This window comes from Podarcis vaucheri (assembly GCF_965113315.1).
Source record: "Podarcis vaucheri genome assembly, chromosome: 15".
NCBI classification, from domain to species: Eukaryota; Metazoa; Chordata; class Lepidosauria; order Squamata; family Lacertidae; genus Podarcis; species Podarcis vaucheri.
In genome coordinates, this window is record NC_138753.1 from 22,720,513 (window position 1) to 22,864,691 (window position 144,179).

A 144,179-nucleotide genomic window follows, 5' to 3' on the forward strand; every position below is an offset into this window, starting at 1 on the left:
CCAGCCAATCAAGGTCAGGTTGGTGCACCTCTCGTGGCAACAGCCAATCCCCGGACTGGGACTGCAACCTCAAGCCGCCCCAATACACGTGCCCAGTCCGCGCTTTCCAGGAAGGCGGCACAAGGTGGCAGCAAGGGCAAGGCACCCGCGAAGCGTGGGGACAAAGGGAAGACTCCGGCTAAGGGGGCCACTGTCATACCCCTCTCACAAACATCGGGTATTCCGAGTGTTTTTCAGGAGGAAGAGCCTCAGCATAGCTCCACCGAGGACAGCGCAGGTTCGGGGTCCGACGAGGACCGAGTGGAACCTCAACCACCTCAGTCGGCCGCGGAGACCAACTCAGCCGACGCAGGCACGCAAGGGGGTAAGAGGAAGTCAAAGAAGAAGCACACCTCCGCAAAAAAGAAGAGGAGCAGCAAATCGGACTCGGATGAGGATACAGGTACGTCCTCTTCAGATTCTGATAGTGAGGGCCCCATGGATGGCTACTGGGGTCAGGGTGAAAGTATTCATGGGATTCCTTTGTGGGCGCATCAACGGAGGGCCAATTCCCATCGGAAGACCTTTAATGGGGTGCTTGATTGGAAGGACGGGGCTCTAGTAGAGGAAGTAAAAGTTGCCACCAACCAGCCCACGGATTTCATATTGGGGAACCATCTATCACAGAAAAAGAGGAATAAAATCCTTAATGGGGAGTACGTGGATATATTTACCCTCCTTCCTCCTAACAAATTAGTGGGAAGAGGTGAAAAGAGGCGCTCTTACGGTAAGAGAGGTATAGAACGCCTAGAGCGGAGCGCACTTTCGAGAACTGGCTAGATGGCTATCAGGTGTTTATGGGGGTCGTGTGCGCTGCTTATCCCAGACGCTCCATGGATCTCGTGGCCTATATGGCTCATGTAAGGAGGGCCCGCGCACTCGCGGGAGAAAATGCTGCACTGATGTATGATGAGAATTTCCGCAGAAACGCGTCTCTGCACCCTACCACCCGATGGGACCTTACTGATCCAAACTACTGGGGAGAAGATGTGAACCCATACATTGATAAGAAAAATCTGGATTTGGCTAAAGTGGGTAAGACCGAGGTAAAACGGCGCCGCCAGTGTTGGGAGTTCAACAGGGGTGCATGCACACGCCCCTTCTGTAAGTACCTCCACGAGTGTGAGCGCTGCTGGGGAAACCATCCCGCCTCTGCCTGCTTCAAGGGTAAACAACAGCCCTTTCGGGGTGGCAGGGGGTACTCCCACGGCAACGCCAGGGGCGCCCCCGGATCCGCACAACTGGGAGCAGGTAACCGCCAATAATATCAACACAGCTTTACCAGAGGCATCAGCGGATCCTTCCACTAGGTTTCAGGTATCCGCTAATAATTTAGATCTTGGCATGGCCTTTTCCCCTATCCGCTTACAGCCTTTAAATACCCTGCTAAAAATATACCCGGATCGTGAAGCCGCACACTATCTATGGGAAGGTTTCTCCAAAGGTTTCAGAATCCCGGTCGCTGTTCCCCCTAATTCCGGCGTACCTCAAAATCAAAAATCAGTTAGGGAGAGGCCCGATATAGCTAGGAAAAAGATAGAGAAAGAAATCAGGGCAGGAAGAGTGGCTGGTCCCTTCGATGAGCCACCCTTGGCAGGACTTCACCTATCTCCCCTGGGCATCGTTCCAAAAAAGGCCCCTGGGGAATTTCGGATGATTCATAACCTCTCATACCCTAGGGGGGGCTCAGTCAACGATGCAATTCCCCAGGAGCTCTGTTCAGTTAAATACGCCTCCTTCGATCAGGCAGTAAAAATGATTCGGAGATTTGGGCAAGGGGCATTCTTAGCAAAGTGTGACATCGAGTCGGCCTTCCGCCTTCTCCCAGTGCGTCCAGACGACTTCCGATGGTTAGGCTTTAAATTCGAAGGGGCTTATTTTATCGACAAGGCGATGCCCATGGGCTGCTCCGTGGCTTGCGCGGCCTTTGAATCCTTTAGCACATTTCTGGATTGGGCTTTACAACACAAAACTGGGTCGTTGGGCGTGTCGCATTACCTTGATGATTTTATTTTGGCTGCTGACAGTAAAGCCCGTTGTTCAGCACTCCTCGAGGCCTTTACAGCCTTGGCGAGGGAATTGGGGGTACCTCTAGCCGCTGACAAAACGGAGGGCCCGGCCACCTGTTTAGTGTATTTGGGTATTGAGCTGGATACTGTGGCCCAGACCTCACGGTTGCCAGTGGATAAGCTCTTGGCACTCAAGGCATTGATTCAACAGCTGTTGCCCCTAAAGAAAATTACCCTGAAACAGATTCAATCATTGCTGGGTCATTTAAATTTCGCCTGTAGGGTGGTGGCGCCAGGGCGCCCTTTTTGTAACCGCTTGGCCAGATTATCGGCGGGCCTTAAGGCACCACAGCATAGGGTACGCCTATCCAAGGAAGTCAAGGCTGACCTGGGCGTCTGGCTGCAATTTTTGGAAAGGTACAACGGTATATCTCTATGGCAGGACTCCATGGCACTGAACGCGGACTTCCAGGTTCAGTCAGATGCGGCAGGGTCACTGGGTTTTGGGGTCTACTTTAAAGGCCAATGGTGCGCCAGGGAGTGGCCCCAGGAATGGCGGGGTCAGCCCATTACCCGCGACCTTACATTCTTGGAATTTTTCCTGATAGTAGTAGCGGTACATCTTTGGGCGGAGCAGTTTAGCAATCATAGGGTTTGTTTTAATACAGACAATCAGGCAGTGGTTTCGGTCCTGGCTAGACAATCCGCGCGCTCCACCAGAGTAGGAAACCTCCTACGATCCTTTGTACTTCTGTGTCTGGAACGGAACATATACTTTTCGGCCAAATTCGTACCTGGCGTTAATAATGACATCGCGGACGCTCTGTCTCGTTTTCAGATGGAGCGCTTTCGCTCTTTAGCGCCGGATGCGGAGCAATCATCGATGCCTTTCCCGGAGCATCTCTGGAATCTTGGGAGAGAGAAGTAATGAAGGGAGTATTCGGTGCTGTGGCTCCGTCCACAATGCGTTCATACAAGAAGGCTTGGGCGGATTTTCTAAAATTCCGTAGTAATACACCGGGCGCCAGGCCCTTCGCTACACCTTCAACGAGAGAGGTCCTCCACTACTTGGCTCACCTGAAAGAGTTAGGCAGGGCACCCAAAACCCTTAATATCCAGTCAGCAGGGATTTCTTACTTTTGTAAAGCCTTTTTTGCGACCGACCCGTGCGCTGCTTTTATCGTACGCAAGACACTGGAAGGATGGCGCAGACAGCACCCCCCTAGTGCAGATAGGAGGCGGCCTATAACGTATGACATCTTGTCACAGATTCACAAAGCATTACGCTCAGTGTGCTGGTCTAAGTATGAAGCGCGCCTATTCTCGGCTGCGTTCTCTATATCATTTTTTGGCGCACTACGTATTGGGGAGGTCGTCTGCGAAGGGGGGGTCAACCATACACAGAGGGGCATCCTGTTAAGTGATCTGACCCTGTCACAGTCGGATCTAATAGTTAGGGTGCGGAGCTCAAAGACAGACCAACAGGGAAAAGGGACTCTTCTCCGCCTTCCAGCAGCCCAAGACAAGGGCCCCTGTCCGGTAAGGGACACGAGACGCTTTCTATACCTCAGGCCAAAAAACCCGGGTCCCCTGCTGATCCACGCAGACGGGTCGCGATTGGCCAGGCAGCAATTCACCAGGGTGATGCGTACGGCTTTGACGGCATGTGGGCTACCAGCGGCTGAGTTTGCGGCACATTCTTTCCGCATTGGGGCGGCCACCACCGCAGTGCATCTGGGGCTCTCCACCAACAGGATTAAGGAAATGGGGAGATGGAGATCCAATGCTTATAAAACATATGTCAGAAATAGCGTATGACTAAGAGGTATGCCGCTAAACCCCTTTTCCCTGTCTGCTTGCTTTCCAGGATCTAAAAAGGTGCGCATCTGGTTGGTGGGCCACAGTATAGTGCATTGGGCCAGGATTCGGGCCATGAGTACAGGGCTAGGGCAAAATCTGAAGTTGCCTGCGAAGGTGGAGCTGGCGTGGCTAGCGCGGAGAGGGATGCGCTGGAGTGAGTTCAAGCCAGCAGTGATGGCGAAGGCTGCCTCTGAAGGGCCTCCTGATGCACTAGTGATTCAGTTGGGCGAGAACGACCTCGCATACCGCAAGGTGGTTGATCTCAGATGGAACATTTTTGATGACCTGTCCGAGCTGGTGACAGTGTACCCAAACATCAATATACTGTGGTCCTCGTTGCTTGAGAGGAGGACATGGAGGGACTGTGCGAGCCCAGTGGGTGTGAATAAAGCAAGGAAAGTTTTAGAGCGGGCAGTGGAACGTAGAGTGGTGGCCTTGGGCGGGTGCATCATCCGACACCCAAGCATACAGTTCAGCAACGAGGCCCTCTACAGGCGGGATGGCGTGCATTTGTCCGATGCAGGGAACGATATATGGTTGGGAGATATCATAGCAGGGATTAGGGGTTGGTTACAGGCCTGAAGGTATTGGCGGCGAGCTTTGCTCGAGTGGCGGTTAGGCATTGGCAGGGGTCTATTGTGATGCAAATGGATGGGGGGGAAGGACACGCCATCACCTTCCCCCGAGAAAAGGGTAGTCCGGTAGAGGACTCCGGGGGCGTTTGCCTTGTCCGAGACCTAGTAAGGTGAGGGCCGCCGGCACGCCCACGAGCGGTGACACCCGTGGGGGTCCTAGCTGGCGTACTCCAGCAGGACACCCCCACGGTTTGTGTTCAACCCTTCCCGGTTACCATGCCGGGTAGTCATAGGAACCAATGCCTAAGGCCAATACCTTCAATTCTGTAATCAATAAAGTTGTGGCCATTTACGCCCATTAACCTTAACTGACGTGTCCTGTGTCTTCATTTCTTTGGGGGAGGGAATTTGCCACGCAAAGCCATTTCCGAGCCTCGGGAGGAGAGGGTGTTGCGGGGCTGGCCCCTCCCACAAGCGCGGGGCTGGAGTTTAGCCCCGCGAGAGCCAGGGAATCCCCGGGGGCGTGCCTCTCCGCCTTCCCCCTGCCCGCCAATAGGCGGGCTGGGGAGGCGTGGCCTGGGCTATTTAAGGCCAGGCATGCCCCGGAATCTCCCTCTTTCCCCTCGGCAGCAGAGTAGCTTTTCCCAGCCCACCCACCCTTAGGTTAGGCAGTCTTGACCTTGCTATGGACTTCGGTTGGTCGCCGCAAGGGGCCTGGTAGGAATTTTTCCAAGTTGGCGACTTTGCAGCCTTTTGGTTTTTTCGCCTACCTCGTAGCAAATCGTCACAACTTTCACGGTTTTGGCGGTTAGGCATTGGCAGGGGTCTATTGTGATGCAAATGGATGGGGGGGAAGGACACGCCATCACCTTCCCCCGAGAAAAGGGTAGTCCGGTAGAGGACTCCGGGGGCGTTTGCCTTGTCCGAGACCTAGTAAGGTGAGGGCCGCCGGCACGCCCACGAGCGGTGACACCCGTGGGGGTCCTAGCTGGCGTACTCCAGCAGGACACCCCCACGGTTTGTGTTCAACCCTTCCCGGTTACCATGCCGGGTAGTCATAGGAACCAATGCCTAAGGCCAATACCTTCAATTCTGTAATCAATAAAGTTGTGGCCATTTACGCCCATTAACCTTAACTGACGTGTCCTGTGTCTTCATTTCTTTGGGGGAGGGAATTTGCCACGCAAAAGGTGAAGCATAGTTGCTGCCTGAATCATCACCCTTGCATCTTTGAGGGCTCCCAGATCTGAAACTGCATCATCACAAGGGGGCAGTGGCCTGTTGTGAAAAACAGATAGAATTAGAGTGCCAGTTCTGACTTCCCAGTGCTTTGAGGCCATGTGATGGCACCATATGGCAAGACTGGCATGTTTGATGGTGCCCTGCTGCTTGTCTGCGATGAGCAAAAAACACAAGGAAAACAGGTTTTATCTCGTCTGGGCAAAAACGATCCTGTCAAGGCTTTGGCAAAATCTCTGGGCAAAACAGTTCATTTCTACTGGGATCTGTTTAATTCACAAACTGAGCAAAGGGGTGGGGAGACTAAGGAAAGGATGTGACGTTTGGGGCTTATAAGTTTAGAGAAAAGGTGAATAAGAGGGGAAGTGATAGAAGCAGATAAAATTATGCATGGCATGAAGAAAATGGATCAAGAAATATTTTCTCCATTTCTCCTAAGACTAGATCTTGTGGCCATCCAATGAAGCTGAACGCTGGGAGACAGATAAAAGAAAGTCCTTCACACAGCTCATAGTTAAACTATGGGACTCACTCCCACAGGAGGCAACGACGACGAGTGACTCGGATACCTTTAAAATAAAGACAGACAAATTCATAGAGGAGAAGGCTCATTGGATCAGTGGCGTAGTGTGGGTTGTCAGCACCCGGGGCAAGGCAAATAATTTGCACCCCCTAACCCATGGATTTGCGCCCCCTAACCTGTGGATTTGCGCCCCCTAACCCGTGGATTTGCGCCTCCTAACCCTAACCCCCAGATGTTGCACCCAGTGTGGCCGGCCCCCCCTGCACCCCCCACGCTACGCCACTGCAGTGGATACCAGTCAGGACAGCTATCCTGTGCATCCATGTTTGGAGACAGGAATGCTTCTGAATGTCCATTGCTGGAAACCCCAAGAGAAAAGTGTTCTTGTATTTGGGTCCTACTTGAGGATTTCCCATAGGCATTTGGGTGGCCACTGTGAGAACAGGATGCTGGACCAGATGGACCATTGGCCACAGCCATCAGGCTGTTATGGATTGGAGAGACACATGGAAAGCAGAGAAAGAGAGTTTAGCACTCCTTCCTCACCACATACCATCACCTTGGTCTTATTAGAAAACTCCTGGCTTTATGTACCATATTTTTCCATGTATAAGATGATGCTCTTTCCTAAAAAAAATAATAGACAAAAATTGGGTTTTGTCTTATACACGGATAGTGAATGCAGAGGGGGGACGTGTGATTAATGGCAGCAGCAAGCAGGAGATTGGCAACCGCGATTGGGCGGCTGATTAGTGGCACTGGCAAGGCCTGCTGGCGATTGGCTGTGGCAATTGGGCAGGCGATTGGCTGTGGCAATTGGGCAGGCAATTGGAGGCTGCGGCAAGTGGGCGGGTGGGCTGTTGGTGGCAGCAAGCGGGCAGACAATTGGCGGCTGCAGTGAGGTGTGTGATGGGCAGTGGCTGTGGAAAGCAATCGGCAGCGGCGGGCAGGCAGGTGAGCAATTGGTGGAAGTGACATCCCCCACCCCCCAAAAGCTAAACAACTTAATTTCTTAATTTTGGGTTTAAAAAAATAGGGGTCGTCTTATACATGGGGGCATCTTATACACGGAAAAATACAGTATGTTGGGGAAAACTGGATTGGATCTACTTCCTTCGGGTCTAGTTTTTCACCTTCAGGCTGTCCACAAGGTAGGCCAATGCGTGAGGCACACAAACTCACTTGCTGCTTTCATATGGGGACCACAATTCCCATGATTCTCCTGGGTGGTCACGATCTCCCTTGGGCATGATTTAAAATAACAATGAATCATAGAGCAAAGTTCCCTTTCCCACTCAATATCTTAAAGATATCAAAGTACCTTTTGGCTTGTTATAGCTTATATAGTGAAGCCGTTTTAAAAATTATTATTATAGATTTATTTATCAATGCATTACACAGCTTAGGTCATTTTTAAAAGTGTTTTAATGTGAGAAACGATAACCTGGGTGAAGCTTTTAAAAACGATCCTTCTGAAACAGTTTTGAATTAATTAACATAATTCATGCAAATGTTTTCTATTGCTTTTTGCTTTGCAACTTGCCTCCCCTAATACATAAAAAGGGCCCCCCAAGCTCTTCCTTTCTTAACACACAGAATAAAAAGTGGCGACACACATCCCAATCCTCTGGCTGTTCACGTAATGTTTATAGAGAAAATAAAAACTGAGGATCCCAAATGCGCTGGCCAGCTTGAACTGTTTCCCTTGTCCCCCACCCCCCTAAACACACACACATTGGAAGGCAGATGTACAATTATATCCGAGAGAAACTTTCCTCCTGATATTGTTAGGGAATGGAGTCATTCCTTGGAGCACAATACCCACTACAATGCTCTCCTGGCAGATGACTGCAAAGCAGAAAGGAAACTTTGCCAAGTGCAGTATGGAAGGGGGAAAGTATATTAAAAAAAAACACCCGTGTCCTTTTTGACAAACGGACTTGGAAGTTGCAATTTGCATTCCTTGACCCGGGAGTGTGTATGTGTGTGTGCATGCCAGGGGGGGGCGTGTCTAGCTATTGATGGAGGGTTTTTTCTGGACTTTGGTTTCATCTGCATTCCTGGCTTCTGGAGGAGATGTGGAGGTGTAACTTTCCCTAGGAGTAACCACTGGGAAGGAGGCGATGCTCATTAAGTGTGTGATATGCAACCGGTTCAGAACTCTGCCTGTCCACTGAGAGAGCCTTTCACTGCTGCCTGGCAAGCCGGACATTTGAACTCGCTCAGGGGGGAAAAAAAGAGTGGATTTTACTTTTCAAAGTGGAAAGAATACCTTCGTCGGGGGCAGCTTTCCTTTCCGTAGCATCCAGGAGAAGTTGGGAACTGTACATAGCTAAGACGAAGACAATTTGCTGATTTCTTTTGTGCTGTTCTGATTGAACACAAATGCGTGTCTTTTGGGAGGGAGGGAGAAAAGGAGAAGAGTTTGCTACTGGTGGAATGCATACAATGCAGGTCAGTATTATTAACACCATCGAACCAGGAGCGTTTTGCAAGTTTTTATTTATTGATGTGGCGGACCCAAGGCTTTAACCGCTTCCCTTTCAAACTTGATAAGAGACTAGGAACAAACTCTTTAGCCATTTGCTGACCTAACCAAAACAGCTGCTTGCTTCTCCAGGTTATAATATTTTAAAGTGAGGGGGGAGGGAACATTGGGAAAATGTTTCTTCTACTCTTTTTTTTTAATGGCATAAAAAGATTTACTCTGCAAATGAGAGGGATTGCTGAGCTGGAAAAATTTCTTGTGGTTTCTGAGGAGTTTGTAAAGAAGGGTATTTATCTTTCGTGTTTTTAAAAAGAATCTTTTCCCCTTTCTCACAGCGAAGTATTGGGGTCTTCATTGAATGATAAACCCTGTAAAAGTTGCTAAACAAATTTAAATCTACTATAGTTTCTTGATAGGAATGCTGATGTTAGTGGACATTGGGGCTTTTCTGCTGTGCTTTTCATATTGCTTATTGTATTAACGGGAAGAAAGAGATCTCTTTATTCTCCCACCCACAAGGATCACTTTAGATGTAATTTTCACTTTGATGTCACCAAAGTGCCTCAACATCCCATGTTCATATTTTAAAGTACATTTTGAAATTGGAAGAAAAGGAGTGTAGAGTTCATGTTGGGGGTGGGGACAGAGACTTTTCTTCTGAAATGGAGTTGTCCAAAAAGAGATTATTTGAGGAGAATTAAAGCCAAGGGGTTTCAGTTTGCAAAGGTCTGTCTAATCGTATTTCATGTCTCCTTTTTAAGGAGAAACTTGGGACAATATATTCCAATGACAAAAATAGCCTTATTTGTAACCAGATTGTGTCTATAGTTCATGTCAAATACTTGTGATGAGAAACAAATGGATCCTGTGTGTGTGTGAGAGAGAGAATGTGTATCTACCTTCAGTTTTAGATAGTGAAGTCATCTAGAGGAATTCTCTATGTTTTGAAGGCCCTCACTGGATTTTTGTTTTGTTTTGTTTTGTTTTTTTTTGCATTTGCTCCCCTGTTTGTGAGTCTCTAGAGTAGGGATGAGGTTCCTCCAGATGTGTTTGGACTCAACTCCCAACTTCTCTGACCATTGGCCATATTGGCTGGGGCTGATGGGAGTTGGAGTCCAACAACATCTGGGCATCTCTGAAGCCTAGGGACATCAGACTGGACACTGAGTGAAATGCTGGTTGAGAGATGGGTCCTTGGGTCCTTTTTACAAGGTGCTTTGTAGAAATCCAATAGGTGCAGCTGTTCTTTGCAGTGTGCAGAGTGATCAGGAGAGGCCAGCTGGCGCTGGGCCCTGCATTCTCTGTTGCAGCACTAGGCCTGGTGTATCTCTAGCATGTGCAATTGATTGTATTCCTTCCATTAAGATGGGTCTTATTCTTTTATGTGACTAGTTTGCTGGGAGTACTTTGCTTGCAGTTTTTTCCCCTGGGGGTACTCAAGGATACGCAGTACTGGCACCCCAAGTGTTAACAACTTCATGGTGAATGTTGGAACCCCCTTTTCTAAAACAAAAAAAGGACCGTTTGCTTGTAACCTTCCTCCCCCAAACCCTGGCATGTAATCAAAAGCTAACACATGAAAGTAGGGATGGCATTCTAACACAAAGGGCATTTGAAAGCAAGTGCCTTCTTCTTCTTCTTCTTCTTCTTCTTCTTCTTCTTCTTCTTCTTCTTTTTCTTCCTCCTCCTCCTCCTCCTCCTCTTCGCCTTCTTCTTTGGCGATCACTTGTAGCCAGGTAAGATTGTCTTCCATAAACATGGTTTTAACAGTGAGTCCGTAAGTGACTGTGGAGGCCAATTCTGGATCCACACGTCCTTCCACAGTGGAGTTGTGGGCGGGAGTTGATCACGGTGTGGATTTGCCAAGCGTGCCTTCCTCTTAGCACATTTCTCCCTTGTGTCCTGAGTTCCAGTGTCTTCAAAACCCATGACGCCTTTGGTAAAGGACCAAGTGGGGACCTACAACAAAACGTTGCAGCACAAAGCGCTGCAAGTGTGCCAGATTTACAAAGGACACACCTCCTCTGTTTGAAAGGCTTGGGCCACTGCTTCCAATGGTGTCTTCTCTCCCATTTCCTCCCAAGTAGACACTAGTGAGCAAGCAGTCTGGCAGTCCAACTGGTGGCCTTCCACCAGGGCCACTGCTGCCTTCATCCTGAGGACCAGGGAGCACAGGGTGGGGATGCGGGAGAATTGGGAGTGCTCAGGATGGGGTCAAAGGGGTTCTTTGGAGGCCCAGGGAAAACGTCCCTGAGATGAGGCTCATCTTCTGGTCACCCTTGGACATTCTTTCTGGTTGAAGCAGGATTGTCCACAGACTCTCTACAATCTGGGATGGATATAAGCTTTTGTCCCAAGACGTTCCACCTGCAAAGGTGGAGGTCTCCACACTCGTTGCCTGCATTCCTGGATGGCTCTCAAAAGCCTCACTTGTTCACCGCCCCGCCACTCCTGGACCCTTGAACCACAAGAGCAGAGGTGATGGTGAACCAGGCAGAAGCCTCAGGGCCACAGATGAAGTGCCTGGTCAGCTACTTGGGATGAGGTAGAAAACTCATTGAAGCATCAGTGTGACTCAGCAAGGGGTAGAGCCTCCCTATATCATCTCTTTTGCTGACTCACTATTGAATTAGCAGCTCCCAAATTTTCTGGAGCTGGGGGAATGGACAGAAATCCACTAGGAGGAGTGTTGGTAAGGTTAACCCCCCCCCTCGGCTCCAATCCAGCCCCCCAAATTTGAAAGAAGGGCAGGCTTTCTCCCTCTTTTGTTCCCAAATCCTCCCTCCAGTTTGGCTGAGAGTTCTCTTTGGATGAGTGTTTTCTTGCAGCCTTACTTGAAAGCTGCTCAACAATAATAAGGTCTAGAAGCTTGGTGGCAGTGGTGATTTTTAAAAAAATAATATTTATTACTTTTCCAACAATTTAAACACTACAAAAAAGAACAATACGATACAATACAAAAACACTACATAACACTAACACATTAAACTAACAAAACAAAACAAAAACAAACAAAAACAGTTTAAAACACATCAAACAATTTCAATATCTTATCTTTCATTCACGTATTTCAACGACCTCCTCACACCTCCCTTTTTGTATTCCCCTTCTGTTAATCGTTTCAGCAATTCCTTTCCATCTTCCTCTGTTTTCTATCCTATAATTATCTTAACACATTCTAACCTTATTTTTTCTTTTAATATTCTATTAATCTATTTATACTTGATTCCTTATAACATTTCTACTAAAGCCATATAACTTCATTCCAACATTCTTCTATCATTCATTAATTTTACAGTATTTCTGTAAGTAGTCTTTAAACTTTTTCCAGTCTTCTTCCACCAACTCTTCTCAGTGGTGATTTTTTTAAACGAAGGCTGAGATTCTTAGGAAGTTGTATTCTGTGCTCAAGTCTGGTGCTGTGCAGAATCAAAGCATGTGCCCAGCCTTGAAGAGGGTATGGGATTAAAAGCCATGTGCAGGGTTCAATGCTAGTCCTACTCAGAGTAGACCTATTGAAGTTAGCTGCTAGTAGAACTTAAACTGAATGCATTTTCATTTGTGACTCATTAGGAAAAGGTGTTGAAGGCAAGGAATCTTTACGTTTGTACTGGAATTTTCTTAGTACTGTACTGTATTATATAATTGGAAGATGAATGTACAGTGATACCTCGGGTTAAGAACTTAATTCATTCTGGAGGTCTGTTCTTAACTTGAAACTGTTCTTAACCTGAAGCACCACTTTAGCTAATGGGGCCTCCCACTGCCACCACGTGATTTCTGTTCTCATCCTGATGCAAAGTTCTTAACCCGAGGTACTATTTCTGGGTTAGTGGAGTCTGTAACCTGAAGCGTCTGTAACCTGAGGTACCACTCTAATCGTCACTGAGCCTTGTCCACAACTAGCAGGAGGTTTATCTCTTTTTCCAAACTGATCTTAAACACTCAGGGACATGTGCGTGGAAAAGTTACAGAACAGCAAGTTTCAGATCATGAGTCAATATGGCATGGTGGTTCACATGCCAGACAAGGACCAGTAATACCCATGTTCAAATCTGCACTTACAAAGCTCAGTGGGTATCCCTAGGTCAGCATAGCCTAACTTTCAGGGTTGTTCAGGAGACCCTTTAGATTTGTTAGCCACCTTGAAAGCATTTGTGCTGAAGGATGGTGTAAGAATTCCTAAAATAATGCAGATGAATGTTTCCCATTGCTGTCAGCCAAGGGCCGGCTTCAAACATCCTCGTTTTGTGACCATGGAAAAGGTGAGGTTCTGAAAGACTGTTGGCCCTTGTTGACTGATAATGATCTGTCAGTGTTACAGTGTGCAAATCTCTTTCTCTTACCATTACTGAGCTATTGCTGTGATGCGCAGAGGTGAGGAAGTTGTGCAAGAAAGTGACAGCAACTTGATGAGCACTCCAAAGTTTGTGGCTCTTTCAAGCAGCTCTTCAGTAGGAATGGGGGAGAAATTTGATTCAGTTCCCCTTGAAAGGTGAACCTTCCTGATTGGCCCCTCTCAAAAAAGTGCACAAACTGAAATGCAGCCATCCTTCAAAATTCACATTCCTCCGAATTTAGGAAGTAAGATGTATAAAGATGCACGTGCTATAATAAAAAGTCACGTATTAGTGAAACTAACATACAAAAATCCATTGCAAGGATGTGTATATTAGAGGAGATTGCATACAAGAACACACATATATGGAGAAATTTGCTTTAAAATGTTGGAGAATTTTAAAAGGGTTGGCAGTCTATGTCTGGGCTGCACCACAGTAGGAAATCAAATCACTGAATGCTCCTCCATCCCTGTCCCCAGATCTCCCCCATAGAAAACTAGCTTGTCAGGGAGTAAGGTTATCCTTCTTGACTTGCTACTTGTCTAGGTGAAGGATTTTTTAATTTTTAATTTTGTAATGGCATAGAAGAACATGTTTTCATGTGATGTGCGCGCAGCCTCCTACAATATGAAGCAGTAAAGTAGTCCTCCAGGAACAATTCTGCCATGTGACAATCATTTCTGTCTCTAGAGTCTCTTATATTATGCCAACAATTATTTTGTCTGGGCTTGCATCAAGTCATCAGGGCAGCCACATTCCTCCTCCTTTCTCCAGGTTTCTGTTTTGTCTGTTGGTTCTGCGCTGAGAGCTTACTGCCCTCAAAGGTGTGACCTGTAGCTCTGGCTAATTTATTTCTGTCATGGTGGTACGGCTTGCAGCGGATGGTGGCGGTGAAGAAGGGGAGGAGAGGGCAACAAGTTCAAGATGTCGAGAATAATTCTGAGTGCTCAAGTAGAGATGGGGAAGACATTTACTTCAGTTTAAAGCCAAACCTACCCAATTTGCCCTTTTTGAAACAATAAGCAAACACAGCCATCTTTCAAAATTTGCATTTCTCTGAATTTTGCAATGAGCACGTGGTGGTGTAAAGTGTGCATAGAAATGCATATAATAAGTGGGAAATTATTTTATTTACTAAAATATTTATATACTGCTATTCATAAAAAATAGCAAAGCAGTTTACAACAATTACTAAAACCGTAATATAAAAAGTTAATATCAGTGAATTGTTATGGAAAGATGTGTTCTGAATTGCTTGCATAAACCTGACAGAATAGAAAACATTCCAGCAGGCATTTAAAAGATGAATCAGAACACGCCTGCTGAATTTGTATTGGCAGATACTGGGCTGATGATGGGCTCAGTTTTTTGTTGTCAAATGAAGCTTGCCAGCTTGGGAAATGACCAATGGCACTTCTGCAAATGAAATCAGTGACCAAGCTGGAATGTGAGGGTACTGTGGACCTAAGTTATTCAGGGCTTTATAATTTAATACAAGGACCTCTAACCTGGCTTGGAAGTAAGTGGGAAGCCAGTGCAGATGTTTTAACAATGGTGTCACATGTTCTCGGCCAAATGCCCCCATCAATAGTCATTGCATTCTGTATCAGGTGGGCCTTCCGAACCAGACCCAAGGGATGCCCTACACAGAGCACATTTTAGTACAGTGGTACCTCGGGTTACATATGCTTCAGGTTACATACTCTTCAGGTTACAGACTCCGCTAACCCAGAAATAGTACTTTGGGTTAAGAATTTCGCTTCAGGAAGAGAACAGAAATCGTGCTCCGGTGGCGCAGCAGCAGCAGGAGGCCCCATTAGCTAAAGTGGTGCTTCAGGTTAAGAACAGTTTCAGGTTAAGAACGGACCTCCACAACGAATTAAGTACTTAACCTGAGGTACCACTGTAATTTAACGACACACCAAAAATGCATTATATAAAGGAAGAGCGCTTTGCAAAAACGTGTGGATTAGGCAAAATTATATACAAAAATGTGCATCTAGGGAGAAATCTGCACAGAATGCTAGTGAATTTTCATGAGGACGTAAAAAAAAACCAACCTTGCAAATTTAAAATGTAAAGAAGTTAAGATTGGAATGACCAGGTTTGCCCTCTTTATGCCCAAATTTTACTAGACTTTTCAAAACATTGGTCTTTGGGCAAGCGCGTGTGACAGTGCTATAAATAATATGCCAATGCAGCTAATTTTGGGGGGCAAAAGTTGACTCAAATCCCAAACACTTCAAAAAAAAATCCAACCTAATTTGCTGCCTGCTACCAAATGTTTAGTTCTGAACAGCTCAAATTTAATCTCTTATCTAGCAATATTTTCTTGAGTCAGAAGTACAGTAGCCAAAAGATAAACCCAGGTAATCTGACATTTTGAAATGATGATGCTTTGGTGGGTGGGCAAGAGGCCCAAATGGGTGGAACAATGGATACAATTCTTACCTTGATCCTGTGGGCCACAGGTCTTCAGCCAGTGGCTTGGGACAAACAGGTGGGACTGACAAGCTTGGGACTGACAAGGCAACACCAGGTGGGTCTCACCAAAGCTGTTGCCACCATGCTGGATTCCAGCTTGGACTGACCTGGCCCAAGGAGCACTACATGCATATCTGAACTAGGACACATTATTTTGATGAACTGCTTGTTTCATCAACTTCCAGGAGTGCTGCAATGTGGCAGATGAAAAGCACGAGACATTTAAAAAACAAAACAACCCAATATGTGTATTTCCAGCTCATCAAATGCTCACGTCTTCCTCCTGCCATGCTGCAGGACAAGTCTTCGTTTAGTAGGAATGCTGAGCTAACACTATGCGTATTGCTCCATGAAGTGCCACTTTGGGTTTAAATCAAAAGGGAAAGTAGCTCCCATGTTGTCAGAGTAGTGTGGACCAGGTAAAGGTAAAGGGACCCCTGACCATTAGGTCCAGTCGTGGCCGACTCTGGGGTTGCGGCGCTCATCTTGCTTTATTGGCTGAGGGAGCCGGCGTACAGCTTCCGGGTCATGTGGCCAGCATGACTAAGCCGCTTCTGGCAAACCAGAACAGCGCACGGAAACGCTGTTTACCTTCCCGCCGGAGCGGTACCTATTGATCTACTTGCCCTTTGATGTGCTTTCAAACTGCTAGGTTGGCAGGAGCAGGGACCGAGCAACGGGAGCTAACCCCGTTGCGGGGAGTCAAACCGCCGACCTTCTGATCTGCAAGTCCTAGGCTCTGTGGTTTAACCCACAGCGCCACCCACGTCCCTGTAGACCAGGTAGTGTAGACAATACTGAGCTAGATGGACCCAATGGTCTGGTTTGGCATAGGGCAGCTTCCTGTGTCCCCCCCCCACCTTCCTTCCAGACAATCAAAGGGCATTATCACAGTCGAAGGTCACATTCCAGCCATTAAAAAGTGCTTGAGGTAGGGATGGGGCAGGACTGGTGAGGGGTGTGGCTTGGAGGGGCATGCATGTGGGGGCTCCAAGGAGTTGGACAGAGAGGTTTGGAGGGTCACCCCGGGCCCCTAGGCCTGAGGTTACTCACTCCTGGCTTATTGCACCATCCAGTCCTACACATGGGGCAGCAGCAATGTAGATGTGATTCTGGGTTCAGCCTCTGGATGGTTTATGAGCTCCACTCTCCAACGTGGCCTTGCTTCTTTTCAAGCGTTCTCTGAGTGGGTATGAATATGCAGTGCCTCCGATCCCGGGAACAATTGCTGTGATAAGTGCTTCGAAAGAGGAAGCCTGGTGATGAAAGGCACTCTTGGAAATGCAAATGCCAATTATTTAATATTTTATAAACCCTGAAATTTTAATTTCAGCAGATTTATTTGTCTAGAGCACTTCGATGGAAGTCTCTCTCTCTCTTTCTCTCTTGCACAGTCCTCAGATTCAGTCTGGGAAATGCTGTGTGACAATATATCTCTTATATGAGAAAATCCCCCTCATATGCTTCACAGATGTATAAATCCCTTCTGCCTGTACTGAGAGGTTGTGTAGGGAAAGCATGGATTTACGACTCGGAGCATTGTGGTGGTGCCGGGGGTGGGGGGTGGGGAATTGCCCCGGCCTCTAAATAGAAATGGGGAGGAGATTGTGGTTGGTGCACTCTTTCTTTGTTAATGCCATAAAGTTAATAATAATAATAAATCTGCAGTTGGTACATAGAATTCAAGGCCTCCTTGGTTCCAGCAGCTGTCACCCAATGCCCATTACTCATGATCTTCTCCATTCCCGAGAGCTGGCAGCAAATCGTCAGCATCTCTCGTTTCCAAAACGTGCTGGGCCAGAATCAGAGAGCCAAAGGTAGGGGTGAGATTTGAGGAAGTGACATCTGTTTGGCATTCAGAAAGTACCATGTTTGATCCCTGATAGCTCCAGAGAGAGCTGAGAAAGACTAGACCCTCTTTTCCAGAGAAGGTCCTGGATTTACAGAAACCATCCCAGTTTCATTAATTGACCCTGGAGTGTCCTGCTTTTAGTTAGGACGTCCCTGTTTTCATCGGCAAAATATCGGAGGGCATGGAGCCAAGGAGATAAGTAACTGTACAACCTTTAAAAGACAACTGAGGGCAGCCATGTATAGGGAACTTTTTTAAATGTTTAACGTGTCATTATGTTTTAAGTGGGACGCGCTGTGGGTTAAACCACAGAGCCTAGGACTTGCCAATCAGAAGGTAGGCAGTTTGAATCCCCGTGACAGGATGAGCTCCCGTTGCTCGGTCCCTGCTCCTGCCAACCTAGCAGTTCGAAAGCACATTAAAGTGCAAGTAGATAAATAGGTACCAATCCGGCGGGAAGGTAAACAGCATTTCCGTGCGCTGCTCTGGTTTGCTAGAGCTGGCCACATGACCCGGAAGCTGTACGCCGGCTCCCTCGGCCAATAAAGCGAGATGAGCAACACAACCCCAGAGTCGTCCGTGACTGGACCTAATGGTCAGGGGTCCCTTTACCTTTATGTTTTTATATCTGTTGGAAGCTGCCCAAAGTGGTTGAGGCAAGCCAGTCAGATGGGCAGAGTACAAATAATAAAATAGTTGTTGTTATTTTTATTGAATGGGATACCCCTCTTTTAATTGTATAATTGTTGGAGGGTATGAAAGACGATGTCCCTGAAGCCCTGGAGAGCCACTGCCAGTTAGTGTAGACACTACCGAGATAAATGGAGAAGACTCTGACTTAGTAGAAGGCAGCATGAATAACTTGCCTATGGTCAAGCAAGCATGATTTACAAGTCTATTCCTGGGAGTCTCCCACCAAATGCATTGCTTTGATGCCAAACATTTTTTCATTTGCCCTCCATATTTCTTTTAGACACTCAATCAAAGGCTACTAATTTTCCTGGCAGGAAGACCCAGTGAAGTGGAATACTTCACTGGTGAATGCAGTCCAAACACTGAGGGTTGCCAATTACACTGATATTTCAAAGCATCCTGTAAAACTTAACTTTGCTCTCATTCAGAGTAAGAGGGAAGCGGGTGCTGAGAAGGAGCTGGCCAGGCCCTTGCCAACTTCATTTCTGATGGCAAAAGAGCTTTATGCAACGGGCTAGTGCAGTGTGTTGGGTAAACTTAAGTTCTTGGGCCAAGCTAGATGTTGTTGTTGTTGTTTAGTTGTTTAGTCGTGTCCGACTCTTCTTGACCCCATGGACCAGAGCATGCCAGGCACTCCTGTCTTCCACTGCCTCCCGCAGCTTAGTCAAACTCATGCTGGTAGCTTCCAGAACACTATCTAACCATCTCGTCCTCTGTCGTCCCCTTCTCCTTGTGCCCTCCATCTTTCCCAACATCAGGGTCTTTTCCAGGGAGTCTTCTCTTCTCATGAGGTGGCCAAAGTATTGGAGCCTCAGCTTCACGATCTGTCCTTCCAGTGAGCACTCAGGGCTGATTTCCTTAAGAATGGAGAGGTTGGATCTTCTTGCAGTCCATGGGACTCTCAAGAGTCTCCTCCAGCACCATAATTCAAAAGCATCAATTCTTCGGTGATCAGCCTTCTTTATGGCCCAGCTCTCACTTCCATATATCACTACTGGGAAAACCACAGCTTTAACTATATATACGGACCTTTGTTGGCAAGGTGATGTCTCTGCTTTTTAAGATGTTGCCTAGGTTTGTCATTGCTTTTCTCCCAAGAAGCAGCCATCTTTTAATTTCATGACTGCTGTCACGATCTGCAGTGATCATGGAGACCAAGAAAGTAAAATCTCTCACTGCCTCCATTTCTTCCCCTTCTGTTTGCCAGGAGGTGATGGGACCAGTGGCCTTGATCTTAGTTTTTTTGATGTTGAGCTTCAGACCATATTTTGCACTCTCCTCTTTCACCCTCATTAAAAGGTTCTTTAATTCCTCCTCACTTTCTGCCATCAAGGTTGTGTCATCTGCAAATCTGAGGTTGTTGATATTTCTTCCGGCAATCTTAATTCCGGCTAGGGATTCATCCAGCCCAGCCTTTCTCCTGATGAATTCTGCATATAAGTTAAATAAGCAGGGGGACAATATACAGCCTTGTTGTACTCCTTTCCCATTTTTGAACCAATCAGTTTATGCAACAGGCTAGTGCAGTGTGTTGGGTAAACTTCATCTTTCCCTAGAAAGATGTTAAGCTAGATGTTAAGTGTGTTAATACATCTGATGGTGGCTTTTAAATGATAACTATAGTGGGGCCCCATATAGGACTGGGATTGCAATGAACGGGAGTGGGAGTTTGCTTCTTTCTCCTCATTATGATTCTGAACCCTGCCTGCCCCCTGTATTGGTGCAAATAGGACCTTTCTTTTCAATGCAAACATGGGGAGTAGGGTACTTTAAAAAAAAAGTTACATTTTATGAAATTTCCAAAAAAACAACACACACATACATTCAAATACACAATAATTTGTTCTTTTGTTTTGTCGGCTTTCCACCTCATTTTTCATAGTGTTTTGTATTTCTCCCATTTTCTGCAACCTAACTTCTATCTCTCTCATACCATATCAATAATACAATAGCCTCTCATTCCTTCTGCTGCTCGTGGTTCGAATTCTGCTCACAATTTCATCATACTGTAATATTTCTTTAGATAGCCCCCCAAAAGTCTTCCATTCTTCCACAAAACAATCCCCATTAGGTTCTCTTATTTTAGCTGATAGCTTTGCCAATTCCTCAAAGTCAATCACTTTCTTCATCCATTCTTCTTTGGTGGGAAATACTTCTTCCTTTCATTTTTGTGTGTAAAGAATCCTAGCTGCTTTCTTTACATACATAAGTGGGCTATCATTTTTATCAGCAGCATGGGAGAGTGAAGGATTAAATCCCCACCACATAGGTCCTTTTTGCTGCCCCCACCACCAATATGGCTGCTTACAGTTTTGAAAAGTGCTTATTAAATCTAATAACACCTTTAACATCCTGTCTGCTTTGACCCTCACTGTCCCATACTGTTGATGATGCTTCTGAGATTCCTACACAGCTTTGGGGAATCCCAGCAAAAACACTTCGTTCCTCCTCTATTCTGACATCTCTACCCATATATGGACCATGGGCCTTTCTGCCCCTCAATTTAATTTTTTTTTAAAGAATGGGGATAGTCACGTGATACACTTTGGGCACATGCCCTACTGCAGAGCTTCATACATTTGCTTTTAGGCAGAGATTATGGTTCCTTATAATTGAGTCCACATTTTACTGGGAAAAGAAAATGTGGTCAGTAAGGTTCCCATTAGCTTTAAAGGCAGGTTACATGCTGTAGTCGTTACTCCTTTGTTCACTGAATTAACCACACACCATCTGTTTCAGTGGATCAGCCCCATTCTGACTCACAAGTGGATTTTGGCTACTTCTTGCATGCTGCAAAAACAGGCTGCATTGGCACAATCCGGCTGATCACCACTCCACTCCCTCCCCAAAAGAACGTTTCTTTTTATTCATTTACTCTGGAGACTTGGCAATAGTGCAGTCGGTAAGGACTCGTGAACATGGGCCTAGGGCCAACCCAGTTTCATTACCAGCTATCAAAAACTCTTTTGGCTTGCCCTGAAATTTCTCAGTATGTTCTGCCCAAGAAGGAATCTCCAGATTTTGTGGTTATTTATTAAATTTTTATACCACCCTTTTCCCAAAGATCTCAGGGTGGTTTCTTAGTGTTTTCTTTTTCTTTGTGGGAAATCTGTCATGACATTTAACAGGCCTGAAGTTTGCTGTGAGCATCTTCTGTTTATTATTTATCCACCTTACAGGATCTTCTATGACAATGTACCCTGTGGCAGGCCCTTTTGCCCATCCCGGTGACCCTCCCATTTCTGCCTACCCCTTTGCCCAGATGCAGGCAAACCCTGTGACTGCAAGTGAGTCTTGGAAGTCATAGAATTATAGAACCATAGACTTGTAAAGTTGGAGGTGTCCCAAAGGGTCATCTAGCTCAAACCCCTAGAATGCAGGAATCTTACACGACAGATGGTCTAACATCTCCTTAAAATATGCTCTTAACATCTCCTTAAAAACCTCCAAGGAAGGACAGTGCACCACCTTTCATGGGAGTCTGTTTCACTGTCAAACAACTCTTGCTGTCAGAAAGTTCTTCCTGATGTTTAGTCAAAATCTCCTTCCTTGTGACTATCAGCCATTGATTTGGATCCTAGTCTCTGGAGCGGGAGAAAACAAGCCTTCATCTTCCATGTGACAGCACTTCAGATGGCTATCGTATCTCCTCTCGATTTCCTCTTTACCAGGCCAAACATACCCAATTCCTTCAACTATTCCTCATAAGGCTTGGTTTCCAGACCTTTGATCATCTTGGTCACCCCACTCTGCACACATTCCAGCTTGTCAATATCCTTCTTAAATTGTGGTGCTCAGAATTGGACACAGTACTCCAGGTGTGGTCTGGCCAAAGCAGAACAGAGTGGGACTATTATTTCCCTTGATCAAGACATTATGCTTCTGTTGGTGTAGCCTAGAACAGCAATAGCTTTTTTGCTGCTGCATCACATTGTTGACTCATGTTAAGCTTGTGGTTTACTAAGACCCCTAGATCCCTTTCACACATATTACTGGCAATCCAAGTGTCCCCCATCTTATATTTCTGCAGCTGATTCTTTCTGCCTAAGTGTAAAACCTTATATTTTTTCCTATTGAAATTAATTTCGTTAGTTTTGGCCCAGTTCTCCAATCTGTTAAGGTCACACTGAATTCCGATTTTGTATTTAGTGGCATTGGCTACTCCTCCAAGGTTGGTGTCAACCTGGATGAGCAGCCCCTCAGTACCTTCATCCAAATCATTTATAAATATGTTGAACAACAACGGGCCCAGGACAGAACCCTGGGCACCTCACTTGTCACTTTTTTCGGGATGATGAGGAACTGTTAGTGAGCGCTCTTTGGATTCACTCTGTCAACCATTTACAAATCTAGTTATCTTGTCTAGTCCACATTTTCCCAGTTTCTCTGCAAGAAGATCAGGGGGGACTTTGTCAAAAGCCTTAACTGAAACCAAGATACCCTACATCCACAGCATTCCCCTTATCTACCAAACTTGTATCTCTAGCAGAAAAAGAAATGAGATTCGTCTGGCATTACTTATTTTTGAGAAACTATTTTCTAATAATGCCATTGAGTTGACAATATGGCCACATTCAAACCATTCATTTAAAGCACTATGATACCACCTTAAACCGTCATGGCTTCTGCAAAGAATTCTGGGGGCTGTGGATTTGTAAAGGACACTGAGAATAGTTAAGAGAGCTCCATTCCATTCACAGACCTACAGTTCCCAGAGTTCCCCATGAAGAAGGTTTAAACCACTCTGAGGATCTCTGTGAAGGGAACAGGGGATCTCCTAATGACTCAGCACTCTTAACAAACTACAGCTCCCAGAATGCTTTGGGGTAAGTCACGACCGTTGAAAGCAGTATCATAGTACCTTAAATGCATGGCGTGAATGTTGCCGATATATCTGCCACTCTATGAAGAATCAAAATTGCCACTTCCCAGCTGTTGCCACCAGCCAGGAAGGCAGATGTGAGCCCTGCCAGGTTTTTTGGATCCTGGCAGCTACATCAAGAGGCAAGAACTAGCCATGATGGCTATGTATCGCCTGCACTGTGGGTGGTAATATTCCTCTGAATATGAACGAGCTGCTGGGAATCACAAGTGGGGAGAGTACTGCTCATGAGCTTCCCATAGGCATCTGGCTGATCTCTGAGAACAGGATGACAGACTAGATCAGGCATAGGCAAACTCGGGCCTCCAGATGTTTTGGGACTACAACTCCCATCATCCCTAGCTAACACAACCAGTGGTCAGGGATGATGGGAATTGTAGTCTCAAAAACATCTGGAGGCCCGAGTTTGCCTATGCCTGGACTAGATGGCCAATGGCCTCATCCAGCAGGGCTCTTTTGAAGGTGCTGTTGTCAACTCTTCTCTTTGCATACTGTCCTTTTCTGGTCATATTGATTTGGTAGGATACGAACCTCTCAAGTACCATTTGACCAGATACTATATTGGCACTGGGCACAGCAGGATCATGCATATCATATGATGTGTGTATCACAGCATCTTTCAGTCTCTGCAAGTGTGCATGGGGAGTATTCCTTCTCTCTCTCCTTTTAGCCACTCTTAGTTCTAAAGAGGATGCTGAAGAGTAATATCTAGGAAATGCATTGTGATAACTTGAAACCTGATTTGTGTCTTTCAGCTTTTGGAAGCTGAAGTTCACATCTTGAGGGAATTTGTTAAACCATTTGAAGTCTTCCTTATATAATGTGCCCAACAGCAGGAAGACTGTATACATCAAGTGAGCAGTAAGCTGATTTATTCAATGAAAAAATGTTCAAATTATCCAGATAGATGAGGCATACATATTTAACCCGTGGCCTTGTGTGCTCCTCTAAAATGTTCCTGAGGAAATGAAGGTGTCAAATCTTAAAAAATGAAGGTTTCTGCTCCCAAATTTTTTATTTATTTATTTATTTATTTATTTATTTTGATGCATATTCTGGAGTGTTGGAGGGAATTCTGCTTTAAAAAGCCACCAAACTAATTTAGGAGGATGGAGGAGCTGAATGGCACAAAAAGGTTAAGAATCCTACAAAACTGGGGCTTGCTGAAATGACAACTTACTTTAAATCAGTGAAAAGTTTGCCTAAATAGGGAAATTAATGTTTGCATCCAGTCTGGACTCAAAAAGTTCTAAGGAGCTGCTGTTGTAGATCTTCTTATGCTCCAAATATTTATCAGGAGCAATCCTTTTATTCTTTTACATCTGTCCTTGCTAAATTACTGGGCCAATTGAAGCCCTCGTTTTGCATTTTGCGGCTGTCTTGATTAATTCTTTTACTACTGGGAGAGTTGTAATTTGTTGTGGTTCAGCTCTTTTCCTGAGGAGTCTGTGTATGTAGATGTTTCTTGTCTCTAGTCTACACATATGTACATGTGTCTGCATTAATCCCAACAGCACAATCCTATACATGCCCATTTCACAGAAGAAAAGCTGGTGGTGCTGAACTAGGGATGTAAGAAGGTGTCGCTTCCAGTTCTTCCCAATATCAGGCACATGCAGTTTCTATTCCACCACTAGGGCTGAGCAATGTCTGGTTTTCAACGTTGTGATATATCACCAGCTAAACATTGTGATATACCAGTGTTTCCCAACCGGGGGCCATACACCCACTTGGGGGGGGGCAGGATATTCCAAGGGGGCCACAGGTGAAATCACATAAATGGGGGGGGGCACAGCACAAGACTAGGGAGGCACTGAGGGAAGTGAGAAATGAAGGCAAAAAACCCATTTTTTAAAAAAAAATCTAATTGGCTGGCTATCCACTTGCCAAGGTGAGGGGGCAGCCCACAAGGGCCTAGTGCTCCTTTTTGCCTCCTGGGTTTTCTTGAAGCAGTCCTGGTTTCTTTCTGGTGGGAGAGCTGAGGCTCCCGTATTGACCATTAGAGCCCATGGTCAGGTCAGGTAAATGCAGTGGTGGGGTGGCAATGGGTAGGGCTGGGCGAGCCGGAGATGCTTGTTGCTGTTGCCAGTGCCGGGCCAAGTGGCAGCCTGGGCCTGACTCTGCAAGGCGCAGGGTGCAACCCACCCCAGCACCTAGTGGATCAGGGCCTTCGGATGTTGCAGAGGGGTGCAGGGCCCATTGGCAGTGTCAGCCCAGCTCTGCAAGGCGTGGGGTGAAATTGGGGTCGTCTGGTGCTGCTGACTTGCGTCTAATAAATAACTAAGTGTCTACTCAGAAGAAAACTGCACTGAGTTCAGTGGGCCTTACTCCCAGATAAGGGTGTGTGGGGCTATAGTGTTTTATCTACGCAGCCAGGGCTCCTCCGGAAGACAAGATCCTTTTCCACCCAGTCAGTGAGGACCACTTGCTTTTGAAAATGCTCCCATATATACAGAACTCCCTGTGCATCTTTTGGACTGTTTTTGTAGGTTTCCCCCCTCTGTGTCAAATAGCTGGGGTCAAATAAGTGTTATTTACTTTTTATAATACATGGAAGATGAATCTCCCTTGGGAGGTTCTGGACTCTCCTTCCTTGGAGGTTTCTAAGCAGATGATACCTTAGCTGACTTTCCTACACCGCAGGGGGTTCCACCTCTATGATTCTGTTTTTCTGCTTCAACAATACTTCATTATGTTCCTATCATTTTTTTGTAATTGTACAAGTTATAAAAACTGTAAATAAATCATGTTCTATTTCCAAACAAAACATTTAAATAGTTACCTTTCTACTGTTAGGATTGGGGGGGGGCATGGGCATAGCATTTCGTTAGGGGTGCAGAACCTCAGATTTGTACTGATTTTTATTTATGGGGGGGCAGTTGCTCCTCTGTCTTTTCTTGGCTACACCCATGGGGGGGCACAGGAAGGAAACAAAGTCAGAAGTGGGCCACAGTCAGAAAAAGGTTGGGAAACACTGGTTATATACCGCTGTAGCACGATGTCAGAAATGGTGGAACTATGTACAGTGGTACCTCGGGTTACAGACGCTTCAGGTTACAGATGCTTCAGGTTACAGACTCCGCTAACCCAGAAATAGTACTAGTTACAGGTAGGTAGCCATGTTGGTCTTCCATAGTCAAAACAAAATAAAAAAATCCTTCCAGTAGCACCTTAGAGACCAACTAAGTTTGTTATTGGTATGAGCTTTCGTGTGCATGCACACTTCTTCAGAAATAGTACCTTGGGTTAGGAACTTTGCTTCAGGATGAGAACAGAAATCGTGCTCTGGCGGCATGGCATCAGCGGGAGGCCCCATTAGCTAAAGTGGTACCTCAGTTTAAGAACAGTTTCAGGTTAAGAACGGACCTCCAGAATGAATTAAGTTCTTAACCAGAGGTACCACTGTAGAGGCAAATAGGGTAATGTTCTGGCAACTGCTGCTACTTAGGGGTCTAAAACTGATACACTTTTACTTACCTGTAACATGTTGTTGCAACTGTTATTTTATAGTACAGAGCAACAGGGGTGGCTTGAATCATGAGAGAAGCGATGACCAGCTTTATGGTTCTTTTCCTACATAATGATTTTTTAAATTTTATTTTATATATAGCCCACACACCTCATGATTCACAATACACCGCTGTGTTGAATAATACGAAACTGTTACCACAATGTGGGCCTCAAAGCAATTTTGGACGGTGTATCAATACATTGCTCAGCCCGATCCTCCACAGTTTACTTTCTGCCAAAAACCACATTATTCATCTTGCTGCCTGCTGTTGTCAAAATTACATAACTTACACAGCTTACATAATTATTTGTTTAAATTATGTTAGTAATGCAAATTACGATGCAAATGGGGGGGCATTATCAATATGTATGTATGTAGGGACGCGGGTGGCGTTGTGGGTTAAACCACAGTGCCTAGGACTTGCTGATCAAAAGGTCGGCGGTTCGAATCCCCGCGACGGGGTGAGCTCCCGTTGCTCAGTCCCTGCTCCTGCCAACCTAGCAGTTCGAAAGCACGTCAAAGTGCAAGTAGATAAATAGGTACCGCTCTGGCAGGAAGGTAAACAGCGTTTCCGTGCACTGCTCTGGTTCGCCAGAAGCGGCTTAGTCATGCTGGCCACATGACCTGGAAGCTGTATGCCGGTTCCCTTGGCTAGCAAGATGAGCACCACAACCCCAGAGTCGGCCACGACTGGACCTAATGGTCAGGGGTCCCTTTACCTTTACCTATGTATGTATGTATATTCGTATGTTACATTTCTATCCCAACTTTCCTCTAAGGAGCTCAAGGTGGCATAAATACTTCTCCTTCTCCTTCTCCACCTCCTCCTCCCAATTTATCCCTACACCAGCCCTGTGAGGAAGGTTAGGCTGAGAGTGAGAGTGAAGCCCAAGGTCACCCTGTGAGCTTCATAGCTCAGTGGGGACTTGAACCCTTGTCTCCTGGGGCCTAGTCCAGCACTGTAACCGCTGCATCACACTGACTCTCAAGAAAGATATAGCTAGATATTATGTGTTGTTTGCAGGCAAAAAGCAACAAAAGCGAATCCTGATCATATTCACTGGATAGATTTTCCTTCTGGACATGGAACAAATAAGTGGAGGCCAGAAATATGTGCTCCTGTTTTCATTTTTGTCAGAATCCTTTGGATGGTTCTAGATTTGAGTCAGTTAATGTATCTGATAAATACTCTTTACTTCAGTTGTCGCTTATCTCAGGAGGTTGGGACCTTGGGACCAAACTGCCCCAGTTCCAGGAACAGACATATGCCTTGAGCCTCCAAACACCGTCAGTCTGACACCTTTCTTTCCCCCTAATTAATGATTATTAATTAAATACGCTGACTCTGAATGTAAAACGCAAACCTTCCAGAATGCACATGAAGCAAGGTTTTGAGAGCGGGGTGTTTTGTCTACGAATGTGTGTATCATTTGCGAGAAGCAAACGGAGTGTAAGACCGGAATACTGAATGTGTGTTGAGGGTGTCGAGGGAATGGTTTCCATAGGAACAAAAATATGGAGGATTTTGGGCCTCTCCTAAATCAGTTCAAAAAACTCGTATCGTTCTCTGAAATGGCGAATGTGGTGGGTGGGGAGGGAAGGAGAAAGCCAGAGGAGGAAAAGGGGTGAGCAGCTGGCCTAATTTTAGAAGCCTGTCTGTGTTTCTTTTTATTGCCTATGTATTTTAGAAATTGTATCACTGCCTATTCATACTCTCAGTCAATAAAAACAAAAACAAATTTGACACAGCCACATGGCTGAAATTGCAGAGGCAAGGAAAGAGAGCAATGAAAGAAGATGAGCAACACAAAAGTGGAGTAAAGCCGATTTGCCTTGCAAGTCTATTTTGGCCAAACGATGTCTACCTGGCCTACACCTGACCTGATATATGACATTGGGCAGGTGAAGACCCGTTTTCAGGTGGTTTTCAGGCACTGCCAGCCAGCTGATGGACCACACTTGTGGAGCCCCCATGCATTAGCTCACATCACACTGTGCAAAATATGGGTTTCCTGACACCTGCATGCCAACAAAGCTTAATCACATGTGGGGAAGAGGCATTTTGGCCTAACTCTACGATAAATACATCCCCTTGCACTTAGTGTTTTGCTGCAGGTCCTGCTTGATTTTACGGGATTTGTTGGGATTACAGGCAATGGATTTAGCATAGCAGGGGAAGAAATAAAGTGGTATTAGAGTCTTCTCATATATCATGAGAGTACATACTACATAATCCTTGTGGAAGTAAGTGAGCCAATTAAAGCTTTCTGGCCTAGGCTGAAAACACAGCTTGTTTTGGCATCGCCTGTAGATTGCTTGACCCGAATCCCATTTTGCACACTTCTCAATGCCAAGCATATCCCAAACCATTCAACCCAGTTGAGATCCCTGGCAGAAATAGATGCCCTAGCTGTGCCACAGAGGACATTTGTGTGGCACCCACTGTTTGGCTCATTGGTAGATCCCAGTTCCTTTTGTATCTTAACCCCATCCCAATGTGTGGGACCAGTTGACTTGCGAGATTGCTCTAGAGTGAGCAATGCCTACTCTACCTCTTCAATCTGCAAAAATGGTATTGTCACAGGTGCCACACAAAACTCAGGAATCAATCTTTCCTTGTGGCAGCACCCACTCTGTGGAACTCCCTGCCTATTGACATCAGGCAGGAGCTTTTGCTGTAATATTTTCAGTGCCTGCTAAAACATTTTTGTTTAGGGAAGTCTATCCAGGTGTATGGAATGCAGAAAGGTGCTTCAGTCTAGTTTTTAGCTTATCTTGGATTTTAATTATGTTTGAAGGTTTATAATGTATTTAGAGGGAAGGGTTTAATTGATAACGTCAGTGTTTTATTCTTGTTGTACTGCACTTTGAGGTTTGTTTGAGTTTTTGTTTTGTTTTGTTTTTTAAAAAATACTATCAAGCATAATAGAGATTTAATACACAGTGGTACCTCGGGTTACAGATGCTTCAGGTTATGGACTCTGCTAACCCAGAAATAGTACCTCGCGTTAAGACTTTGCTTCAGGATGAGAACAGAAATTGTGCTCCGGTGGTGCGGCGGCAGCGGGAGGCCCCATTAGCTACAGTGGTGCTTCAGGTTAAGAACAGTTTCAAGTTAAGAATGGACCTCCGGAACGAATTAAATTCTTAACCCAAGGTACCACTGTATTAATATTAATAAAAGCGCTACTGGCTCTACTCATCATACCTGGTTTGTTGGAATGAGGTCAGGTCTACACATGGAACTGTGTATGGCAGAATTGACTGTACCACTTCAGATTAGGAACCCAGGCAGATGTCTTACATCAGGTTTGGACCATTGGTCCACAAAGCTCAATAATGTCTATACTGTCCATACTGACAGGCAGCAGCTCTCCAGGATTTCAGACCTTGGTCTCTCCCAGCCCTACCTGAAGAGACGCCAGGAATTGAATCTGGGTCCTTTTGCAGGCACTACAGTGCTACAGCCCTTTCCTAACAAGTAGGAAGATACCACAGAAAGCTCTCCTACAATAGAGAACTATCACAAACAGCAGTGCTGGCCTTAATGATCTTACAGCCCCTTCCTAGATGGGAAAGCAGAGCTGGCTCCAGGTTTTTGTGGACTCTCTTTGGTCCTGCTCCTTCTGCAACCACCTCAACAACAACTTGGCTTTGGAGGCCCTGATTTAGAGGGTCCCCACTGGACACCTGCCTCAAAGTCCTCCCCTGATAGCATCACTGAAGCAGGCTTCTCTTCCAGCCCTTTACACACTGAGGTGGTTTTCTATTTGCAATGTGGCTTTTAACACAGGGGGACATTCGACAATGTGGCTGCTCATCTGCAGCTGGAAATGGTGCAGACCATGTTATCTCCTCTTTCTGCTGAATGTTCATGACAGGCCTTCACTCCTCTGCTATTCATCTGCAAGATGCAGGGCCCCTACCCTTTTGTAAAACTGATCTAGCTTTTAAATTTCATTTTGATGCACTAGATGCTGCACTTTCCTGATAAAAAAATATAATTAGTAATGTTTGCTGTACAAAAAAAAGGATACATTGCACGTTCTTTTGTATTTTGTGAAAATCTTTAATATATATATTTTAAATAATAATGTTTGCCATGCTCACCTGTCTCCGTTTAATGCCAGCAAATCTAACTGATCATCCACTCCTACTTTTATGACTAATTTCCAAAACTGTTTCATTTGATTGTGTTGATGTTCTCCCTCTCCCTCTCTCTCTGTTGTATTAGTTTTAATTATGACTAGATTTCTCTCGCTCTCTCAAATCCATTGATAATGGTTTATTTAAACTCTTTCTCTGCTCTCTGATGGTTTTAATTCCAGACAGTACATCTGTGAAATTTTAAAGTGTGTGCTAGATGTGACACTGATGGATCAGCCGAGTGAGGAATATCTGACAATTCATGTATTCCTTTGCTTTGACCTGTGATATTTGAAATATAAGCCACTCGCAAGACATTTAACAGCCGGTGCATCTATAAACATTTCTCGCCGTGTTTAACTGATGCCTTGGGATCATTTAAATATGTGCAAACACACACACACACACACACACACACCCCTCAGTTGGTGACAAACTCATTCTCCGAATTAGCTCTGAGATATTCTGCTTCAAATTGCTCTAAACTTGTGCCGGAGCAGCTTATACAGCCTGGGTGGGACAGGGACAACCTGTATATTCAACTCTGCAGCTAAACCCTCCGGAAAAGGATGAGCTGCATTTTGATGTGGTCCACTTAAAAAAAACAAAATTGGGCCATAGCTCAGTGGTAGAGCATCTACTCTGCATGCAGAAGGCCCCAGATTCAATCTCCATCATCTTTGGAGAGAAACCCTGGAGTGCTGCTGCCAGTCAGTGTAGACACTACTGAGCTAGATGGGCCCAATGGTCTGACTCAGTATATAGCAGCTTTTCACAGTCCAAGGCCATATTCCAGCCAAGCAAACTCACTGGAGGTGGGGATGTAGCAGGGCTAGTGAGGTGTGTGGCTTGGAGTCCACATGGGGAGTCCAAGGGGTTGGATAGAGAGGTTTGGAGGGCCACATTGGAAAACCCCTCAACTGCCCAGGGAAATCTGGAACATCCTGTTTTGGGGGCTGCATTCTTGCTCGGAAAAGTGCTTTTTTTCAGGGCCACAATCTCGTGCGAGTCACATGATCAGCCCAGGAGTGCAGCCCGGAAGACACGCATCCCGGTTTGGGTCTGAACATGTTGGAGGGTATGCATTTGGGGCCCCAGACCTGAGATTCACATTTCCAGTCCTCCCTGGAGATACTGTGGATTGAACCTGGGAGCATTTGTGAACCAAGGGCTTATCCACAACTTCCTCTTGCCCCACTGCTTTCCCTTGGGGAATACTGCTCTCTGGCTCTTAATTAGTACAAATGACAATTTGGTTTCCCTCCAGATTGCTGTTTGCTCCGATTTAGCACTGAAGAGCAGGCTTTCCCTGGGAAAGGAGCAGGGCAAGGGGGAAATGACTCAGACCTGTGTTTCTAGGTGCAGGACAAGTGGGAGTGTCTGCTCTGCCCTTAGTGGGCTCTGCCACTGAGTTACAACTCTTCCCTTCCACTCTTCACTATTATTTTTAATACTACTACTAAAAAAATATTGTATACTGAGATGATGGCTTTCCATAATTTGCTTTCTTATTCATGTGCATTACAAAATAAAGCCATCAAAATCAAGACACAAAACTATCCCTCTTTTTAGTAACTGTTTCTAAGTCAGTGATGGCTAGGCCACCTGGGAGAATATGGTTTTCCTGGTTAGACTAGTAGAACACTGGCTGGTTGACGCCTTTATGACATCACCTTCTGGGTCACTTCTAGGTTTGGTGTGGCATGTGTATATATGATCACACACATATTGAAGGCGCATAAATTGGGGGGGGGGGGGCTGCCTGTATACCTCCTTGAGTTCCTTAGAGGAAATGTGGAAGTGTAAATGTAATAATAAATGCTACCTAAACCTGTGTCCATCACCACATCTGGTGATGAATTCCATACAATAATTACAGAGTTAATTTAGGGGCTTGACTCATCAGTTTGTGGGCCTTTCTGTCTTCAAGGTTGTAATGATTCATCACTTTGATTTTGAGTAAGATTTGGCTGATGGGATGGATGGATGGATGGATGGAGTGCATGTGTATGCATTTTCTTCCTAATGTATATCTTTCTTATTCTTAAAGAGCAAGTTCGAATGATGAATAGGGATATCGAGCTGATTCAGCTATGCTGCCATGTCCATTTCAAGAGCTCACATGCCATTTCATGCCTGGCAGTAGGCCTTCATGAGACACCTGATGCTGTGTGATGGCATTTCGTATTTGCAGGAGCAAATCTCTGAAAGCTCCCTCACATTGCACACTTCCTTGATACACATAAAAAAGTGCATTCGGAAGGTTTTAGCCCTCCCATGAACTACAATGGAGCCTAGAGATAGGATGAAGCAATGGAATGCTCTTCACATAGTCTTTTAATATTTTAGGTTGTAGCCAACTAAGTTCTCTTCAGAGTAGAGCAATTAAAATGAATAAACCTATATTAGTTGGGTTCGTTGATTTCAGTATGACTGCATCCCCATCTGCAGTATATAGTGGACGCTTGGGTCACGAACGTGATCCATATGGGACGCACATTCGCAACCCGCATCTGCGCGTCTGCGCACGCGTGGGTTGCAATTCGGTGCTTCTGCACATGCACAAAGTGCGATTTAGCACTTCTGTGCATGTGCGACTGCCAAAACCCGGAAGTAACCAGTTCCAGTACTTGTGGGTTTCAGTGGTCTGCAACCCGAAAAAATGCAACCTGAAGCGTCTGTAACCCGAGGTATGACTGTACTTTTAAAGCATCCTCATATCACTTTAAACAGTCATGACTTTCCCTCCAAAGTACCCTGGGAGCTGTAGTTTGTTATGGGCGCTGGGAGCTGCTAGGAGACTCCAATTTCTTCCGCAGAACTACAGTCCCCAGTGTGGATTAACAGTAATCCCCTCTTCCCAGGGGACTCTTTTTAGCGGCCCTTGTAGCAGCATCTGTATCACACTACAATTCCCAGGATTCCAGACCCTCCAAGTGTCCCTATTTTCCAGGGATGTCCCTGATTTAGAGAAGCCATCCTAGTTTCTGATTTGATCCTGGAATGTCCCGCTTTTCCTTAGGAAAAAAGTTGCAGAAATGTTGGAGGGTATGGTAGGGTGTCCCTATTTTCCTTGGAGAAATGTTGGAGGGTATAGAGTTATCCAACCCCCGAGCTCTCTGAACGAAATCCTGTATAGGGTAGGTTTTTAATTTTTAAAAATGTTTTATTATGTTTTTATATATGTTGGAAGCTGCCCAGAGTGGCTGGGGCAGCCCAGTAAGATGTGTGGGGTGTGAATAGTAAAATTATATTTATGGAATGGGACATCCCTATTTTCATCAGATAAATGTGGGAGGGTGTGGGATTCTTGGGGGGAAGCCATGACTATAAATAAATAATAAATATTGAAGGAGGTGGCAGGTATTGTTTTTGTTTGTTATTATGGTACGTATTTTGTGTTTTTATGTTGTAAGCATAAATACATCTTCAGATGAATGGCAGCATAGAAGTGTAACGTGATACTGTTTTTATGTTATAGACCAGATGGTGCCTGACTTAGAATACAACCCTTAATTTTCTTCCAAAGCCTTTTCTCTTTTTTTTGGGGGGGGGGTAGAGTATTAGAGAAACAAACTCTCAGATTTCCCAATCTGAGATGGTGATGTTAAGACAAAGTTTAAGTTATAAAGGGGTGAGTTAACAGGCATTAATTCCTAACTAGGATGCTACATTTGTGAAATATTTATTACACTGCAATATATTGCATGTTTACTCAAAAAGTAAGTTGCAGTGATTTGAGCAGGATTTACTTCCTAGGAAATGTGCACATGTGTATAGCCTTAGCTGTAATCTACAGATTCTAGGAGGTGTCTATAATGGCTTAAAGGAAGGTAATGTTAAGTGCTTAAGCAACAGAACCTTTTGGATTCTCTCTCCAAACTAAAAGCCTGTCCTAAAACACCCTCTCCTTTTTTTGCCTCTATTTTCCCAGAAGATTCTCCTCCTCCTCCTTTTGAGTTCTGAATTTTATCAGCGATTCTTATGCTAACAGGGGTCAGGAGATGAGAAGTTTCTCACGTTACAGATGAAGCTTCTCATGAATAATGGCCCATATCACCTCCATTGTCTGCCCCCAAACATAAGCAGCTAGACATAAGGCCAGAGGAGAATTTTAAAAGCAGTGAATGCACCAGAAAGGTTCGAGCCAAAGCCGAGTGAGTCCGGCAGGGAAACAAATGCAAGGTGGAGCAGATGGTTATTTGGGGAAGAAAAGGGCGATGAGTTGAGCAGATTAAACTGTTGAGCAGCTAGAGAATGAGACACATTCTCAGATTTAAAAGTACCTTGAAGTCTTCAGAACAGGATTAAAATAATTGCAAAGGGAGATCACTGTAGCCAGTATAAACTACAGATAGTTATTCCCCAGTGTTTTGTTTTTTTTAATACAAAACCTAATTAAGTAGATAGCACTGGGCTTTTCATAGAAGTTTGATGGGAACAGGTGCATGCATGAGATGGACAATGCTTTGTGATGTTAGCTGTCGTGGTACAAACCACTCTGTGGGTTTGGAGCAGGGAAGATTCAAAAGCACTTGCTGTTATGGGGCAGCAGTGTTGAAGAATACTCTCCTCTTTAAGCAATTTTTGTGGCGATGCATGCCAAAAAAAGTCTACCTGTTCTCTTAAATTGTCTCTGAATTTACTTTGGTTGCTTTCGTTGTCACGTAGCCAAATCTGATTGGCTATGCAATGTTATGATCTAATTTTCTTCAGTATGTGATTCCTAGTTGGTTGAGATTGTCCAACCCAGGAGATAGAAAAGTAGCAGTCTTTCTAATGGCATGAAAGCCACAACCGTGTTGCCAAACAGAATTGAAAACAGGTGAATCTTCTTAGAATCAAAATGTTCCTCAAGCAACATTATTAATTTCTCCCCTGAAATCATTGCTGGTCCAGAAAGGAAAAATATTCCCCATGGCCTTAATTGCAATGACCCTCTCTTTTATCGCATCATTTCATCACAGCAGTTTTATGGATGTCCTTGCAGAAAATTCCACCTTATTCAGAGGTGATATAGATATAAGTGGAAGGTGTGATTTTATCGATTTTGCTGGATGGGCAGAACTATTCAAATGGTTTTGGGTGGGTGTGTGCACATTCCATTGTGGTGAGGCAAGCAATAGCGGTAGTTCCGCATTTCCATCTATATTCTTTCATGGGAAGAAAATATAGTTTTCCTGTTGTTTGTGGTTGTGGGTCAGCCCTTCTAGAAGTGATCACTGACTTCTAGATTCTGACACCCTTTTTAAGTTAAGACCATCCACGTTGTCTGCTTCTGCAGATCTGCAATCTTTGACATTTCTGCTTCTTAATGCAAGGCTAGAGCTGTCAACTGGGGCCATATTCTAGATTCTCAATGCCATCTGATATTTGACTCTTTGGGGACATGGTGATGCTGCTGCTACCTCCAGTTGCATAATAGTGGTACCACTATTTGATCATGTTCTTGCCTCTAATGTTCATAGCATATGAACACTTTAGGCTGTGCTAACACTAGTGGTATGCACCAGCCATAGTGGTATGTCAAAGCCCAATTCAGCACTTCAGGGAACTTCAAAAATGACAGTATATATTTTTCCTTTTTAAAGAAGTGGATAAAATTTGCAGAAATTGTAACCTCTCTAGTGTGAATGAAACTTGATAAATAAAAGACACAGATCCTAGTTTTTTGTGCTGGACAACTTTTAAAGTTGATTGATGGAGGAGGGAGACCTTAAAGGAGTTCACTTTCCAAGTAATACCATTCCCTCTCATTCCAAGCTTGATGTTTTAGTCAAAACAGAGATCTTACAATCCAGCTTCTGGTTAAACACCTCTGGTGAAAAAGAGCCCACCACCTCCCAAGGCAGTCTGTTATACTATCAAGCAGTTCTTACTTTTAGGACACTTCCCCAATCCCTTGCTCAAACGTGCATCCCTGAAATATCCACCCATTGATTCTCACCCTGCCCTCTGGAGTCACAGAGAACAAGTCTGATTCATCTGGATCTGCAACCCAACAACTATCCACCCCAGGTGTGAAGCTCCTGGCCGAGAAAGGAGTACGTATATTGGGAAACCACTTAGTCTTGCTCTTTACATTTCTTGGATACTCAGCAGACCTGACCCACTAGTAAAGTTCTGTCCATTGTTGGGAGCAACCAGCTACTCACCCTAGGAGCTTTCCAAGGTCCTGTAGACTTTAGTCTTGTTATCTGCTTGGGGTCAAATTAGACATGTTGAGGAGTAGCTATCTTTGTTTAGTCATGCATCTGCTCTTTTATGGTGTGTGTGTGTGTGTGTGTGTGTGTGTGTTGGGGGGAGATTTTACTTTTTGCAACTAAAGGAGGACCTGGATCTTCCCCTTCTTTTCTCACTGCACTTTGTAACTTCATACACTTTCCCTTCCAAATTTAGCTCAATCCAGGTATTGGAGCCAGGTTAGGAGTAGAGATGGCTGGTGGAACAATCCTGTGAGCTAAGTGGGTTTTGGAGCAGGAAATATCAGCTCTGCATATATTTCATTGCAAAATGTAGGCATGACCACATCCCAGCAGAAGTGAGCAATATAGCCTGGGGCAGCAAAGACTTAAGTTCTGAGGGCCCAGAGATTGCGCTCAGATACCCCAAGGCTCAGGGTCAGATTCTAAAAGATAGAAAAGTCAAGGCAATAGCAGTCTGGGCAGCAACTACTGTAGGTGATAATCTCTATAAAGATAGGAAGCTGCCTTATACCCAGTCAGTCCATTGACCCATCTAGCTCAATATTGTCTACACTGGCCTGCAGCAACTCTTCAGGGTTTCAGGCAGGGGACTGTTCCAGGCCTTCCTGGACATGCCAGGGATTAAACCTGGGACATGCAAAGCAGGGTCTCTGTTCACTGAGCTATGGCCGTTCCCTATAGCTCAGACTTCAGAGCCATGCCTGAGACACTAAGGACATTACTCAAGACCCATTCTTCCTTTGCATTAAAAATCCAGTGCTTTCGAATTTTGTGCCTTTTTTGCTGTTGCTGCCATGCAGGGTGAAACAAACATATGTTCAGTTGAAAGTGTTCCAACTTTCTTATTCAAAGGAAGACGCGCTTCCAATTTTCCTTCATTTTAACTGCGGCTCGAAGATGTCTGCTATGGATATCATATATGTTATGATGTCAGGCACAGGAAAGGTAGGCGTAGCTCACCCAAAATGGCCCGGTGGGCCAACTTCTAAGGCTCAGCAGAAGGCTATCAATGGTTACTAACCCTGATGGCTACATCCTGCCTCCACTGTTGGAGGCAGTAGGCCTCTGAATGCCAGTTGCTGGCAAGCACAAGTAGGAAGAAGGTGGTGTTGCGGCCATGTCCTGCTTGTGGGCTTTCCACAGGCATCTTGTTGACTATGGTGAGATCAGAATTCTGGAGCTGACCTGATCTGAAGGAACCTCTCCAACTCCATCATTCTACCTGGACACCAAGGTCCAGTGCCGAGGGCCTTCTGACTGTTCCCTCACTGCGAGAAGCCAAGTTACAGGGAACCAGGCAGAGGGCCTTTTCAATAGTGACATCTGCCCTGTGGAACGCCCTCCCACAAGATGTCAAAGAGAACAACAACTACCAGACTTTTAGAAGACATCTGAAGGCAGCCCTGTTTAGGGAAGCTTTTAATGTTTGATGCATTACTGTATTTTAATATTTTGTTGGAAGCCACCCAGAGTGGCTGGGGAAGCCACTGGGGAAGTGGCTGGGGTATAAATAAAATTATTATTATTATTATTATTATTATTATTATTATTATTATTATTATTATTATTATCATCATCCAGCAGGGCTCTTCTTATGTACTTATGAAATCAGAGATGCAGACTGGGAGTTCCTCACCCCTGCTATAATTCTGTGCCTCTCAGTTCTGATGATGTGAGTGAAACCCATGTTAAAATTTCCCATGAGTCCTAACTCGTGATGTCAACCCATTTGGAGGTCGCCTGCACTCCCACCCTGGTGGGTGCCTGCATGAGTAGGTGTCTTCTCACTCACAACATGTCCTCGATGCTACAAGGTTTACAATGCCGCGGCATTTTCTGTGATCTAGAAATGCTCAGAGGCCAGTTACGTGCCGTTCCCCCCGCCCCTCGCCGCCAGCCCTGCGCAAATGCTTACACTTCACCAGGCCTAGAGAAAGGGGTTTGGAGAGTCCTGTTTGCTCAGCCACAGTTCAGATGGCAGAATGATTCTGGCTAGCTGTGTAGCTAATGGGGGGTGACTGGTCCAAGTCAGGAAGAAAGATGGATTTCCCTCTGTCAACTTGCATGCACCTTAAACACACATTAACCACTCCCAAGATAAATAGCTTGCCGTGTGTGTGTGTGTCTAGTCAGGGTTGTGTTCTTCTTCTTCTGTTTTTAACCATTTTTGCCCAGGAAATTTAAATGCTGCACCAAGAAACGCTGCGTTCTGCAACCTGTACGCATAATGCACGTCAGGCAGATTTCCACAATTTGTTCTGGTTTTGCTAGCCGTTAGGAAGAGGTAAAAGACCCCAGTGGGGTGCTCAAAAAATTCCTTGCCCCCTAAGCTACTAGGAATCTTATTAGGCATCCCTTTTCTTATGATTTTCAGGTTTTATACTGGTGTTGCCCATACAGCTCGAGGCATACCTTTGTGATCATTAGGACTAAGAATTTACTTTAATATATATATATATATATATATATATATATATATATATATATATATATTTGCTTTCGTAGATTTTCACGGGTACAGGAATGCAGGTTTTGGTGTCTTCGGGTGTCTTCCCGTGTAAGAGTCGGGGTGTCTGTGCGACGTTTCGACGAGGTCTCACTCGTCATCTTCAGGCTGGTGCTTTCGGCTTCTTGTTACTGGAACAGAGCAGAGTCTGGTGTTTGAGTTCCTATAAATACTGTTGAGGGGTGTGGTGTATAGCCTCCAACGTTCTGGGCAGAGAGGAAGTTCCTAGATTAGTGTGCCTTTTCTTCTTTTGTTCCTTAATTACTTGAGGGATATCTTGGGTGATTTCATGAGTGATATTCTGAATACCACTGGGTGGGTCATTAAGTGTAGATTAGTTGCTAAAGCTTTCGTGTCTTGACCTCTTGAGCTTGTGAAGAGTTTTTCTGAGAAGATGGCTGTGCTGCATTTAGTTGTGCTCTGGCTTGGCTTCGTGTATAGGGGCGAGCTGTGGTTTTGTGCCTTGTGCCAGCCAGATCTGTGTAGGGATTGCAGGGGGGTGCAGCATCCGGAGGTGCCACTATAGTTTGGCTACTGGATGGAGTCTGTAATATGTCTGTGGAGAGGGTCTGGGTTTGGGTCTGGTGTGGTTGATTGGTGATGGCGTTCTGTGTGCCTCTGGTTCTGGTGTCGGTTTCTCTATCTCGATGGCTTCCATGATTATTCTCTTGTGGTGATGTTCCATGTTAAAGAGCAATTTGGAATCTGCAAAATTAATTTCGTGTCCTGTTTCTTTCATGTGTTGGAAAAGAGAGGAAGTTTTTTCTTCTTTTTTGACGGCATTCTTGTGTTCTGCGATACGTGCATTTATTCGTCTGTTTGTTTGTCCAATGTACGTGGCTGGGCAGACTTTGCAGGGTATTTCATAGACCCCTTGGTTTTCCAGCTGGATTTTGTCTTTTGGGTTTCTGAGGATATTGGCTATTTTTTGGTTGGTGCAGAAGGCTGTTTTGATATTGTGTTTATGGAGGATTTTGCTGATTTTGTCTGTAGTGCCCTTGATATAAGGAAGGAGGGCCATGCCATTGTTTTCTTCTGTGTCTTGGTTTTTGGGGGGTGTTTCTTTTTGGATTAGCTTCGTAACCATCGAGATAGAGAAACACCCTCACAACATGAACAAGCGTGACGACACGTCCCGCCTGCCAGACATCTGGAAATTAGCCCTCCCCACAAAAACCGACACCAGAACCAGAGGCACACAGAACGCCGTCACCAATCAACCACACCAGACCCAAACCCAGACCCTCTCCACAGACATATTACAGACTCCATCCAGTAGCCAAACTATAGTGGCACCTCCGGATGCTGCACCCCCCTGCAATCCCTACACAGATCTGGCTGGCACAAGGCACAAAACCACAGCTCGCCCCTATACACGAAGCCAAGCCAGAGCACAACTAAATGCAGCACAGCCATCTTCTCAGAAAAACTCTTCACAAGCTCAAGAGGTCAAGACACGAAAGCTTTAGCAACTAATCTACACTTAATGACCCACCCAGTGGTATTCAGAATATCACTCATGAAATCACCCAAGATATCCCTCAAGTAATTAAGGAACAAAAGAAGAAAAGGCACACTAATCTAGGAACTTCCTCTCTGCCCAGAACGTTGGAGGCTATACACCACACCCCTCAACAGTATTTATAGGAACTCAAACACCAGACTCTGCTCTGTTCCAGTAACAAGAAGCCGAAAGCACCAGCCTGAAGATGACGAGTGAGACCTCGTCGAAACGTCGCACAGACACCCCGACTCTTACACGGGAAGACACCCGAAGACACCAAAACCTGCATATATATATATATATATATATATATATGAATGAAACTGTTGTTCAGGCTTTCTCTTGTGCTTCAGCAGAATCCCAGCATGTGCAAGGCAGTTAGTGAGACTGACTCCCTCCCGGCCCCTACAAGCTGAAGATTTGGATAGAGATGAGCTGCGGAGATGGCGGGTGGGTGTGGGTGTTAGAGGGAGTCATTGAACTACTACTGGACCAAATCTCATGCTCCCCTCTCCCCGATTAAGGGGATATTTTGTCATTATCCCCCTTTCTGGTCACGTTTCAGCATTGCAGCCACTCAGCAAATTAATAGGTACAGAAATGCAATGCTCTGTTCTTATTACACGCTATCGATCTGATTGCAGTGTCATTAATTGAAAGACTCGGGAAAGGTGATGGATGATGCAGATCTGGATTCCACATTTTCGCCTTGGTGGAGCCCTGCAGGAGACTAGCTGCAAGGAGCTGATTGAAGCCCCCACCCCACCCCCGTCTCCCCCACCCCCTTTTCGGGACTGACATGAATTATTCCTCCATTGTCAGACCTTGTAACTGCATTCAGACATTGGGAGATTTACAATGTGAAATTCTAAATGTCAGCCTGCTTTAAATGTGTGTGTGTGTGTGCTTTTTAAAAAATACAATTTTGAAATGCTGAAGAAAGCTGTTGTAAAAGCATGCACCCTAATCTTATGTACAAATCTATCATCAGTCTGTCTGTCTATCTATCTATCTAATCTCCATGAACTGATCTTTTCCCTCTTACTTGACTCCACATAATTTCAGCAGAGGCCTGACTTGAAAACTGGTTTGCCTAATCAAGGAGCATTTGTTACCGTTTCCCTTACGCCTGAATTGCAGACAGATTTATAAATTGGAAAGAGCTGTGTTCATCATTTTAATCTCCCAGAAATCTTTCGTTGCTATTTCTCTGATGTGTGCGCGTGGATATACAGATTTTTGCTGTTGCTGCGTGAACGGGGTAAGATTAAATCAAGTTGGCTGGAAGGCAAATTTTTTCAAAAGCTCCCCCTTTCCCCCAAATGGCTTAATTTTATTGGAATAATACACCCATCCTGCTTTGAGAACACGTCCAAAGGTAAAAAAAATAAAAAATAAAAAATGCAATGCGGTTTATTTTATTTTTAAAACCAAAACTCATCTTGAATAATTGAAACATTAAAGTTGGAACAGAATTTCGTTTCCTGAGTCTGCATAGCATCTCTCCGCGTATGCCCCAAATAAAATATAATTATACAAGATTCTAAGGTCAAGGTTGTCTTGCTTTGCTGAAATTTGGATAGACAGTGAAGTCAGTGCACATTTAGAGCTCTTTTGCTGAATGGAACAATGTGCACTGTGAGCCAGGCTTTGGCTTCTGCCTTGCTTCAACTTATCGTTTGTAGTGGCAAGGAGTTCCACTAAAATGTCCAGGCAACGAGTCGCTGTTGAAAAGCTTCGAAGCAAAAGTGCTGTGTGTGTGTAAGTCATTTGAATAATAAATGTTCCAGATATGCCCAGACAACATGGAATATTGAATTGTGCAAAACTGGCAAAATTAGCGGTGCAATCTTGTGTGTACATTCATACCTGGAACTCCCAGGTATGTGTGTACAAGGTTACACCCTTAAGATATTCAGAGGTGTTACTGAAGTACGTGAGATGGGGCTGCTTCCTTGCCATAGACTATTTCGTCTTCTAAAAATGAAAGGGACAATTTATATTGCTGTGTTCTGGAAGGAAAATGTTTTAATTTATATATATATATATAAAGAAGACAAGCACTCAGGAGAAGGAGAAGAAGCACATAGTTATGAACCCACTATGCCCTTGCCTCTCCTGTTCTGGTAACTGCAACATGCTCATCCCAGAGACTTAGCCCTTGTACAGCGATCTCATTCTGTTCCCTCCTCAAATAAGGCACAAAGCGCTGATTCTAAAGCAGGTAATCAAAAAGCATAATTTTGGATCCCATCCAAACTTAATATCTAGCTATCTAGCTATTTGCTGAGAGAATAAAGCCACCTTTTAATACCTTCCTTGCGTGATGTGGGTTTGCAGATGGCTAACTCAGAAAGCGCATGGATTCATTTTTGCAGCAGAGCTCCACTCACGGTTGGGGGTTTGCAAGTCCCTTCCTCCCCCCTCCTCCCCATTCCGCACACAGTGAGCCCCCCTTCCTCCACATGCATATATTTTAACATTTCTTTGTTCGGTGAAGAAGCAGATGATTTTGTAGTTCTATGCTTGTCACTGGTCAGAGGTTTTGTGCAAAATAGATCTGAGCAGAACTAGAGGGTTGCTCTTCCATGAGGCCACAAAGCTCAGAAATCATACAAGGTCTTCCCTTTGCTTCTTAACACAATCCTGTCTTTTTTTGGGGGGGGGAGTCAGATGACGAAAGTTTAAAAATGCAGTGCTTTCCATATTGTTGCGATCGCCAGGGCACATTGCAAGCGCCGGGGCTGTAATCCGAAGCCCTTGGCGAGGGGCGTGCTGGCAATGGCTGAAATAAGCAAATAAATGCACAGGGACCGTCTCATTGAGCTCAGTGGGCTCCCTTCTGAAGAGACCTGTAGGAGATTGTGCTGCAAGGATCTCAGAGTGGTTTGGATTCTGGCACACCCATTTAATAGCATTGCTAAACAACAGCAGTGCCCTTTCATATACAATGACTGGATGTATTTTTTTTTTTGCATTTTTAAAAGTCTCACATTGCATCTCGGATTAAGCAATTTCCTCATTACACACACACACACACACACACACACACGGTTCTTTTTGGGTAGCCCTGCCTTTTCCCTCTGTTTCTCAGGATTCCCAGCCCCTCTGAGGATGAGCAAATCTAAGGGGTATCAGGGTTGCTGAGGGTGAGAGTGAAAAAAGCTCCCTTTGGTATCGTTGCTCAGGCTTCCAGCCACTGAGCTGGCCGGCTGCCAGCATGCAACCTTATGCCACCGCAAGGAGCTCTGTCTGCACATTAAATACCTACACAAATGTTGCTGTTTAGCAGAAATGAAATTATTTGCATCCAAGGACCGCAAAGCGCATTGAATGCAGCCAAAATGCTTCGAAGGGTGGGCAAGGATTAGGTGCAAGGCAGAAAAACAGCACTCTGTCCTTTTCCGACATTGTTTTCAGTGTCTAGATTATGATCTACCCCTCCCCCTGCCTTTAGTTCTTGTTATGGGGTTTTACCGAGCTTAATAATTTGGGAAGGTTGGCTTCCAGCTTCCTTGCACCCTCTGGGAGCTAAATTTACAAGCACATTGCAAAGGAGATATGTGTGTGTGTATGTGTATAAATATATTCATTGTGGTTAAAGCTGTTAAGAACATAACAAGCGAAACATAAAACTGACAGTGGTCAGGTTCTTAAAAGAAGAAAAACCTATTTAAAATGATCTTAATGTGAACAATGCCTTTAAAAGAAAAGCAAACATGCTCTACATTTTTAAGATTCCCCCCAAAAAGAGAGGTTCGTTGAATAATCCCCACACACTACACCTTCCCATTTTTTTGTTTTGGATTTAAAAAAAAATATTTAATCTCTTCCCACTGCCCCTTTTCCCAACTTCAAACTAGATCTGTGTTGGAAATAGTAAGAAAGTCATATGCATTTCATATCTGTCTTCCACTCTCTGGAAACTGACTGCTCTCAGAAACAGCCATGGATTACCCCTAGAAGATTTGAAAAGCAATATTTTAATTTCCTCCTAGTTTTAACTGCTAAAAAAAATAAAGCATAACATCCAAGGGGGGGGGGAGGGAATTGCAAAATCGAATACTAATATTATTGTGAATAACCTTATAGTACTGAAAACAGAAAGGGAAGATCTTTTGTTTTTGTTTTTTAAAAAAGGCAGAAAATGAGAAGCATTTATGTTGCAAGCAAAGTTACTGTACGTGACCCAGGTGTTAGAGCTTATTTGCATATTTCCCACCTTTTGTACACCCCGACGCATGGGGATCTCATGCTATTGCTGACTAATTGATAGTTGTAGTAACTGCTATAGGCTATCCTTCACTTAACAAATGCATGCAGATGTGTTATCTCGATTCAAACATTTAAGGAACACACACTCTCACTTACTTACATGGACAGAAAGTCTTCATACTAATAGAGGTGTGTGATGCAGATAGCAGGACATAAAACAGGAGACACACACACACACTCATGCACACACACACACACACACACACACAGATGGCATCCAGTGAATATGCCCCTACAAACAGTTCTAAAATTGCATTTGCAAATGCTGAAGTCTTCAGAACTGCCCAAAGGTTCCGAACATCCTCTTAGGCTCCTCTTGATGGGACGTCTCCATCCAGAATGTCCGGGGAAAAAGTGGAGAAGGTGAGAACTCTGCCATCTTAGCGCTGTATTCATCTGATTTTTCTCTCCCTCTCTCCCTCTCTCTCTTTCCTCCACCCCCACTCCCCCCATATTCCTCATGCCATTGTCCATTCTTATGATGGCAGCCTCTCTTGCTCTTGAATGGAAGTGTCACAGCAGGAGCCCAAAAAGGGGTCCAGGCAGCATTGTCAATGCCACGGTTGCCTATTGTTTCTTCGTCTTTCACTTTGCCGCTTTTCTGAACCTCTTTCTCTACCAGTGGCCCCTGTCAAGGGGAGGTGGTAGCGAAGGAAGGAGAAGATATCTACCAGAGAGTTATTCATCACATAGCTATCTATCTATAGTGCACCGGGTGTCTGATAAACAGCTCCGCAATGCATCCTGCAAAATTAGGAATTATAACGCCGGGGCGGCAGCCGATTCTTTTGCCTTTCTCATTTTTTGTCGCTCACTGCCCGTATGTCAAATGCCGTGGTATCTTGAGAGACTCTTTTTGTGTTGGCGATTTGGGAGGGGAGGGTATATATGCATATATGACTTGCTTTTTATTTTCCGGCCAGCGGTAAGAAATCAGATGCAGCTGCAAAGTGAAAACAGTGATCTGTTCTATAGCAGGCTTAAGAAAACTCTACTGTTGCTCTCTGGTCTCAAAGTCTTGGGAAAGGCAAAACGGAAGGCGTTTTCTGCCCGTCCTTCTGCTTATCTCTTTTTCAGCAGTGATTTCTGAAAGAGGCCAAAGATAGTTTTTCAACTTACGCTTTGCTCGAATGGGAGCTGCATGTAAAGATGGGCTTTTGTGTCTCAGAGCATTAGGTTTTGCACCGGCAAGTTCAGGGGAGAAGTCTTTCCTTTTTTCCTCTCACAAGAATCCTGGATGGTTGGGGTCATCTGCAAGTAAAATCCGTCTCATTACGCTTGTTTCTGTTTGCAAAGAATAATGTTAGATCTTCAGTTGTCTTCTTATGCATGAGTCTCAGGCATCTACATCTCATTTAGAAACAGGCTGATATCCAGAACTTTGCAGGGCTTAAATTCCTGCCCTTAGAACTTTTGTTTTAACAGAACTCGGATAGTCTTAATACTGTCTCTAAAATGCAGCTTGCTTAAATGCTTTGAAAATTCCAGAACGTTCTACATCCAGTGCTTCTGATTCTGTTTATTTAAATACAACAACCAGTAAATCTGAAGAATGAAAGCTTGGAGGAATCATCTCTGCACTGCTTTAAATTGGATTGTTTAAAAAAAAAATCAGCATTGTTCCAGCCTCCTCTCACTTAAAAGCATGTGCTTTGGATTAAAAATACACCCTTTGTGGGGTCCTATTTTTAGAAGGATCCCTTCTTACGTTACCATTGACAAAAGTATTTTGAGCTCTGTAATTATCTAGAGAAACATTTAAAACCTGTCGAGTGTTTACGCCTTAAATCTTAAGGGTCTTAGTTGCTCTGACTGAGTGCTTAGCATCGTTTTAAAACATGCCTAATTTTAGTGGCCTAGTGCTTTCATTTTAATAAATGTCATTTAATTCTTAGAGGGTTGGCAGGGGGATCTGCCCACCTCAAGAAAAACCTTCATTCCGGAAATGAATAATTATATACCATGTAATTGACGCCCTCCATTTGATTGCCCTAGAAAGGGAGGGGGGAAAAGATTTTTCAAATAAATGTTTGGGAATTTATGGAGGAAACCTGGTTTGTTCCCACTGCCTTTTTATCACCAACCGTCTGAAAATTGCAAATTTGTCCTTTTGTGCACCGAACAGATTACATTGTCTTGGTTGCTGTTTACATATTAAGTCTTTTTAAAAAGTATGCACTGTTTTTCTCCCCTTTCAAATTGTTGGGTGGTTGTTGGATTGTGCTTTAAATGAAATTTTATGAAGCAACCATGAAAGATTCTGGCCTTCTCTCAAAACAAACTGGCTGCAGTCAAAGTCAGTCTGGGATTACAGTGAGCCATTCCTGTTTCACATCTGCTTTATCAATAGAAGTTGAAATAAGTAAAGGGAAGATATGGACTGGAAAGTGCTAACGTTTGCTGCTTCTTTGGGGGGGAAGGGGGAAAAGGGGAGACCCCCCAAAAAAATAATTCTAAAGAAATACTTCAATCTGGAGATAATATTGCAATGCAGGATTTTCATGTCTGAAAATTTGGCTTCCTCATAGGGACTGGTGATGGTGGAATTCGGTCACTCAGTTTCACACTTCTCAGATTGTTATATGAACCAAAGTACAGCTGTACTTCAAACTTCAAGGATCTCCAAATTTCTCTATGCATTCCTCTCAGGCATAAAATGTGAATAGCATTACATATGCATGGTTGGGGGTGTGGGGAGAGAATGTAAGGGAAAATACATTTATTTCAAAGAGAAATTTGCACAAAAATGTTACGAATTTTCATGCAGTCGTAAAATTAAAAAACTGATGTGGAATGGAGGCAAACTGAACTCAAGACTGGAGCAATTGGAAATAGTGAGAAAATGAAAATGGACAGATTTGTCCATTCCCCCTCCCCCCGCTTCCTAGAATTTGGGGGTAAAGTCAGATACCTGTGTAAACGTGGAGTCATCTCATTAATGACCACGATGTTTTGCAGAGGTGAAACAAGAAAGAAATGATGCATCTGAATAAAGTTCTTTTTATTTTTGTTGCTGCTCTTGCCATGAAAGCTATTATGCCAAACACTGCTCTTATTTGTCAAATTCTTCAGTTTTACATTCATAAAAAGTGATAGTGTGGGGGCTGGTTCAGGCACTCTTATTGACAAGAGTGCAAGGCCACAGTTTTTGTAGAGTTGTTCCACTTGCATAGCTGTTAAAACAGGAAGAGAAAGTCTCCAACTTCCTGTTTCCATGGATAAGCATTTGAAAGTCTGGGCATGTTTTGTTGAGTCAATTATAGCTAGGGGAAAATATATATATCTTTTTAGACTTGGAAAACAAGGGTGAGGTTTTTACGAGTTCTCACCACTGGCCTGACTTTGCTGTTACTAAGCCCCTTTGGGAATTCTCCCATTGACTTGAAACTTGGCCAATATCAAGACATGTTTGATTTTTGCTCTAGGAGTGTATATACAGGAACATTGCCAGAATGTTGTCTATGTACTTGGATCCAATGTCTGGCATGTTCTTTGGTAAAGAAAAGTGTATGGGGACCTGATCCAAAGCCAGAGGCGTACTGGCACTGCAGATGGGGCTACTGGCTTAGGTAAAGAGATTTTCCTTATTCAAGTAACTTAAGATTCATTAAAAGCCAGAGCTGGCTCTACCATTAGGCTGGCTGAGACTGTTTACTTTCAGCAGCAAATATTTGTGTACCATTGAAGCAGGGCTAGGAAACCTCAGACCCAGGGGCCACATGCCTTCCTATCTGGCCCTAAGGTCACACCCTCATTGGCCCTGCTTCACATTGTGCTTTTTTGCCTAATGTGAATTAACAACAACAACAACAATAAACAAAGTGTATATCCTGCCCTTCTTTCCAAAGGAGCCCAGGGCAGCAAACAACAAGGGATAAACAATAAAAACCATCTTAAAAATGATCCAATAAAGATGAAGACTCGGAAAGATCTCAGCTTAAAAGCCTTGCCAAATGTAACCTTCAACTCTGATAATGTCTTGCTTGTCTGGATGAAGGATGGAGAAGGATGTGTCTGAGTGGGTGTAGAAACTAGCCTAATGTACAGAGGTAAAATTTGCATTCTTCGCTCCACCTGCTTTTACCTCTAGCCCAAGTAGGGTTGCTGCCTTGGGTCAGAAAAAGTGATGGACAGGTCGGGCAAAATACAGGACAGGTCAGGTGGGGCATGGGGAGGGGGCTAAAATTACTTTATCTGGTGCAGAAATGACTTCAAAGCAATCCACTGGATGAACAGACTAGGCCTGTGCAACACCACCCCTTGCTCTCTGACTCCAAAGTCTCCATCTCTGTCTCCAAACCACCCACTTCTGCTTGTCCAAAATACTCTCCCTGCTCTCCACCAGGGTTGTGCAAACCTCCTCTCTCATTTTCCGAGTCTGACCCACCTCACCCCCTCTGCCCACACAAAAACTCTCTTTCCCACACACAACCAGCCCCCTGCAAAACCCCTCTCTCACTCTCTGACTCCCCCCCTTGCCACTGTAGCAGGCCCATGCACTGCAACCCCCCTCTTTTGCTCTCTGTGACCCACCCTCTGCCTATGCAAAAACTCTCTCTCAAACTCCTCCTCCCGGCCCACCCCACTCTCTGCCTGCTTCCCATGGGAGCCAGTGTGGTGTAGTGGTTAAGAGCAGTGTACTTGTAATCTGGTGAACCGGGTTCGCTTCCCCGCTCCTCCACATGCAGCTGCTGGGTGACCTTGGCCTAGTCACACTTCTCTGAAGTCTCTCAGCCTCACTCACCTCACAGAGTATTTGTTGTGGGGGAGGAAGGGAAAGGAGAATGTTAGCTGCTTTGAGACTCCTTAAGGGGCGTGAAAGGCAAGATATCAAGTCCAAAACCTTCTTCTACTTCTCTAAAACTCTTGCACATGAACCCACCCTCTTATCCTCATGGACCCACCCTCTGCTCTCAGAAACTCCTGCTCTGGCTCTCACTATCCTACTCCAATAGTTCCAATACCAATAGTTCTGTGGTATTGCTGTCAATCATGAAAGAGGCCTTTCTCTCCAGTAGTTGTTTGCCCGGCTTCAGAAAGTGGAGGTGCCTGGAGGTGAACATCTGAAGAACATTGTAACTGGTGGGCAGGTTTATAGAGAGACCATGGGCCTTCTCTTTAGGTGGTCTCTCTTTTAAAAACAACAACATTTGGATAAAGGTTTGGGGGAAATGAGGTAGCTCTTTTCAAGAGATTCCAATAATTCAAAGAAACATAGGCAATTCAGCTAAAAGAACTGAATCATTACCACCATCATCAATAACAGTATTATCATGAGTAGTAGTAGTAGTATTTACTGCATGGAGCCAAAGACAAAATCTTAAGATTGTAAGAATCTTAAGAAGAACCCTGCTGGATGTGGCTGAAGGCACATCTACTGTAGTTCAGCATCTTATTATTACAGTAGCCTTCCAGATGCCTGTGAGAATCCTGCAAGCAAGACGCAAACACAAGAGCTATACTCCCATCTTGCGATTTCCAACAACTGGTGTTCAGAGACATACAGCCTTTGAGAGTGAAACACACACACACCCATCCACCATCTAAGGAGGCAAGTGGTATTATCAGAGTTCAAAAGCTTCTGGGTTTGTAAGTGCCACCGGAATTAATGCATTTACTTGTTTAGAAAATTCTCTTCATCGTTCTGCGTTGAAAAGTATCCCAAAGCCATGTATGAAATGGAAATCAATACAATGTATTGTCAGATTAAAATCTACTAAAATGCACAGTTCCAAGATCAACAGTGGCACAGCCAGGATTACCCTCCTAAGAAAGCCTGGTGCATGAAAAATGCCATCAACAGATGGCCAAAAAAGTCCTCAATAGACTCCAAGTCTTTCCCAATCTGCATTAGTATTAGAATTGTTTTTAAAGGTGCTGTTATTGTTTCATCCTTAGTTGTTGGCCAACCTGGGCTCCTTCAGAGGGTGGGATATAAATTTAATAAATATGTAAAATTGAAATAAATTCCCTGAAGGGTTGACACCTGACTGATGTCGACTGTAAGGGAGTTTTATAACACTGGGGCAACTGTACTAAGAGCCCTACTCTGTGTCACCTCAGAGCAGACTACAGGGGCCTCCCTGCAGAGGTATATTAAGGGGGGGGGACAATGTCTCAGATACCCTGGTCCCAATTTGTTAAGGGATTTGTAGGCCAATACTAAAACCTGGCCTGGTGTTGTATTGGCAGTCAGTGCAAATCCCTCAGTGCTAATGTGATAAGCTGGTGCGAGGTTATTCCAGTTTGCAGTCTAGCTGCTGTGTTCTACACCAGCAGCAGTTTGTGGACCAAATCTAAGAGTAGCCCCATGCAGAGCGTGTTACAGCAATTGAGCCTTGAAGAAACATTCCAGACAGGCATAGACACACAAGAAAGATGTCAAACAAGGTCAGTGAGGGATGTTTCCCATAGAAAGAGATATGGAGGAAGAGTGTGCAGCCTAGGAAGTGTCCCAAGGACCAGATGGAGAGGTCTAGAGGGCATTCATGTGGATGACTTTGGACCATGTTTCTAGCTCAAGGCTGCAGGCATGAGCCCCATCAGTCTAACCTCGGATGGATGCTAATCTTTGAATGCAGGCAGGACTTTTCATTCTCTTGGATGGATGAATCCTGGATGGAAAAGATAGAGGCTATAAAGGAAGTTTTCTAGCACTCTCCAAGTTACAATTCTATAGGACAACAGCATGTTGGCTTGGGGCCAAAAAAACAACCATTGTAGGTAAAGATACCTGTGCAGAAAATTTGGAGTAGATTCTGATGAAACTTATTTTGTCCTCTCTCCCCAAGAGAACGAAAAGTCCTGCAGCATTCAGAGATTAGCAACTTGATTGTAGCCAGTGTGGTGTTGTGGTTAGAATGTAAGACTAAGACCTGTGAGAGATGGGTTTGAATCCCCACTGAAGCTTACTGAGTGTGACCTTGGGCCATTATCACCCTTTGTGGCAGCACATCATATATGAATGATATGTTGTGTGAAGAAGTTCTTCCTAATATCTGTCCCAGGTCTTCTGCTGGTTAGTTTCATTGGATGACCCAGAATTTTGCAGCACCATAAAGGCAACATTTGTTGGATAAAACTAGGTTCTTTATACCATTCCCAATGCACTCTGCAGCTTGTACTTCGGGGGCAGCCTTCCCAAGTATTGCTTTTTGTGGGAAGCTCTGGACAAATTGATTCCATTTTATTCCCAATGTATGACAAGCTGCAAAGGTCGGTACACCTTGCTGGTAATGGGGAAGACCCCTATCTGTCTGAGTTTGCCCTTTGTAACTTGGAAAATGTTATGGGTACTCAACTAGAATTATCTTCTGTAGGTCAGGAGTTGACTGCCTTCAGTCCTGCAGATCTCTCCCCCTCCCCTCCAGATCTTGTGGTCAGCATAGCATAGCAGATTTGTCTTAAATTATTCTTCGTTTGTGCTTGCGATTTAAGAACCTTAAAACTACCTTTCTGGATAAAGCCAAGGTCTAGCATTGCTTGCAAAAAATGCCACCTGCCACAGATGCTTTGGTGGTCTACTGACCCAGGTACACCAATGGACTGCAATCTACTTTCTAGCTGCTCTAGATTAGTAGCCTAGGGGAATCGTATTGAACTCTCAGGGTTATAGACAAGACAAGACATTGAGAATATGAGGGGGTTTTTGTTTTGTTTTTTAAGAAAACTGCTCTGAGTAAGTACAATTCATACTGCTGTTTTTCAGATGAATTCCAATTTGTCCTAATGAGGAAAGGATAAATGATTCCTATGCAGTTCCTTGTAGTGTACCCTCAGTCAATGTGACATTCAGACAGGTAATGGAGGTGGAATGATAGAGCTCTGTACACTAGTTGGCTTGTATTTCCATTTTTCGCCAAAGCGTGCCTCCGCTTCCAAGGCCAGGCGGGTTGTCAATTTCTCCTCTGGTTGCCTTCCTTTTATAAGAGCCAATTTGAAAACCAAACATTTGCAAAATGGGCCATCTGGTTCTTGCTTGTTTGAAAAACGTCATTGAGCTGAGTGGATCTGCTGAGCCTGCCTGCCACAGGCCCTCCTTGTGCCAATGTTTAGAATAAACCAGTGTGGCTGAACACCCCCCGCCCCCAGCAGTGTTGGTTTTCCATAACGTTGTTGTCAGCCGAGTGCACTGTACTCCTACAGGCTGTGATTAGCTGTGGCAGCAGCAGAGCAGTGGTGAGTTTGGATGAGATGAACTGGTAAGGCTTCTGGGCAGCTCCTGGGCATGAAATGCGTAGATGAAATAAGTCTCTACCAGGGCCCAGATTTCTATATTTCCTATCGACCACAGATCTAACAAAATACTTTAACCATGAGAAGTCAAACAAAGCCTCCATAGTTAGTGGCAGCATACCTCCAGTTGTGGTGTAGAGGGAGGTTCAAATGGCAAGACAAAGTTATTGCAATGTGCAATGCATGTGAGATTCTCATGCTGCCTGGCTGGTTATTTTTTCAGAGCAGAGAAATGGACTAGAATCAATGGCTAGGTTCTGCCACCACTGCCAGAGGCAGAAATGTTTCTGAATACCTGGAAACCTCAGGAGAGAAGAGTGCCTGTGGATTTCCTAGAGGTACCAAGTTAGCCATTATGAGATCAGGATGTTGCACCCATAGATTACATAATGACTTCCTGAATTTACAATTTGGGTAACAACTGTTTGAAACATGAATTCTTATAATAAATCCTATTTTTGCTCAGAATGCAGGAGTCTGGCTGGCAACAGGTATCTTACCTGTGCAGAACCCATAATGCCAGTATTACACAAGTGCTGCCAGCTTCCAGTTTGCTTCTAGGAGAAATTCAAGAGAATCGTTTTTATCTTGCAAGTCCCTATGCAAAAGGGAAAGTCCATTGAAGGAGCATTAAAAGAAAGGAAGTGAAAATAGCACTGCCAATATCATAGCTTTGTTATACAGATTTATGTTGCACGTTTGGAATACTGTGTACAGTTTGGGTCTCCTCACCTCAAAAAAGATATTGTAGGGTTGGAAAAGTTTCAGAAAAGGGCCAAGATGACCAAGGGGATGAAGTGACTCCCTTAAAAAAGGAAGTTTGCAGCATTTGGGGCATTTTAGTTTTCTTGGGAGAAAAGCAATGACAAACCTAGACAGCATCTTAAAAAGCAGAGACATCACCTTGCCAACAAAGGTCCGTATAGTTAAAGCTATGGTTTTCCCAGTAGTGATGTATGGAAGTGAGAACTGGAGGCTGATCGCCGAAGAATTGATGCTTTTGAATTATGGTTCTGGAGGAGACTCTTGAGAGTCCCATGGACTGCAAGAAGATCAAACCTATCCATTCTGAAGGAAATCAGCCCTGAGTAGTCACTGGAAGGACAGATCGTGAAGCTGAGGCGCCAGTACTTTGGCCACCTCATGAGAAGAGAAGACTCCCTGGAAAAGACCCTGATGCTGGGAAAGATGGAGGGCACAAGGAGAAGGGGACGACAGAGGACGAGATGGTTGGACAGTGTTCTCGAAGCTACCAGCATGAATTTGACCAAACTACGGGAGGCAGTGGAAGACAGGAGTGCCTGGTGTGCTCTGGTCCATGGAGTCATGAAGAGTCGGACACAACTAAACGACTAAACAACAACAACAAGTTCAGGGGAAATGTGAATAAGAGGTGACATGCTAGAGGTGTAACCAATTATGGGTGGCATGGAAAAAGTGGGTAGAGAAAGTTTTTTCTCATTCTCTCATAACCGTAGAACTCATGGATGTCCAACTAAGCTGATTAGATTCCAGGCCCAATTCAAAGTGCTGGTTTTGACCTATAAACCCTTACATGGCTCAGGACCGCAATACCTTAGGGACCGCCTCTTTCCATATGAACCTACTTGGACCCTGAGATCATCTTTGTGTGCCCCCTCCTCGAGAGGTCCGGAGGGTGGCAACATGAGAATGGGCCTTCTCTGCAGTGGCTCCCCGTCTGTGGAATGCTCTCCCCAGGGAAGTTCGCCTGGCGCCTTCATTATACACCTTTAGGCACCAGGCAAAAACGTTCCTTTTTAATCAGGCCTTTCGTTGACCTTATCAACATCCAATACCCTTTTAAAATGTGGCTCTTTTGGGAGGGCTGTTACTGGGTTTTTGTTTTTGTTTTATATATTGTGATCTTTTCTGTGAACCGCCCTGAGGCCTCCGGGTATAGGGCACAATATAAATCCAATAAGTAATGAAATAATAAATAATATTGGACAAATCAGGACGGATGCAAGAAAGCGCTTCTTCGTGCATCACATAGTTAGACTACGGAACTCAGTGCCACAGGAAACAGTGATGGCCACCAACCTGGATGACTTTAAAAGAGGAGTGGACACGTTCATGGAAATAAAAGACTATCAATGGCTACTAGCCTTGATGGCTTTGTTTGGCCTCCACAGTTGGAGGCCATAATGCTTCTGAATACCAGTAGCTGGAAATCACAGCAGGGAGGGTGGGGGCTTTTGTGCTCAAATCCTGCATACAGCTTTCCCACAGGCATCTGGGTGGCCACCCTGAAAGCACAATGCCAGACCACTGGCCTGATCTAGCAGGCTTTCCCTGTGTTCTTATGTTCCTAACTGCTGCAGCTGGTGCCAGCTGTTGATGTGACTGTGGTATATCCCCTATTAGAAACCCTGACCCTCGTTGGGGGATTGGAGCAAGGCAGATGAAAGGGAAAGAGCCATCAATCCATCCATTTTGGTGTCTCTCTCGTATGAGATTATGGTGCATTACGCTGTGTTGGCGAAATGGGACTTCAATATTATGGAATGAAAGTGGTGATGAGGAGGCGCACCTTACAACAAGTATTATAGCATAATGGGATAAGTGCGTAGGAGCGGGGAAAACAGCTGACTGTAATAGATACTTAGTCTCTCCTCCGCCAATAAATATATAGATGCACGCACATAAACCACTATAGCAGGTGGAGGGAGCCGGAGAACAAGAGCAAAGCAGAGATAATCATAATTTGAGAGCTTGTGAACAAAGATTCAGTTACAGAGGATTTCTCTATATGGTGATAGACGGTAATGGACCTTGGATGTTTGGTGGACTTCAAAGAAGATCTGTGTGCTCCTTGTCCTTTTTCAATTCCAATCCAACTACAGTGGACATTCCAGTCCTATTCTTATCATGGGGTTAAGGAACCTGTGGCCCTGCAGATGTTGGAATCTGACTCTCATCAGCCTCAGGATGCATGGGCAATGCTTAGGGATGATGAGAGATGTTGACCCATCAGCATCTGGTGGCACATTGTCCTCAGTCCTGGCCTTACGTTCTTCTGTTGGTGTTGTTTTTAGCCATTTATTACATTTATACCCCATCCCTCCTCCCAAAGAAACCCAGGGTGGCAAATGCCCACATGTTAAAAGAATACAATTAAAAATGAAATAAAAACCTATTTAAGGCATAAGAAAAAAATATATACAGCTTCACAGCCAATAGTTTCATGCTTGCCAGGAGCAGTATATTTCAGCCATCAAATATTAGAGTACACAAGAAAATTGAAAGTTCCTTCTGAATGCTGGAGAGGTGTATGGACCTCATGAATGAAGGTGGTCCAGAAACAGGGACCATCATCAAAAGCTCACTGACACTGGTCAGTGACGACTGGGCAGGGGCCAATGATGACACCACCAGTATGGTCTCCCCTGACAATTGTAGGAGCTTGAACCATGCACTTTTAAAGCTCTTACATGTGCTGGATCTGGTGAGGATGTAAAGGTAAAGGGACCCCTGACCATTAGGTCCAGTCATGACCAACTCTGGGGTTGTGGCAGTCATCTCGCTTTACTGGCTATGGGAGCCGGGTCATGTGGCCAGCATGACTAATCCCCTTCTGGCGAACCAGAGCAGCGCACAGAAACGCCGTTTACCTTCCCTATTTATCTACTTGCATTTTTATGTGCTTTCGAACTGCTAGGTTGGCAGGAGCAGGGACCGAGCAACGGGAGCTCACCCCGTCGCGGGATTTGAACCGCGACCTTCTGATTGGCAAGCCCTGGGCTCTGTGGTTTAACCCACAGTGCCACCCGCGTCCTGGTCAGGATCTAGGGGCAAGCAAATTAGACAACTTCCTGGGATGCTGGACTTTAGGGACCACTGTCTACAGGGGGTACCTGTAACAGGATCTCTATCAAAGGTCAAAGTACATATGATGTTAATCATGTCTTTTGGCCTGGTGTGTATGGTTTTTCTTGCAAAAACAGCCAGTGACAGGACTGGATTGGGATCCCTGTAGTGGGGGGGGGAGACTTCATCACCCTCTACTGCATCCCAGACCAGAATGGGCCACCCACAACTGCAATTTGGATGAGGAAAGAAGACCCCATTCTTTATATTTATCTTTCCTATGGTGACCTATCTAAACTAGAAATGGAGCTAAGTTTGTCGCTACTCACAAGTCCATTGATTTCACTGGGTCTGCTCTGGCTGTGACTCTGTACATTTAAAGCAGTATCATGCCACTTACAACTGTCCAACTGAAAGCCCTTGGCTAACAAATAAAGATTTCCCCAACAGAATCCTGGGAACTATAATTTGCCAAGGGTGCTCAGAGTTGTTAGGAGACCCCTATTCCCTTCAGAGAGCTACAGTTCCCAGAGTGGCGTAGCAATCATTCCATCTTCCCAGGGAACTCTGGGAATTGTAGCTCTGTGCACCAAGAAAGGACTGCACCCAAGCTGAGGAGGGGGTTGTTTCCAGGAATATTAAACACTACAATTTCTGCCTCTTAGTTGCTATTCATGCAGATAGGTTTGAGATGAGAGTAGGGACTGGTGGAATGGTTGCTGATAATCTATAAATCTCCAAGGGAAAGAACTCAGTTGGGGAATTTTCTCTTTCAAGGACTGAAGTTCCACAAACATAATTTCAGTGCCCCCTTCCTCTGAGCTTTCCAAAAGTCCTTTCCTTACTGCCCACACTAAGAAACTGGTCAAGGAGGTGAAGGCAGATGGACAGAGAAACTTGCAGACATGATGGAGAATATTGCAAAATATCACTGTGTTGGCGTGGGGAATTGATCACTAGTTCATTGTTGGAAATGCTCAGACCATCATGCCTGGCAGAGAAAATGTAGTTCTCTTTTTACTGGTCAACCTGTGTTTTTAAAGGGGATTGAGGTTTGTCCCCTGTGCTGACTTTGATCAAGAAAGTAATGGTTCATCCAATTTTCCTGAAGTTGATGAGTCATGCATTCCTCTGTCCCCATACAATGACTCACTTATCCTTCTCTTCAGGGGTGCTTTGGGAAAAGACTGAGTGAAACAACTCAAGTGAGTCAGCTGGGCAGGGCGGGCAGTTTCCATGGCAATATCTAATAAGCTGCTTCCTCATTTTTCAAAGTGGCGACAGGATGCTTGTCCATGTCCAGCCCGTAGATGTTTGGCCTGCCTGGTTGGCAACTAGCGGAAGGCAGATTGGTCCATTTTGGTTTTGCTCAGTTTCTCATTTTCCAATCTTCAGTTCAGTTCTCCGCATCTCCACATCAGTTTGTGCATGTGAGAGAGAGATAGTCCTCATGAAAATTTATCAGGACTTTAGTGTGAATTTCTTCAAACACAGAAAAATTTTATGCAATTTCCCTAACTATATCCATTTTTGTATGTTATTTTTCACTAATAAATTAAGTTTTGCAACACTTTACCACATTATACAACTTGGCTGGAGAACTGCATTGCAAACTTCAGGGGGGGGGGTCTGAGAAGGGTGAATTTTGCAGGACTGTGGTGTTTTGGTTCGCATCTTGTTCCAGATAGTGCATATTAGGTAGGTTTGCCTTTAAATGCAAACTGAACTGAATTCCTCCCCCATTCCTAGGATTGAGAAAGACCCTCTGTCTGAAACCCCAGAGAATCACTGCTGGTCATTCTTGACAATACTGTGCTATATGGACAAACAACCTGACAATATAAGGTCTTATATTCAGCCAGCAGTAAAGTCTTACGTATGCTTACTAAGAACTCCCATGGTGTTCAGTGGGGCTTACTCACCAGAAAGTGACCTTAGGCTTGCAGCCTGAAAGGTTTTTGTTGGGTTGGAGAGATCTACTGAAGAACCCCTTCATGTCAAAATGTGGGGAAGCAGGTTCATCTCACCCACCCACCTTAAAAAATGGGTGACTGTCTTTTTTCATTTTGAAGCCTGCTATGCTGACTCATAGCAAAGATAAAGAAAAAGCCCTCCAGCAGCCTGTTGGAAGTAGAAGAGAAATTTTAGGCAGCCAGACTGTAATTCTATTCAGCCAGGAAATCTGGCTTATGATAAACCTCAATTTGCATGGGGGAAAGAAAAACGGAGCATACTCTTTATAACCATTGTTGGTCCAGATTTTACACCCACATGTACGGTGCGCATGAACACACAAGCAGAGTGGGGGAAAAACACAGAGCCCGGGGAAATATACAGGGGGACCTGCGTTTGTCAAAGTCAGTGCATCACCTGCCAGACTTCAATAAGGATTTATAGCCGCAGAGCATCCAGAAGGTTTTTAACTGCATTTGAACTGATTTGCTTCCCAGAGACGTGGGCTGTTTTGCATTATCGATTCCTCTTGACTTATCCGCTCCAGTCGGTGCTGTTGACCCTGGGCGTGCTGTTGGAGCAGCCGGGTTCTCCCCCAATGTCCTTGTGTTCAGTCGATTCTCATTTGTTTCCCCCCTTCCTCCATAGACGCCTTTTGTTCTGCCTGGCGATTGCTCTTCCAGGGCCTGGGAGAATTGACCGGGTGTGTCCCAGTCTGGCTTGTCTTCCAGGGTCCTGTGGTCTTCATTAAGGGCAGATGATTTCCCGTTCCCCACCCAAGCCTAAAACCAGACAGATGCAGACCTTTGCCCCCTCTTCCTCATTTTTTTTTACACCCCCCCCCCCAGGGTTTGCCCTAAGTGTTTCTGTAACAGACATAGCACTGGTCGGAAACTGAACTTGGAAAATAGCAGGATTGGGGGGGGGGGTTCCCTTAAGTGGAGTAGAAAGAGGCACTTTTTCTAATGGTGCAAGATATTTGGGGCTGTTTGGTAGACTGCAGTGCACTACTGTAAATGGTTGTGGCTAAAATGGTCAGGTAGGCAGTAGTCAGTTTTTTGGGTACAGGAAAAAAATGTTTGTTTGTTCTTCCTTTGCAGAAAATATGGAACATTGTGTGCCCTTCACATGGGGATTTACAAGAAAAGCCCATTTGCCACCTAACTCTGAACAGAAAGATATGCCTGGTGGCTTGTGTAGCTTTGAATTTAGCACATAGGAGGTGTCCTGCCAGATGAGGGTGGTTGCTCATTCAGTCCAGCAGTCCGTCCTCACAGAGACCAACTTGATACCTGTGAGTTGCCTGCAAGTAGCACCTGGGTACAACAGCACTGTGCCCACTTGCAATTCCCACTAACTGGTATCCGCATGGAGTAGGACAGTTTCCCACTTTCTGCGGTTTTGGCAAGGGGAAAGCACACTTGTGAATGGTCCAAAGTGTGACAACTTATCAACTTGCCATGCCCTGGGTGAAAACAGCTGAAAGTTTGCAGAACTTTTCTTTCTGAGTGATTCAAGCAGTCGCAAGAACTGCACAAGGGAGAGCTGGAAGGGAGCAGAGATGATGCTTCTCTAGCAGCCAGCCTGTTAGGGTTTCCAGGTCTCAGACTTTATCCCTGAGAATCAGGTTTTCATTTCCCATTGTTTTTCTTCTGGTGGCTCCCTGTGTCCACTTCCCTGCGAGTATGCGAATCCGCCATTTATTTATTTTTGCATTATCAGTTTCTCCTTTTTACAATTTAAGTTAAATTCTCCATATTTCTACATTAGTTGTTTTTTTAAAAGCCATCATGGAAATTCAACAGCATTTTAGTGATAATTTCTCCTAATGGACGCATGTTTGTATGCAGTTGTTCATAGTTTTGCAGAGCAATTTCCCTAAGTATAATGCATTTCTGTTTAATAGTTTCATGCATGTGTGCATTTTTATGCACACTTTAACTTTGTACGTGCTTTTTGGTGCACATTATTCACCTAAAGTACTGCTTTGCAAAATTCAGAGAAGTGTGAATTTTGAGGGATGGCAACTGCACTTCCGCCACTTGAAATTTCCAGTGATGGCAAATGTCCCATTGATTTATTTTCCACTTTCCCCTATGGTTAAAGTATTAAAGACTTAATGATAATTTAAATGGATTAGGGACCCAACCAAAGTTTATTGAGTTTTTTAAACTCATAGTCACAAGAATCCATGAAACCTACACTGGGGAAAATGCCTTTAACCCACCTTGAACTGTGCATTGCAAAATTCAGAGAAGCATGAATTTTGGAGGGTAGCTGTGGTGCAGCTCACATATTGGTTCAGAAAGTGTGAATTAGTTTGGTCTGCCTTTAAAGGCAAACTGAACTGAATTTCTCCTACCCCTACTTGGAAATAAACCCTACTGAATTAAGTGGAACTTCCTCCTGAATAGACCTGTATAGGATTACACTGGGTGCCCAAACCAGTGCCGTAGCGTGGGTTGTCAGCACCCGGGGCAAGGCAAGTAATTTGCGCCCCCTAACCCTAACCCCCAGATGTTGCGCCCGGTGCGGCCGGCCCCCCCTGCACCCCCCACGCTACGCCACTGGCCCAAACTACTCTTGCTTCCTCAAATGATTTCACCCAGTTCCCCTGTCTGTCACTTAGGCCTGGAGTTCCCTCCTGGCTGAGCTTTTAGCCGGAAATATTTGAAGTGATGCTTGGAGAGGGAGTAAAAATGGAAGAGAAAAATGAGGTATTTTCAGTGAACAGGAAGATCTGAGCAATTAGTTGAGGGGGGTCAGGCAGGGAACATACTGGAAAAGGTGTGGCAGCTTTGCCCAATTTTTTACACTCAGTTTAATGGAAGTTTCCCATCATATACAAAATAAATGGAGACCCTGAAACCTGTGTCCAGATGGGCTGCCATGCTGCCACAAGCCTCTCAGTGTTTCAGAGGCTTCATTGAGAAATGGTGCTGATTCCAGCAGCTTCCTGGTGGAATCCATTCATGTAAAGCAAAGGGGGAAGGTATGGGGGACAGTAGTGGCTAATGGGGCGGCGCAGGAAGGGTTGCGTTGCTAACTTGCCTTCCCCATTGTGTGCATCACTGCCGTTTACCAAGTAGGGAGAGTTGGGAGCGAAAGGGGAGTGGTGAGCTTGGTGCAGGCACAGCAGTAGGACTGTTGAATTGGTTCTGCTGCTGAGGTTGCACCGCACTGGGCTTCTCCCTCTTCTTGGTAACTGGCAGTGATGTGCAGAATTGGGAATTTGTATCAGCACCACAGCACCGCATTGCCAACTGCTGCCGTTCATGTACCAAGAGTCAGGTTCTTCTTCCGGTAAAGGAGTCGAGAAATCCAAATAAGAGATGCAAGCCCACCCAGGGCATGCTCCAGCTGCCTCGCTCCCCAATATGCCTTGGGGAAAGGGCAGTGTCTTTCTGGCCAGAGGAGGTGGCACTGATGCCCCCAGCCTCAACAGAAACAATGCTTATGCATAGAGAACAAAGGAAATTGCCTGACCTTCATCTCCATCAGAGGTTACCAACAGGGAGTCCAGGGGCACACATAAACCCGCAGGAGTGTCCCTGTTCCCCCTGAAATTTGGCTTGAAAGAAGCGTTCTCTTGTAGCCAATAGGATAGATTATGGTGTGTTCTTGGCTGCCGGTGTGTGTGTGTTGATGGTGGTGATTTTCCTCAGTTTGCATTTTAACATGAAACCACCCATTTTGGTCCAACCCTGATGATAGCACAAAATCCTTCACTGCACCTATTGATGGCTAGCTTGCTTAACAGGTTCAGCACAGGCTCTATTGTAGACGCATCCAGCTCCGTCCTCTGATGACTCACCATCACTCCTGCCCTACAGCATCTGCTGCCTGAGGCATCCATCTCATTTTCCCTAACGGTAGGGCCGGCTCCGATTAATTGTGTGTGTGTATGCCGCTTAATTGTAATAAAACTGCAAAGTGGTTTGTAGAAAGAAGAAAATAATAACATTACCAAGTATTTAATAAAGTCACAAATAATTAAATCCAACCACAAGCTAAAACCATATCAATGCACATGTCAACATTCTACATACCAGGATAGGCTTGCTTCAGCCAAAAATGTTTTAAGCAGGTGCCAACAACAGTATAGTGAAGGCACCTGCACAATGTCAATTGGCAGGAAGTTCCAAAGTGTGGGTGCTCCTGCATGAATAGATTCATTTCTTGCAAATGCATAACGTGCATTAAAAGCTCAAGAGGCCCTGCATTCCTGTTCCATTGCTTTTAACCTCTCATTTCACTATGTCTGCATTTTTAAATAATTAGGAGGGAAAGCAGGGAGTAGGAAGCAATAGTCTAATGCCAAAAACACCAGGGTCATTTTTAGCTTCCCACTTTTTCCTGCCCTATCATTGCTTTTATCCAGTAACATAGTTTCCTTTAATCTCATTTAAGCCAATAACGATGAATCTATCCTATGAAATGGGAAATGTTGGCAAGAGTTTGTTATTTCAAGTGGGGGTTAGCGGGAGAGAAAATTTATGGGACAGAGAGAGAGAGGGAGAGCGCTGTGTAGAGGGGACATGCTTGTCACAAATATATGCACGCTCCCCCTGCTGGTGTCATATGGAAACAATTGCAATTAGAAATCTTTTATTTTGGTGCTGCTATGAGCTGAGCAATGCAGCCAGAACACTTGCCCCGTTTGTAAGTATATTGAAATGATTACAATTGGAATATCTTCATTCGTACTCCTATGAGACAACAATGGCTTGTCAGGTGAACTCTGCCTCTCTGGACTGTAGGGTGGTAACAGCGAGTGATGAAAGTCACACCACCCCATAAGAAAAAAAGCAAATGAGATCAGGGATGGGGAGCCTGTGCACACCCAGATGTTGCTGAACTACAACTCCCAGCATCCCCAGCTATCAGTCATGCTGGCTGACTGGGGCTGATGGGAGTTGGAGTCCTGCAACATCTGGAGGGCCAGAGGTTACACATTCCTACCTTCGATGAAAAGAGGACATGAGAAGGGCTTACATGGTCTAGAGAAAGTGGATACAGAGAGCTTCTCTCTCCCTCTCTCTCCCTCTCCAAGAACTTGGGCTCATCCAAGTTTCCTCCACTGGAGGAAAGTGGAGAGGGAACACCTCCTCACAACCTTTGCAATGGATCTGTGGAACTCAGGGCCACAAGATGTGAGCTCAAGTGGCCTTGAAAAGGGATTAAGCAGATGAATGGAGGGTCCATTTGTACATTCTGACTTCTCTCAAGCACCTACTCCTGGCTTTTCTTTTAATAAGAAATACAAAAGGTAGGTCGCTCAGACCGCTTCCTAAATTTGTAAACTGCGTGGGGGTGGGGGGGGTGGAATTGGGAGGTATTCACTGGATTTTTAAAAAATCCTGACAGCTGAGAAGCTGCTGCTTGCTGAGAGGGGGAGAAGCAAGGTGGCAGGGCAGTCGGTGTGGTTCACATGTGCTGGTTGAGCCAAAGTGGTACTGCAGTGAGTGTGTTCACACTATGCAGGCCTCTTTGCCGCCTCCCCTTCCTGGATGGCAGCAATGAGTCAACTGTCCGGAGGTCAGGTGAGCTCCAGCATGCTGTGTGCGACTCATAATATTATTGTTGTTGTTTTGCTGTTGTTGTTGTTGTTTTTTAAAAAAACCCATCAAACATCTAATTCATTGCACCCCCTCTCCCCACACATAGCTATTAACAATGAGTGCCAAGCATCAATACGCAGAGGTTTTGTTTTCTGTAAAAAACAGGGTGCTTTTCCATTGCATTTAGTGACTGTTGTATCTAAGGCGAGGATCAGAAAAGCTGCAGGTTTCTTGGGTGGGCAGGATTCCTTGAAAGGCAGAAGAGTGGCGGGGCAGCATCTCTCCCTATTGTTATGTCCCATCGAAAGGATTCTGTCTGAGCTCCTAGTCAAGGATTTCAAAGGCCCGGAACCGGCTCGGGTCCCTGAAGGATCAATCGACCTTTAATGCCCGCCTCTCCTCCCAAGGAGAGACAATCCAGGCCTCTTGCGTAATGCAAAGGGAGAATAAAGCCTTCCGTCAGGAGAAATCGAGGAGGACCATGCCTGGTCACTGAAAGGAAAAGACCACCGTCTGGTACCATGGCAATGGAGCAGGGATTACATTGCGGCAGAAAATAGGTTCCTTTTGATTATTATTCCAGTGCGTCCTTCTCAAGCAGCAGCTAAGCGATGTTGTCACTGAGCCTGATGAGAGGCCCGTTGTAAGGGGGGAAAGGAGGCTCCGAGAGGAGCAGACTGCGTTGCGGTGGAAAAAGAAAACGTTTGGGAGGAGGAGGAGGAGAAGGAGGAGGCTGTTCTGTTTCTAATAGATACTGATGTGCTAGGGTAAAAGACACAACAGCAGATGCCTTTGGGGAAATTGGGAACAGGGGGTTTATCCTGTAGGGAGCTCAGATTCCACAATGAAAGGCGCAAATGAGTGTGTCTGCAGGAGAAAGCCTTGCAGTTGCTGGGTGGTGTTGGAAAGGTTCTCTGTGCATGCTCGGATGAACTCTTTGTTTTAATAGTGCAGTGGTAAGTCACTTTTGAGGGGCTGCGTAGATTTGACTGTCGAAGGCAGGCACTCTTCCATCCTGCCCTTGCCCCCTTCCAGCCCTTTCCTTCTGCCTCGCTCATCTTCACACCAATTTCTCTCATCCTACCCCATTTTTTACCCCGATCAAAAGCCCTTAGGGCGCCTGAGTAATCATCCGTTGTCTTACAAATGGGCAGGGTTGAATGGACATTCAGGAGAAAGACTGCAGCGTTTGGGACGTTTTTGTTCAGTGAAAAGACGACTCAGAGGTGGCATGATGGAAGCTTATAAAAATTATGCATGGCATGGAGAAAGTGGATGGAGGAAAGTTTCTCTTCCACTCTCATGACACAAGAACTCTCGTGGACATCCAATTAAGATGAATGTTGGAACACATTCAGGGCAGATAAAAGGAAGTATTTCTTCACACAATGCATAAACTGTGAAGCTCACTTCCACAGGAGGCAGTGATGGCCAATGACATGGGTGGCTTTAACAGAGGATTAGACAAATTCATGAAAGGGAGGGCAATTAATGGCTACAAGGCGCTGTGGCTTCTGAAGACCAGTTGCTGGAAACCACAGAAGGGGAAAGTGGTCCCATGCTCATGTCCTGCTTACAGGTTTCCCACAGGCATCTGGTTGGCAACTGTGAGGGCAGGATGCCATCCTCATGCACACCCCATAGATCCAGACAAAGCTCATTTTAGACTCTTGGAACAGCCCAAAGTGCCCTTTGTTGACCCACTGTCGAACCAGCGGGCCACAGCAACAGCTATGGGGAGATAAACTTTGCACAGCATTCCTGCACATCTTGAGACAAATTCTGTATGCATGCAAAACTATCAACATTTTCAATGAAGTTATCAAGAACTAGGCCAGGCAGGCAATTGATCTTGCCACTGAAAAATTCTTGCTGTTTTTATAAGAATGGTGACAGCACTGGTTCGGGTCAGGGATGCACAACTTTGTGTTAGCAAGCAGTCTAGATTCTTGAATTTTGACTGCTCCGTCAGCTTCTGATGAGTGATGTCAGTGAACTGGTTTAATCTTCTTAACCCCTGTCTTTGAGGCAGGGGAAACGGTTCTGCATAATCTGTCATACTTTTGGAGTGCTGTTGGCTGATCCTGGCAAGATCTCAGGAACCCTATGATAGGTCACAAAGCAGTGAAGACAATCAGGGTTTTAGAGGATGAAGCAGCTGCACAGGCTACTGGTGTCCCGACCCCATCCCCCCATCCCCAATTTTTGGGATATGACATGGGTTCCAGCAATTTGGAATTAGAATGCTGGATTAAATGGAGGGTCTGGATTAATGATGCAGATGGTGTTGGTCTACAACTCCAATCCTCCCTGACCATTTGAAGTTGAAGTCCAATTCTGAAGGGTCACAACAAGATGGGCCTTTTGCTCTGCTCCAGTAAGACAATCCATACATTCTCATGGGTTGTGCCTTTGCCTTTCTCTATAGCAGGGGTGCGGAAACTCAGACCCGGCCCACACCCCTCACTGGGTTATGTTTCACACCCAAGTGTTTTTGCCTGACTGAAATGTATCCTTCAGCTTTGATCATGCCTCTTCCTTGTCTGGCTAGAGCAGGGCTTTCCAAACTTGGGTCTCCAGCTGTTTTGGGACTACAACTCCCATCATCCCTAGCTAACAGGACCAGTGGTCAGGGATGGTGGGAACTGTAGTCTGAGAACAGCTGGAGGCCCAAGTTTAGGAAACACTGGGCTAGAGGATAGAGAGGGATGAGTGAGTGTGTACAAAAACTAGCTTCTGGTATCAAGGTCAAATATAATGGGCCTTTCTTTGTCGTTTTGACCAATATATACATTTTATGTACACTTTTTCTTAGTAAACACTGCTTTTCATTAGAAAAGTGCATTGAAAAAAGTTCAGAGAAGTGTGAAGTTTGAAGAATGGGTGTTTCTTTGTGGGTTTTCCACAGGCATCTGGATGCTGTCATTGGTCTGATCCTTCAAGCTCTTCTAAAGTTATTATGTTCATTTGGGCTTGTGTCTTTTTTCTGGAAGTACAGATGTTGTTGGTTTGTGCTGAAGTGTGAACAGTGTCAAATTTCTCCTTCATCCCTACCTGCTAATGGGCTTCTCACAGGTATTCATTTGGCCACAACAGGACACCGATGCTGCCATAGATAGCTTGTCTAATCCAACAGAGTTGTTCTTATGATCTTAACAAATCCATCCCTAAAAGAGAGGGACTAGATTTTCAGGAGATTTGTGTCGCTTGTTTTATAACCCAAAAGGTGCTGCTTCAGGAGTGGTGATGGCTGAAAGTTCCAGCCCCCTTCTCAAGAAGCCCCACTCTTGTAAGGGAAAGGATATATTTCACTACCTATTCACAATCCAACCCTTCCTCATGGCAGAACATGTGCCAAGAAGGGCATGGTGTATGCTGGACATTGCCTTATGGATGGCCTCCTTAAAAGTTGACACCTTGCAGCTGTGAGTTCCATAGATTAATTGCACAATGCACAAAGAAGTATTCCCTTTTGCACTCTGCAAAATCTGTAGGCATGTCAGAGAATTCCAACAGAAATGGGAACAGGAGCAGAAATCACCAGTCTTCATTCCACTGAATCCTAGCGGCATTTACTCTTGTTGCTTTATTTCATCTGCAAAATAATATGTCATTGACTACATTCCCCACCCCCATTTGCACAGGGTTTCCTTTGCATTAAAAACAATGGGGTGGGATGACATAACAACAATTTATGTAATTTACTTAATTAATTAAGTACGTTATATATGGTATGTAGTTTTGCCAGAGCAGACTGTGAGATGAGCAACATAGTTTTGGGTGCAAGATGAGGCGCAGTGGAAGGGAAGCGGTGCTGCTTGTGATGTATACAGGGCTGAATGGAACAAAGATCCCAACAAATCATGACTGGCCTTTCCATTAGGCCGAATGTGGCAGTCGCCCAAGGTGGCGGATGCTGAGGAGCAGGGAATGGTGGTGTGATGTTGGGAGGACAGAGCTGTGTGGTGGAGGGCTCTGAAACATTGAAGATCTTCAAATAAGTTTTGGCTGCCATTTCAGTATGCTTCTATGTGGGGTATTAAGGAGGGCAGGAGCTTGTTCTTCACCTCAGGCAACAACATGCCTTAGGCTTGACCTGCCCTGAACTATCGCTATGAGAGGTATGGGCATCCCCAGGAATGTGTATGTGTGATGCAAATGCCCCAAATAAATAAATACAGGCTTGTTTTTTTAAAAAAGGAAATGGGAATTGAGGTTGCACATATTGTCTCATATTTCATGTTCTCCAAATGGAACAAACACACTTCTTCTTTTCTTCTTTTTAAAAGAAAGCTGAGAATCAGGGTATTTTGGCTTATCTGGGGAAGGGACACCTGCCCTTTTACACACACACAAACACACACACACACACTTCATCTAGAGGAACATCCTTTGTTGCCATAGCAACCGTAAGGAGGCCACGTAATTTTGGATTTCCATTTTGACTGACTTTTAACACGTTTTTATGATCAATTTGCAAAAGGCAGGAAGTCAATGAATTCCGATTAGGGCAACAAATCAGTGCTGAATTCATTTGAAGTCACAGGCGAAAAAGAAGAGTAGTGTGGCAGCTTTGCCACCCGACACCGTCCTGCAAATACAGAACTTGACAGGAAAGGAGCTGGGTTTAAGCCCAGGGCATAGAACCCATCTTCCAGCACAGAGGTGAAGATTAACTAGCAAAGGTTTTAATGAGTAGCTTAGAGGGGTTGGGGGGCATGTGTGCTGTGGCTGGGTCCCCCCATTGTGATTGACTCAATAGACTTTTTTTTTAAGCTGCACAATATTATTATTTTTTAAAAAGATCCTCACTGTGAAGCATGTTCCACAATGACTTGCATAAATGAGATCATGTGATGCACGCATATGTGTGGCATATGATGGGGTTGTATGTGGAATTGCTCTGTGCATCTCTGTGCTTGAGATTTAATACCTGCATATTTCAATTTACTGATAAATAGTTTGCATTAAAAAAAAATCCTGCTGTTCCTTCAAGGAGCTCAGGATGGTGTACTGTACACCAAGGATAACTAGCATGGTCCATTCCTAATATTGTCAGACAACAGCTCTCATAGGACCCAGAATGGTTGGTGTGGTGATGGGAGTGGTAGCCCAGTGTAATCTGACAGTCTCCCCACCTGCTGCAGTAAAATTGCTTTCAGGCAAGTGCTATCGTAACTGCTGCCTCTCAGCCTAACCTGCTTCACAGGATTTTGGTGGTGTTGGGGAAAATGCATGTATGGCACCTGATGGTTCTTGAAGAAAAAGGTGGGCTACAAATGCATCCAAACAACCAACCAACCAACCAACCAACCCTTCAGTCATAGAATCAGAGTTGGAAGGGAACACAAGGATCAACTAGTGCCAACCCCCTGCAATGCAGGAACTTTCAGCCCGACGTGAGGCTCAAACCCACAACCCTGAGATTAAGAGTCTCATGCTCTACCAACTGTGCTATCCTTCAGGGCAAGAAAACTATATAGCTTCAGCATGCTTCAGAGGCCATCTCAAGGCCGACTAGGCCAGTCTTGCTTTTGGAGGAGCTGCTCTGTGCCCTTGAAGGCTGCTGCCTTGTTCTGCAGTCATTGGCTCCTAGCATGGTGGCAATTTGGTCTTCTGAATCCAAATAGTCTTCTGAGATAGTAAGGTGGAAATGGAGATTCCTCGTCCAGTTCAGCTTGAGGGAGCTTGAGGGAAAGTCAGACATATAACAGGGCTGCTGTCTTGGTTTTTGCTTGTTTTTGTTGTTAAGCCACACACTTTTCTGTCACTGGGAGCACAGTGGTGCTGTGGTCTAAACCACTGAGCCTCTTGGGCTTGCCGATCAGAAGGTCGCTGGTCCGAATCCCCGCGATGGGGTGAGCTCCCGTTACTCGGTCCCAGCTCCTGTCAACCTAGCAGTTCGAAAGCACACCAAAAGTGCAAGTAGATAAATAGGTACCACTCCGGCGGGATGGTAAACTGTGTTTCCGTGCGCTGCTCTGGTTTCAGTGTTCCATTGCACCAGAAGTGGCTTAGTCATGCTGGCCACATGGCCCGGAAAAATTGTCTGTGGACAAATGCCGGCTCCCTCAGCCTGTAAAGCGAGATGAGCGCCACAACCCCAGAGTCGTCTGTGACTGGACTTAACTGTCAGTGGTCCTTTACCTTTTTTAAAAAAAACAAAACACACCTTTCTGTCACTGGGAAGAAGAGGTTGTATCTTTAAGGCCAACCACTAGGGAAGAAGAAATCTAGACACACAACCAGTTCTGGCTGAATTTTACTCCTAATCATCATCATCCAAAGGAGAAGACAAAGAGGGAGAACCAGCCTCAAGATGCAAACATGGGGACCCTCTGGCTCATAGGCCCTAAGTTGACCCCTCCAAGCCCATTTCTCACTAAACAAACCCACCTGCCCACACACCTGTTGTCATATGTGACATCGGGTGCTGGGCAGATAAGGACCCGACTGCAAAGGAGCAACTAGGAACTTAAAGGGAGCTCCCAAATGCTCCTTTGCGAGTAGGGCGTGTTGCCAGTGCTGTTCAGCTCATTGGCACCGACAGAGAGCCTGTCGCGATCAGCTGTACTCAGGAGTTCCCTGTTGAGAACTCCCTTGTGCAGCCCTGAGAGTTTGTTATCAGTATCACCTGGTTGGCACTGAAGGTGAGCCCTCTGAAGGTACACTTTCAATGCCAATCAGCCGTGGGTCTGTCTTTCTCCATTTGCAGACACAGTTTGTATCCAAACTGCCCATGCAAATAGCCATTCCCCACCCCACCCCCTGCAATAGGCTAGTCTGTATAGGACCAGAATAAAAATGTCCATTTGCAAGCACAGTTTGAATCCAAACCACATCTGCAAACAGACAAATTGGGGCACGCTGTCAGTGACAGTCAGCTGACACAGTACTAGCAGTGACACTCCTTGTAGCTGCTGCTGGACAGCATGGTGGCAATAGATGATTGACAGGTGATTGGCCCTCCCAACTTTCACAACGGCCTGCAGGGAGGGGGAAAGGCCAGGTCTGACCCACAGGCCTGCAAAGCCCCTGGAAATGCCACTCCTTCTCTTGGTTATCATCATTGTTGGCATAATGGCAGGCAACCAAATGATGGTGAGGAAGAGAAGGAGGAACAGAAAGATCAAGAGAGTGGTAATGTCAAAGAGAGTTAAAGACTGCTTGGAAACTTCAAGCAGTTGTGGCCTTCAGCTCCTGACTGAAATCGGGTGAGTGGAGCATATTTGTACCCATTGCCCTGATTGCCGGTGTTTCCAGCCCAATTTAAAGTGCTGGTGGCAAAGCCGTGTCCGGGCTGGTTGTGTATGTCATCATGTGAGATTGTTCTGCAGCTATTTCCATTTAGGGGGGCCCTGCCTTACTAGAAGTCAGCCTACTGGGCTAAGCAACATTTGAATTTGCTTCTAGGTTGTACTGTTGGAAATATCGTCTTAAAATCAATCAAGGGCCTTTTTAATGATGGATACCACAAGACAACTCTTCTAACCTTCAGCAGCCATAGAATTCCAGCTTTAATCGTGGAAAAGAAAGCTCTTTTAGCCCGGAATGGGGTCCTTCCTTATTGGCATTTAGTAGGCACCTCACTTAAGCCACTGTTTGCATTCAAAAGGGCAAACAGGAGGAACAAAGCCACCTCATCTAATACAGTGGTACCTCGGGTTACTGATACTTCAGGTTACAGACTCCGCTAACCCAGAAATAGTACCTCAGGTTAAGAACTTTGCTTCAGGATGAGAACAGAAATCGTGTTCCGGCGGCCCGGCAGCAGCAGGAGGCCCCATTAGCTAAAGTGGTGCTTCAGGTTAAGAACAGTTTCAGGTTAAGAACAGACCTCCAGAACAAATTAAGTTCTTAACGCGAGGTACCACTGTACTGACATTTGCCTTATAGCTGAAGAAGAACCTTGTCAGTGGTGTTCTCAGCTGAAAAAAAGCCCTGCTGGCTGGGATGGGTCCTTGAACTCTGAACATGCCTCTTGCTTGCCTAGGTGGAGAATAGATAGGGGTGCGGGAGAGCATGTCTAGGAACAGGCCTACTGTACAAAGGTAAAATTGACATCCATTGCTCCTCCCACTTTTGCCTCTGGCCCTGCCCACCACATGCATAAAGCCCTCAGAAGGTTGCTCAGAAGGTAATGTGGTCCTCAAGCTGAAGAAGGCCTCCCCCCTCTATATTTCTTTTGGTGCCTGATAGCTGCCTGAGAAATCCTCTGCTCCTCAGTCTGTTACAGTGAAGGGAGCATCCCACCAGCCTGCAAGTGAAGTTTTAGGTGCTTGCTCTGCATCTAGAGCCACAGCCACAACCTGGTTGTGGTTGTGTGAACAAAGTCGCACCTAGTTGGTGGAAGTACAGGATTCGACTGCCAGTGTGTATCCATCGCAAACGTGCACTAACAAAATGAAAGGATGCCGGCACGCGTCAGTAGAGAGTGTCATGGAGGAGCAGGTGACAAATTAGTGGCAGGTGTGCTATTGCCCTCTGCTGGACACAAGTGGTGTTGGCTGTGAAATAAAATGCAAAGTTCGCTTTTTCATTGAGGAATGAGCAGTCACTAGTAGACTGTGATAGCTCACTCGGTAGAGCATGAGACTCTTAATCTCAGGGACATGGGTTTGAGCCCCACATTGGGCAAAGCATTTCTGCATTGCAGGGGGTTGGACTAGATGACATCAGGAAGAACTTTCTGACACTAAAAGCTGTCCGACAGTAGAACTGTCTCAGGACGTTGTGGGCTCTCCTTCCTTGGGGGTTCTTAACTGGAGGTGGCATGGCCACCTGTCATGGTTGTTTTAGCTGAGATTCCTGCATTGCAGGAGGTTGAATTAGATGCACCTTGGGGTGCCTTCCATCTCTACGATTCTATGATTCTAAGTTGCTCCAGTTCAAAAACACATCAAAGAGCAAGTAGATCAATAGGTACCGCTCCAGCGGGAAGGTAAACGGCATTTCCATGCACTGCTCTGGTTTACCAGAAGCGGCTTAGTCATGCTGGCCACATGACCTGTACGCCGGCTCCCTTGGCCAGTAAAGCGAGATGAGCGCCGCAACCCCAGAGTCGTCCATGACTGGACCTAATGGTCAGGGGTCCCTTTGCCTTTAAGTTGTTCCTGGGATCACAACTGATGAGATGATTCAATTTCAATTGCATATACAGTGGACGCTCGGGTTGCGAATGTGATCCATGTGGGATGCACATTCACAACCCGCAGCGGCACGGCTGCACACGCACGGGTTGTGATTCGGCAAGTCTGCACATGCGCAAAGCATGATTTAGCACTTCTGTGCATGCACAACCGCTGAAACCCGGAAGTAACCCGTTCCAGTACTTCCGGGTTTCTGCAGTCCGCAACCCGAAAAAACGCAAGCTGAAGCGTCTGTAACCCGATGTATGACTGTGATATATGTGTGTGTGTGTGTGTGTGTGTGTGTGTGTGTGTGTGTGTGTAACTCACCTTTTTATTTCAATGCAAGGTTAAAAACAATGCCAAAGGAATGTGTCCCTCATGGAGAACCAGGGCTCATCAGTTCTTTTGCCAGCGACCTTGCCCTTTAAGTAAGGAAGCTTTGACGCAACAGACCTGAAACAAAGTGATCCTTGCCGCAGAGCAAGCAGGAGTCAGTGCTTCCTTTGACCCCTTAGTCTGGCAGGCAACTATGGAAGATTCATAACACCCTTCTTTTGATGTGCCCCTTCCCTCAGGGTATAGCACACCATCGTGCAAAAATAACTTTGGCTGCAATCCTAACTCACAGACTGGGAGCTGAGTTCAGCAGCATCTGAAGGGCCACAGATTCCCCATGCCTGCTCCTGAGAATCATAGTTTGGTGAAGTGTACAATCTAACTTGATGCCCTCTGGAAGTTGCGTGGCTGCAGGTCCTATGAGCTCTAGCCAGCATGTCCAATGCTATGGGAAATGGGATGTGTAGTCCAGCAGCTAACTGATCTGCCAAGTTGGCTGCCCCAGTCTAGAGCCTTTCTTTCCAAGGGAAGGGGGTTTTTCCTAGAGGAGTCATACAGTGGTGCATTCTGTAGTTCATTGGGAACTGGGTCTGAGTTGTGAGCCTTTCTCCAAACAATTCTGGCCAGATTCCATGCTCTTCCCACTGCGAGCACCTGGCCCCTACAAGCTTGCCCCAAAGGGAAGCCAGCCCTCACACTGAAAAATGGTCTGGCATGCTGTAAAAGTGCTTTTAAGCACATGCAAAAGAACAAAAACTGCAGGAGCCACACACTCTAATAGATAATTACACTTTGTAGTTGTGATGTTGCCTCAACAGCTTGCATTGTAGTGATGGGGGTGGAGGAGGGTGGAATCCATTGGCTTAATTTTAAGACTGCACTCCTTAATCTTTTAATTGTATAATCTTTATCCTGCAGTCTGTAATATGCACAGTGTACACCCCAAGACTGAAAGCCTGATCTTAGAAACCAAGGCCCTGGCGCACACCAGTGACATCACTGCTGTGTGCCAGGGAGTGTTTGCACCAATGCTGAATATTAAAGTGGCACCTGATTTAAATGGAAGCTGTAACAAATTAAAGGCAAACTAAATATAGTTTTCTTCAAGGAGACTTTTTTGTCACTTGTAACTCACTGGGTTTTGCATTATCAAGAGGATTGCCAACCAATTCTGTTAATCGCAGAATTTGACTCAAAATGTATAGTTCAATTACAATTGAATAGTGTTTCAGAACAAGGTCAACCTTATCCAAATCCACTTTTCCATAAAGCAGTGAGCACTGCACCATTGTCCTGATACTTTGAACCTTTTTGCCCAGGTCCTAATATTAGGCAGCTTGCAGCATGCCCTTAAGACTACAAAAACTCATAATGCAGTGCAACTGTTATGAAACATACATATTGGAGGACTATAATTTGAAGAGAGATTATATCCTTTGCCAATGGAACCCCACAGAATGTGGCTGTGCGGTCATATTTTTCCATAGATATTTACAGCCCAGGGGCAGAAAACCAGAAAATAATAGCATATACATTGTCCACATTGTCTCCTTGGCTTCTACCTCTGTGGGGTTTTTTTAGTCAAACAGCACTTGACCACCTAGGGTTACTGTCTTTTGGATGTCCGCCATCTTTCTTTCTGAGCGAGTGAGCAACCAATGTCATCCTTTACAGTTCATTAAATTCCATGAGGCTAGCCAGATGAGAAGTCTACATATTTGCAAGTAATATCCATATTTCCTATCATTAATGCTCTTTGGGGATTGACAAGAGGCCCGCTGCCATACTATAACATTTTGGCAGTCTCGAGGACTGGCAGGTCCCAATCACACACCCTTTGATTTGGAGAATTTCCTCTTCCCCTTTTGGCACGCTTGCCGGTGTCACCAAGAGCGGAAGCAAGAGGCAGTGCCAAGGTTTTGTGCAGAGCAGTGGATAACATTACTGTTCGTTACCCACTTTATCCTGACATGGCATTAGCATGCCCCTGGGCGAGCCGGTTCAGGCATGGTGCCATTTGAAGGGCTGAGCATATTCAAGGCACAGTATGTGTGTTGGGAACATGAGTGTTGAAGTAACAAGGCCTCTCAGCGAAGCAGATCCAAACGGAATTGTTTCCAGCATTTAAGTGCTAAGTCGGAGGCCGACACTATACAGCAGGGTTGCGTTTCAACTTGGACTGGTGTTTCAGGCCCTACATGAGAGTAATCGGGAACAAATGTGCTAAATCAGCCATTGTAGTGGGCAACAGTGGTCTCTGCATGCAGGCACACAGACATTTAATGTATCCTGCTGTATAGGATGAAAAACGAGCCATTTTAGATGTTTGTTTATTATTTATTTATTAAATTTGTATACCGCCCAATACCCACAGGTCTCAGGGCAGTTACGACATAAAAATTACAATATAAAAACACAAAATGCATAATAAAAACAAAAACAACCCAATAACTCTAACACATTTTAAAAGGTTCAGGTGGGTAGCCGTGTTGGTCTGACAGAGTCAAAATATATAAAAAAATTTAAAAAATGTCCAGTAGGACCTTAAAGACCAACAAAGTTTGTTCTTGGTATAGGCTTTCGTGTGCATGCACACTTCTTCAGATACACTGGAAAAGAAGTCCAGACCCTTATATATAGTGGAAGGGTGGGGTGGGGGTTTTTTCAGGAGGGTAGTAGGAGGTCTCTAAGGTGCTACTGGACTATTTTTTATTTTTTTATATATTTCAACATTTTAAAAGGGCCTTGGATGTTGGCCTTCCATATGCAGAGACTGGCCAAGCATGTTGCATGTCAGAAATGAGTCAGGAGATCCACTGTGCCCATGCACACATAAGATAAGATAAAACTTTATTCACATTAGCCAATGGCCATAGCAACAGTAAAACATTACAGTATACACAGAAAAGGAAATTTGATATAAGAGCACAATTTAAAGTCCTGAATCAGCAGTCAGTTAGTGGCCCTTATCCTTATTCTGATTGCCCCTGCTATGAACCTAGCAACCTTTGCTGTTATCTGCTCATTTTGATCTGATAGAAGAAAGGACATTGTGGCAGTGGCTGAGCGCCCTGGGATGGTTAGTATGAGTGGGGTGATGATCTCGTTCCTCAGGTCTTTGTAGAGAGTACAGGACAGGAGGACGTGTGCCGCTGTTTCGATGCTACCATCCCCACTGGGGCAAAGACTTTTCTCAGGCGGGATCTTTGGGAATCGACCCTCAAGTACCACAGATGGCAAAATATCTAGTCTAGCAAGTGTAAAAGCATGTCTGTATTTTGGGATAATAGGTTGGGGAGATATGGGGCCAGAGAATCAAAATGGAGAGGTGGAAAAGGAACATACCAAGGGCAGAATTTCCTTATAGTGGCCAGGTTGTTCTGATGCTCGATATCTTTTAGACATTGACCAGTTTGTTTTAGTAGGGCCCATAGTGAGTAGGTGTTGTGGGGATAGGCCACAAGAATGAAGTTTTTGATAGACTGTTTTAAGCCAGACACTTTTAACCCATGCACACAGAGTCGTCCTGATCAGGGTGTGTGCATTTGTTTCTGAAGCAAATGAACAGCTGAGCCCAAATTAGGGATGCTGCAAGAAATTAAGCAAAGGAGCGTACAAATGAGAACCTCCACCCTTGACTGGTTATTCATGAGGAGGAATGGGTTGAACACAGTCCAAGTCATGCAGCAAGCAGCTGAATCAGGGCTGGATTCAGCTTGATCCTCCAGCCACCCTACCTCTGCTGCCTCCTGGATGTCTCCCTATAAGCTGGAGTCCCACAACAACTGGAGGGACAGTGCCCCCCAGTGCACTAGGATGAGACAGATTCACAGAGAAAAGGCTATTAAGGTCTAGTAGCCACAACGGCTATGTCCAACCTTCTCTGCCAGAGGCAATAATGCTTCTGAATTCCAGTTGCTGAGTGAAAACTTGAACCTTGGCCTCCCAGATCTTGGTCCAACACTCTTAACCATTACACAGCACTGCCCTCTTATAGGTGCCTGATGTACCTCTGTGGGGAGGGAATTCCACATCTTAGGGGTTGTCTCAAATCATGCCTTCCCCCGGGCCATCACTTCCCCTGGACTTCTGTGGGTGGCAGAGCTACCAAGAGGGCTTCCTCTGCAGATCTTAACATCCAAGAAGGTCTGTGAGGAGACGGGAGGCCTTTCAGGCTGTTGTTGATGATGATTAATGCTTTTTTTCTGTATATAAAAAGTGCCAGTACTCACATAATCCTTTTCTTTTTTTAAATGTATTTTTATTAAAGATTTTCTTAGTTTACAAAAGTATGTGCAATCTCTCTCTCTTTTCTCTAAGTAACATTTTTTACAGATCAGTTTCATTTGTTGAGACATTAGGAAGAAGAAGGGGAGATGGATGGGGGTGGGGTCGGGTGGCGGTGTTTCTATTATACTTAGTATATGTGGGGTTTTGTGTCAGCGTCGCTTGTACAGGTTCACCACAGCCAATCACAAACAAACACCCACACCCTAGGCCAACCCAACCTCTCTCACCATCAAAGGAACACAAGTGAATAGCACAGAACCTCACATAATCCTTTTCCTCCTTTCTCTCTCTCTCTCTCTCTCTCTCTCTCTCTCTCTCTCTCTCTCTCTCACAGCATCCTGCCCTCCCCTTTCTCCTTCTTCTCCTTCTCACTCTCCAGAGCCAGTGTGGTGTAGTGGTTAAGAGCAATAGACTCGTAATCTGGTGAACCGGGTTCGCGTCTCCACTCCCCCACATGCAGCTGCTGGGTGACCTTGGGCTAGTCACACTTCTCTGAAGTCTCTCAGCCCCACTCACCTCACAGAGTGTTTGTTGTGGGGGAGGACGGGATAGGAGAATGTTAGCCGCTTTGAGACTCCTTCGGGTAGTGATAAAGTGGGATATCAAATCCAAACTCTTCAAACTCTTCTAAATTCTCCTTCCAACTTCCACAGCATTTTAGACGGCAACTGGAAGTTCCTCCCTCCTTCTGACTCCTTCCTTCTTCTTCTTCTTCTTCTTCTTCTTCTTCTTCTTCTTCTTCTTCTTCTTCTTCTTCTTCTTCCTCCCTTCCTCTCCTCCTAGTAACCAGCCGGACCATCTCCGCTCGCCTTTATGGCTTGCCCCAGCCACAGAATGGAGGACAGTGGTCCAAGCAGCAGAGGTTGCTTTCTCTTCCCATTTCTCTCTCTCTTTCCCTCTTCCCCTCATCTTTTCCCTTCCCCTCCCTGCAGGCATGGAAAGAGCAAGCAGAGGTGAAGGAGAAACAGCACTCACTCACACCTGGCCACCTGTGGCGTAATGAGGCAGCAGCATGGCAGCGCACCCAAGGGGGGAGAGCGCGCATTGCGAGGCAGCTGAGGGGGAACAGTGCAGCCTGTGGACTGAGAGCAGCAACTGCAGCCCTGAACAAGGGCCTCCTTTCCCTCCCTGCCGCCACCTCAGCTCTTCGCAACCCCCCTTTCCACCACAGTTGCTTCCTTGCACTCCCCACCCTCTACTGTATTTCCCTTACTGCAAGATTGGGAAGAGGGGGGGAAGTGCTGGTACTGTGTACCGCCAGGGGGAAAAAGCACCATTGAATTAATTTCCTTTTTTTAAAAAAAAATCAACCCAAATAATGACTGCTTCAGGGACGGAGGTGGTGCTGCGGGTTAAACCACAGAGCCTAGGACTTGCCGATCAGAAGGTCGGCGGTTTGAATCCCCGCGACGGGGTGAGCTCCAATTGCTCCTGCCAACCTAGCAGTTCAAAAGCACACCAAAGTACAAGTAGGTAAATAGGTACCGCTCCAGTGGGAAGGTAAACGGCGTTTCCGTGCGCTGCTCTGGTTCACCAGAAGCGGCTTAGCCATGCTGGCCACATGACCCGGAAGCTGTACACCGGCTCCCTCAGCCAATAAAGCAAGATGAGCGCCGCAACCCCAGAGTCGGCCACGACTGGACCTGATGGTCAGGGGTCCCTTTACCCTTTACCTTTAATGACTGCTTCTTGTTTTCTAAGTGCACTGTGGGCCCTATAGCCAGTGCGCAGTTAAACTATGGAACTCACTACCACAGTAGGCAGTGAGGGCCACTAACTTGAATGGTTTTAAAAGAGGATTATACAAATTCATGGAGGAAGAGAGGGCTTTTGGTGGCTAATAGCCACAGTGGTTATGCTCTGCCTCTAGAGTTGATGGAAACAATGCTCTTGGAAACCATGGGAGGGAAGAGAGCTCTGGTGCTCAAATCCTGCTTGCTGGTTTCCTACAGGCTACTGTGAGAACAGGATGCTGGACTAGTTGGGCTATTGGCCTAATCCAGCAGGGCTCTTCTTACGTTTTTATGTCCAGTTTCTCCCCACCCGGAGAACGTCTGTGGAAAGGCCTGAAATGATCCCATCCAGCGCTCCCACAAAATGCCTTGGTGAGGCCTATATAGAGCCGCGATTGTTTAGCATGGCACTGCAGCTGGGTCAATGGCTTATTTTGGTTTGAGAGTTATAAAAAGCCTATGTTTTGTCAATCTGTCATCCCGAAGGAACAAGCCTAGAGACTTGTTAGCCAGGCTTATTTTTGTTTGGTTTCGTTTAAGAGCCCACATTCATCAGGGGGCCTGGCATCGCTGCCTTAGTCATAAAGTCATTGTGCCCCAGTTTATTTAGACATGTCTGGCTTGTTAATTGCAAAAGGGAAGGGTGGGGGGGAAGCCTTCAGGATTGTGGAAGAGACATCAATCAGTGTCTATGAGAGATTCTCTCTCTCTCTCTTTTAAAAAAGTAAGGCTAAACTTCAGGGAAAGAGGCTGCAGGAGGAAAACATGCAGCTCTATGAACAGGTACATGGCCTGCTATGGCATGGGGCTGTTTGGATGAAAGATGTGAGGAAAAAGTGGACATTTGTAGCCTAATAGTCCTTAACACCAGGGGTGTACTAGGTGCTTTTACTTTATTTTTTTAAAGAAACAAAAGTGCCGGTACTCACCATGAAGTTGTTATAGCAAGTGCCACCCTTTTAACATTCGGGGGTGAAAAGTGCTGTTGCTACATACCTTTGAGTACCCCATAAAAAAAAAGAACTGGATGTACTATCAGTTGACTAATCTGATCCTTCTTCACTTCAAAAGTACCACATTCCATGCACCTGCAAAACTGACAAAATATCTTGTGGCTTGCACCACAATATCTGAGGGGTGAGAGACTCCAGGTGTTCCTGTGCTTATTTAGGGTTCCATTTTCTTTCTTCTTCTTTTTTTTAAAAAAAAATTATTAAGTTATCCATTTTAACAATCCAATAAAAACCACATTAAAACATACAATACAATCAAAAAAAGCCAAATAGTCATACCAAATTATGTATCTTTGGGTGACTTCCCATGCTCTGAAGTTCAGGGAGTAATGATCTAATATTGTACTGCATTCCTTAATTAGTCCAAATAGTCCCAATAAAACATTTCCAGTGTTGTTTCTTCCTTTATTTTTAACAGCCTCTGAATTTGTTTAGTAAGCCGGTTAGTCTTTTGTAGTACTGTGCGAAATATTTTAATTTTTGTCTTCTTTATTTCCCAAAGTTCTCATCGACGCCATGTTCACTTTCTGTGAAAGTGTTCCATTTTCTTGGAATGATAGTGAATGGAGATTGCAGTGTGTTTAGGATGTATGGTTTTATTGACTCAAATATCCAATCTGAGCACAAGATGGAGGGGCTCACAGCATCAACACTCCAACAGAACTTGCGTCCCCATGGACTCCTACTGAGATCCCCAAACCATAGCTCTTGGCTCCAGCACACAGGCCTCTGTGTCTCCTGCTTCTAGAATCAGCCCCAAACTCACCCACAAACAAAAAATCCTTGGCCTGTTGTTCCCCATCTTCAAGTGATGTGGCATCCAGCTAACTGATGAGGCATCCAGAAAAGGCCCGCCCATTTGTCCTTATAGCAATCTGTTAGGACATGTAAAGGACAGTACTTAACTGGCCAGCCAAGGCCATTAAGGAACTGGTTTGACTGGTTTCCTCTTACATCAGAGATACAGGATTGCAGATTCAAAAGGAGCCACAGGCACCATTCAGACTGACCCCTCCAACCTATAACAATATATACTCTGATTTCACCAAGTGTTTGCATTGCTTCAATACTGTTCAGTGCCTGTTTTTATTTTATTAGATCCTTCCCTGCTTCCCCCTTCCTTATGAAGCTGCCTTATCCCAAGCCAGAGCATTGCTCCATGCAGCTAAGTATTGTTTGCACTGATTGGCAGCAGCTCTATAGGATTTCACAATGGGAGCTGGAGTTGCCGGAGGTTAAACCTGGTACTTACTGTGTGTAAAGTATTTATTCAGGAGCTGCTCAAGGTATCTGATAAGACCCAACATTCTTTAATCCCACTTTCCCCCTCTATTTGGAGTGTTCAAAATGACTGGCTGTCTCACCACTAACATGATTCAGCAGGTACAGAATGAAAAAAAAAATCTACCTTATTAAAATAAAATAAAATAAGAATAAAATAAAAAACGCAACATATCATATACCTGCAAACAACTTGTGGATTTCCCCCAGGCATCTTGCTGGTCACTGTGAGAAGCAGATACTGGCATTAGATGATCCAGCAATCTATTTTTATTTTCTCGTATTTTGGAGTATTATAGCTTTACTTAGTGCTGCTGTGAAAAATCCCTTTTAGTACTTTGTTAGAAGCGACCCCGGTCCTCTCTGCTAGTGTCATGCACTGAAGTGTACGGTGACATCTACTGGCTGAATAAATATACTGCATGGAGCCTGTAGCACTGCAGGTACCAGGCTAGTAGGAACTGGAGGAAGTAACCTGTGACTCCCTTTTCCTCTTAACATTTCCTTGGATTGGTGGGGGCGCGGGGAGAAAATGTGCTGAGTCTTCTTTGCTTTGTCTGCTGAAACCCACATTTTTGGAGTAAGTGATTCAAGCGTCGTTCCCTTTTGGGAACTGGTGCAGTCCTCTGCTGCATGTCCAAAGGTGGGGTCAAAATGCTGATATTTGATTCTGTTCTTATCCACACAGGAAGAAGTGTGTTCACACAACTAGGAAGAAGCATGAACTGTTGAATGCATCTGGAGCATGGCTGCCATGTGCTTCTCTTGGATGCCAGCGGCTACAGGTATGAAATATCCCCCCACACACACACACACTCTGCAGTTTTAGCAGTAACAGTGCTTGAATGATGCATGGCATGGAGAAAGTAGAGAGAGAAAGTGTTCCTCCCTCTTTTTAGGACACCAGAACCAGTGGCGTAGCGTGGGTTGTCAGCACCCGGGGCAAGGCAAGTAATTTGCGCCCCCTAACCCGTGGATTTGCACCCCCTAACCCATGGATTTGCGCCCCCTAACCCCCAGATGTTGCGCCCGGTGCGGCCCGCCCCCCTGCACCCCCACGCTACACCACTGACCAGAACTCATGGACATTCAATGAAGCTCAAGGTGGGAAGATTAAGGGTGGCAAAAGGAAAGTACAGTGGTACCTCGGGTTACAGATGCTTCAGGTTAGAGACGCTTCAGGTTACAGACTCTGCTAACCCAGAAATACTACCTCGAGTTAAGAACTTTGCTTCAGGATGAGAACAGAAATCGCGTGGCGGTGGCAGCAGCAGGAGGCCCCATTAGCTAAAGAGGTGCTTCAGGTTAAGAACAGTTTCAGGTTAAGAATGGACCTCCAGAACAAATTAAGTTCTTAACCCGAGGTACCACTGTACTTTATGCAGCACACAGTTAAAAGTGTGGCGTTCCCTCCCTCCCTGAAGATGCAGTGTGAACCACCAACTTGAATGGCTTCTAAAAGGGTTAGACAACATCATGGAGGATAAGGCTATAAATGACTACCAACTCTGATGGCTATACTGTGCCTTTGCAGTTGGAGGCAGTGATGCTTCTGAATACCAGTTGCTGGAAACCACAAGAGGGGAGAGGGCTCTTGTGTTGTGCTTTCAGGTTTCTCACAGTCATCTAGTTGGCCACTGTGAGAACTGGATGCTGGACTAAACGGGCCCCTGGCCTGATTCAGCTTCTTACGTTCTTATAAGGGAAATCTGCAAGCGCTCTAGTTGCAGCCAAATCACGCCCTGTGTCCCCTCCTGAAACAGTAGCTGTTCCCTCTTTAATCTAAGCACCAGGCAGTAGGAAAACATTCCTCATAAGATTGCAGATTTTAAAAGTCTGAGACCAGGACCTCTATATAATAACAACAAAAATAATTTATTATTTATACCCTGCCCATCTGGCTGGGTTTCCCCAGCTACTCAGGGCGGCTCCCAACAGAATGTTAAAAACACAGTAAAACATCAAACAATAAAAACTTCCCTAAACAGGGCTGCCTTCAGATGTCTTCTAAAAGTCAGATTGTTGTTTGTTTCCTTGACATCTGATGGGAGGGGTTCCACAGGGCGGGCGCCACTACCAAGAGGGCCCTGTGCCTGGTACCCTGTAACCTCATTTCTAGCAGTGAGGGAACCGCTAGAAGGTCCTCGGTGCTGGACCTCAGTGTCCGGATTGAACAATGGGAGTGGAGAAGCTCCTTCAGGAATACTGGACCGAGGCTGTTTAGTGCTTTAAAGGTCAGCACCAACACTTTTAATTGTGAATTCCTCTAAAGGACCCTCTTTCCCCACATTGATTTTTCAGCCTGTTCATTTAAAATTGTTTAGATCCTGCTTGGCCAAACGCTCAAAGGTGTTAACCTCAAGTAGGGATGGGGGAGAAATTCATTTCAGTTCACACTTAAAGGGGAAGTTACCTAGTCTGTACTTTCTGAAACAAAATGGGAACCAAAACAGAGCCATCCTTTAAAAGTTGTCCTTTTCTGAATTTTGCAATGTAGTCATGCAATCAAGCAGTGTGTGCAAAATGCATGTACTTGGCAAAGTGTGCATGAGAAAAATGCACATAGTAGTGAAAATAACATACAAAATACATTATAGGATGGGGAAATGCTTTGCAAGAATGTGCATTGTGGGCAAAATTTAATGCAAGCATGAAAGTTGGGAGAAAGTCGCGTTCAGTGACATTTTATATTTTTAAAAAATGAAAACTGATGTGGAAATATGGAGAACTGAACTTCAGATCAGAAAAATGGGGAACTGAGAAACCAAAATTGACACCCATCCATGCCTAACTTCAAATAAAGTATTAAAAGATGATGATGTTGTTGATGATGATGATGAAAGATTGCATTTGATGGTGGCTTTTTGCTAGCAGAAACAGCCTATTCTCACATGAGTTAAGACATCCAGCTTTTACCAATCTCTCCTGCTTATTGTAGCCCCCTGGAAGCTTCAATGAGTGGTGATGGAGACTGCTGAAGACTGAATGCTTTGCCTTGCACCAGTGTATCACCCAATAGTGCAAAGCCCCCAATGGATGCAGCAGATTGGAGAGCCTGCGACCCTCCATGTTACATTGGACTTCAGCTCTCCATCTGTCATGGCTGCTTTTGTTGAGATCCCTGCATTGCAGGGGGTTGGGATAGTGGAAAGCAGTGTTAGCATGAGGTTTTTGAAGGCCCTTGAGCAAGTCATCCTCTATAGCAGTGTTTCTGAAACTTGGGTCTCCAGCTGTTTTTGGACTACAACTCCCATCATCCCAAGGTAGCAAGACCAGTGGTCAGGGATGATGGGAGTTGTAGTCCAAAATCAATTAGATACCCAAGTTTGGGAAACACTGCTCTCCAAAAAACCATTGTCATCAGCTCCTCCTCTATGTGAGAGGATTCAGTGTGGCTCTTTTGAATGCTCCTTTGTTCCCCATTGGATGGCCCTGCCATTAGGCAGAGTGAGGTGGCTGCTTCTGACAGCAAATTGTGCATTGTTAAATATAGTGTTGATATATTTCAATTACAGGCAGGAGGGGAGGAAGCGCTTCTGATGCCAAAATATTGGCCTTGGGTATTTATGCACCTCAACTTAAGGGAGGGGGTGTCATTTGCTGCTCTGCCCCAGAAATCAAAATGTATTGGGCCTGTAATGGCATCACTAGAGTTTGCAATTGCTTCTTTCCCTCTGCGACCGAACAGCGTTATAGGATGGTGGCGCTCCATCTTGTCGCAGGCTAAGGCGATGCTTATCTTGAGTGCAGAAGCCCAGACAGTGAGAGTGTTGATGCAAATGGCTAGCCTCTCGCAGCCTTTGCCAACTATTGATTAGGTATCTGATTTGCTTCCCCTTGACAATAGGCCACAAGACTAAGCCAATAAAGCGAGGGGAATGAAAACCTGTCACGATCATTCGATGCAACCGGGAGGCCAATGGGAAGGAGGAACTGACGGCTGGATGAGGGGAAGGTGGGAGGGAGGCAGAAATCTGTCTTAGCAACAGAAGAAAACAACCTTCTCTCCTCCCTGCCCTCGTCACCTCCCAGTGTCCCAGCTCAGCTACATGGGGAAGATTCCTGCTTATGTTTCTTAATAATATTTTGAACTGGCTTGCTTCTCAGATGGAATGTGGCTTAAAATAAACAAGGAATGGCTTACCTGGGCAACTCCCCATCAGCTTTATAAAGGTTATGTGTGTGAGAGATAATTTTCCCTCCTTCTCCAGTCATCTGATCTTCGGGCAGAAATAGATGGCTATTGTCTTGTTTGGTTCTTAATCTCTCCCTGTAGGTAACCCTGACTGCAAATTAAGATCAGCTTCATTTATTTCTGCCTTTAATAAGTTCCCAGTACAGATGAAAGCATCATTTGAAACCCACTCTAGTTTTATCGGACAGGATGGTATTTATTTACCACTAGGACGATGCTCATGAAAGGGTAGGAATGTGTATGGCAATGTGGTCCCTGGCAGACACATTCTTTCCCAGAAGGCCTTGGGCACATGCCCCTCTGTCTTCTGACTTATTGGAGAAACTGGGGGCCTTTGGCCTTCCAGGTGTTGATGAACAATGACTCCCGTCTGCTTACTGACAACCTTGCCAAACCCACTTCAATGGCTACTTGCCATGATAGCTGTGTTCTACCTCCACCATCAGAGTCAATATTCTTCTGAGTACTAGGTACTCAGGGAATTATAAGTGGTTTAACAGTCAATCCCTCCCTGCAGTGAACTCTGGGAACTGTAGCTCTTGGAGTGGAATAAGGCTCTCCTTAGCACTCTCAGCACCCTTAAACTACAGTTAGCAGGATTCTTGGGGGGGGGGGAGCCATGTTTAAAGTGGTATGATGGCACTTTAAATGTATGGTGCAGATGGGGCCCTAATGTGATATTTCCCTCATCTGAAAGAAAGACGTAGAACTGAACGTAAGCCAGTTGCTTTCAGTATGTTTTAGCACATGAAAGTGGTTAGGGACATGCTGCAAGAGACTGAAATACGCTACTTCTTGGTTCAGTCCAACTTTCAAAGCCCAAGTTGGAGCTTTTGTAAGATCAATTAACAGTGTTGAGATCTACTGGATATAGCCAATCTGTGTCCAACTTTACCCCATAAAAATGATTTGGGAATTTGATGCTAAGGGAATTTATGATGGATGGACTCGTGTGTGTGTGTGTGTGTGTGTGTGTGTGTGTGTGTGTGAAAGCTATATGAAGCCATCTGTTTGTTTCCAAATGATTTTTTCTGGGAATGACCTTGGGCCCCCATCAAAGTTCAAGTCACTCTCAGCTAGGCATGGGCCAGAAATAGGTGCCTTGAAGGGACTGCCCTTCTCCACCATCACCTAAAGACTCATCCAGCAAACTCAGCAGAGCCTATGCTCTCTGAGCTCTGAAATCTGGATGAATTTTCAACCTTCTTACCACAACACTACACACAGGGGAGCCAGCATGGCATTCTCCAAGCAATGTTGTGCTGCAGCACTCACCATTCTTGACCTTTGTGCATGCTGGTTGGAGCTATACTTTTGTATCCCACTTTTCCTCCGAAAGAGCTTAGGGTGACAGGCAACAAAACAGCCAAAGAGTACATTAAAACAGTTCAAAAACATCTGAAAACATTCAAGTCCTTTCATTTTCTCTTTCAATGGAGATTTGTTCTGCCTGTGCTCCAAGACAGTGAAGTTTGTGTCTACGGGAAGCAAAAGACTCGTGTTGAAATCCACTCTCGGAAGCTATTAGCATGTTGTCAAGGGCCATAGACAGCTCTGAGAGGTTGACTCTCTCCTCCTTGTTGACATCCACACTCTTAAGGAATCTCCATGCAATTTTCAATCCTTTCCTGGGCTGAGCGGGAGACAGCTTGCTCAGGACTTGCAAAGACCAACAACATCGAGAGGAGCACCACGTTAGCTAGAGCTTTTGTGCTGGCAGCTGGTGACATGGTGGGCTGTGTTGCTCACCTGACTTCCATCCAGCTGAGCCACAAAGCAGAATGGAGAGAGAAAGGAGGTGTGGACAGGGTGGGGGTGGGGAATGTGTTTTAAATGTCTGATGTGTACACAACCCCAGTGTGTATCAAATCGCAGCTTTCTGTGTGATGCAGATACACCTTTTAGGATTTTCTTTGCTTACTATTCCAAGGGAAAGATGTTTTCTAGTTTGCATTTTCAGGGGTTTTTAGTAAACAAGGAATCCTTGGGATATGTAAAGGCTCAGCTTTTTAGTTAGTATGGGTGTACATGTTGCTAACCCTGTGTGTCAATCAGGCAGCGACTCCCAAGCATTCTTACCTGCTTTCCTTTACCACCCCCACTTTCTTCCTTCCTCCCCAGGGGTGATTGGGGTTGTTTATTGGTGAAGAGAGGACAGATGACAAATAGGCTTAGCCACAGCAATGGAATGCAAGTGAGTCCCCGCTATGTTTAATTAAGAAGTGATGACAGCTGACTTAATTCCCTGAGTCTGCAGTTAAGAGTTTCCTGACCTAGACGTTATTGGACATGGTCCTCAGACTGATATATATTGTTCCCAGTGGTCCTGCTGTTGTGCCCTTTGTCTAGACGTATGCAGGGTGGACAAAATCTATGCTTCTTATCAGCATACACATAATGAGGCAGTGAAATGAGAATGCTTATGAGTTTGGGACAAAGCAGCAGGTGAGATGGAATTTCCAGGGGCAAACCATAATGCCAACATTTTCTACCCTTTTGCAGTATTGATCTGGCTTTTGTAGTTACTTGGATTTATTGCCTACATATTTTTAAATGTATAGTATATCCTGCCTTAGTATCTCAGATCAGGGAAGATTAGACCTCCAAATAATAACCATCAACATCAGTGAAAAATCAGCACACATGACTATTTTTCATCTTGGTAGGATTTTGATCGGGGTCCAAATGTTATAAGAATGCTGCATGACTAGCCTCAAAAGGGATGTGGTTGTCTGGAACACTGAACAGAAACAATTCACGCTGCAAAATTTTATTGCAGGTCTCACGTGTACAAAATAATCACCTAAGAAGGGATCATTATGCTTCGTATAGAACCCAACTCCTAGGATCCAGGATCCCTTCAGTCCCCCACCCCAATAAAATATTCAAGGGGCCCAGGTACCCACCCACCCCCTGTTAATGGGCGTTGCCATTCAAATGGTGTGTGTGTGCCGTGTCATGTAATCAATTATGTGGGGGCAGGGCTTACCTGCCCTCCAATATTTTTTTCAGGTTGGCACCCCTGATTCTTGGTAGTGACCTAGCCGCTCCCAATCTCAGTTGAATCCAAGTCTGTATTTGCAGGTATTGCTACTTTCATAAACTATATATATTTTTTGTGCATGCGTCAACTGTACTGCAACATCCAGAGAAGTGCTCTGCTTCATTTCACTTGGGAACTACAAATCAGGTAAAGGTAAAGGGACCCCTGACCATTAGGTCGAGTCGCAGACGACTCTGGGGTTGTGGCGCTCATCTTGCTTTATTGGCCGAGGGAGCCGGCGTACAGCTTCTGGGTCATGTGGCCAGCATGACTAAGCCGCTTCTGGCGAACCAGAGCAGCGCACGGAAATGCCGTTTACCTTCCCGCCAGAGCAGTACCAATTTATCTACTTGCACTTTGACATGCTTTTGAAGTGCTAGGTTGGCAGGAGCAGGGAGTGAGCAACGGGAGCTCACCCCGTCGCAGGGATTCGAACCTCCGACCTTCTGATCAGCAAGTCCTAGGCTCTGTGGTTTAACCCACAGCGCCACCCGCGTCCCTGCCTACGAATCAGGCAGGCCTACATTAAAATGAAAACTGAACAGGTTTCTCTCCCCTGTCCTTGCTTGTGTCCCCTGTGAGGTTGGCCACATGGTAAGGAGTAATGGCTGTATCCAGCATTCTCCTTTCGCTAGTGGCATGGGCTCTTGAGCTGCCAGATAGGCCAGTTTTAATGTTGTGCAATTGGGGAATGAAGTGCAACTGTTGCAGTGGGGGAGACTTTCTGCACAACAAATTGCACCCTCCATTGTGCAACAAAGTTACTAGCAACCTGCTTGTGCATTCTCTTGGGCAACAATGTTCCACTGCAGCAAAACATTTCTCCAGCGAAGCAACGGTATTGCTACATGGTTTTAACTTAGTGGTACGTTGGATACAACCCTAAGAACAAAAGAAAAGCCTGCTGGATTAGGCCAATGACCCATCTAGTCCAGCATCCTGTTCTCGAAGTGGCCACCCAGATGCCTCGACTGGAAGCCCTTGTGAGCACAAGAGCCTTCTCCCCTCCTACGATTTTGAGCAACTGGTATTCAGAAGCAGTACAGTGGTACCTTGGGTTAAGAACTTCATTAGTTCTGGAGGTCTGTTCTTAACCTGAAACTGTTCTTAACCTGAGGTACCACTTTAGCTTATGGGGCCTCCAGCTGCCGCCGTGCTGCCACCACGCGATTTCTGTTCTCATCCTGAAGCAAAGTTCTGAACCCGAGGTACTATTTCTGGGTTAGCGGAGTCTGTAACCTGAAGCGTCTGTAACCTGAAGCATCTGTAACCCAAGGCACCACTGTACTGCTTTTACCATGTAGGCAGAGCATAGCCACCATGCCTAGTATCCATTGATGGCCTTCTCCTCCGTGAATTTGTCTAACCCTCTTTCAAACTCATCCAAGCCGGCGACCACCACTGGCTCCTGTGGAAGCGAGTTTCATAGTTTAACTATTCACTGCATGAAGAACCTCTTTCTTTTCTCTGTCTTGAGTCTTCTTCCATTGTTCAGCTTTGTCGCATGTCCACGAGTTTTCATATACATTGGTTTCTCCTGGCAGTAAATGCTTCCGAGAGAGACTAGGTTTCTGGTTGGGCAGCACTGAATCCCTCCTTGCACTGTGTTCCATAGCTTAGTGATGCGCTGTGGGAAGAGTAGGTGCACAGGAACAAAGAAAGAGACTCCGCAAGGCGCTTCATATGCAAAGTGAGCAGTCATGCACTCTGCTTGAAGGGAGGGGGCTTCTAAACCGACTGCAGCTGCTCTCCCATCCCAAATTGGCATTAAAACCCACCTTTGAAATGAAAGGAAGCAGGAGAGAGGAGGGAGGTGATGGGTTCTTTCCCCCTTCGGCCATGCACAACCAGTTATTTTTATTTTTATTCTTTTAAAAAAGCCTCTCCTCATTTTGCCACCACTCCAGAGTCAAAACAGGCTGCAGGCTCCTCACCTCACTGTCATTGGAGAGCCTTCCAGATTGGAGGAAACTTTGTTTTCCAGCCTAATTAAGCTCTGATGACTTCAGCTATCTTTCCCACCCCTGATTAAGGCCACAATACTAATTAAACTCTTGGATAATTAAAAATGCAAATTGTCAGGATCCACAGCAAGCCTCTGTTTTCATGCTTCGGGACAAGAGAGGGAAGAGTTGGTAGACCCACAAGTGGGGCGTAGCAGTAAATTGTGCTCAGTCCCTCTCTGATGTGTATCAGGGACACTGGCTGCTGGGAGTAGGTTTTTTTCCTCATACCCTGCAGTTAGAACATTACATTTGATTAAACCAAGTATGTGCGTAGGTATGTTCAGTTGGGTGTGAGCTGTATTGCTTCAGGAATCAACACGAACATCCGTCTAGACAGGACTACAAATCACATATGTTGTATAAGGGGGGGGGAGAGATTTAAAAGGGAAAATGTAGAGTGCAGCTGAGAGGTAGAACACATGCTTTGCATCAAGAATGCCCCAAGTTCAAGCAATGGGGAAGACTCTGGTCCCAAAGCCTTGGAAGGTTTACTAAATCTGCTCTGCCCCATTAAAAATATGCTCCTCCGGAGAAAGAGGACAATGGCTTCTGCCCATTCCGCACAAACACACAGGGGGCAGTGACAGAGATTTGGTTCAGATTTTAATGTGCTGCTGTCTAATTCACACTTTCTGTAGCACTCTGTGAGCTGAAACACAGTTATCTTTCGAAACTGGCACTTCTCTGAATTTTGTAAGGCAATTCTTCAACCCTATTCTCAGACTCCGTTCCCCACCTGCTCTGCCGCACACCTGCAGTCCTGCTCATTATGGCATCTGGAGGGATGCATGGATGGCAGGAGCAGGGGAGGGTCCAGTACATTGGAAGAGTGTGTGTTTTGTAAGCAGAAAGCTGCAGGTTTGTTCCCTGGAGTCTCTTGGTAGGAAGATGAGGCACAAGGCTTGCCAGGTGGGTCAGAGTGGCTGTCCTAGCTCCCCAGAAGGTGGGTTACAAGGAGGGTGAGACGATGGGGATGCCAGCATGGTACAAACACAGTAGCAGGCACGTCAGATGGTCTCTACTGATGCTGGCCTCCCCACTGCCTCATCCCTCTCCCTCCTGGTAAGCAACAGTGACCCACTTTCCAGAAAGTTGGGTAGCAGCTTCACCCCAACTGGTGAACCACTCCTGAGTGAATTCTCCCACCATTGTTAATAGTTCCTCTTCTGCCCCTCTATCACCACCAAGAACCAATGAGGAAGCAGGCAGTGGTCCCTGCTGCTCCACCTTCTCACACCATTGGCTGGGCCAGATCAAGACGCAAATTTACAAATAGGTTACTGTAATGACGAGCAGGAGCAGGTCCACAGAGGGAGGCGTTCGCAACCCACAGCACCATGTCTGTGCATGCACAAAGCACAATTTAGCTAAACTAGACCTCTAGTCCAGGACTGCCCACTCTGACTGGTAGCAGCTCTGCAGGACCACAGGCAGAGGGCCGTACCCATCACCTGCTACCTGATGGTTTTAACTGAAGATCCCATGGATTGAACCTGGGACCTTCTGCAAAAAATGCATGCACACTGACACTGATCTTTTACTAAAGCTTGCTTCGATTCCATGCCATAAAGTTCCACAGAAATTCACCACAATTAACTTCCTAACTTCCTAACTCCTGACTTTCACTTGGGTCTCCACTCTCAAGCATCTCCCCATCAGTCACCTGGGGAAGTAAAGATTGCCAGTCCTTCTTCAAGCTCCATGTACCCTTACAGTTCAGCAACCACAAGTGAACTGTGTAGAGTCGGTCTCTTTCTTATACAGTGGATGCTCAGGTGTGGGCCCCTGGCAAATGCCCAGCCCACCCCTCTTTCTGATAGGCTATCCAATAACTCCATTGGGTGAAAAAGCTGTAAAAATTAAAAGGATTTAAAAGAAACCGCACAAAGAATAGGGTTGTTTTAGCACTTTCCCAGTTGGGACCAGCTACTTGGAAACAGCCATATAATCATGGCAGCTCATCGTGGAGTTTTGCCAGATTTGACTCACTGTGTGTCTCTTGTCTGATAGCCCTGATTGGCTGACAGTTATGGCAAACTGTGCTCCATTGTCCTGTCTATGTGTTTAAAATGTAACAAAAGAATAAACAGGGAGTCATTGTCTCAACCCGTGGTGGATTTCCCCTCCCCTCCCCTCTCTTTCTCCTTCTCGCACACAAAGAGCTGCAGGTGTTTTCCTGGAGACACAAAAGTTAACAAGGATAGAGGTGTTGGCCAACAGCCAGAAGGATAAAATTGCCCAGAAGAGAAAGATGAGGAACTACAAGAGTCGTCCCATGCTGAGTTTTTGTACCTTTGTGGCTCTCGAAGCAAACACATAGGTCAGTAATCAAAGGTTTAGAAAGTCATTTGGCTCCTGCGGCTTGGCCTCCGAATCAGAATGCAAAGACCATCTGCTGGGCTGAAGTTTGTCTTTTGAGGGCTATCGACCATGTCCCAATCTCAGTTACGCCACTGTAAGCCCAAAACTCTGCCCTGGAGAAAGTCAAAACGAGTCACTTTTGGCGATACATCAATGCAATTGATGATAATCTGATTCCCCTCCCAGCCCCCACCCACCCTTAGTAATTCTCTCTCTCTCTCTCTCTCTCTCTCTCTCTGCCAGGGTAATATTTGTGCCCTGGCCCCCTTTTTAACTGTGTTGTCATGGCGATGGGCTTCTCTTCTCTGGAAAGGGTGAGGAATCTCTGAATTATTGTCCCCAAACGTTTATCTACCCACCTCAATCAAAGTATGAGTTCAATGAAAGTGCAAAACACAAAGGAATAGCAGCCTTGGCTGTTGTTCCAACGTCTCCTGGTCTCCCCTCTTTCGGAGGCCAAAGGCTTCACTGCCAAGCTCATCCCCAGATGCCCCAATAAAGCCCATGCTTTGTCTAATGGTGGCAATGTTGATGGCAATTGGTGAGAAGAAGGGATTGCCAAGTGGGCACTGGAATGGTGTGCCTATCTTTTAGTGCTTTGCAAATGGGGCCTTTTGTGGGGGGCAGTCTGTGTCATTGAACAATAAATGGAGTGTATGCACATAAGGGAGGTTTTAGGGGTTTTTTTGATGGGGGGAGGGAGGAATTCTGGCTACAGAAACATCAATAGTGCAGCAGCAAAGTCAGAAGTTCAGGCTGTCTTCATGCTCACAGACCTGGCACCTCATAGTCATGCCCCTTCTAGGTTTATGCAGCCTTCTAAGATTATACAACTTATAATCATTCAATTTATGAATGCTATCCTACTCTGCGCAATACCCTTTTTGAGATGCGGCTGCAACACTGGTTGGGAATGAATCAGAGTAGCCAAAATATTCAGGACTGGGAACGCCTTGGAATTAGAAATAGCTTATTCCAGCGCTGCTTAAGGGATTCCATCTTTGCAAATGCCTCTATGATAGAGCATGAATCACGTCTTTTAGACCAGGGATGGGAAACCAGTGTCCTGGAAGCCAGATGTGGCCCCCCAGACCTCTCTATCTGGCCATCATGGCTCTTCCCAGGCCACGCCCCAGGTCACACACCCTCTCCCCAAGATGCACCCCTCATTTGCCCTGCTCTGCACCTGCCCCCCAAGTGCTATTGCCTGACTGGGGTGAGTTCTGGAACCAAGATGATGCTCTCAATCGTGGATGTCTGCGAAACCTTTGGCATTTTGGTGACTGTATAAAAGAATCACTTCCATGGCTTCAGCCACTGTTTGCCTCTGGTACTTTCTGTTCCTTGCCTCTCACCAAACCCAGTTTCTCATGTGGCCCCTGCTGCCACTTGCATGTGCCAGGCAGAAGTGACAGAAAGCAAAGCCTTGATAGGAAAAGAAACTCCCGCTGTCTTAGTGCCAAAGGTGTCCATTGGATTTTTTCACTCCTCTGAACATTGCAAGACAGCAGTTTAAATGTATCAAACTGCACATTTAAATGAGTATTTTGAAGAAGAAGAAATATACACACATATTTTGAGAGAGAGAAAGCATATATTTAAATACTTATTTTGGGATGTTTTCTTTAAAAAAAATAAAAATCACAGAATAATGTGGGCAGAATTATGGGTAAAAACATGGAGAAGTGACACAGTCTCTCAAGAGTCAGATCCACTAGTTACTAGCTTGCATTCTTATTGAGGTGCTGCTATTGTCAAAGTCCTCCTGTAGATGCAAAGAAGAGAGAACCTATCAATAATGACTGATGATTTCTGATTACATTTCTTTACCACAGATCTCCCCTTGGCAGATGGACTGATCCCATTTCTACCCTTTCACATCCAGGTACTGGGTTTGGGGTGGGGTAGTTTGAAGCATTTATAACACTAGTACTATGACATTGGATTTGCAGAGTAGCTTAACATTCCATTTCCCTTCACAAGGAATTCTGTGGATTGCAGTTCTGGGAGGGGAATATGTGCTCATAACAACTCTCAGAACCCTTAACAAACTCCAGCTCCCAGAATTCTTTGGGAAAATCCATGACTGTTGAAAGTGGTGTCATAGAGTGGCCTCAGTATAAGGAACACATAAGACTGCATATGAAAATGCACATAGATTTCTTACAGAAAAAATGCACCATGCCGGCATAAACAACCAAAGTTACATATAATTCCTTATGTTAACAATACTCCAGTGTTCATTTTTATAAGCTGCTGGATATTGGCATTGCTTGTACCACTTTTCAAGAACCCTCACCATGTTCTTCATTGTATCAGTATGAGAAAGCCAAAATAAATAATGTAGCACTGAGAAACATATGTATAACTTTAACGAAATGGCAAAATGCTCAGTGTGTTTTAATGGAAGCCTTCCTCAGGAGCACATTAATTTAGTTTACTGATATTTCCAGTAAGGCTACACCACCAGGAGTGGTGAAGACTGCAGTTCATCACAGGCCACTCCATGGCTGAACTGGGATTTGAACTCAGGTCTAGTGACTGTCTGAAACACCTCCTCTCACCCCCAGTGTCCCAGCCCCATAGAGGGTATACATGGATTTTCAGGTGAAAACCATCATTTCCTCAACACTGACACTACATGATGAGATATAAGCATCGTTTGAAACTTGGGTATCTGGTCATTTTATTATGCAATTTGTCAACTCAGCTTTTGGAGGAAGGGCTCTTGGGACGGATAAATCTGCCAATTTCAGTTCCTTTCATTGTCTCGTTTTTCCAACCTTAGATTCTGTTTTCCGCATGTGAGTTTTTCCTTTTTAAGTCCTCATAAAAATTCACCAGCTTTTTAGTGTGAATTTATCCCAATATACACATTTTGGCAAAGCTATTACAAGATTTTGGCATGCTTCATTCAATAATATATGCATTTTATGCACACTTTACCCTAGTATATGCCTTTGTGCACACCACACTGGGCTTAGAGAACAGCATTACAAAATCTGGAGAAAGGTGAATGTCAAAAGATGGTCATGTTTCGGTTCATGTATTGTTCTGGAAAATACAGATTCTCTGAGTTCACCTTTGAATGTGAACTGAATTGAGTGTCATCTCCATCTGTAGGAGGGGCGTTGGCCAATCCACAAGATGTATTCCTCCTTAAAAACAAGAAAAGTCCTCTCTCTGTTCTATGTGTGTATGTGTGTGAGAGAGGCCTCCTGCTTCTTTCCAGCAAGGGAATGTAAGCAGATCTTGGCCCCAAAGCACTTTGCTCAGCAGTTTTTGGCTTGTTTTAATTGGCCAGCCCTGCAAGCGTTCTGGACATTGTACCTGTGCCAACAAAAATTCTCCACTTAGGTTCAGCAAGTCCTGATTCTGAGAACAGGAGAGGGACATGGACTTAAAATAAGGAATGAGAAAAGCCAGGCTCATGTGTTGTTAAAGCAATTCCTAGGAAAGGTGGTGGTGTGAGGAGAACATATATAGCGTATAGAAAATATCAACTACACCCATTTGCTGATTGTCCTCAGGAGCCTATTTGACTTTTCCTGGCGTAAAGATGAATGCGGCTGTTCTTGAGCTTCCTTTATTTGGGGGGGGGAGCGTGTAAGATGCATGTTTCATATCAAAACAGTAGCAGGTTGATTCCTCTGAGAAAAGCCAAAGGAAGCCAACTGACCATGCATTTTGGTTTGCCAAAGCCTTGACCATCTGAGTCTCTTGATGGTCTGGGGAACCCAAGAAGGCTTATTTAGCTCCCAGTGGGAAGTCAAACAGGTCGCACTGGTGAAATGTATTCAGCTTCCTAGGTCCCAAGTTGGACAGACCTGCAATTCAGATTGTCGGACTCATTTACTGAAGATCTGTCTGATGGCAAGGGGCCCGTCTTCCCACCCCAGCCAGAAATGTTATCTAGTGTTCTCAGTTCACAACCCTGAAATCCACGCTCTACCTTCTAAAAATCCCCCAGATGCCTCAGCAGCAGAGATGTGTAAATCTGTCAGTTTTGGTTTCTCTCTGTTTTTCATTTTTCCAATCATAAATTTGGTTCTCCGCGTTTGTATGATTTTTTTTTAAAGTATTTTATTGCATTTATATCCCACCCTTTTCTCCAAGGAGATCAAGGTGGCATATGTGGTTTTCACCCTCTTCATCTAACCCCCACAACAATCCTGTGGTGTAAATTAAGCTAAGTGTCAGTGACTGGCCCAAAGGAGACCCAGTTTGCTTCATGGCTGAGTAGTGATTTGAACCCTGGTCTCCCAGGTCCTGGTTTGGAATCCAACCACTACACCATGCTGGTGTCTTCCTAAAAATTTACCAGCATTTTCATGCAAATATTCCCCCAAATAAAGCCCTGTTTCTGTTCAATTTTGCCTAACACATAGACTTTTGCAAAGGGCTGTTTCGCCAACCCTCAGTGGCTGAGACACCTCCTTTGTCAAAACCAAGGTTTAGAAGGCTTTGCAGTGGCTAAAAAGCTCTCCTTTTGTGTTGATTGCATGGCTCTAGGATGCTGGAGACAGGGAACCCGCTGGGACTCTGCTGCAGAAATTGCAACGGGTCTTCAGCCCCCCTGCAATCCCTGAACCACTACTTCTCTTGCCTTTGCTGAAGAGGTGCTGCCAGGGTAGAGAGCACTGGGAAAGCTGGCCATACAAGCTAGCCATCTAAAGAAGCCTGGGGACTGTAGGTTATCCCTAACAAAGCGACAATTCCCAGCACCCTTAACAAACTACAGCTCCCAGGATCCTTTGAGGGAAGCCATGCTCTTTAAAGGTATGGTAGCAGTGTGACTATAGTCTGCCCTGGAATAAGGCAGTTTCCTGTGTTACTAGTTACTGACTGGATAACGCTGCAGTCAACTTCTCTTCCACTACGCTGGGCAACTTTCGTGTCGCTTTTTAAACGTGTGGCATCTCTTCAGAGGTTTTCCTAATCCTGTGCTTTTCCCACCAGCCTGAAGATCAGCATCATATCCTATTTTCCAGTTAGAGTTGGAACCGAGGTGGAGATTGCAGCTTACCAAAGGCTATTCTATCACTGAGCTCAAATGTGGATGCAGGAATCACAGCTCCGAACAAGTGCCATGCCCACTGGTGAGAAATGATGGATGTGTTCAAAGCATTCTGAGTTCATGTGTGGTGGGCATGCACTCTCTCTCCCTCTCTCTTACATTCTATACATTTTCCTTGGACATACATGCATTGCCATAATTATACCCATATATTTAGAACGTTGATGCAAGTTTTAATCTGTTTCTAGTTTATTTGTTATTTTAACTTTTTGAAAGTTTAAAGTTATTGTTGTTAATTCTGCTTATTGATAATTTTATTGTTTTATCTTTTTTTGCAAACTGCTTTGAGGGTTGGGTTTTTTGGTATTATTCTTATTATTCAATATTCAAAAGAGTTTTAAACAACTTACAATCACAGAAATAAGGTGGATTATAAAAATATACACCTCAAGTCTCAGAAGTTGCAGGCAAGAGTTGCACCTTCAGGATTCTCCAGAAGCTGTACAGTGGTACCTCGGGTTAAGAACTTAATTCTTTCTGGAGGTCTGTTCTTAACCTGAAACTGTTCTTAACCTGAAACACCACTTTAGCTAATGGGGCCTCCCACTGCCGCCACGCTGCCGCCACGCAATTTCTGTTCTTATCCTGAAGCAAAGTTCTTAACCTTGAGGTACTATTTCTGGGTTAGTGGAGTCTGTAACCTGAAGCGTCTGTAACCCAAGGTACCACTATAATAATGACGGTTCTAGACACAACTCTGTTAGGAGTGCCACAGTTTAGGAGCCACCACAATTCCCCCTCCTGGGCCACCACCACCCTGAGTTTCTGAGGGTGGTGGAATGACTGAGAGGGCCTCCTCCCAATCTTAGCACCCAGGAGGGTTTGTAGGGAAGGAGACAATCTTTCAGATATTTGGGGCCTGAGTCATTTAGCGCTTTAAACACTAATATGACCCCATTGAATTGAGCCCAGAAATAAACTGGCAACCAGTGCAACTGTTTAAAAAGGGGATTATATGAGATCTAGATGGAACCTCAGCCAGTAACCTGGCTGCTTCATTTTGGATCAATTGAGTCATCTTCAAAAGGCAGCCCCATGTATGCATGTGTGTATATATTTGTACCTTGCATTTTAGCCAACAAGGCTGTCAAAGTTGCCTATATAAATCAGAAAACATGACCAACAAAAATTAAAAACAGTATGCCAAAACACATAGCCTTGCAATACTGTGAGACGAAATACTCCCTTTCATGCTGGCTCCACTTTTGCCTTGCTTTAACTCCTATGGCGCCTTATTGTTAATGTATCCTATTACTGAAGTAAATCTCAGTAATGACTTTGGTAAAGAAAACAATAATAAAAAGTTCATTTATAATACATTCCTGATAAGCTTTTCTGTCTTTTGAACCATCCACACAGTAATGAACATAAATGCTGTGCATTTTCTAAATATATCTTCAGGATTTCCCAGGGCATTTAAAATTAGATTTGAGTACGATCTTTTGGAGAAACATAATGATTCCTGAGCCTCATCTGAGGCAATTAAAAGAGGAACTTTGACATTTAAGATATCATTCTCCCCCTTCATTAAACAATTATAAATAATAGCAATAATTAACAAATTTGTGCCATTCATTATCTGCCTAAGTAAACCTTTCAGGTTAATAATTGGAGCCGTTAACTCTCACCTTTTAATCAAAGGATCGCCTGCTTGAAAGAAAATGAAAGAAACATTTTTGCCTAAGGATGGTTGATAATTGCTAAAGTCTGGTCCGACCCAAAGACAAATGGACAGTCAAGAGGACTCAGGGGTTAGGCTGAATGAGCGTTTTCCCATAGCCTGGTGTGTTAGTCTTCTGACAGCCTATCCAGATGCACAGATTCCACATGGAATTTTTTTTGTGGCACAAAATGAATTTTCAACCTCCAGACTCTGACTCCTATCCATAGAAAGTTCATAGAATAATAGAATTGTAGAGTTGGACAGGACCATGAGACTTACTTAGCTGAACCCTCTGCAGTGCAGAAATCTTTCGCCCAATGTTGGACTCGAACCTGCAACCGTGACATTAAGAGCCTCATGCTCTACCAACTGAGCTGCTTAAATCAACCAGAAGTAAGCAAACTGTGATCAACTTGCCCTGCTTACCTCTTCCTCAGCTTTTTTCTAAACTAACAAGTTCCAAATGCTGCAACTGTTTCTCAAGGGGAGTTTCTCCGTCTCCTTTAAGCTGCCCTTTTCTGAATCTTTTCTGTCGAAATTGCGCCACTTTGAGATTTGCAAAAGTGACCCCACTATTTTGCGGGCATGTGGAGACGGGAATTGGATCACCTGCCTCCCTCCACTTCCCCTCCTTTCCTTCTCTTTCTACTCCTGCTTTGTTTGCCTGCTGCTGCGAGACATGAAATTGTGCAACATTTTGCACTGAGCATAAAAGTTCTCAAGGTCAAACAGCCCAGGCAGCTTTCCGATGGCAGCACTACTGTGTTTCAGACCAACCTGGGATTCCCTTGGGAACAAATTTTCTCAGGAAATGTTGCTATTTCCGGCCTCGGTTGAAAGTCAGGAAAGGAGGGGGGCATTAGCAAAAATCACCAGATCATTCTTTTTTTTTTTCCTCCCCGCACTGCTTCCTTGTGACATTTGCAGCCATTTGTTGCTTCCCCCAGAGCAGCTTTCTGAAGCCTATGACCTTTGGCCCAATGGTTGGGTGGGAATAAGTTTTACATTTAGGATTTCCCCACCCCCGGCTAGATGGCAAGTGTGTGCTTTGTCAGGTCGGAAGGAATCTACCTGGGTGAGGTTAGGGCTACCTGCCCTTTTGGCTGACCTTATGGGGGCCGTGTGCTTCTGCTGGCAAAAGTGGGCAGTGAAACAAATGCGAATTTTGCCTTTGTACAGGAGGTTAGTTTCTGCAAACACTCGCTTGCCCCTCTTTATTGTCCAACCAGACAATTCCCAGAGTAGTTTAACAATCAATCCCTCTTTGCAGGGAACTCTGGGAAAGGGAGTTCTGTGAGGGGACTAGGCAACTCTCAGCATCCTTAAAAGACTACCGCTCCCAGAAACCCCCAAAGAAGAACTGGAAATGCTCTGGATACTTTCTGAACTGGAATATTTCATACAAAGACTACATTTCTAGCGCCTTTTGAGAAGCCGCTCTCTTTTCTTAGGACACTCTGGATTCTAAGCCCAAGGGCAAACCTGGTGAAATATCAATACAGCTGTAATAAAGCTAAGTTTTGTGTAGCTGTCGTTCTGGAGCAGAGGATATTCTTTGCATACAGAAGGTCCCTGTCATCTGAGAATGTCCCCTGCCTGAAACCTTTGAGAACTACATCGCAAAGACAGAGGTGATGAAGGAAAAGCCTTTGCTAGTAGGCTGCTAACAGTTAACCAAGGCCACATTGCCATAATACACGTAAAGCACTATGATGCCACTTTTTAAAAAAAGTCACAGCTTCCCCAAATAATTTTGGGAGCTGTAGTTTGTTAAGGGTACTGAGAGTTGTTAGTAGACTCCTATTCCTCTCACAGAGCTACAATTCTCAGAGCAGCCTGTAGAGAGCAATTGCCTGCTAAACCACCCTCAGAATTGTAGCTCTGTGAGGAGAATAAGGGTCTCCGAAGAGCTCTCAGCCCCCTTAAGCTACAGCTCCCAGAATTCATTGAGGGAAGTCATTACTGTTTATAGCAGCAGGACACTTCTTTAAATATAAGGTGTCACTGCTGCCCAAGGCTGCCACTGACACCAAGATATCCAGGATGTTAAGAGCAAAGAAGAAATGGTGTCTTGCTCTTGTGCTTTTAACCGCAGCCTGTGCCAAAATCAGCAAGTGAAGCTTCCCCCAGTAAGGACATCAACCTCACCACTGTGGTGCAGTGGTTAGATCAGGGGTCTGCAACTCTCCGGAGCAGCATGCGGCTCTTTTACATCTTTGCTGCGGCTCCGGAGCAGATACTAGTGAGGGGAGGAGGCGCATTGTGCGCCCCGACACTCCTCACTGTGGCGGGCGCTGTACTGGCTGTAACGTCGCATGGGGGCGGTGCGTGCGTTAGTCACGCACCGTCCCGACGTCACCTTCCCACCCGCTGTCAGATCGTGGCTCCAGAGATATATTTGTTTTAAATGTCGCAATGGTTTTGCGGCTCCCAGTTGTTGTTTTTTCTTCGGAAACGGGTCCAAGTGGCTCTTTTTGTCTTAAAGGTTGCAGACCCCTAGGTTAGATGGTTGGGCTAGGGCCTGGGAAACCAGGATTCAAAACCCCACTGGGCCATGAAACTCACTACCTCACTGGGTTGTTGTGGGGATTAAATGAGGAGGGTGAAAACCATGTATGCCACCTTGAGCTCTTTGGAGAAAAAGGTGTGCTATAAATGCAATATATAATACTAATAATGCCTGGAGGTCAAGGCACTGGTATTGTCACAGAGGCTAGTTGTGTCAACCCTATCCTTGTTCAGTATTCTTATGCCATTACTTCTAGCCAGATATATTTTTAAAGGATGTTATTGACAACAAATGCTCCTTTTTTTCCTGACATGTTATTTTCTCCCAGTCTTAATGCTGAAGGCAATTCTAGCTAGTCATCCATCTTCATTTAGATACTTCCCCCTCCCTTTTCTCACTCTCACCACTAGGTGGCAGTATAATGGCACTGACTCACACCTACTGTGGCAATGGAAGGATACACAACCACACCTTTGTGTAGAAACTTGGGATATAAAATGTTACCCATTTTGGATTCAATTGACTTTCTCTGTTTTCTCCCATTCTACCACCCTCCATCTAAAATGTCTCATTTGGTCACATGATATGTTATCACCATGCCTGTTTCAAATGATAAGCCAAAGATAAATTTATGGAGCAGAAATTTTCAAAGTTCCAGATTTTGGATACTCAAGATATGGACAATGCTTCAAAATGCTATATGCAAATAAAATGCTTTAGCATCACAAGTGCAAGTTTGGAATCCAGTAAATATGAAGGGGGATGTACGTCCATAGAACAAAAAAGGGAAAGGGCCTCTTTAAAGATCTTTATTTAATGTGCGGTGTGAGGTCAAAATCCAGAAGCATCCTGCCGTTTAAGTACAGATTTCAGAAGGCTGGCAGGGTAAAGTTGTTGTTTTTTCTTCCTATCAGTTTTAGAATTCTCCAGGAAGAACTGAAAATGCTCTGGATACTTTTTGAACTGGATATTTAATATTAAGTCAACTTTTAAGGGCCTCTCTTTTTTCCCCTCCAGATGCTCTGGATTTTGAGCCCCAGCGCAAATATCAAAACAGCTGCAGTAAAGATAAGTTTTGTGTAGTCGTAGCTCAGGAGTAGAGGAACTGCTTTGCATGCAAAAGGTCCAAGGGTCAATCCAGGTATGGCTGGGAATGTCCCTTGCCTGAGACCTTGGAGGGCTGCATAGCAAAGATGACAAAGGACAGGTCTCCTTGGTAGCCTGGTCACAGTAGACCAAGGTCACTTACACTCAATACATTTAAAGCGTCATGGTACCACTTTAAACAATCATGGCTTCCCTAAATAATTTTGGGAGCTGTAGTTTGCTAAGGGTGCTGACGGTTGTTAGGAGACCCTCACAGAGCTACAGTGCCCAGGCTGTTTTAACAATTAATCCCTCTTCACCGGGAACTCTAGGAATTGTAGCTTTGTGAGGGAAATAGGGGAGACCTATACTCTGGTGAGGATGCGGGTGGTGCTGTGGGTTAAACCACAGAGCCTAGGACTTGCCGATCAGAAGGTTGGCTGTTTGAATCCCTGCAACGGGGTGAGCTCCTGTTGCTCCTGTCTCCGGACAGCGCTGGCCCCCGGCCTCTTGAGTGAGATGGGCGCACAAACCCCAGAGTCTGTCAAGACTGGCCCGTTCGGGCAGGGGTACCTTTACCTTTACCTTTATACTCTGGTGAGGACGCGGGTGGCGCTGTGGGTAAAAGCCTCAGCGCCTAGGGCTTGCCGATCGAAAGGTCGGCGGTTCGAATCCCCGCGGCGGGGTGCGCTCCCGCTGCTCGGTCCCAGCGCCTGCCAACCTAGCAGTTCAAAAGCACCCCCGGGTGCAAGTAGATAAATAGGTACCGCTTACCAGCGGGAAGGTAAACGGCGTTCTGTGTGCTGCGCTGGCTCGCCAGATGCAGCTTTGTCACGCTGGCCACGTGACCCGGAAGTGTCTCCGGACAGCGCTGGCCCCCGGCCTCTTGAGTGAGATGGGCGCACAAACCCCAGAGTCTGTCAAGACTGGCCCGTTCGGGCAGGGGTACCTTTACCTTTACCTTTATACTCTGGTGAGGATGCGGGTGGTGCTGTGGGTTAAACCACAGAGCCTAGGACTTGCCGATCAGAAGGTTGGCTGTTTGAATCCCTGCAACGGGGTGAGCTCCTGTTGCTCGGTCCCCGCTCTTGCCAACCTAGCAGTTCAAAAGCACGTCAAAGTGCAAGTAGATAAATAGGTACTGCTCTGGTGGGAAGGTAAACAGCATTTCCATGCACTTTTCTGGTTCGCCAGAAGTGCCATAGTCATGCTGGCCACATGACCCAGAAGCTGTACACCGGCTCCCTTGGCCAATAAAGCGAGATGAGTGCCGCAACCCCAGAGTTGGTCACGACTGGCCCTAATGGTCAGGGGTCCCTTTACCTTTACCTTTATACTCTGGTGAAAGACAACTCTAGCAACCCACACAATTTCAGTGGTCTCCCATAATGCAAAAACGGGCTGTGGTTAGCCAAGAACTATAGATTACTGCTAGTAAATATAGGCATATATGCTTCGTGGCTGAAAAGGCACTTGAATATGAGACCACATACTCACCTTACACTCACAGCATCAGTCAAATAGATATGAGTAGGAGGCTCAATAGCCTAATAAATTTTATGCACATTCTGCTTTATTTATTTGGTAACATTCTTCTTCTTCTTCTTCTTCTTCTTCTTCTTCTTCTTCTTCTTCTTCTTCTTCTATCTCAGAGCTGTTTCTTTGTAGCTCCCAAATGCCCCCCTCACCCAGACATTGTCCAGACTGAGACCTCCTTCGCTTGAAGAGTGAAGTGCATCATGGACCCTCAAGATTATTCCCCGGGCCTTGCGAGTTTCTAAATTGCATCTTAGGAAGTCCTTTATTCAGGGTGAGATTCGGGGTCTGTGTCAAGGGGCTGTGGTGGTGGCCTATGGAACACTTGAGTGGTAGTATTTTGCAATGTGAAGTGGGGGATTTAGGTTGTGCCAAGAGACCTTCCACTGACCCGCTCTATAGGGCAAGGAATTACCAGAAATGCATGGAAATACATGTCTGGCCATGTGTGTATAGGGTGGATTAGCCGCCATTATTTGCAAAGAAGATTATAATGAGGAGAGGAAATGTCACAATGCAAATGAATGGACGTGTCAATATTTGGTAGAAAGAATGGAAAGAGTAGAAAAGCCAGTCCCCATGTCCTCAGATAAAACAGAGTCCCAAATGCAGCTGCTGGCGGACAGAGATCTGAGGAAAGAATGTGGTTACTAAGACATCCTCTGGTAGGGGGATTTTGCCTTTCATTTTTAAACCAATAAGGATATCCCCACTTATGGTCCCCTTTAAGCTCTCGTAAGCAAAAGAAGGTCAGTCTGAGCGACGTGGCTTCAGCTGAAGACCCTCAAGAAACACTTAAGATGCATATAGCAAATGCCATTGGGTCAATGGTGGTAGTGTTCTTCCATCTGAATCAACTAGTGGTGTTCCATTCAGTCAACCTGATCCTAATTTAGCGCTGGCTTTTAGATAGGTTATTAAAGTTTCACTCATTTCCGTTTATTTAAAACAACTCAGAAACGTTTTGTGTGTCTCTACGGTGGGGAATGTTAAGCCACATTTATCTGACCCCCCTTAGCACCACTTGATTCAACGTTAGGTTTGCAGATTTGCACCACTAGTAAAGCAATGCCAGCTTGATCCCTCTGGGTTAGATCTTGAGATCCGGCAAAGTTTTTTTGTGCCAGCAAGTACTTGGCTTGGGCAACTGTTTAAAATATATTTTTTTCTTAATGTATTTGTTTTCATAGCACATTTTTGTATACACTTGTAGTCTCATTTCTCCTCGTAACAACTCTGCGAAGGAAGCTGTGCCAAAAACAGTGCTTGCCCGTTGGCTAACCAGGAAGCTGAGCCAGAATTTGAATCTGAGTTTTCCACAGACTCATATCTCCTCTGGTCTTGTGGTTTTTCAATAGGACACTGCACTGGCCTTCCTGCTGAATGTCCATAGCAAGAAGGGAAGAACTGAATTTTCATGGGCAAACATTTTCACTATAAAAGAAGGAGTTTTAGCTGCCTAAATGTCCTTATCAAAAATAGGCACCATTTTGCTCCTGTTTGCTGCTCATTTCAGCAGCTGCTTTGGCAATAATAAATAAACAAATAGGGGGAAAAAATCCTTCTTGGCTATGTTATCCAGCCAGTCAGGGATCCTGTAACTAGTGTGATGATGTCACCATACTATATAACCTATTAGATTTGGCTATGCAATAATGACATAAGCAAGCTGAATTAGAATTTATCCACGCTTAGCTTTCCTTTGCACTTTCTAGACATAGTCCACGCTTTAAAGCTTCATGTCTGAGTGCTCTTTGTGGTGGGTTTTTTTGCCCCAGAGCTTTCCCAATGAAAACCCACTCTTTACCACTGAATTGGAGAAAATTCTAATCCATGGAAAACCAGAATTGCAGTTGAGTCTTATAGAGTGGCTTTTTGCATGGAAAACTCTGGGACACTTGGACCCAGAGCTTTAAAGTGCAGACCTGTGTCTGGAAAGCACAAGGCAAAAGGTAAGTGTGGATAAGCCCTTGGGATGAGGATGATACTTCCTGCTCTCTTTATGAATGAGACAATTATTTTACTCTGTTTCACCCATGTGATTTAAAAAATAATAATATTACTTTTCCAATATTTACCCAATATTACCACAGTTTTGCCAATTATACAGATTCCAATTAATATCAGAGTAATTCCAATTATTTCCAAATTTGTACAATTTAATCAAAGCGTTCCAACCATGTGAATTGTTCCTGAAGTTTCTTCTCCAATAACGTTGCTTGCAGCAGAGAATTTTCTTCAGGAGCTGCCAGGCCGTAAGCTTCACGTTCTGATTCTACTGAAGTCTGTCCTAAATCTAGCACACGCTCAAGATTCCTTTGCACCTCATTGTTTCAGCAGAGTAAGCAAGAGAGAAGAGAGAGACATGGGCAAGAGGTTCTCCAGAAAGAAAACCACCCCTGCTTCTTACCTGGGCTATCAGGAGAATCCCAGTTGACTTCTCTAACTTCCTGTCCTGCAAGTTTCTGCCGGGTCAGAGGAACACAGAAAGAAAGGTACATGCCTAGGCCCAAGGGGCTACATAACCAATGCATAAAATCCTCATTGCATGCCATGCACTAGGTGCAGGGGCCAAATGTGTCTTCCATACATCTCTATCTGGCCCTTGGGAATCTCCTTAGGCCACATACCTCCCTCAAACATGCTGCTTCCTTGGCCACACTCTCTCTCCCCAGCCCTACTTCATCCTGTCCTTGAATCTTTTTCTTTTTTCCCCTGGTAGGAATGTGTCTTTGAACTCTGATATTATTTATTTATAGAAGTATTTCTGTACTGCCATATGGCAAGCTGTCAAGGCAGCGCACACCGCTAAAAAAAAACCAACATCATTTTTATATGGTACGGTATATTTTACATTGTAATTTTATCCCATAAACTGCCCCAAGACCTGCGGGTATAGGGGGGTATATAAATTTAATAAATAAATAATAATAATCCTTATTAGATAAATAAATACATAAATTGAATGTGAAAGTACAGGTAATCATGAAGTCAACTGACTGCAAAGAAGAGTTTGGATTTGATATCCCGCTTTATCACTACCCAAAGGAGTCTCAAAGCGGCTAACACTCTTCTTTCCTTTCCTCCCCCACAACAAACACTCTGTGAGGTGAGTGGGGCTGAGAGACTTCAAATGTGACTAGCCCAAGGTCACCCAGCAGCTGCATGTGGAGGAGCGGAGACGCGAACCCGGTTCACCAGATTACGAGTCTACCGCTCTTAACTACTACACCACACTGCAAAGGTCTGTTGGCACAAAGAAGCCTTCAAGAGACTCCTGCAAGTCAAAAGTGAGGGTGCCTCCAGAGTCTCTGTAGGAAGAGTGCAACATTTAACTCCTGATGGCTAGCTGAGTCCAGAGAGGCCTCTGGAAGACAGGGGACAATGAACAGCCCTCCTCCAGGTGACTGAGGGTGCGGTCCTCTAGACACTTACCCAAAGATAACTCCCACTGAAATCAGGAGATGATTTCTGAGTAGACCTGTTCGATATCCCAATGTGAACATCCTTCCATAGCAAAAGATTCCATGCAGAAAGCTTGATAAGGGCTACACAGGAAGCCCATTTTGGATGATCTAGCTCACCACTCTCTGCATTGGCTGGTGGTGACTGTCCATGGTTTTCAAATAGTGATCTTCCCTAGCTCTTTCTCTGGAGATGCTGGGGATTGAACTTGGGACATTCTGCACTCAAAGCCACATGTCGTACCACTGAGCTACAGCCCTTCCCAAATTTAGAGCATCGTACCACTTGACTCATCTAGGCCAGTGTTTCCCAAACCTGGGTCTCCAGCTGTTTTTGGACTACAATTTCCATCATCCCTGACCACTGGTCCTGCTAGCTAGGGATAATGGGAGTTGTAGTCCAACAACAGCTGGTGACCCAAGTTTGAGGAACACTGATCTAGGTCATTCTCATATGCACTGACTGGCAGTGACTGTCCACAGTTTTAGGCAATCATCTTTCCCAGAAACACTTGGAGATCCCAAGGAATGAACCTGGGATCTCCTCCATCCAAAGCAGGTATTCTACCATGGAGATAATTGTCCTCCTGTGGTCCTTCTGGACCACTTTTCTCCATGCCATGCTCCTTTTCCATGTGTGGGGATTGCTGTTATTACTTCTGAATGGAGGAGCTTTCATTCACAGTGGTACCCGCCCCACCCCCCAGACACAAGTCTGTCTCCTCAGTGAGATGTTGGCTACTGTGAAAGGAAGCCAACCAAAAGCCCTGCCACGAGACCCACTTTTGCCTTAATACCACCGTAAGAAGTGATACAGCCCTCTGGATATCTTTCCCCCCAAGGAGTTATCTCAAAGCCAGGCATTCTCTCAAAGTCATTGAGCTGGCAAACTAAACAGAGGTCATTTTACCTGGGCTAAACAATAGCGTTGCTGTCATCCATGCCAGAGATGGAGCAGTTAGAAAATGCACTTGAAAGCTGGCTTTGAGACTGGTTGCTAGGCTGAGACAGACCAGGTGCCCTGTCTCAGTTTGGGGGCAGACAGTGGAATGAGGCACATCAGCGGTCTGGCTGGATCAACCTTCCTGGGCAAATTCCAGTTCTACCGAGTAAGCAAAGAGACGGGGAGATGGAGACCAACTTCTACATAACGCTGAAACGCGACTGACTTTAGCACGGCACTTTCGGTAATTTCTAATGCAGCCCTTTGGTTTTGCACTCCTTCTGAATGCTGTTGCACACAGAGGAGAAATTCCATTCCATTCACACTGAAAGACAAATGTAACTAAGTCACACTTTTCAAAACGAAGCCATTGAAATCCACACCTCTCTGAATTCTGCAATGTGGTTCTCCAGTCAAGGACTGTGTGCAAAAATGAACAGGCTAGGGGCAAAATGTGCATAAAAATGCATAGATCAGTGAAAATGACACACAAAAATGCATTATATATTTGGGGAAATTGCTTTTCAAATATGTGCATATTAGGCAAAATTACATAAAACATGTGTATATTCGGATAAATTCACACTGAAATGCTCAGAAGGACTTTCCGTTTGAAAAAAATAAAAATCTTGAATTGATGTGGAAATGTGGAGAACTGAATTTAAAATTTAACCATTTATAGATTTTGTTGAAATTGATCAGTGTTATATTACTGCAAAATTAATAAAATGTTCTAAGAACATTAAAACAAGAGAAACTGAAAAGGACTGAAATGCATAGATTTGTGCATCCTTGCTTTTGCACTATCAGATCAACTCTCGCTCTTGAGAGCTCTCTTTCAGTTCTGGAGCCAAATCAAAACCACTTGGGCTATTTTGTGCCATGCTAGAAAATTAATCTTCCCTGCCCCATGATTATTGTAGTGTTCCTTGTATACTCTACCACCCCAACACAACTTGACACAATACCATTCTTCCATTCCACCCCATTCCCTTCCTTTCTGTTCATTTCCTCTTCATTTTTCATGGCTTTTAAAATCATTTCCCTCTCTTCCTATGTTGTTTCATAAAAATGTGAAGGGACTATGTGTGCCACACTGAAGTCAGAAAGAAATTACTTTCACTTGCTTTCCTAAACAGTAGCTGCATTGGTCTGTTGTACTTTAATGTAAAGGGTCATTTCATGATTGCCGCACAGCCATTCTCCCTCACAGCTATGCACTTTAAGATTATGTAATAATCTTATAATTATATGCTAATAATAATAATTAAGAGTGTATTGCAACAATGAATGCAGATCTCCACGTGCTGCCTTTCAGCTAGATCTACTATTTTCCATGGGCAAAGGATTGGGAATGCTCCAATATCTTCTTTTGGAATGATTTTTGTTTTTGTTTAAGTTCTATTGCACGTAACAGAACGTGCACAACATCCTCTTTCTTAACTGCTTAACTTTATTCATCATTTTCTCAAAATACATACACAATCCCTATATACCATCATCCCCAATAAACTCTCCACTTTCTTGAACCTGAAGCACCTTGTGTTCTCTGTTGTTCCCAAAAGCTTAGCTTTGGAGCATACAGAACAACAACTCATCAGTGTTCTTCCCACACGCATTCTCCAGAGTGACCCTAGGAGCCAATCCTCTGTAGCTGACTCACTCCGTTCACTCTGATTGGCTTCAACCAGAACAAATGGTGAGGACTTCTCAGTGGCCCAAAAGCTCTCCTCTCCTGCAGATTGGATGGCTTGAGGGACAGGGACTCTACAACGACTCTGCTGCAGAAATAGTACTAGTTCCTTGACCCTCCATGACCCTAGATTACACTCTGCGTCAATTCCTAGAGAGATTTCTTTCCCGGCTCTACTCTGTGAGATCCCTTTTTACTGGAGATGCCTGGTAATGAGTCTGGTACTGTATGCAGGTGTGCTGAAATGGAGCTTTTGCTGTTATCTTCCAGAAAGCTACTGGACTTAATACTTTCCCTCCAATTTGCTTTTTGCTAGATTTTTATCGCTATCCAGGGGGCATTAGAGACCCCAAAATGCCCTGGGTTTCACAGTGTTCATTCTCTGTGCCAGCCTATACCATCGAAACACTTTGAAAACAGTATTTAAGAATATGTCTTGGGTTCCTGATGCATTCCAGTGAATCCAAGGGGAGATTTATTTTCTCTCCTTTAGCAATTGCTGGCTCAGGACCTTCTTAATAATTATCTTTGATTTGCTTCTTAATCTACTGCTGTCTTTAATCCTCCCTCCAGGAGAGAGAGAGAGAGAGAGAGAGAGAGAGAGAGAGAGAGAGAGAGAGACTCTATTGGCTTCAAAAATAACCTCCACCTTTTTTGGCAACAGGTTATTTTTCTAAGTGGCTAATTGCATGCCAGATTTCACTCGCATCGTTCTTCCAGTATGTGTCAGGCATAGATTCGGCATTAATCACTCGTTTGCTCTGTATGGCATTTATTTCTTCAGGAAATGAATCAGACAAGAGGGACCTGCGCCTCCTCACCCTCCCGTCACTCTGCCCATTTTGCCAGGGAAGAAGGCAAGGGGTTTTTGTGTGTGTGTGTCTTTCTCCCTCCCCTCCCTCCCCCCCATATAACACACCCCCTTGCCTGTCTCTCCACCAATGAGTTTGGCTTTGCAAATGCGTCTTCTGCGCCTTGAGTCATCGGCCACGATCACTTCACAGCAATGAAACCGCAGAATCCCCTTCCAAAAGCGAGCGGTGAGTGCCAGCCAGAAGCAAATAGAGAAATGAATGTTCATGCCCGTCAGGGTAACGAGAATGGAAACAGTGTGTATCACTTCTTAGTCTCAGCTCTGCCTGCCAACGCCTGAATTCCTGCAGTTAAAAAGGGGAAACTGAAGTGAGGAGTTCATTGCCTCCTCTCCTCTCCTAGCCAGAGTTCCTACTGGAACTCATCCTTACTGTACTACTGGCTGTGTTGCATGTGGTGGACTGTGATTAGGAGAGCTCTGGGATGTCTGTGGATGCAGAAGACTGGGTGTCTGTGTGTGCATTCAGAGCCCAACTCATAAAAATAAAGGTGCTCAGAATTAAGACAGCAGGAACCATGTTTTGGGATCAGGGATGGGGGAGAAATTTGATTCAGTTCACATTTAAAGCTTTGGAAAGAATAAGCAATCTGAAACACAGCCATCCTTTTAAACTTCGCACCCCTCTGAATTTTGCAACGAAGTTCTCTGGTCATGAAATGTGTATAAAAATGCACAATAATGGGTCAACGATGCATATAAATGTATAGATCAGTGAAAAGAACATATGAAACTGTATTAAATTAGGGGAAATTGCTTTGCAGGTATGTCTATGATGCAAGACCACATTTTCTTTTGTTGTCTGTTGGGCAAAATTACATGCAAACGTGTATATAAGACCTTAAGATGAGGGCTAGGCAATAAGACCCCTACTCCTCTCCCAGAGCTAAAATTCCCAGAATGGTTTAACAATCAAAGCCTCTTTACAGAGAACTTGGGGAACTGGGAGGGGAATGTGGTGTGTGGGTGTCTCCAAACAAGTCTCAGCATCCTTAACAAACTGCAGCTCCCATAATTCTTTTGGGGAAGCCATGACTGTTTAAAGTTGTTTCGTTGTGCTTTAAATGTATGGTGTGAATATGGTCTTAGTCATGATAACCAGGACTTTTTCTTTTTTTTCCCCAGCTGGAACTCAACAAAACTCAGTTCTGGCGCTTCTCATGTGGGTGCTATTGGCATTCTAAGAGAATGAGGGAAGTGTTTTCATGGTGAGTTCTGGCACCTCTTTTTCTGGAAAAATAGCACCGATGATAACTAAAAATGCAGGAAAATTGATGTCCAGGGATGGTGGGAGTTTTTTGGGGGGAGACAGCAAGATCAGACGTTGATGTCCAAAGATGGTGGGAGATTTTGGGGGACAGCAAGATCTGCAGGGCCATGCCTGGCTAAATGGGACCTTCTTGTTCAAAGGCAATGTAGCCCTGGATACCATTTTCAATAGGGGAGAGCTACTGCTTTTTGTCCTTCCTGGGGGCATTGGATTGGTCCCTGTCGGAATTAGGATGTTGGACTCAATGATGGGACTCCTGGGCCTATCCTGCAAAGCTCTCCTTACATTCTTACGGCTAGGGAAGGAGTGTGTTGTCATGCCAAGGTTGACCTATGAGCCAGGGCTCAGCCCCTAAACTGTTATTTATTTTTATTTAATGTATGTACCAGCCTTCCATCAAGGATTCTAGGGAGGTTTGCGGCAAAGCTATAACAAATGAAACATCAAAAGATGAAAGCGACCAAAAACAAGACTGAAAAAGTGCTAAAACAGCAGCAGGCAAATCCAGAAAAACTCTATAAACAACCAATTAAAAAACTTGGAGAGATACTTAAGGATGCCTTAAAAACCAACTGAAAGTTCTTCTCTTGGCACCTAAAGAAAAATGGAGCTGCCAAGCAAGCTCACCTAGGGAGGATGTTGAACACCACCACTGGCAGAAGGAGGGGGCAAAAACACCTTTCTTTGATGGCCACCCACCTCTGCAATGACAACTGGGGTGCCCAGAAAAGGGCACTGGCAGATGACTGCTGGAGTTGGGCAGATCACTGTGGCATCCCATTGCCTGAATGCCAAGGCCCATAAAACAAAATGAGACAGGCTCTGAACTGGTTTAAAGTCAAGTTGGCTCCAGGCAGTCTGTGAGCAATCCAGTTTGCCGCACAGAATGGCCAATTGCTTAGTCAGGAACAAACAAGCAACAAACAAAACCAAGAAAGTCAGTAGCTGTCAAAAGGGTAGATGGATCCCTATTGGCTGCTCAGGTCACCTGGTCCCTGCCAGGCTGCAAGTTGCACTACCACTGCTGGACTGCTGCAGTGGTGGCGCTATAGTGCTGCATAGTTGTGGCCCATGGTTCTCAAAGCTTCTAAGTTGCTTTAGTGGGATGGGGAGTAGAGCAAGGCAGTTTTGCTGACAGAGTCTCCTGGTTGACCCCCACCATTAGCTGTGCCAGCCTTTTTAAAAATCTCTAAAATCAATATTATTTTGATCCATTATCGTGGGGCCCCTAAAAGGCATGGGGCCCATAGGCTGGAGCCTACTCTGCGTATTTGGTGATCTGGCACTGACCATTAGCTGCTGGAAGGCCTACGTAGCCAGTTCATATGGGCCACAAAGGGATCAGGAAGTCCTTTGTGCATAAAATATTGTGTATTCTTCAGTGCACCCCTCTGTATAAAGGATATCCTGGATAAGAGCTGCTGATAGAGAATGCAGTTCTGATTCCTTGGTAGAACAGTCTCTTCCTTATTAAGGCTGAAGGCAGGGAATCAAGTCAAGGTAACATGGTATAAAGGTAACTTGCATCACTAGTGGCCAAAACTGAACAGACCCCGGGGACTTTCCATCTACTTCAGAACCACACAGTTTTTGCAATCCATTGGTAGTTTTCTCTTCCATGAATTTGTCCAATCCTCTTTCAAGCCCTTCCTGCAGAAGTGAGTTCCATAGTTTATCTATGCACTTTCCAAAGTCACACTTTCATTTGTTTGTCCTAAATCTTTCCACGTTCAGCTTCGTGGGGTGAAACAGCTCCATGGCCACTTCTTAAACCTCACCAGCCCTTTCCTAACAAACCTTCCGGGCAGATTCCACCCCTGTCTTTCCGCAGAGCAAAGCTTTTCAGCTACACCTCTGATCTCCATGCTTCACGGCGAGCGCTGTGCTGCGGTAGCTTTGCTTTGACAGGTCTCTGGAGGATTTCAAGGAAGTTACACACCCACTTCATTCACGCTAATCGGCTGTTTAACGCAGGAGAGTTCAGTGTTATGAATGAACGCAAGCGTGTTTTGGCTTGCCGATCAGCTTGCAAATATAATGCTCACTTGTCAAATGAGCAGAGATTCAAAAAAAAGAAGAAAGAAAAAGGGGAGGGGGAGAATCCCAGCAACCTTTATGGAAACGGAAATTGATTGAAACCATATTCTCTGAAAGTGAAAGTTCTTTGGGGTGGGGGGTGGGGGTGAGGGACTGCATCCACTCTTCCTTTTAAGTCCCAGCAAAAGTTGCTCCCTGCCCTTGCTGTGGATCTCTGAGTCACCACTCTTGGTGAATGTGGGAGGAAGTGAAACCACAGCCTGTTCTGGAACAAATTTAATGCAGCTGAAGTGAGGTCTTGCTGGGCTTTCAGCATGCTGAATGCTTGGATTTCATTCATATCTTTGGGGAAAGGTTATGATGCCTTATGTTGAGAATGGACAGGAGTTAGTGAGATGTACAGCACACTGATCATGCGCTGCCCTGAGTTTGTATTACAGCTCATCTTAAAAAATCCTGAGGATAGATTTCATTTCACTTTTGAATTGCATACCACCTTTCTACATTACTGTACTCAAGGTGTTTTACAACTCAAATAAACAACCGAAGTTGCACTGCCACCCTATAATTGAATAATTCTTCATTCAGTCTGACCCCCAACTCCCAAATCATTGTTTAGATGTGCTTTTGAAAGGTCTTAAAGTTCCTAGACCTCATGATGGTCAAGTTCCATGCATGCATAGGAAGTTTCCTTACAACAAATCAAAGCATCGGTCTATTGAGCTCAGTGTTGTCTACTCTGACTGGCAGTGACTCTCCCGGGTTTCAAACAGGGATTTTGCCAATCCCTACCTGGAGATGATGGGATTCCACCTGGGACCTTTGGCATGTGCAGCCAATCACAGAGCCACAGCAGCTTCAACATGTGGAAAATTAATATTAATTTAGGTTTCAGCAAAAGCAAGAGCTAGCAAGATCCTGGGTCCTGGGGAAAATGATGCCTGCCACATCTACATCTCCCATCAGCCCTAGCCATCATGGCCAATAGCCAGGCATGATGGGAGTTGTAGTTCAGAAACATCAGGAGGGCTAGATGGTCTAGTCCTGTGGAGATGGTCTGGCTTGACCATCATAAACAAGAGTCATCAAAATCAAAAAGGAAAGGCACATCCCTATATGATTCTCAATACCCTATGAGCGAGCAAAAGCCGATTTTGGTCATTGCTGCCTCCAGCCCAAGCTGAAATTTTGGAAAGACTAGAAACACTAAGAAACAGATTGGCTGGGAAGGATGCTCACAATGAGGAGGGCTAGATGCTTTCCATTCCTTGTGCAGAAAGTTTATGTTGAATCAGTAAGCTACAGCCTGACATAAGTCTGTCACTCAATTAAACTGCAGTTCCTTCATCCTACAGGTTCTGATGAATTCTACACAAATGTGCAGTGGATATGAAATAAGAGCATATGACAAGCCTGCTGGATCAAGCCAATACCCCATTGAGTTCAGCATCTTGTTCTCACAGTGGCCAACCAGATGCCTGTGGGAAACCCGCAAGCAGGACCTGAGCACAATAGTCCTCTCCCCTCCTGTAGTTTGCAGCAGCTTGTATTCAGGATCATCACTGCGTCCAACTGCAGATGCAGAGCACAGCCATCATGGCCAGCACTGCAATCACTGATGGCTTTCTCCTCCAAGAATTCAGCTAATCCTCCTTTACTTCTGTAGAAGAACTGCAATTTGTTCTTCGATGCAAATATGTATTGCCACCAACATTGTTTTAGGAAAAGCATTCTATCCTGTATTTGAGAAAAGCAAGGGAGCTTGTTCAAAGATGCTTGTGGTTTTTATAATATTTTTCTAACCACTGTCTAATTCATCGGGGGCGACATTCTAAATCATTCATTAAAAAGAAAATCCAAGAGGCTGTGAATCAAATGTTGTTGGACGGCAACTCCCATTGTATGACCTTGGGCCATGCTGGCTGGGAATGTTGGAAGTTGTTGTCCAACAAGGAGAGTGTCTCACACTGATAGCGTTTTCTCAAAAGAGTGAGTCAAATAACTGGACGTTGGTCTTCGTCACCAAACTATCCAAGATGTGGAAACAATCCTCCATATCTCATCTCGTCAGGCCCTTATCCAAGTCCATGGAAATCTGACGCAGAGTAGATCATCAATGCAAAGAAAGATCTCAATCAATTCAACTAAATGCTACTCAGAGTAGACATGTGTCATGTGATCGGTTGTGTGGAGTGGGGCTTACCTGGGCCCCAAAATATTTTATTCAAGTTGGCACCCCTGCTCCCTACAACTCTCAGCACCTGTAACAAACTGCATTTCTAGATCACTGAGTATGTAGTCATAAGGGCTAGATGCATGTGTGTCTCTCTCTCTGTGTGTGTGTTTTTAAAAGTAAGAAATTTCTTACTAATTTCTTCAGATTTACTGCTCTTAGGTGGAATCAGAGAATGCACACAGAGCGCTGATTAAGCCCCGCCGCCCACTGGCCTTTGCTTCTGGCAACCAACAAAGAAATCAATACCCCTTCCTTCTGATTGCAAACTCAAAGTCTATTCTCCATGGAGCAATTCCCTGATTGCCAATAATGGATGATCTGCTCCTTTCTTCCTGCTCCATCTGCAGGGAGAAGCATGAGCTACCTTGCCAAAAGCGCACAGCCACCTCTCTCCCCACACCAGACACACACACACACACACACACACACACTTGGGCAGACTGTGTCAGCCCAGCCCCAGACTATGTGCTTGATGAAGGCTATTTCTGAGTCATTCCCCAACTCAGCGCTGGTGCATGAGACGCCGACGGGAGGTATCATTTAAGAAATGCAGGCAGGCAAACATTCAGGTGACCTAGATTTTGCAAGCTGAGCTGAGGCTCTGTCTGCTGCAGAGAGACATGAAGCCAAAAGCTACACTGTGGTGGGGCTGTCGCTGTCTCTCTCGAGCAGCGGCTGAAAGGAGGGGAGAGCTAGATGAGCCTTGTCTTGTGCCGGCTTCTTAACTTGATTTCTGCTGTCCCTGCTGGACTCACTGATGTTGCTCTTTCGTCTGGGGAAAGGGAAGGGGGAGAGTCGCCCGTGTTGCCCATCTGCATGTTCTAAATCCCTTTAAAACATGTGCACCTCTAGGCTGCTCCCAATTAACACAAGCCAAACAGCCACGCTGGTCTCCAGCTGAACTTGTCCTTACAGCTTCTCGATAATGTCCCAGATCTAAATACATTTGCTTGGAAGCGAGATTGATTTGTTTTGATGGCAAGTGTACTTTGGATAGCAGCAGCAGAATGATGTCAGGACAACGGGTGGGATACAGAGCTCTGTAACTAGAGCCCCATGCATGCAATGGGGTGCTCTTGGACCCAACATTTCTCTTCTGGCTGCAGCCCTTGGGGCTTCCTGGCAAAGTGCAGGAAGTGTTGGGGTTGCAAGAGGAATGGGGGACCTGTCTGAAACTGCCTTCTCCCCACCCCACCCCGCTTCCATTTTGGGCCTGGATAGCAGAGTTAGTTTAAGTGTGGTACTAATAATAATGCCATGGCTGCAGGTTCGATCCCGTATGGGAGAGCTGCATATTCCTGCCTTGCAGGAGGTTGGACTAGGTGGTACTCATGATCTCTTCCAAATCTATGATTCTATGGCTCTCCTTGGGACCCACACTGAAAGGCATTCATGCAAGGACACCTTTGTGCACCTTGTGACCTTCCAAGTCAAATATAACCCAATAGCCATGCATGGTTGCCCAGTAGGAGATCAATGAGTCTCCTGCTCCTGACCCTGGAAGTACAGAATGGAAGGGATCTTTTTTCCCCCCAAGAGCCCCATAACCGCATATAGAGTGATGGATTATGACTCTGCATTCTCATGATTTCCTGCCTCATAATCTGCCTCAAACTTGTATGTTGCCATTTTCCAGCCACTATGGAGGTAAGGCCCTTTATAAGATAAGTTGTGCTGCATCAGGCCAAATATCCCCCCAGTGCAACAGTGCAATATCTGGCCATTTCGACAGTGACCAGCCAGGTGCCCTTACGAAGCTCATAGGCAGGGCATCAGAGCAAAGTCAGCAGCCCTTCAATAAAATTCACCATGATTGCTATGCTTTGGACAGGACAATCTGTGCCAAAGTCCACTGGTCAGAATTGTATTTCCTTCTGTCATGTTTTTTGGGAAAGCTGGTGCATTTTGAATGGGCTCTTTTCTTGCCTAAAATCCTATTGAAGATTAGCTGTTTCTCATGACTTCATGGTTGCTGTTTTAAATTCCCAGGTGCATGGATTCAGAAAGCAGATGTTGCCAGAATGGGTAAGTCAAACACCTTTTGATATCTGGTAAATCTACCTTAGGGGCAGGAACACCTCTGGGTCTTGAAATCTGGGTATTGGGTACTGAACATGCCTGATCTTAAACCTGGGTCAAATGTTCTGCATGCTCCCTCCATGATAAAGAAAGCAGTGTAAGGTGAACTGAGAACTCAGACTTGAGTTGCAGGAACCTTGCTGAAGCTCAGGATGTCTGGGCCTGGGCAATGAAAAGCAGGATATTCAAATGATGCTTAATAACAACAACACTAAATAATGATTTCCATAAGGTCCCACTGAAATTGCACCTGAAATTATGTGGAACTCCCTGCTCCCAAGAGATCAAGTTAGCTTTCTCTATCTTTGTGTTCTGATGCCAATTGAAAAGTTTCACCAGAAGACAGGAAAGAAGCCTTATACTGAGTCAGACCAATGGTCAAGCTAGCTCTACACTGACTGGCAGCAGCCCTCCAGGGTTCCAGGTGGAGGATGTTCACAGTCCTACCTGAAGATGCCATTGGAGGTTGAACCTTTCTGCATGCAGAGCAGATGCTTAGACACTCAGCTTTCTCAAACGAGCTTAAACTTCTGCTACTGATGACTGTTAGTGTTACCCTTGATGCTTTTACTGCTGTTTTTTTTTTTAATAGTTGCGTTATTTTGTGTGTTGGTGATTGAATTATTGGTGATTTTATGTTTGCTTTTTGTTCTCAAGCTGCTCTGAGCAAGTCAGGGGGAGAAGGGGGGGTTGTACATTTTTTGAATAAATAAATTGAAATGCAAATCCAGAGATTCCTCCTTTGGTGATGTATATTAAGGAGAGCTGACAGGGCTGGCTTAATATGCATTTCTGCCTGAGGTGGAGCAGGAAATGATTCCTTCTTCCCACACCAAGTCAAGGTACAGAACGCCCAAGGCCAGCCCAAGCTAAGTTGGCACCTAAGGAGGACAAACCCACAAGCACATCACTCCTTCCCTGAGGCAAATGCCTCACCCTGCCTAATGGCAGAGCTGGCCCTGGGACCCAGATGAGTTCTGGAAGACTCATTGCATTTCTAAAGAAGTGTGTGTGCCTTTTCCCCACACATGCCTTAACTATTATCAGGTTTTGCGTAACATGGAAGTTTGAAGTGCATTCAAGGAATATCAGGAAAAACATCAACGAAATTTCAGAGGGGAAGTAAGACAGCCAGCAAAATTTATTCTCACATCCTTTAACTGCAGGTCAGGCACATCAATATCTGCATTTTGCCTCTCCTCCTATCCTTAGAAGCTGCAAGACTGTCCATCCAAGTTGCAGATACAGAAAGATCCCCAAACTGAGCAGGCCCAGACAATCTTGTAGACTTCAGAGCACCTTCAATGTTGCCCTTTTCAATATTGTTTGTGGAATGGACAGCACAAGTGTGTGTGTGTGTGTGTGTGTGTGTGTGTGTGTGTTTTAACAGACAGAAGTCAGTTTTTGATCTTCATTGCATGTGGACAGTCTTGGTGTGTGGACCAAAACAGTCACTCCAATTCACCATCCTATTTGCAGGAGATGAACTGGGACAGCCATCTGGCATCTGGGGAGCGGGGCGGAGATTCAAACCCACAACATGCTTTTGGAGGGGAGGGAGCTTAGCATGTAGGAAAATCCCTGCTGGATCTGACCAAAGACCTCCTAGCATCCTATTCTCCTAGTGTCTAACCAGATGCCTATGGAAAGCCCAAAACCAGGACCTGGGTGCAACAGCACTCTCCCTGTTTGTGATCCCCAGCGATCTAATATAGGTAACAAAGCATAATTATTCTTCAGTTATTCTTCTAAATCTCGGCATAAAATACATTCAGAATTGTCTATATTTAGATAAAATATTATGTGATAAAGTGCATTTTAAGCAGTATTTAGATATTAATTTTAGGATGGATTTTGTTTTTAAAAAACACAGAGACAAATGTGAAAATGCATGTGAAATTAACATAGACTCAAAATAGACTCATTAGCCCTTTCCTAATTATAATCCTACCCCCCTAAATCTGTTCTGATAGAGTAGATTTGGGGAGGGACAAGGTGTGTCTGGGTTGTTGTGCGAGTGGAAATCCTTGTGCTGAGGTGTTAGTTGGGTACTGCCCATGATGAATAAATATTTCCTTGGTGGTCTGGCAGTCAGAATTGCACCTGCAACATGATTTGCTGCTTGAAGGGGCCCCACAAGGATATTCACTGGTGGTAGGAATATATTGGCTTCCAAAGTGCTCAGAGCAGCTTCCATCTGGTTCCCAGGTGGTCCCCCAGCCAAGCAGGGTACATGGCCAGGCTTGCTTAGCTTCAACAATAGAACTGTTTCATGAGCCTTCAGACCATCATCTGGTCATATCCTACATCTCACATTCAAACTTTATGAGCTCATATGTGTAGGTGCTTTGGAGGATGTATCAGACATCTTTTGGACCACTTCCTGATCCTGTTAGCGCGTGTGGTGTTAGAAGTAGGAGGAGCTCAATTACAATTCTGAAACCCCAGGAGGTTCAATAGGGTGAAGGTTGCGGCTGTTTCCCTTCCACATGCACACATTTTCCAGCTGCTTCCAGCTAGCTTTCCTTCTCCCACCTAGACAGGGATGTCCTCTGCTTGGTAGAAAAGGCAGTCTTACCTGTGGTGCTTCACTGACTCCTGTTCAAGGCTCAGAATTGTGTGGGGCTGCCATTCAGTGGAAAGACTGGGCAGCGTAAGGCTCATCTTGCAGTTGGGCACCACTGCATCCAATAAAGATGCAGTGGAATTTTCCATACTTAGAGAAGATCTGATAAACGCAAGGTCATCAGGACAGGTAGATAAGGCAGCGGGATGAAGGACAGATCACAAGGCATCTGGGTTCCAAGTGAAGGCAACTCTGAATATTGCTCCAAGGTCAATCAGTAGAATATGTAAGATGGAGACATTGTGGGAGGGAGGTGGGTGAACTTGACTTCAGATCCCTGGAGAAGTCAGCCCACACTTAAGGAGCAGGCCTGGATCAGGATCCAGTGGATGCAGGACTAATTCAGCCCCCTGCCACTCCCTCCCTGCCCAATGCTGTGGCTTTCTGTGGACCACCATTACAGCATTTCAGCTGCTCATTTAGTGGGTGGAATGAGGGATGCCTCTGCCCTTCAGCCCAGCGCAAAGAGGAGCTGGATTGAAGCCTGGGTTGCATTCTTCAGCTGTGTCTATTCCATGGCAGTGAAGCTGGGATGTCAGGAGCTGAGGGATCCTCTGGACACTGGAAGAGAGACATTCTCAGGGGTCAGTGGAAAAGGTCTCATGGCCCCAGGAGATGCTTCTTTGTGATCTATGGAGATCTTACAGGAGAGCTCACTCCTGGGGCAGAGGATTGCCGCAACTCTTGGGGCCATCTTGAGATGAAGAGATATTTTACTTTAGATCCTGGGCCACTTGTCACATTCCACTTCCCCCTGTGCTGAGAATATTTCTGTCAAGGGAAATTGCAGCATATTGTGTAGCCTTTGGCTATAGCTGTTAGTGGAAGCCCACCATAGCAGAGCACTTCTTCTTCTTTTTTGCATGCAGAAGTCTCCTCCTTTCATTCTTCTACTAAAAAGCATTTCTAGTAGAAAGGGTGATACCCACTTTAGGGAGATCTGGCTCAGTATAAAGCAGCTTCAGAGATTCAGAAAGCCACTTGATACATTTTCAATTCCAGCTGGGAGAGGATTGGAGATTATCTACATGGACCACAGTGCTTTGGTGAGAGGAGGGCAGAATTCTGTGCCCCTCCTTCTCTTCAATGAGTTTTTCAAATGCCACACAATTCCTACCTGGGAAAGTCTCTCCATGAAAATAGACAGGCAACTAACACCCTTGTGTAGACCATCTTGTGCAGGCATGTTGTGTGCTGCAAGGTCATGCACCAAGAACCTTCCATTAAGTGTTCTGATTTAGGGTTATTCTTGTTGAACCTCGTTTATCTTAGAGTATTGTGGATGCAGTTGGGTGAAAGTTCAGCAATGATAATAAAGAAAAGACTGCAATGGCGGTAGCAGGAAGATGCATGTATAGCAGGGGTGAGGAGCTGCTGGACCCCCCCCCTCTCTCTCTCATTCTTGGAACTGTTCCCAGGCCACCAAAACTTTCCCCAGCTCCACCCCTCAAGCAACATTGCTTCACATCCTCCTTGAGTGTTTTTGCTTGGCTGGAAATGTGTCCTTGAACTCTGATAATGGCTCTCTCACACCTGGATGAAGGACACAGAGGGGGATGTGTAGAAACCAGCCTACTGTTCAGGGGTAAAATTTACGTTTGTTGCTTGGCCCACTTTCACTTCTGCTCCTCCCACCACTGTCATGTGGTCCCCAGAAGGCTTCTCAGAAGTGAACATGTCTCACAGGCATAAAAATGATTCCCACTTCTAATATATGGCCATTAGCCATGAACAACTGAGGGACAAACACTGAAATGACACAAAATATGAAGAGCGATGTTCTGGCCTGTACACACCTGAATATTCATTTAATCTCCACCCCCCCCCCCCAAAAAAATCCCTCAATTATAATCAGGGTTCTTTTTTGTTTTTGTTTTTGCCTTTGGGCAATCTGAGGAGTTCCGCTAAACTAAACATAACACAATTATGCTTGAAAGAGGCTATGGTGGAGTGAGTTGGAAGCCCTGATATTTTTGGAAAGAAAGCAGAATGGCCAGAGAGATGATGATGACGAGGGGCGAACAGGGTGTGCTTTCTTAAGAAAGCAAAACCTTAGCGATGTAAGTTCCCCCAGGAGCATGTACAGTGCCATTCCTCAACTCGGCCACCACTGAAAAGGGGAAATTAAGAATTCCCGACACACAACGTGGTTAAGAAAAAAGGGAGGGGGAGAGAGAGAGAAAAGCTGAAAGAAAGAAAAGAGAAGCTGGCTGGGACTGTGTATTGAAAGAAAATGTTAATTTCAGCCCTGGACATACGTATTTTAAAAAAGGAAAGAAAGAAATCCAACTGTTCATCCTTTTCCTGGCATTGATATTCCTGTTTGCTGGAGGTGTTTGACATGGGAAGGAATGGTTTGTTGGACAAGGCATTCAACGCCCTCCCTCCAGAAACATCCCTAGTTAGGGGTGGTGGTGGTGGGCTTGCTAGACACTTTGATTTTTTGTACAGTTAATGTTCCCCCTCCCCTGTCTCCAAGGGCCAAAGTATGACTACACACACACACACACACACACACACACAACATACACATCCAGCCTCACTATGCCGAAAGAAGGAGTTTCATTTTGTGACCGAGAAAATGCTAGCGGTATAGGCTGAGTTCTACATTGTTAGATTTGGCAGTGATTCAGCTGCTTTCAACATCTGCCAGGGAATGTGGGATCTTGTTATAAGCAGAGAGAGAGAGAGAGAGAATAAGAATTAGGGATGCATTCAGCATATGCCTGAGCACCACTTCCTCTTTATTCCCTTATTTTGCTCGGCTCTTTATTTTTTTTTTACTCGTACCTCTATATATTCAAAACTGAGGGATTCTCCTCCACCCTTTCCCCACCTCCTTTACCTCCTCCTCCCTGTCTCTGCTTCTTCCTTTTTCTGTACATCTCCCTCTCTCTCCCTCTCTCTCCCTTAACTTGTTAAGTTTGAAAGATGATATATACACACAGTTTGCGATGCCAGTCAGCACCGTTAAAGGCCAAGATTAATGCAATGGATTGGTGCGGCTGTGTCGCAGTGGAGCGTGATCAGAATACGAGATGGAAGATAGGGGGAAAAGGGCAAGAAAGTGCTGGTGCTCAGAGTTTGTACAAGTCTCCTTAGCAACTTGTCTGACATCTTTCTTTTTTTAAAAAAAAAATGTTGGTGGGGAGGTGTGCAGAGGCTCGTGTATGTACACGGATCTCCCCCAAACCACCCGTTTAATAAAACATTCCTTTCATTTTGAAGCAGTGCTGTTTTCCAGCTACTCTCATGTTCTTTGGTTCAATTACTGGATTAAATTAGTTGTCTGAGAGACGGTTATTGGGGGGGGGCGTGCTGTGCGCGCAGGGAAATGGGAGGGGGCGCTCGGTACTTTTTCATTCAAAGAAACCGCTACAGAGTTGGATTCTTCCCAGTTATTCCAATTTGGAACAGTGATTCCTTGCCTTCCCACCCCCTCCGCCCCCCCTGGCCTATTCAACAAGCTACAGAATCATCAGCACCCTGCCATTTGTTAAGTAATTTGGGACACATTTGAATTATTATTTTTAGAACCGAACTTGTAAAACAAAAGATAATATTTTGGGGCAAGATTTCTCTCTCTCTCTTTTTCTCTCTCTCTTCCTCCCAAACCCCTCCCATTTCTCCCCCTCCCACTTTTTTTTCCTTCCCTAAACTTGACAGCTGAAGAATAAACCCCTATAGGAGGGAGTGGCTTGATAGTGATGAAGGTATGTGACTCCTTTTTTTTGGAAAAAAAGTTGTGTATTACTATGTTAATACTGTGGGGGCTAAATTTGAATTTGGTGTAAGAAAGCAGTCTTCTAGAGATATGCTATATCTCGGAATTGACTCTTGGGAAACAGCGACTGCTTCACTGGAGAGGTTTTCCAAACTTGCATTGCATTTTCTTTTTTAAAAAAGGGTGGGGGGATAAAAGGAAAAGCGAGAGAGAGAGAGAGAGAGAGCACGAGGTTGGAAAATATAAAGAAACCAAGCCTCTTTCCCCCCTCTTTTTTCTTTCTTTTTTTTTTGGACGACTCGATGTTGGCTTCCATACAAACAGATGTTACTTGTCATTCTGTAGTTAAGCAGGGGCTCCACATTGGAACAAGGAGCAGTTTAAAGAGAACTGCAGCGGAGTTTAGAAAGGTGGGTGAGGAAGGCAATAGGCAGAAAGATCCATATATATATATATATATATATATATATATATATAGTGTATTACATACATAGAGATTCTTAAGCTGGAGGAATCCATCTTCTGTGAAAAGCGTGCCTTATTCTTATATTACCTTTTAAAAATGATAATTATAACGGGGGAAATGTCTACTATGCCGCTGTTTTTTATTTGTTTCGTTTTGTTTGTGCTTCCTTTGTTAAAGAAAGAAAGAAAGTTGGTGAAAATATTTAGCTAAAAAGGACAAGAAAGGGGGGAGAAGGGTGCTCTCTTTGCCGCAAGACATTTTCTCGGTAAGTGGAGGTTTTGCAATGAACTAGATGAGGGAGATATGTCACCTTATTTCTTTCTTTCTTTTTCTTTTTCTTCTTCTTCTTCTGTTGCTATTTCATTTTCTGCGGAAAATCTGTTTTTGATGGTTTTGCCAGAGAGCTCCCTTTCTTGTGGGCAGGATTTGCGGAGGCTGAAGGCCCTTTGGCCGCCCTTCCCGGTTCTCTGCGGCATTGTAAGAGAGAGAATCGTGTTCTTTTATACAGTAGAAGTTGAAATGAAAAGTGGACAGTCCCTATTTCCTTGCTCTTTTGTCTATCGCATGTGTTCGCTGGATTAATCCTCTCCATCCCTCCCAGGCTTTGTAAATTTTATTTTAAATCCTCTATAAAAAAAACACCCCCAAAACATATCAATATAGTTTAGTCTGCTCTAGCGTTTATTCTGCAGACCTAACCACCAATTATTTTGGAGAGTACATCTCCAAAATAAAAGCAGAAGGGCTTTCCCCGCCTCTCCGGGCCCGCAAGCGTTAAACTTTTTTTGGCACACAAACTGCAGTGTAGCAGCGGATCGATTCATTTCTATGAAGGGAATTGCAGATCCTGCCATCTGATTTTCCGATTTTACATTTCATGCTTCTACTCTGCCTTCCGCTTTCCTCCTCTCTCCTTAATTCACACACCGTACACACGCACACACACACAAAACTCTTATTGGTTCAATTTGAAATACTTATGCTGTTAGTCGTTCTGGATTACTGTTTTTCCCAGCTTCTATTTTTCCTTCTTTCTTTAAATTAAAAAAATCACTTTCCACTGAAGCGTAAGACCTGTGCTAGTTAATTTCCTGAAACTGAAGAGGGTTTGTTGATTATTTTCATTACAACAAAATAACTTTATTCTTTGTTATAATTCTATTCCTGAATCCAGTGAATCATAGAGACTTAAATTTAGATAGTATAAACATTCCTGACACTGATTTAGTATGTTATATTTAGGGACGCCTACCTCTAATTATCTACATATAAACAATATGATTTGCTCTAAATTTGCCTATCTATGTGGTTTGTGCTTTTTTTAAAAAAATAAAAAGACCATCACATACATTTCTTTATTTCACCATATCAATACATCTGGTGCAAAAAAATTGATTGGTCTGTATAGTGTACTACAAATTTGTGGTCCAAAAATGTAGAATTACCTTCATGCGTCACCATAAGTTTGCCATGACTGTCCGTTGTACTGTCATATGTGGAAAAAATAAAATTATTTCCTTGATCATTCCCCACAAAATTAACTTTTTTCCCTTTTAAACCCCAAACCAGAAAAAACCAACCTCAAAACACCATAGTTTCACTTACAGTCACCAATTCCATTGAACAATTGTCCTTTTCCAATTAGAACTGAATTCTGAGAATGACTCCTGTTCTATTGTTTATTTGGGTGCAGTACCATTGGAAAAGGCAAATACAGTGAGCTTAAGAATGCCGGACCTCCTAAAAACTACATTATAAAAGGAATAAGAGGGAAACCTTCCTCTCTCCCTTTGTTTTGGTTTTGAGCTTTGTCCTTCATGGGAGATGGAATGGAAGAGGAGAGTGTGGAAATGGGCAGACCCAAGCCGCCTCGCCCAACAGCAGCCTTTACATAACTATGGTGGCTAACAAATTCAAACAATTTAGTTTTGCCTGTTCTTTGAGTGGCATCCCTGGTCATTTCATAAAAAGAAATAAAAAAATCCAAGTTCTGCCTCGAGTATGAGAAACCCTCCTCCAAAAAACAAAACAAAAACACATCTTTGTAGGCATCACTTCATTTCCATCCCAGGGGTGGTCTTCAAAGCAAAACTGAAATATCTCTTCTTCTTCTTCTTCTTCTTCTTCTTCTTCTTCTTCTTCTTCTTCTTCCCCCTCCTGTTAGCAGCTGCGTGGTTTTAAGTGGTTGCGAAAGGAACAATAAAATGAAAGGCAAAACCGGCATTTTGAAAACTTGGCACGAGAAAGAGGTTTGGACTAGCAGCCAAGAATCCTGCTGGGGTATAGAGAGAATAGCATTTGCAAAAGCACCAAGAATAAGCATTTCTGTCGCTCTCCTTCCCCCCCGTGATTTTTCTATTTTTTCTCTCTCTCTCTCTCCTTTTGGGTAACAATCTCGGCAGCCGGAGCAATTATTCCTCCATCCATGTTAAAAGTTACAGTGGAGAATTGATGAGCCTTTGTGGAAACAGGTAACGCTTCTCTAAATCTTATTACTTTTTCTCAAATGCATCTACATTGTGTTATCCACTGCCCCTAGTACAATGTTGGTAGCTACCCAATATGTGATATGTTTACTGCAGTTGTGCCCTTCCCCTTGCTTATTTGGGCAATATTCAAATTAGCACCATCCCCCTGCCCCACCCATTGTCTTCAAGCATGCAGGAAAGCAATGCTATTTTGTATTTTCTTAAAGTTAGCACCTTATCCTGGAGGTGAGTCCAGGTGAGACATGTGTATGTGTGTGATGATATAGACAACTGGCTTCTGTTTTAAAATGTCACCTGTCTCTAGGGGGATTCCTCTTGCTTCACATCAGAAACACTGCTCATCAACAACTCTTTCAAAAACCCAGCATATTGGTTAATATGAACCCAATATATAAGGATATATTTTTTAAAATCAACGGATCTTCACCCTGACCCCCTGAATTCATTTGTCAAAGATTTGGGCCCAACAAGATGGGGACATCTATTCACTAAGCATTTCCCCAATATGTTGACGAATCGTTAACATACCTTTTGTTCCAGTTCTGGCCCTCCCCCAGCAACAGTTCTATATTTTCTCTTCTTCCCATTCTGCCCTCTCCACAATAAGTTCTGCGAAATATAAGTAAGTTCTGGAAGAATAAATTTATGACCACTGACATAAGTGTTTCGAAAAGCTCTGGATGTCTTCACGACATTGGTCTGGTTGAAACACAAAATGGTTGCAAACTGCTTTTATTTTGCATGCAAACTATATCACCAGTACACCGGCGGAAATGTCCACCCTCTCTTACATTCCACCATTCCAGAAAAGGAAGGGGAAACGACACTCCTCTGAAAAGCACAGAATGGGGTCCTCCACCTACCAGTCACACCCTGCGTGGTGATGTCATGGAGCCTGTTGGATCAGGCCAATGGCCCTTCTACTCCAGCATCCTGTTCTCACAGCAACCAACCAGATGCCTGTGGGTAACCCTCAAGCAGAATCTGAGCACGATAGCACTAGCTCCTCCTGTGGCTTCCAACAACTGGTATTCAGAAGCATCGCTGCTACCAACCTCAGGGGCAGAGCATCGCCATCAGGACTAGTAGCCATGGATAGACTTCTCCTCCATGACTTAATTCAATCCTTTTTTTAAAAAAAGCCATTCTGTTTGGTGGCCATCACTGCCTCCTGTGGGAGCCAGTTCCATAGTTTAATCTATGGAATGATGAAGTTGTGAAGATGCCGAGGAGATTATGTGAAGTTGGTGTGGGGATGTGTGGAAATGCCCACACACACACAGCAGCTGGACACAGAAGGAATCAATTCACTAACTGGCACCACCCACCAGTATGATCCTCTGATACCCCCCAGAATATGTCAGATTATTTATTATTATTATTATTATTATTATTATTATTATTATTATTATTTATTTGGAAATATAGTCCATTGTTTTATTTTAAAAAAACAAACAAGCAAAGCAGTTTATAACAAAAGTACATAAAGCCACACAGTAAAAACATATGTAAAAAATAGAATGATTCCACAGCTCTCTTTGCTGCATGAGCCACTGCAGTCCACATAGTAAGACACCAGCAATCGAGAATCAGAGGTGTTCCTGCAGACAAAGCTTCACTTCCCCTGATTTCCCACACACACACTGCTCACAAGTACTGGGTTTTTTGGGGGAGAGGCCATGTAAGGCTGCATCCAGACAAGACCTTTGGGAGAAGGCACAGCCCCCATTGGGAGAAAGGTTCAAGGGTCACCGAGCGAGGAAGAGTCTCTCTCTTTCTGTGGAGCAGGGCCAGGAGAGGCAATGAGGGAAGCCACAGCCACCACAGCAGCAAAAGTACCAATGCTTTCAGTGAAGTTCTTTGTCATTGTCAGTAGAGAGCTAGGATACATGTGGGAGTAAGTCTTAGATGAGAGACACTCCCAACAATACAATTTGGGCAAGATACGGGATATTCACATATACCAAAGGAGGGGAAGAGACACAGGAGACAACTCCGGCAGATACCCTTTGTAGCATGGCTACAGGATGCTCTGTCCAGTTGTTCAAGTGGGTCAGGGGTTCCTGTTTACAGCTGGACTTCCAAGGCAAAGCAAAAGAGGTCAAGTTCCTCTTTGTATTCTGGTGACAGGGTGTTTGGTGCAATGCACTTCCTTCTTTTTCTTTTAATACATTTTATTAATTTTCTGATAAGAAAAACATCACAAACAAAAATTCAAACCATAATTCTTAACTCAACTATACAGTGGTACCTTGGTTTAAGAACAGCCCTGTTTACAAACTATTCGGTTTACGAACTCCGCAAAACCGGAAGTAGTGTCCTGGTTTGTGAACTTTACCTCGGTCTAAGAACAGAAGCCGAATGGTGGAAGGGCATCCACGACTGGAGGCCTCATTAGGGAAAGTGCGCCTCGGTTTCAGAACAGTTTCAGTTTAAGAACGGACTTCCGGAATGGATTAAGTTCGTAAACCGAGGTACCACTGTATATACAAATCATAACATCACCATACCCTGGGATTTCAAAAATCCCTTGACTTCTCTCCACTCCCCCTCTTGGTTCCATTGTTTCGTGCTTATTCATGCATGTCTATAAAACCTTATATTCTTAATAATCCATTTTTAAAACCTTATTCATGTTATTCCAAGTGACTTTTAAAAGTTCTACTAATGTAAAGATCTGTACACAAAGCTTGAAAAATATGCATTAAAAATTCCCCTTTTTTGAAATCAATGTCCTCCTTCTTTCATGAATTTCAAATTATCTAAATTGTCCTGCATAGTTCATTAACTTATTTTGCCCATCTTCTTTATCTTCTTTGGCGGTGGCTTCTTCCTTCTGTAGGGGTAGGCTGGTCGTGGCCTGGTAACCACCCTCAAGTGCAAGGTCTTTAGCTAAAGCACTTCCTTTTCCCATTCTCCCTCTTTCCTATCATCAGAGTTATCCCTCATAGTGTTCTAGGCATGCACAGGATGAGGTCAGACAGATATAGCCCCATGCTATATTTGCATTGTCTGAATCAGAGTCTCCCTTGGTTGGGTTTATTTACTGATGGTGGCATGCTGTGATTGGGTGCTGATTAATGATAAGTCCTGTACTCTGTCATATTAGAGCAAGAGGCAGTGGGGAGCAGTGGTTTGCTTTTTCCTCCAAGTCTTGTTGAACTGGGTTGGCCAGTGTAGAGTTCTCCCCATCATTTAGGGATGCATTAATCTTCTGATGGGTTAGAGGATTTGTGACATCAGTTTGCTCCTCTCTTGTTCCACACACATCTCTGCCATACTAGCAGAGTCGTGTGAGCATAGCAGGTCCATTGGTGTAGCGCTGCAGTGGCATAGCTGCATGGTTGCAGTGGCATATTCTGTGTGCTGGTGGCGTTTCTCACATTTTGCCAGAGAAGGGGGCTTCTGTCATATCTCATTGCTGGACAGTCCTCGTCCTGGTGTAGGATAGTGGCAAATTCAGAAGTTCAGGGTCCCTTCATGATAGTCACACAGTCAGGCCCCTTCTAAGATTATACAACAATAATGACGATAATAATAAGGGATGCATTGCAACCATCAGTGCAGATCTCCATGTGTTGCTTTTCAGCTAGATCTATTTTTCTGTGGACGTAAATGGGCCAACGATTTGGAGTGCACCAGCCACTTCTTTCAGAGTGATTTATGCTGTGTTTTCTGTGGAGTCCTATTTTACGTAACATACGGTAACATGTCCCCTTTCTCTGGAAACTGGCGTGCCTTGTGTTTTCAGTGTTCCAAAATGCTTATCTTTGGAGCATTCAGTGTCTAAAAAGCTCCCATTTCATGCTGACTGAGCGATTCTAGGATACTCTAGATGGGGGACCATGCTGGGATCCTGCTGGAGAAACAGCAGCAGGTCTTTGAACACCCCCACGGCCCCTAACCCCTACTTCTGGGTGTTTCAGACTCCAACTCCCATCAGTTCCATCCAGCATGGCCAGTGGTCAGGGATGATGGGAGTTGTAGTCTGACAACATGTGGAAGGTCCATGGGTCAGGAAAGTTGCTATAGCCCTTCTGCTACCATAACTGTAGTATGTATAGGATTGCACTCGCAGTCTGTCATATCTGGATCGAAGGTTACTTCATTAATGAAGGCTACTTTCAAAAGTATTATGAACTCTGCTTGCTCCGCTGCATGTCCAGCCATCCTTCCTTTGTTCTCAAGATATTTCAAAGCTAATTGCCATGTGTGTGTGTTTAATTTCATCCTTGGGCATTATAGTCGCAGTGAGGAAGGGTTTCAATACCACCATGACCTCCTGGTTGTTGTTGTTTTTTACACCCAGCACCTGACAAGTATACACAGCCCACCTCCACCCAATTCTAACTAAATTGCTCATGCTTAAGCCGTTTCACTGAGCATTTTGGAGCAGCCTTCAGCAGCATCGTCTATCTTTGGTGAATAGGGTTTGCTGCTGTGTTTTGCCCCTCGATATGCTTGTCTTTCCTACAAGTAGAGGATTTTACGAGCTGTAGACATTCCCCCCCCCAAAAAAAAAAAATGGTTTGTGGCTCTGTGATAAAAGACAAAGGGAAGATTAATTTGGTTTATGATTGGCTGGGCGAAAGGGTCACATGATCTTCTTAACTAATGTGGCTTCCCAGCCGTTTCTCTCCGGCATCTCGATGCCTCCCTCCTTCCGTATCGACCCATTACATCAGTTCTTCCAAAGCAATCCCCCTGCTGCCTATTTATAAAATGCTCAGGATCTATTGCTTAGGAGCATAGCTTGGCCTCCCCATCCCCTCCCCGCCCCCGCCCCCGCAAAAGCCACGAAATAACAGGTAACGTTGATGCTATCTTTGCAACTGTGCAAGCCTTTCTCCAGTATTTGCAGATGGCTCTGTGGTTTTGCTTTCAAGCAAAGTAAACGCAAGGTGTTCCTGCAAAAAAAGCCTCCTCAAATAAAAATTTTCCTCTCTTTTTTTTGCGGGGGGGGGGGAGCTGTAAACAGAGAATGACCTTCCCAGGTGAGAAAAAGGCCAAACATCACCCTGTGGCAACTCAAAAATGAATTTTATGAAGGGACATCTGAGGAGTGGGGCTTGGGAGACCCTCATGCAATGTTTTGTGAGGAAGACTCATGAACAAGATAGCCCCCCCCCCTGGTGCTTTTAAAGTGCCATAGGTAGTATAAAGGTCGGAATTGATTCAGATCAGGACAACAACGCTGAGGGAACACCCCACTCCTTGAAATCTCTTCCCTTCCTGCATTTGCCTCTGCCCATGGCTCTTGCGCATAGGGCTGCTGTCCTGTGGCATGTCACATGGTGTGGGATTGCCACACTCGTCATCTCTAAACACTGGTCATGCTGGCTGGGGCTGATGGGAGCTGGAAAGCCACCTGAACTCTCCTGTAAAGGTAAAGGAAAAGGGACCCCTGACCATTAGATCCAGTCGTGACCGACTCTGGGGTTGCAGCGCTCACCTCGCTTTATTGGCTGAGGGAGCCAGTGTACAGCTTCCGGGTCATGTGGCCAGCATGACTAAGCCGCTTCTGGCAAAGCAGAGCAGCGCACGGAAACAACGTTTACCTTCCCGCCAGAGTGGTACCTATTTATCTACTTGCACTTTGACATGCTTTTGAACTGCTAGGTTGGCAGGAGCAGGGACCGAGCGACGGGAGCTCACCCCGTCACGGGGATTTGAACCGCTGACCTTCTGATCGGCAAGTCCTAGGCACTGTGGTTTAACCCACAGCGCCATCCATATCCTGAACTATCCTGTAGGCATGGACAAATCCTGGCTGAGCTGTTTGCTAAGTGTGTTGGAGCAAACTACAGTTCCCAGGACCTTTTGAGGGGGAGCCATGTGTCAAATGCACTTTAAATCTCGGCCATGGGTGTGACCTCAGTGTATATAGCAAGGGTAGGAACCTCAGGCCTCCAGCGCTTTCCTTTCCCGCCTCAGGCCTTTCATGAGGCCATGCCCCCTTGAGAGACCTCAGGTGTCACCAGCCCTTCTTCCCCTCCACCCTCCTTGAGTGATTTTGCTGAGCTGGAATATATACCCTTGAGCTGTGATAAGGCTTCACATTTGCCTGGATAGAAAGGTGGAGGGTGTACATAGAAATACCTGATTTTAAAAAAATATTTTTATTAAATGTACAAAAGTTCCACATAAAATTCCAATACATATTTTTAAAAAATCTTTTATATTATCGACTTCCCATTTTCTGTGATGCTTTTCTTATCCACCCCCCTTTGCTGCATCCTCTCTTCCATATTTTTAACACAATAATCTTTAATTCCTCTGTTGCTCCTAGTTCAAAACCTGTTCGTGGATTCTTCGTGTTGTGGTATTTCTTCAAATAATCCAAAAAAGGCTTCTATTCTTTCTTTTTTTAAAAAGGTCATCATTAGATTCTCTTATTTTAGCTGTTAGCTTTGCTGTTTCAACACAGTCCATTTGTCTATGAGTTTTATATGGCTGGAATGTAGCCTCCTTCACACAGGGAGGAGTCACAGGCATTGCTCCACCCACTGCTTGCCTCCAGCCCCTCCCACCACTGGCACACGGCCCCTGGAAGGTTGCCCATGAGAGAATGTGGCCCTCAGGCTGAAAACAATCCTCTACCCCAGGTGTCTAGGCTGGCAGACTAAATTTTGGCGATTGCATCTGTCTAATTCACTAGCTTGCTTTCTCATGCAGTTTGATGGGGTTGCCTTAATTGTGTTGCTGCCTTAATTGTGCAAACTGTCTTGGAACCAATTGCATTGATGGGCAATATAAAAAATGTTTCAAACAAGCAAATAAAGAAATGTGATGTATTGTTGATATTTAAAGTGGCAAGGGTAACAACAAAGAGGGGCAACAGAAAATAAATGGGAAGGAAGCGCAGAAGCTGTCAGAAAGCTGGAAGCCCAAACTGTTGAATGGGTTCACATCTGCATGTGCTCCTGGAGGGTTGTCATATTGGTCCCTGGCCACAGATCACCAAAGAGGAGAAGGATTGGTGAAGCCTCCTTCCTAGGCAGATGAAAGTTGAGCTGCGTAGGGCAGCCCAGAAGGGAGCTGGCCTCCAGGACGTGTGTAAAAACATGAGAAAAACACTGTTGGATCAGGCTGATGGTGATCCAAATATTCTGCTTCCCACTGTGACCAACCAAAGGCCTCTAGGGAAGCCCACAAGCAGGAGAAGGAGGTTCCCTAACCTTCTCCCACTGTTGCCCCTCACCAGGGCCAGCCTAAGTCATCTTGGCACCTGAGGCAAAACACAAAATGGCATCCCCCAAGCCAGGGAACAAGGGGTGAGTGAAGATCTACATCAGAAGCAAGGGGGGCATAAAGATCTGTGTTGGGAACAATGTGGGGAGGAGACCAGCAGTGCCTTCTATTCGTCATGGGGCTACTGAAGAGGCAGCATAGATTGGGAGGAACAGGGCGGTCTTTAGCATATGTGTCGCCAGGGTGCAAATATCAGCCCTGCGCCCCCAAATTTAGTTTAGCTGCCCCTAAATTTTTTTGTTGACCTTTTTGGGGGGAGGAAAATCACTCACCTGTAACAACGACCCAGCAGAAATAACTGCTTTTGTTTCCTGACTCGTCGGGAATATTTGACGCTACGGAGTAACAGAGCAATGGGGGGCGGGACTTTCACTCCATTGCTTTTCACTGCCACCGATCGAGAGGGACCAGTATACAGTAGGTATACATTTGCCGCCGCCACCACCAAATTCGGTGCCTGTGTACACTGGACCCCTTGCACCCCCAGGTAAAGGCGGCCCTGCCAAGGAACATGCCACAGTCAGTGCTGCTACCACAGCAACAGCAGTGGGCAGTGAATTCCTTGGAGGCCAGATCTGCTGCCCCTGTGGATCTTGCCACCTGAGGCAGTCACCTCACCTTGCCTCATGGGTGGGCCAGTCTTCCCTCTCTGTAGCTGGTATTCATTCAGTGGCACCCTTCCTCTAAACGTGGCCAACACTCCCTTCTAACAGTGAACTCAGTGTGCCTGTAGAAGCCTCAGCATTACAGAAGTACAAGTGCTTTAGAACTCAAATCCCATCGTCCTACCCCCAAAACCCAATTAGGAGGATTGAACCTGCTGAGTGCTTCCAGGAGCCCTGGAAAGTTGAGTGTCAGATGGGAAAGAAAATAGCTAGGGGTGGTAGTAGATGGAATGGAGTAGTCTAAAGGAGGGCATGCCTGGCTGCAACCCTGATCAGGAGAACATTTGCTCTGCTGTACTGGAGGCCCTATTTTTCATGCCTAGCAGCCACTGATAGACTTAGCAGTGTGACCTCAACTTGGACACTGCAGGAAGTAATCAAGGAGGGCTGGGTTCATGTACGCATATTCATCCCTTGATGTGCTTCATCAAGTGAATATGTGAAAAGGCCATTGCAAATGTAATTCCACAGACCCAGCTTTCCAAGACCTCAAATGTTTTCCATTTCTGCCCCCATGGCATCATGTCTTCAGTTCATACATTCCGCTCCCAGCCATTGAGCAGGGATAAACTGAATATAATCTAGGCATGGGTAAAGGTACTAGGAAAGGAGCAAACAATCTGCCTGTTTTTTATTCTTATTTTTGGTGGGAATTGTTTCAGTTACTAGAATACATTTTGGATATTTGCCACATCTTTGAGAGCTGTTTTGGGGTGGAGATCAACAATCCTTTTCTGGTGTAGATTCCAGTATTTGAAAATCAGCTGGGTTTTTTGTTTTGTTTTTATTTTCTTAAGCGCCTTTGTGAAAATGTTGAGAGTGAACTTTTCCCATTTCTAACAGCCTTGTGTTTTCACTTCCAGAAATGGCTTATTTCTCTTTAATATTATAAGAAGACCTTCCTGCCAGTTGCCACAAACCCGTAGATCCGAACTTGTGCTCCTATCCTACACAAGCTTGTATCTATAGGTATGTGTCTGCTTGGCCAATGCACAAAACGTGGATTTTAAAAATAACAATAAATGTTTAATGCTTTCATTATGGCAATAACTAGATTGGCCTAACTGCCTCACTTGTCTTCCCCCTTCCCTTCTGTGCAGGAGCACTGAAATTAGCCATACAAATCTTGCTGCACAATTAAAATGACAACCTGGTTATGTTTCATATAGTGCCCCAAATGTGGCTTAAACGACTTTATTCAAAGGAAGTAAATGACAAAGTGTGCAATGTAATGAATTCAGGAGGGCTGGCTTATTGGTCCATCTAGCTCTGCATTGTCTGTTCTGATTGGCAGAGGCACTTCTGATGCCCCAGTTGTCCCAGTGGACCATTTCCCACTGGGATGCACCCAAAAAATGCATGCTGGTTTCATACCAGTTTTAAACTGTCCTGGCTCCCCTGCAAAAGATCTTGGGAGCTATAATTCGAGGGCCTCACCCAGCTTACAAAAGAGCAACCAGGAGCTCATGTCAAGCTCCCAATTGTTCCTTTGTAGCTACATTTCTACCTGCGCCATACCTTATATCACATACGGCATAGGGCAGGTGAGAGTAGTTTGGGGAAGAAACAGCTTTGTGGGCCAAATTGGGGACCTATCCTCACACAAGAATGAAGGACAGAACCTTGCCATGTTTCTTTTAATTGGAAGCTAGTGAAGTTCTCAGGATGCTGCCACTATCTGCTTATTTGGCTTGCACGGAGTCGTGGAACGCATGTGGTTCTTGATCTCACTGTCTATGGCATGTGTATGTTTGTTCTTCTCTACATGTGGGAGTTGACTTGGATTATGATAGAAGACTTCAAAGAGCCTAAGTCTCCCCCTGCCCCACTTTGAGCTGTTATTTAGCTACCATCATGTGGTAGATTTATCTTGCGATATTATTTTTGCTTGTAGCGTTCAAATCCACAGGTGTTTTTCAGGACTGGAACAAAGCAGGTGACTGCTTTTGCCTTCCTTGATCCTTGCTTTCTAAGCAAATTTCACAGGTTGACTCCCCCCCACCCGATTCCCAATTTTATTTATAATGCTGATGTACTGTAATGCTAATAGGCTTCACTATTTCATTGAAGTCTGCTTGCAATTGGACAGGAAGTTCTATTCTATTCCTTTCTTAGCAAAGGATTTGCTATGGATGATGAGCTTGAAGGGTTTCTCAATTAATGTCTTCAGTCAGCTTCTGAACCAAACTTTTGCAGTGCTTTCATGCTTGATTTCTGTGTTGATGCTTGCTTGCCTTGAATGATGTCAGTGGTGTTTGACAACACCTGTACTAATTAGGGATAACACCCTGGAATGCAAAGCTGATGGAGAACTAGGTAGAAGGAAGAGGTATTTTTGGATTATCAGGATTATTTTTTTAAAGTAGTAAGACTTGGTTCCTACACGAAGGATATATGGACATGACATGAGCAAAAACTGCTTTTGAAAAACGAGACTCATGAGCAGGAGAATGAAATAAGCTGCCTTATCCAGAATCAGCCCAAAAGAGCATATGTCTCAAGGTGCTGAAAAAGTATAAAATCAGTTGCAAAACAGTTCAACACACTTGAACCTTCTTCAGGGGCTAAACTGAAAAGTGACCTGCAGAGATCTCTGTTAGATATAGCCCCCAATATATTTATCTCTGCTGGACCTTTTTCCAGTTTAACCCCTGAAGAAAGCCTTTTAGACAATGATTGTCCAAAGTGTGTTAAGCTGCTTTGGAAATAAATCCCAAATTATTTTTACAGCATCTTGAGACACATGTTCCTTTGTTTTGGGGTTTATTTTGGATGCTTTCTGGGATCCAGAATCACACTGTTAGTCTGTCTAGTCAATTTGGGCTACTCTGACCAAGCTAGGAACGGATGAATCTGCCAAGTTTGGTTTCTCTCTGTTTTTCATTTTTACAATATTAAGCTCAGTTCTCCAGTGCATGACAATGTGCATGCCTTTCACCAAACATACACCTTTCTGTATGCAACCTTGCATAATATGCAAATTTTTTGAAAGCATTTTCTCCTAACGTGATACATTTTGAACACATTCATAATATAAGCATTTTTGTGTGCATGCTTCCTTAATGCACGCATTTTCATGCACATTTTTTGATGGAGAACTGCATTACAAAATTTGGAGAAGTGCAAATTTAGAAGGATAGCTGTGTTTCAATTTGCATACTGTTTGGCGCAGAATTGCAAACCAGGATGTGAACTGAATGAATTTGTCCCTGTCCTTACTCCCAGCCTTAATATTTTATAGCCTTTTAACTGGAAATAGTGAGAAGCAAATCTAAGACCAAAGGCATGCAAACCATGTGGTTTAGCACTAAGCTATGATCTTTCCCCAGAAAACTCATGACCTCCTGTTCCCAAGACTCATACCACTTTTGCTCCCTCTTCTACCATCCTGGAGCTCTGCTTACACATGTAAGCAGCAGGTGAGCCACACATCACCTGAATCCACTGTCAGCTGGATGAAGCCAAGCTTTTCATGTGTTGTGTGAATTTTGGTCATTGTTGACCATGATTTTATGAAACTCACAGAGGCTGCAGGAGGAACCCTAACCAGGTAGAGCTACTTCTGTGTTACACATGGGATTGATTTGAATCCAGCATGCAACCACACTCGAGGAAAGCTGGGGTCAGGACCCCAGACACAGAGGCACAGCTGAGCCAAACAAAAGGAGCACTGCTTCAGATTCTTCCTGCTTGGTTGTGACTGTGAGCGCACTTCCTCCTTGAGCACTGCAGTGAAGCACTGGGTATGAACAGTGTTTGCTTGGTCTGCTATATGTATCCAGGCTGCAATTTTGTAAGGCGAGAGTGTGCATGAGTGTTTGGCCATGGTTGGCATGGAGTGCCTGGCTATTCTCAGCAGGTGAGCTTACCTGAGAATGAGCACTGCACTTGTGTCTGCAGGACGCTGCTCCCTGCTGTTAGGAAGTGAAGAGTGCTAGAGCAGTTCAGCTCAGACATATATTAAAGAGTTTGGGAAAGATGGTGGTGACAGCAGCCGTCATACATTACAGCATGTGTTCTCCCCACCCCCTTGCTTAAGTTTGTGGGATGCCCTGGCCTCTCTAGTTGTTGGAGTGAAGTTGGATTGAGGGTTTGCCTCTGAAGTCCAAAGGTAAGGGACCTGTTAAAGTTCTGAACAGTGAAGTGTTAGCAAAATGTCTAAGCTCCTCCATATGTTCTAGTCTTGGGGTGTTCTGTGCAAAGTGTTCTCTCTGTGTGTGCAGAGATCCCTTTCTCCCTCTTTCCCATCACAAAAGTTTTCACCTGGTGAGTTGTATGTAGGGATGCGGGAGAAATTCAGTTCAGCCCAATATTTAGAGGTTGAGCTTGCTGAATTTGCACTTCCTGAAACAACCCAGGACTTCCCAAACCTGGGTCTCTAACTGTTTTTGGATTATAATTCCCATCATCCCTGACCTGCTAGCTAGAGATGATGGGGGTTGTAGTCCAAAAAAACAGCTAGAGACCCAAGTTTGGGAAACTCTGGTTAACCAAACTGCAGCAATCATTCAAAATTCACACTTCTCTGAATTTTGCAATACAGATCTCCAGCTAAGTAATGTGTACAAAAATGCATTTACTAGAGTAAAAATGCACATGTTGGTAAAAAAGGGGTATAGAAAAAAGCAATCTTATTAGGTGAAATTGCTTGCAAAAATGTGTATATGTCAAAATTGCATTTAAAAGTTCCATGTTAAGAAAATAAGAATGCAAGAAGAGCCTACTGGATCAAATCTGTGGCCCATCTAGGGCAGCATCATTTTCTCAGTTTCCAATCAGATGCCTGTGGAAAATCCACAAGCAAGACCCAAGCACCCTGTCCTACTGTGGTTTCTAGCAACTGATATTCAGCAGCAGAGAATATTCATCCAATATTGGTAAGAAAGAAAGAAAGAAAGAAAGAAAGAAAGAAAGAAAGAAAGAAAGAAAGAAAGAAAGAAAGAAAGAAAGGAAGGAAGAAAGATCCCCAGGAAAATGCTGGTAAATTTTATGAGAACCGAACAAATGAAATTTGGAGAAGTGAACCTAAGACTTGGGGGGGGGACCCAACCCCCCCCCCCTGAAATTTGGGATTTGCCCATGTATAATTCTGTGCTCAACACAAGGCTGGAGAGATACAGTCAAACCTTGGAACTCAAATGTATTCCATCCCAGAAGACCGTTTGACTTCCGAAACGTTTGACTTCTGATGCGCGGCTTCTGATTGGTTGCAAGAGCTTCTTGCACTCAAGCGGAAGTCTCACCGGACGTTCGAGTTCTGAGGAACATTAGAAAACCAGAACACTTACTTCCTGGTTTTCAGTGTTCGGGAACTGAAATATTCGGCAACGGAGCTGTTCGAGTTCCGAGGTTTGACTGTATAGGGTTAGAGTTAGGGTACCCAATTGTCATCTGAGCCTCCAACCCCCAATGTAATGTGGGTACAGGATTGCATGTTAGATTCTTTGGTCCCATATCTTTTTGAAACAATAATTTATGGGAATTTGGATTTGTATATTGAAAGAAAGAGAGAAAACAAAAGTAAAGCATGCCAAACAGATAAACTTAATTGCAGCTTTTGGTTGCTACTTTTATATACCATACTTTCACCATTGTGGTATATTTACTCACTAATGCTTCATGACATTACCACATATTGTAATGTCACATTGTTATTACATGACTGCACATATTCACCCTAATTGCATAATTATCTATAATTGCACTAATTCGGTAAAGACATAATTGTCTAAAATCAACAAGGAAATACTGCCAATAGGAAAAAGGACATTAGAGGAAGCAGGGCTTGTTTCTCCTCTCAAATTAACTCTCTGAAAGCATTCAGGTGTCCTTTAAATGTGCTCCCATCCATCTGGGGACTGCTTATCGGTGAGTAGATCCCATTTGGTGGGAGAAAGTCAGGATCTGTGCATGCAGGATCTGTGCATGCAGGATCCGTGCATGCAGGAGATTCAAATGGAATCAGCACCCAAATGAGTTGAGGATACAGGGCACAAACATGGGCGCCCATGTGTGGAAAGGCTATACTTTGGCCATGGGGGGAAATGAAGCTAAATGGTAAATAACAAAGAACTGGATTTGACTGGTTAGCTGGATCCTTCCTTTGCCCCACCTGCCGCGGGCCAACTTTGACAGGTTGGTGCGACTGCCCACCTGCCAATCAACTGATGCCAGGTGACAACTTGAAAGGGGCCTGCTGAGTCTGCTTGAAGACTGTCTGTCAGCACTGATCATCTGAAGTGTGCCAACAGTCATCCCCTTTGAAGTCCACTGGTAAGCAGTTTGCATTCATCTGATGGGTGCTGAGAGCCATCCCCTTTGAAGTCTGCTTGCAAGCAGTTTGAAGACTAGCTGCTGCAGAATTCCCCATGGCCATCAGTTGATCAGCACTGAAAG

At 44.9% G+C, this 144,179-nt stretch overlaps 2 long non-coding RNA genes across 2 annotated transcripts; both read left to right on the forward strand.

Annotated features, from left to right (window-relative positions):
* Positions 1-8,444: 8,444 nt before the first annotated feature.
* LOC309519887 lies at positions 8,445-96,931 on the forward strand. Its single transcript, XR_014214052.1, has 4 exons — positions 8,445-8,699; positions 83,182-83,278; positions 93,898-94,057; positions 95,934-96,931. It is a non-coding gene; the product is annotated as an uncharacterized lncRNA (long non-coding RNA).
* A 1,958-nt stretch (positions 96,932-98,889) lies between these two features.
* On the forward strand, positions 98,890-126,441 carry LOC309519882. Its single transcript, XR_014214047.1, has 6 exons — positions 98,890-99,197; positions 106,086-106,243; positions 108,310-108,464; positions 114,066-114,148; positions 120,473-120,508; positions 126,112-126,441. It is a non-coding gene; the product is annotated as an uncharacterized lncRNA (long non-coding RNA).
* The last annotated feature ends 17,738 nt before the right edge of the window (positions 126,442-144,179 follow it).